This window comes from Abramis brama (assembly GCF_963993115.1).
Source record: "Abramis brama genome assembly, chromosome: 8".
Taxonomy (NCBI): domain Eukaryota; kingdom Metazoa; phylum Chordata; class Actinopteri; order Cypriniformes; family Leuciscidae; genus Abramis; species Abramis brama.
Window position 1 is genome coordinate 5,637,552 of NC_139970.1, and position 144,179 is coordinate 5,781,730.

Below are 144,179 nucleotides of genomic sequence, written 5' to 3' on the forward strand. Positions count from 1 at the left end.
GGGAGAGAGAAAAGGCTGTACAACTACAGGCTTTCCCGGGCCAGGCGAATGGTGGAGTGCTCATTTGGAATACTAGCAGCACAATGGCGGCTGTACAGAAGAGTGCTAGGAGTGACCCCAGAAATGGCAGAGAAAGCTGTTAAGGCTACCTGCATCCTCCACAACCTTCTGAGGGTAGATCAGGCAGAGGATCATCCACAAGCACCGTCATCAGAACCTGACTCCACTGCAAGGGCAATGGGAGATCTCCACAGGATGAGCAGCAACAACTCCTCTCGCGAAGCTATAACCATCAGAGAGAAATTTACCCAGTATTTCTCATCTACCGAGGGTGCAGTCCCATGGCAGGAGAACATTATTTGATGTTACATTATATGAATAACCAAAGAATAAACTAATCTGTAATATACTACTTAATAAACTATTTATATTTTAATACAACTTGCCTCATTGCCTTATTTTCGAATTATAATTTATTGATCAGTTCAATTGTTTTAGAAACATTCACATTTATTAATCAACATTGTAAATATACACTTTTTAATTAAAAAATTAACAAAAAAAGTAAATAAAAAATAACAATAACACAATAATGATTAGACTAAGGATATGAGTTAGACAATCACCTCTGTCTCCACTGAATAACCCCCCCCCAACCACCACACCTCACTCAAACTCAGCTTCATAAAGAACTTGCTCGATTTTCATTCGCACTTCGGCTTTTTTCTGCAGAGGAAGTCTCTTAAATGTTCCAACAAGACTCATGAAATACAGTTCATCATAGTCTTGAGGTTTACTCAGGTTACTTAGAATGCTCTTCTGGAATTCAGAGAGGTCTTGCTCTGCACTTCTCCTCCTCTTTCCCATTGAGGGACATCTAGAGACCTGGGTGACAGGTGTAGGACACATAGACTGGGGGCCCTATCTTGCACCCAGCGCGATTGACTTTGTACACCGACGCATGTATCATTCCTATTTTGCACCCGCGCAAAGCGCGCTTTTCCCTCCACAGAAGCACGTCGCTAAACTAGGGAATGAACTTGCGCTCCCTGGGCAGTTCAGCGCAAAAAAGGAGGCGTGTTCCGGCGCAAACGTTCCTTCATGCTATTTTGCAGATTTAGAAAACAATTGCGCCACTAACCAGGAAAAAATAGTTTAAAGTCAGTGGCGCGTTGCGCATGTTATTCATATGCTATATTAAGGGCGCATGCTTGGCCATAATCAATGTAGCGTGTGCACAACGCGCATACACTTTGATTCTCTCATCTACACAGAAGCAGCAGTTTTCATTTTTGCAAATCATACATTATTACGATAGATAGATAGATAGATAGATAGATAGATAGATAATTTATTATAAAAGCATACATCTAGCTTACACATTTACCCAAATTATCATACGCCTTTTTAACCGAAGTTAATTTGGGTGGGTTTCTCCATCCCCAACGTCCCTTACGAGAGCGTTGCTCTCCTCGGCTGTGAACCGCTCCTGGCGCGCGCCTGGCAAATCCGCCGTTATAATAGGAATCCGCTTTAGAACAAGCGCGCCTGCTCTTAAAGGGAATGTGAGATGACGCTCTGATTGGTTTATTTCACGTTGCGCCCAAACCACACCTATGAATAATGAAGCTCTTCAGACCAACCCATTTTAGATTTGCGCCTGGCGCAAGAGTCATTTATCCCGCCGGGAAAATAGCAACAGCGCCAAGACCCGCCCACAAAGTTACTTGCACTTTGTGCTTTGACACTTGCGTTTCAGATCGTTAAAATAGGGCCCTGGATGTTTGTTGGCTGACTGCTGCTGCTGGTCGATGCCAGGGGCTCTGGCTCTACAGGAAGTAGGGTCAAGGTAATGAGGCCCTCACTTTGACTGTCCTAGAAGAATAAAATAGCAGAAAAACAAATCATGACTTAAGATTGATAAAGTATGTTATTATGTATTAGCTTTTACTCCAGTAAATACTGCATATTTCAATTATCAAATACTGACAGCTACCCGTACTTTCTATATAGTATCCAAACTTCTGACTTCAAACTTCTATAGAAAGCTACCTCATTACATTCAGAGCCTAGCTGATCTGAGGCCTGTGGTATGTTGGATGACGTTGGCCTCTCCTGAACAAATCGTTTCAGAAAGCTGAGAGCATTCGTGAACTTCCATTTCCTCTGACTTCCTCCCTCAGAGCCACTTCTCTTCTCCCTTTCTGCTTTCCTCTCCTTTATATACTTATTCCTCAAATATTTCCACTTCTTTCTGCCCTCATCCTCTGAATAAACATAATGATTAGCAACAATTGTCATTGACTGACAGAGCATTATTCTCTACCATTTTATATATAATACTTATAGGAAATACTATTGATGAGAAAAAAGTGCATTTTGCATGACACTGAAAAATGTTATCTTAGCAAAGAAAAAGTAACGGCTAGCATGACTGACATACCAGTTAATAGCCTAAACATTAATGTAAAACAGTATCATGCTTACCAGTTATTCCAAGCTCCAAGCCTATGCGTCTCCATGCATTATTCCTCTTATTTGTGTCAAAATAATGAGGGCTTGACAAGTCATACAGCTCAGGAAATCCCTGGACCGCAATGATGAGCTGCTCCTCCATTTTTCTGCTGAGGAGAAAAGGTAAGGAAGCTGATTGGTTGGTTCTTGTCACGTGACCTGCGTGCTTGCGGCATTCTGAAAAGTTGAGATGTTTTTATCTCGATGCGGCGCGGACGCGCTTTGAAAAAACGAGCGCGTCGCACCGCGACCGTGTCGCTTCCATTATGAGCGCGCATTCCGCGCGCCTACATTTGAAATAACGAACTTGCGCGCGCAAAAGACGCGATATGTGAACAGGGCCTAAGTTGACATTTGAATTAAATGTTATGTTTATTAGTTATCATATATTTTACATGGTGTATTTTAACAGCGTTGTTCAATAAAACCCATTACTTTGATACTTTATTTGAACCAATAATTATTGCTTGTTCCCAGCAAACACAGAACGTTCCCCTAACGTTCCCGTTTGGTTCCCATTTGGTTATTTTTTTGGGAACCAAACAAGAACGTTCTGGGAACGTTCCCTGTAGGTTATTTTTAGGATCTTTGTTTATAACATTAAGGGAACGTTCCCTGTAGGTTATTTTTAGGTTTAAATTTATAACCTAAAGAGAACGTTCTGGGAACATTCCCTGTAGGTTATTTTTAGGATCTATTTTTATAACTTTAAGGGAACGTTCCCAGAACGTTCCCTGTAGGTTATTTTTAGGTTTAAATTTATAACCTAAAGAGAACGTTCCCAGAACGTTCCCTGCAGGTTGTTATTTAATAACCTAAAGAGAACCTTCCCAGAACGTTTCCTTGCAGGTTTTAGGTTTTATTTTTATAACCTAAAGAGAACCTTCCCAGAACGTTTCCTTGCAGGTTTTAGGTTTTATTTTTATAACCTAAAGAGCACGTTCTGAGAACGTTCTCTGCAGGTTATTATTTTAATATCACTTAGCCTACTATTAACAGGCAGATTACCAACTGACAACGTCGTCAGTACGGTCCCCTAAGGTTATAAGATAACCAACAACGTTCAGATCTATTCGCAATAACTTTTTATTAATGATATTTTAAATTATGTTATATTTTAATTCTATATGTTTATTTAAATGCTGCATGACTTTGAAGTGTTTTAATGCGCATGCGCGTGATCAAACACTGGAGCACATGCGCTGCGCGAGAGCAGATGGAAACGTCATCGACAACTGACAAACAACAAAACTCCCTTCTCTCGCTGTTGGTTTCACTGCTTTCAGGTAAGTTTAGACAACAAAATCTCACAAATAATACACACAAACGCCCCTGACACATTTCTTACGTGTAATTGACATGCTTCTGTTAAATATTTATTTTAAAGAAATGGTTTTATGTCTTTGAAAAAGTCCGTTAGCATCTACGCTAGCTAACCGTTTTCAAAAGACAACGTTAGGCCTAAGTTACGTTAAGTTGAGGTCTTATTTATGAAAGTTTGGGTTTTTAAACACATATTTAGTGTAGATAACAGTTTTTGATAGTTTTGCTGGTAATTTGTCAATGGGAAGTAAGCTAATTTATTTAGGCTAACCTAAAAGAATGCACTGTATTGTTAACTTAATCAGTGACGTCACTTACCAATATTGCTAAAATGTGATTTCTATGGAAGCCTGTTTCCGCCACGTTGAGTAAAAAAAAAAAAATTCTTTAAGTCATAATAATGAGAAACTTTCTCATAATAATGACTTAACATCTCATAATAATGAGAAACTTTCTCATAATAATGAGAAACGTTCTCATAATAATGACTTAACATCTCATAATAATGAGAAACTTTCTCATAATAATGAGAAACTTTCTCGTAATAATGACTTAACATCTCAAAATAATGAGAAACTTTCTCGTAATAATGACTTAACATCTCGTAATAATGAGAAACTTTCTCGAAATAATGACTTAACATCTCGTAATAATGAGAAACTTTCTCTTAATAATGACTTAACATCTCGTAATAATGAGAAACTTTCTCGAAATAATGACTTAACATCTCGTAATAATGAGAAACTTTCTCGTAATAATGACTTAACATCTCGTAATAATGAGAAACTTTCTCGAAATAATGACTTAACATCTCGTAATAATGAGAAACTTTCTCGAAATAATGACTTAACATCTCGTAATAATGAGAAACTTTCTCGTAATAATGACTTAACATCTCGTAATAATGAGAAACTTTCTCGAAATAATGACTTAACATCTCGTAATAATGAGAAACTTTCTCGAAATAATGACTTAACATCTCGTAATAATGAGAAACTTTCTCGAAATAATGACTTAACATCTCGTAATAATGAGAAACTTTCTCGAAATAACGACTTAACATCTCGTAATAATGAGAAACTTTCTCGTAATAATGACTTATTTTCTCGCACTTCTACGCATGCGCAAAGCAGCGGAGCAGAAGGGTGTGCCACGCTATAGCGACATCCCCTGGTCAAAGCCGTGTAAATGCATCACAGCAAATGGCACGCTCTGCAGTGAATAACATTAATGATTGATAAATGATCAGTATATGAGACGGGCTTCCATACTAGATAGTCTTTTATTCATTTGTAATATTCATTTGTATTTTTGTGTATGAACAAGTAGCAACACAGAAGGGTGATCCATGGATTTCAAATAGATGGAGGAATGATAAGACAGCACACCTTTCCAAATCTGTTTAAGAACGCTTCATCTGGAGATCTGTGTAAGGGTCCGTTCATACAGAACGCGCTTTTTCATTGCTTTTCTAGGCATACGCGCACTAGACGGACTCGCTCTTCTGCAGCGTCTCGCGCATGACACGGCGTTCTAAAAACGCGGCGCTCAATTGAAAAGAAGTTCAGCTTTTAAAAACACGTCTCGACCTTGCGTTTTCCCCCATTCCACTGCCCACTTATGTTTAAATGTCCCCAAAGTCATAACATCTTAAAGGTGATTTCTGTATTGATATCTTCCAGATGAACCTGCACATCAAATATCCTAGAAGCATCTGCAAAATACGTGTTATATTAACACACATATGTGTTACACTTAAACTTGACGAATAAATGTAATATTCCAACTTTAATCTGATAGTTTTGTAAATTCATGTAACAATTTCCATCGGCGTGCACAAGCAGGCGTCCTTCGTTACCATGGTAACCGTCCTGCTTCTGCATTCCACTTTCACACCTTATCGTGCGCATGGAAAAGTATGGAAGATATTGGCCTACTGATGATGTTATTTAATGATACTACAGATTGCACTTAGTAGATCAAACTGACTTTAATGAAAACAACTGTTTTGCAGAGCGTGCCATGTTTGCTGTGATGCATTTACACGGCTTTGACCAGCGGATGTCGCTAGTGTGGCACGCCCTTCTGCTCCGCTGCCTTGCGCATGCGTAGAAGTGCGAGAAAATAAGTCATTATTACGAGAAAGTTTCTCATTATTATGAGATGTTAAGTCATTATTTCGAGAAAGTTTCTCATTATTATGAGATGTTAAGTCATTATTTCGAGAAAGTTTCTCATTATTACGAGATGTTAAGTCATTATTACGAGAAAGTTTCTCATTATTACGAGATGTTAAGTCATTATTTCGAGAAAGTTTCTCATTATTACGAGATGTTAAGTCATTATTATGAGAAAGTTTCTCATTATTACGAGATGTTAAGTCATTATTTCGAGAAAGTTTCTCATTATGTTAAGTCATTATTATGAGAAAGTTTCTCATTATTACGAGATGTTAAGTCATTATTATGAGAAAGTTTCTCATTATTACGAGATGTTAAGTCATTATTTCGAGAAAGTTTCTCATTATTACGAGATGTTAAGTCATTATTTCGAGAAAGTTTCTCATTATTACGAGATGTTAAGTCATTATTACGAGAAAGTTTCTCATTATTATGAGATGTTAAGTCATTATTATGAGAACGTTTCTCATTATTATGAGAATGTTTCTCATTATTATGAGATGTTAAGTCATTATTACGAGAAAGTTTCTCATTATTATGAGAATGTTTCTCATTATTATGAGATGTTAAGTCATTATTATGAGAAAGTTTCTCATTATTATGACTTAAAGAATCTTTTTTTTTTACTCAACGTGGCGGAAACGGGCTTCCATAGATTTCAGAATAGCGAGAGAAAAATAAAACTCTACAACAAGGGGTGAGTTATTGTTTAATCATGATGATAATTCCATATGCATTTATTTCACAATATATTATCTTAAGATTTGTATATATTTCTTTTCTGCATTTCACCTCTGTTCTAGCTTGGTTCCTTGTAATAAACCTATCACATGTAATATTTTTGGCTCTGTGACAAACAGCATGTTATGTTCCTAGATCATCATGCTGTGATGGCCTGCTGCACTCCCTGTCCAAGAAAATCTCTATGAACCATATGACTAGTAAGCAGAACCACCTCAAACATGCAGTGCACTGCTGTTCAAAGGTTTGGGGTCTGTAAGATTTATGCTTTTGAAATAAGTCTCACATTTTAAAATCATTAACCCCAAGTTTTTTCAGTGAGATTGTCCTTGAGAAGCCTGTAAGCTAAATAATCAGCTAAATAATAGGCGACTAATACAATATTATAATGGTCATAGTTATAATAATTCATTTAACTATTATGATAACATGATATCCTGATGATTACTATATTTTATTTTATTTCTTTAGGTCTGTTTTGAATTATGTTGGCCAATGAGACTGACAACATACTGTCCAACTCAAAGGTATTTATGTATTTTTTTTATTGATCAATTCTGAAATTCTTTGTACTTTTAAATGCGGTTCAGGGGGTCGACAACTTTAGGCAGTTATTTTTCACAGATTTATTTATTTAATGTTTATTTGACAGGGACAAATGCATAGAACATTGCTTTATAAAAAATACAAAGTAGATGCCATGCATACAGGTTTATAGCCATGACTAATTTGCAACCCCTAGATATCTTGGGCAGCTGTGGCTCATACTCTTAGCCTTTAAAAATGTTTGAATTGATATCCCCAATGCAATATCAGGGGGTAAATATATCATTCGAGCTCTTTAAGTTATGGCTTTGCTCTTGTTACCAGATGAGATAAAATCCCTATTGTTTGGTCCTGTATTCTTCAGGACAAGACCTTGATGCCATCCACACTCAGTAGATGAAGAAGGTGAGTTTAGCCGAATTCAGTTCTCTTTCACTTTTTTTTTAGCTTAAACGACACGTGCACGCAAAATGAAGTCAAAATGCCCATCTTGGCGAGTTTCCTCTTGTCTTGTGTTTTAAACAGAAAGAAAACGGATGCGTGTCATTTATATTAGTTCTGCGCATTCGTCTTAAAGGGACAGCAGCCTAACGTACCCGCAGCTGTTTGTGTCGCCAATGGTGATCAAACATCAAAAGAGAAAATGACTTGTAGCTTTAGCAAAGATACATTAATTTTATAGTTATTTTATTTTTACACTCAAGACTTATTTTACATTTTGATAAATCAATTTCTGTACCTGATAAGTTAGATTTAACTGAAAAACATAATGCACTGCTTATTTCAACTGTGTTTTTCTTCTATTGTATTTATCTATGGTTGTTATCTATTGTAATTTTCTATGCAGGTTCACTCCTCTACAAAATCCCCCCAATAGGGGTTATGCGGAGCGCCCAGCGGTCGAACCGGAAAGAGGTCTAAGCATTTCCGCTTTTTACTTCCGTACACATCTGCAGCGGTAGGTGATCTCTGAGTTTACTGTTAATTTTTGCTTATTACACTAAAATTCTTACTTCTGTTTTAATTAAAATGTCACGAAGGCTAAAATATCAGAAAAGGGAACATCCGAACAGCAAAATGAGTAGTACAAATAGGTTCTGTACTCATAAAGTGACGTCAACATCAGCAGTAGCATTCGCCATCAGGCAAGTGTTATTTAAATAAACTCCTGATGTACTTACAAACTTTCCAATGCCTCGTTTAATGAGTACAGAACCTATTTGTACTACTGTAGTAGTTTGGTACCATTCTGGGCATTATTAGTGGGGTAATTTACCAGATACAAACCTGGAGCCGTTAGCGCATGCACTAAACCATACGGCTGATATCTCTAAATAAACTCTAAATTTTTCAATATTGTGCAGCACTAATATTGAGCATATCTTAAAGTGAACCTGGAATGATAATTTGTGATACCAGATGAGATGTATGTATGATAGATTTTGAACTGTACTATTTTTTTTTATTTCAGGTTCCAGCGGAAGGCATCAAGGCATCAGATGTTGGCCTGGACAGATGCACCTGTAAACTACACCGACCTTTGCTTTTGCATGGATGGCTGATTATTACCATGTTCTGTGAGGGTTTCATTATAGCAAAACTGAGCACCTGTGACAGTGGAATTTGTAGGTGTAAAGTCACAGAGATAAAAAAAAAAAAATTGATAGCAGTTTCAAACTTTTTTTCACTTTCTTTCTCATAAACAACACAGCAGTTACAGGTTTTCAAATTCTTCATTGGAGGTGAGACTTATACATAAAAGGTAGAGCGAATTCGCAGGTCAGAGTTCACTAGACTTAAATATTATTTTCTCTGTTTTTTATTTGACTTCAGAGAGAGAGGCTTAATGGGTATCCTTACCCCTATATAAAACATTCCTTTTTTGATTTGTAGTCTGAAATAATAAATAGTGCAATATAAATAAATGCAATGTAGTGTTTTGAAATATATAAATTTTTCTATACACATTGATGCTGAAATATCTGAATAAATACATGATACCAGCAGCGCTCGTGCTCTCATATCTCCTACAGCTTGTGACACACAATCCCACCTCAATCTTTTCATTTGCTCCAGATGAATATTAATGCCATTACAGGGCTTGAATTTTGGCATGGGATTGTGTGTCCATGTAACGCGTTGTCTTTTTATTTTCTTGTTAAATTTGCAGATGGTGTTGGGAGTTTAAATGTTTTGAGCGGAGTGAAGATTGGCACATTCATGTATATTGTATATAAATTAATACTTTTTCATCTTTTTAGCCAAAGTTATAGGCTACAGTTTGCAAAAAGATAGTTTTAATTAAAATGTTTGTGCAGTTTTATTTATTGAAATATTTTCATGTTTGAAATATTAAATGTAAATTACTGTTCCTGAATACATTTTGCTAACGCTGTTTTTAATGACTTATTTTAGGTTGATAATTAAACAATGAATCAACAAAAACATGGATTGTGTGCTGATTTATTTATTTAATACAAACTGATTGATTTACTTATTAATGATAGTTTCTGTAAATTCAATTTATTGTAATAATATATTCATAGGATTCTTAAAGGGGCTATATGCTTTTTTCTGAAATTTAAACTCGCGACTGACACCTGTGGCCAAAAAACGGAACTGCTCTTCCTTTCTGCTCGCTCTCGTACGTGCACACTTCACAAGTCATCCGCTGCAAAGAAGTCTACATTATGTTTACAGAAGTAAGAACAGTCAAATACATATATTGTTTGAGAAACTAAGTTTGTTTGCTGACTAGAGGTGGTGGCAGAGTGATCTGAAACGTTTAACATGAACGCGCTTGACGTCACATCCGCAGACAGCGCGCGAAAAATCCGACCCGACAGAAAATAGGAATAATAGGATACAGGCTTATAGGTGCACCCGCTGTGAGCTGACAAGGTGTCAGTATGCTCATCAGGAGATGTTTGAGTCATACATGGTCAAATAAAAAGGCTATTGTTACGTTTATTTTGGGGAAAAAGTTGCATATAGGCCCTTTAAGTGTTTGAACAATAAACAATGTAGAATATGTTGTTTGTAGACCTATAATTTGTGTACAGGCATATCAGGATGTGTAGACGTTAGGAGAACATTCCGAGAACCTTACGGCAACGTTCCGGGAACGTTACGAGAACCTTGAGGGAACCTTTCGGCAACGTTCCGGGAACGTTCCCCTAACCTATAGGGAACGTTCTATTAACGTAAAGAAAACTTTCCTGGCTAACCAATAGGGAACGTTCTTGGGAACGTTCTGGGAACCAAAAACTAACGTTCCCAGAACATTAAATTGTTAGCTGGGTTATTGTTATTTGGGTAACACTACAATAAGGCTCATTAGTTAACATTAATGTATTAATCAACATAAACTAACAATGAACAATAGCTACATCTGTAACTAACATTTGTTCATACAAATACAGCTGTTCATTGTTTGTTCATGTTAGTTCATTACATTAATGTTAACAAATACAATCTTTAATTTTAATAATGTATTAGCAAATGTTGAAATTAACATGAACTAAGATTAATAAATGCTGTAGAAATAAATATTGTTCATTCTTAGTAACTAATGAACCATATTGTAAAGTGTTACCTGTTTGTCTTTAAGTAATTTTAAAGGCTGTTGTTCACTTAGATCTATTTTTATTACCACAATGTTTTATCCGATTACTCGATTAATCGATGGAATAATCCGTAGAATACTCGATTACTAAAATAATCGATAGCTACAGCCCTACTCTCAGGGCAGGAGCACTCAATAGATTCAAATCGCTGTTATTTTTAGTGTATTACGCGCTGCTCTCAGGGCAGGAGTACTCAATAGATTCAAATCACTTTTATTTTAGTGTATTACGCGCTGCTCTCAGGGCAGGAGTACTTAATAGATTCAAATCACTTTTATTTTAGTGTATTACGCGCTGCTCTCAGGGCAGGAGTACTCAATAGATTCAAATCGCTGTTATTTTTAGTGTATTACGTGCTGCTCTCAGGGCAGGAGTACTCAATAGATTCAAATCGCTGTTATTTTTAGTGTATTACGTGCTGCTCTCAGGGCAGGAGTACTCAATAGATTCAAATCGCTATTATTTTACTGTATTACGCGCTGCTCTCAGGGCAGGAGTACTCAATAGATTCAAATCACTTTTATTTTAGTGTATTACGCGCTGCTCTCAGGGCAGGAGTACTCAATAGATTCAAATCGCTGTTATTTTTAGTGTATTACGTGCTGCTCTCAGGGCAGGAGTACTCTATAGATTCAAATCACTTTTATTTTAGTGTATTACGCGCTACTCTCAGGGCAGGAGTACTCAATAGATTCAAATCGCTGTTATTTTACTGTATTACGCGCTGCTCTCAGGGCAGGAGTACTCAATAGATTCAAATCACTTTTATTTTAGTGTATTACGTGCTGCTCTCAGGGCAGGAGTACTTAATAGATTCAAATCACTTTTATTTTAGTGTATTATGCGCTGCTCTCAGGGCAGGAGTACTCAATAGATTCAAATCGCTGTTATTTTTAGTGTATTACGTGCTGCTCTCAGGGCAGGAGTACTCAATAGATTCAAATCGCTGTTATTTTTAGTGTATTACGTGCTGCTCTCAGGGCAGGAGTACTCAATAGATTCAAATCGCTGTTATTTTTAGTGTATTACGTGCTGCTCTCAGGGCAGGAGTACTCAATAGATTCAAATCGCTGTTATTTTTAGTGTATTACGCGCTGCTCTCAGGGCAGGAGTACTCAATAGATTCAAATCGCTATTATTTTACTGTATTACGCGCTGCTCTCAGGGCAGGAGTACTCAATAGATTCAAATCACTTTTATTTTAGTGTATTACGCGCTGCTCTCAGGGCAGGAGTACTCAATAGATTCAAATCGCTGTTATTTTTAGTGTATTACGTGCTGCTCTCAGGGCAGGAGTACTCTATAGATTCAAATCACTTTTATTTTAGTGTATTACGCGCTGCTCTCAGGGCAGGAGTACTTAATAGATTCAAATCACTTTTATTTTAGTGTATTATGCGCTGCTCTCAGGGCAGGAGTACTCAATAGATTCAAATCGCTGTTATTTTTAGTGTATTACGTGCTGCTCTCAGGGCAGGAGTACTCAATAGATTCAAATCGCTGTTATTTTTAGTGTATTACGTGCTGCTCTCAGGGCAGGAGTACTCAATAGATTCAAATCGCTATTATTTTACTGTATTACGCGCTGCTCTCAGGGCAGGAGTACTCAATAGATTCAAATCACTTTTATTTTAGTGTATTACGCGCTTCTCTCAGGGCAGGAGTACTCAATAGATTCATATCGCTGTTATTTTTAGTGTATTACGTGCTGCTCTCAGGGCAGGAGTACTCTATAGATTCAAATCACTTTTATTTTAGTGTATTACGCGCTGCTCTCAGGGCAGGAGTACTCAATAGATTCAAATCACTTTTATTTTAGTGTATTACGTGCTGCTCTCAGGGCAGGAGTACTCAATAGATTCAAATCGCTGTTATTTTACTGTATTACGCGCTGCTCTCAGGGCAGGAGTACTCAATAGATTCAAATCACTTTTATTTTAGTGTATTACGTGCTGCTCTCAGGGCAGGAGTACTCAATAGATTCAAATCGCTGTTATTTTAGTGTATTACGCGCTGCTCTCAGGGCAGGAGTACTCAATAGATTCAAATCACTTTTATTTTAGTGTATTACGTGCTGCTCTCAGGGCAGGAGTACTCTATAGATTCAAATCACTTTTATTTTAGTGTATTACGCGCTGCTCTCAGGGCAGGAGTACTTAATAGATTCAAATCGCTGTTATTTTACTGTATTACGCGCTGCTCTCAGGGCAGGAGTACTCAATAGATTCAAATCACTTTTATTTTAGTGTATTACGTGCTGCTCTCAGGGCAGGAGTACTCTATAGATTCAAATCACTGTTATTTTTAGTGTATTATGCGCTGTGCATTTAATTTAAAAGATGTGACATTAGTGAGGTGTTAACATGTTTTTCACTTTAAAATAATGGTCCACTTCACTAGTAGTTCCTGCGGGATGACCAGGTAACGCTTGAGTGAGAGGTCGACATGTTTTCACAAGTAATATAATAAGTTATTTAATTTTATATTCGTCACATACTGTACAGGCATACATTTCTGTGAGGCATTAGTGATATTCTAACAAACGTTGTAATCTGGAAGATGTGGTTTTGTGTTTAACGCAACATAAATGCAGCCAATGTCTTCATTAAGGATGCAAATTGTTTTGACAAGAGAACATCAATATTTACATTCATATCCTATAGAGGCTATTGTAACTTAAAGCTAGGTCTTTGGAGTCTGAGACATGTTGAACTGACACTCAATAGAGCTCATAATAGTGAACTAATCCAATCGTGAGCGTGTCAGCATCACTTCCTAATTATTTAAACTTTTAAACAAATGATCATTATTAGTATTATTCAATGTTTAAGTTTGAAATAAACAGAGAACATACGTCCATCCTTTGGTACAATCTCAACCTGTAGCTGACATATTTTTAAAATATTTTTATGTTAATTATTGCTACATTAAAACCATCCTTGATTTAACCTAAGCCGAGTCATTTCCAGAAGTGGTCCAGATCATACAGCAGAGCCGACCAGTTACGGTGAACATGAATCGGCCCAGTGCTTTACAGCAGTAACAAAAATGCATGTGCCAGAGCGAGCTGCGGGCCACAGTCAGCCCGGTTAACACACGCCGATGCCAAGTCTGAGCCGCAGGCGCCGCGGGGCAGCCGAGCTCGGGCCGATTATACATGCTATCTGGGGTGTCAGCATCACTTCCTAATTATTAAAACTTTGAAACAAATGATCATTATTAGTATTATTCTATGATCTGTGATATGAAATAAAGAGAGAACATATGTCCATCCTTTGGTAGGAGTTGTAGTCCCAATCTCAACCTGTAGCTGACATATTTGGGGATATAAAATTCATAATCTGGTTTCCACAAAGAACCCATTTGAGAAACAAGTTTCTGAAATGTTATGACCTTGTTAAGAGTAAAAAGATTGCTCACTTTTTAGACATGTTACTTTTGTGATTAGTGATTATTTGGTTATTCTTTATTAAATGGTCATAGTTCACCAGTAGTTCTCAATGAGGATATATTTATTTTGTAATAATCAAATACCTAATAAGGATCTACCTTTGTACTAAATCTTCTATTACTTACTGCTTAGTTAATCTTGCTTCCATATTAGTTAATTAGTATTAACTTGGGTGTTAATGTACTTCTTGTCAGTTACCAATAGAAGTTTATTCTAGTTAATTGTTGAAATGTAGTTATGCTACAAAGAACATGTTTCATTGTAAACTACAGTAAACTTTTCCTTCTAAACTGTTGAAGTGGGTGATAGGCGTTCCTCCTATTATTCATCAGGGTATAGCTTACAACATAGTATTTGTGGTGTGTGGATCTTGTTAGTCTCTTGTGTACTAATATATATCTTGTCTGTTAATTCCAGGGATACTGAGGAGATCCTACCTTTTAAAAGTTGCAATAATATCACGTAAAAACACACACATCTGTAACAAAAAAGCAAGAATATTTGTGCATATTTTATAATTATTGGAAAATTGGCCTCATACTTCTGCATTATTCAAGGCTTAATGTTTTGTCCTATATTTTCATTTCATATTTGACATGGGTCTAAGCTTGTATTTGTTAAGCAAGATTTTGAATTAATATATTGTATACTTGTAGATACTAGTCTGTTGTGGAACACACACACACACACACACACACACACACACACAGTTCTGTTCTAGGTCAGGGATAACAGCATACTAATTGATGTATAGGTAATTTGAGAAATGAAAGTATATCAAACTACTTGATGTAACAAAGACTTGCACTTTCTTTCTTTTATTTTGATTTAAAAATAAAAATGAAAGGTTTCAGTTTAATGATCAAGAAGCTGTCCCAGTTCATGACATTGGGAAATGTTTGAGGTCAGCTGATTCTCTGCATCTGGTTTCAGTTTCTGCAAAAACACCTGCATCTACTGAGAAATGCTCCTCTAAACAAAGAAAATGGTTTTGGCCTCAGTAAGTGATGAATGTAAAGGAAAAATAAAGTAACCACAATGGTGAACTGCCTGACACCACACTGGTGTGAAACTAGGCCATTACGTTTGTATATAAAAATGCAGAATGTTTCTATGTTAAGGGGTTGTTTTAGGGTTAGGGGATGGAATATGCGGTTCATACAGTACAAAAACCATTGTCTATGGAAAGTCTACATAATTATATAACAACTAGTTTGTGTGTGTGTGTGTGTGTGTGTGTGTGTGTGTGTGTGTGTGTGTGTGTGTGTTTGTTTTGAACACAGACACGTCTGCTGGTGCTTTTAATGATGCTTTATTAACATTGTTAACAAGTTCAGGAGCAGCACGTTTCGTTAATCAACTCAATTAACGAGTTAAGAGGTCTATATCCATCAGACTTACCTCTGTTCATTGACAGTTTATCCCTCCTCCTCCACATCTCCTCACTTCTACTATTCCTCTCACAGCCTGGGATGGGGGGAGTTCTCTGGGATCAGGACAAATCCCTCGAACTCCAGATACGCATAACCTTTATCTATCTAATTTACACCACTTTATTTTTATTTTTTTATATATATATGTAAAAATTAATTTTAGGAGGAAAGACATGAACATAATAAAGTATAAAGCCAGTTCATATGCAGCAAGCTCCTCCTCAGCGGTTCTTCACTGTTCACACACGCAAAGATACGCCATAAGAGCAAGCAGACATCCACATCAACTGCTCATTTCATTTCAGGTAAAATATTTCAAGCATTAAGTAACATTTTTACATTTTAAAAACATTTTTAAAGTTTATTATTATTATTATTATTATTATTATTTACATTAAAATGCCTATAATAATTTACACACTTTGATACATAATTTAAACTATCTATCTTTTTTTACTTTTGTGATCGTTCACTCCAGTGATTGTTTTAATTGTTTTTATTATTTATCTATTTATTTTTATTTAAGTTTATTTGAATAGGGACAAGTATGTTACATAAACTCATGTTACATACTACAACATTTTAGCCGAAGCTAATTCTCAATGTTCGTCCCTAGTGGGCCTTTACATAAAATCAAACAATACATTGGTAAAATAAACATAATAATACAGTGTAACACAATATGAATGCAATGAACAGTCAGTGGTCGCATTTCTGACCACTAATTAAAGAGTCTTTAAGTTGACTCTTTAATTAGTCTTTAATTGTTGCTCATTTATTAATAAACTTTTGGCTAATAAAATTCCATTTAAAAGTTTTGGGATTTGTTTGGATATTAGGCTTCAGAAAATACAATCATGCAAAATATTTGCGAACAATGTAAATTTTATCCTCTGATTTTTCAGAAGAAAGAAGAAACTCCAAAGGCTTTCTTATTAAAACTACATTTATCTTAACTGTTTATCTCAGAAAATCAAATGATTATGAAATTAGTATATTAGAGTAGTAAAGTCCTTTTTACTTTTACTTTTGTATTACATTGTAAGCTAATGTAAGCATTACTAATTTTCTTGTTATATAATATCAGTTTGTCACTCTGGACAAGGGCATCGGCGAATGCGTTAAGTATAAGGTAACACTTTATATTTGCTAGTCCACTTTAGACATTCTACAAACTACAACTAACTTTAAAACTACGTCAACTAACGCTCAGAGCACTAGTAGACTGTCAGCTTAATATCTGCTGATTACTGTGATGGTCATTATATTCTACTGACTATAAGCAACTTTGCAACTACATGTCAACTTTAACCCTATTCGGACAGGATTAGTTTTTCAAGGGTAGATGGAGTCATGTAATTTGATCACATTTACCACATACCACATATTAATGGCCAGTTCACACAGGCTAAGAAATCTCAGTAAAACTAGTGGGAGAGTAACTCGATTTACACACTGCTGTCACTCCTGTCGTCATGTGTGTATTACTGTCATGATTCCTGTCCTGTGTTTCCCTTGTCTGGTGTGCATTTTTGTTATTTCCTGTTCTGTGCCATGTTTTGTAGTCCTTTGTAGTCTTTCTTGTTTATTAGTCTCCCCAGGTGTTTCAGATTAACCACGCCCCCTTGTTATCTTGTTTAGCTTGTTTGCCCATGTATTTAAGCTTTGTGTCTAGTCTCAGTCTTTGTGAGTTCTTATTTTTTTGTATGTTGGCTGTTTGGTTCCTGTGTTGTTTCCCGAGTCTGAGTTTGTCTAGTTTTAGATTTATTAAATAAAGTTTGCTGCATGTGGATCCTGCTTCCTCCTATCATTCAGCCAGCAACGTTACAATTATGTTGCTTACAGAATGAACTATATATATATATATATATATATATATATATATATATATATATATATATATATATATATTAGTGCTGTCAAACGATTAAAATATTTAATCGCGATTAATTGCATTAATGTCATAGTTAACTCACATTTAATCGCACATTTTTATCTATTCTAAATGTCCCTTGATTTCTTTTTGTCCCATTATTTTTTTCTCATTTTAATGTTCTTATCAACATGGAAAAGTGGATCGGCTTGCTTTGTGCAAATGTTTTTTTTATTGAAAACAACATTGGCATATACTGTAGTGTTCAATTTCACACTAACATTCACACTCGGAGCAAATAATCGCATCAGAGAATGCTTGGCCATCCACTGGTGTTTCAGACTGGACGTGCGGCGATGTTCGCTTAGTAACGTTACTAGTTGTTGCAACAGCATGTGAAAAAAACTACAAAGTTTGCTAGGCTAAAAAGAAAGATATCTCGCGATAAAAAAATGTACGCCATTAAAATGGGTTTGCATTAATAACGCGTTTAACTGACAGCACTAATATGTAATGGATAATGTAGAGCGAGGCGGTTGTTATAGCGAAAACAAACCCGACAGGCTAATCGGCTTGAATCAGCCTGAAGGGGTTGTATTCGCTATAACAACCACCTCGCTCTACATTATCCCGCTTATTACATGGCTACCTACCAAATAAATCAATAATTTGACACAAAATATTGATTTACAAAGGAGTTTATTGATTTAAAAACTACTGTATTGCTTCCGCTAAAGAAAATAGTCTGTTTCGTCTCTACGGTTAGAATCCTGCGTCCATAGCAACACACTGGTTTTCATGGCACTGGTGTGTTATACTTAGCAGCGGTCGGTTATGTAAGGAATAATTGACTTCAGGCCATTGAATTATTAGAAAAATAATGCACACCCGAGGTGGTAATGCGGTCACGATACGAAGCGGAGTCAATTATTCCACTTATACTACAGTTACCACACCTCGAAACATTGTTCAGATTATGTATTTCAAGATGTTTTAAAGTTTTTGTCATTAAAACGCTCTTGTATGTAGGACTAATTTCTTACGCATGTAATACCATGCCTCCATTGCTAATTCCAAAACGTCATTTTAGAGGAGGTTTGAGCCACTGACAGCAGACTAATGCTGGGACACACGACTAGCTGACACATTCTATGAATGTTTTCATCGACTGCAGCAGATTTTAAACACCGACTTTGAACACAGACTGAACGCGCTGAACAGTAATTAAATTACATTCATAACCGGCCTTAAAGTGTGTCCCCGGCTTTATATAGTTATTAGAGAGAGATGTTGCAATAATGAGACAGAAAAGCATGTGCGTCAATATTATTATTTATTAATTAATTCAATTCGTTTTAATTAATTCGTTCAATCTTTTTTTTTTTCTATTATTGACAGATGACAGTAGACTATGGCCAAATAAATGAAACACAAAGCTCTTTTAGGTCTATCAATAATTATTTATTTGTTATATTATCTGCAATAAAAATCTGTGCTGCTATCCATTTATTTAGCCTATATTCAGTTTAATTCTTCTATTGATTATAGATAGGACTATATAGCCTGCTTTATTTATTAAAATAAAACTGCATGTTTCCATTGATTGTGAAGCTAGACATTGAAAATTGCAGATCAAGCGCATGGGGCTAAATGTTTTTTCTTGTTATGAATTGTATCCTATTTTCCGTTATCTCTCTATAAATTACAGAAACGTCTGTCTGTCTGTCTTTCTGTCTGTGTCACATGCTTGTCCTGTCTTGTGCTGCACATGGGTGTTTTTGTTATTTTGGGCCATGTGCTCATGTCATTGTCTGGTCCCTCCCCCTTGTTATCTGATTATTGTTTGAGTACTTTCACCTGTTCCCCCTTGATTAGTTTCCCTTTATTAGTTCCCTCTTGTTTGCAGTCTGTGTCGATCGTTGTTTACGTTTCCCCTGTGTTATGTTCCTGATTTCTGTCTGCTTTGTTTCCCCCCACGGGGAGTTTTTGTTCGTAGTTTTATTTTGTTTATTATTTAATAAAATCCTTACCTGCACTTGGATCCTCACTTCACTTTTTGAGACACCGTGACAGAACGATCGACCATAAAATGAGGATTCAGCGGAAGGATTCACTCCAGCCTCCTATTTCCTGCCCGCAATATTGAGCGCATTGTAAGATTCAGCACTTTGAGTTCCCTTCGTCAGATGGGGACTGATGTGAGAGAGTTTTCCATGAAGTTCAGCACTGCTGCAGAAGGACTGGGGCTTGATGTTGCGGCTCTTAAGGACTTGTTTAATTACGCCCTTGATGAACCCATCAACTTCCTTATAATGAGAGCGTTGGATCGTTTGACGTTTGAGGAATTTGTGAATTCCTTGGTGCGTCACGGTAATCCTCCTGCTAAGGAGGTTCCCGTAGTGGCTGCAGTTCCCCTGCAAGGGGCAGTTGTTGCTGCATCTCCAGAGGAAGTCAGTCTTACGTCACCTCACCTTCGCAAGCGCAGGAGGAGGAAGGCTCCTGTTGCTTCACCTAATCCAGTGGTCCCAGTTCTGGTGGTCCCAAGTCCGGTGATCCCGAGTCCGGTGACTCCTAACATGGAGACCATCCCGGAGGTGACTGCCGTCTCTGACGCACCGCCCAGGTATCTTGCTCTGCCTGCGCCGCCCGAGCTGCTTCCACTGCCTGCACCACCCCAGCGGTCCATCACGTCTGCCCAGCCAGAGACTGTTCACGTCACGTCTGCCGAGCCTGTGTCTTCGGACAGGATGGCCGCCGCCGAGTCTGTTCACGTCACGCCTGCCGAGCCTGTGTCTTCGGACAGGATGGCCGCCGCCGAGTCTGTTCACGTCACGCCTGCCGAGCCTGTGTCTTCAGACAAGATTGCAGCCGCCGAGAGTGTTCACGTCACGTCTGCCGAGCCTGTGTCTTCAGACAAGATGGCCGCCACTGAGAGTGTTCACGTCAGGTCTGCTGAGCATGTGTCTTCAGACAAGATGGCCGCCGCCGAGAGTGTTCAAGTCACGTCTGCCGAGCCTGTGTTCCCTGACAAGATGGCCGCCGTCGAGCCTGTGTCTGTTCCTGAGCCGGAGCCAGTGTCTGTTCCTGAGCCGGAGCCAGTGTCTGTTCCTGAGCCGGAGCCAGTGTCTGTTCCTGAGCCGGAGCCAGTGTCTGTTCCTGAGCCGGAGCCAGTGTCTGTTCCTGAGCCGGAGCCAGTGTCTGTTCCTGAGCCGGAGCCAGTGTCTGTTCCTGAGCCGGAGCCAGTGTCTGTTCCTGAGCCGGAGCCAGTGTCTGTTCCTGAGCCGGAGCCAGTGTCTGTTCCTGAGCCGGAGCCAGTGTCTGTTCCTGAGCCGGAGCCAGTGTCTGTTCCTGAGCCGGAGCCAGTGTCTGTTCCTGAGCCGGAGCCAGTGTCTGTTCCTGAGCCGGAGCCAGTGTCTGTTCCTGAGCCGGAGCCAGTGTCTGTTCCTGAGCCGGAGCCAGTGTCTGTTCCTGAGCCGGAGCCAGTGTCTGTTCCTGAGCCGGAGCCAGTGTCTGTTCCTGAGCCGGAGCCAGTGTCTGTTCCTGAGCCGGAGCCAGTGTCTGTGTCTGTTCCTGAGCCGGAGCCAGTGTCTGTGTCTGTTCCAGTTCCTGAGCCAGTGGTGTCTGTTCCTGTGTCTGTTCCTGAGCCGGTGGTGTCTGTTCCTGAGCCCTCAGTGACCGCGACACTGGCCATTATGGCCACAGCCATGTGGTGTGGGTGGGCTACGCACACACTTGGGCCGGTGGTATCTGTTCCTGGGCCGGTGGTGCCAGTTCCAGTGCCTGAGCCGGTGGTGCCAGTTCCAGTGCCTGAGCCGGTGGTGCCAGTTCCAGTGCCTGAGCCGGTGGTGCCAGTTCCAGTGCCTGAGCCGGTGGTGCCAGTTCCAGTGCCTGAGCCGGTGGTGCCAGTTCCAGTGCCTGAGTCGGTGGTGCCAGTTCCAGTGCCTGAGTCGGTGGTGCCAGTGCCTGAGCCGGTGGTGCCAGTTCCAGTGCCTGAGCCGGTGGTGCCAGTTCCAGTGCCTGAGCCGGTGGTGCCAGTTCCAGTGCCTGAGCCGGTGGTGCCAGTTCCAGTGCCTGAGCCGGTGGTGCCAGTTCCAGTGCCTGAGCCGGTGGTGCCAGTTCCAGTGCCTGAGCCATTGGTGTCTGTTCCAGTTCCTGCGCCCTGGCCGCCCGAGGGGTCTTCACCGCCCTGGCCGCCCGAGGGGTCTTCTCCGCCCTGGCCGCCCGAGGGGTTTCCTGCGCCCTGGCCGCCCGAGGGGTCGTCTCCGCCCTGGCCGCCCGAGGGGTCGTCTCCGCCCTGGCCGCCCGAGGGGTCGTCTCCGCCCTGGCCGCCCGAGGGGTCGTCTCCGCCCTGGCCGCCCGAGGGGTCGTCTCCGCCCTGGCCGCCCGAGGGGTCGTCTCCGCTGTCCTGGCCGCCCGAGGGGTCGTCTCCGCTGTCCTGGCCGCCCGAGGGGTCGTCTCCGCTGTCCTGGCCGCCCGAGGGGTCGTCTCCTCTGTCCTGGCCACCCGATGAACTGTCGTCTCCGCCCTGGCCGCCTGTTGGACTGTCTCTGCCCTGGTCTGTCCCTCCCGCCCCGCCCTGGTCTGTCCCTCCCGTCCCCCGCCCTGGTCTGTCCCTCCCGTCCCCCGCCCTGGTCTGTCCCTCCCGTCCCCCGCCCTGGTCTGTCCCTCCCGTCCCCCGCCCTGGTCTGATGGAGCGTCTGGTAGCCGCTCCGTAGGGAGGGGGTAATGTCACATGCTTGTCCTGTCTTGTGCTGCACATGGGTGTTTTTGTTATTTTGGGCCATGTGCTCATGTCATTGTCTGGTCCCTCCCCCTTGTTATCTGATTATTGTTTGAGTACTTTCACCTGTTCCCCCTTGATTAGTTTCCCTTTATTAGTTCCCTCTTGTTTGCAGTCTGTGTCGATCGTTGTCTAAGTTTCCCCTGTGTTATGTTCCTGATTTCTGTCTGCCTTGTTTTCCCCCACGGGGAGTTTTTGTTCGTAGTTTTATTTTGTTTATTATTTAATAAAATCCTTACCTGCACTTGGATCCTCACTTCACTTTTTGAGACACCGTGACAGACTGTGTGACCGTTAGTCCGATTGATTTCAAACTCGACAGGTGTCTCGCTACGGGCACGAGTAAGTGCAGTGCCAAGTTTGACGTTGTTTGGATGAGAAATGCAAAATATATCGTTAAATATATAATTTTTAGAAGGTTGTGGTTTAAAAATAAACATTCTGACATAAGCACTCAGTCAGCTACACTGTTTACTTCTGAATATTATAGTTTGGTTCCAGACATAGCATCTTTAGGTTATAATAACAGAAAAAATTCAAATCCAGATTTTGATTTTCAAAGATTTATTATAAAAACTGATTATTTTTTCCCCAAAAAGCAATAAATTCATGACACTTTTTTTTCCAAAATAAATGAATATAAAAGTTATTTTTTTATCATATTGAAACTGTTGAAATCAGCCATCACTAAGAAATATCTCCTGAACTTTTTTGTTCTGCGATCAGCTCACAAAAACTGATTTTGCACGGGCACTTTGCACTGCTCCCTGAATCAACGCGCTTATTCATTTGTGGATGTAAACTGAATCTGTAAGTCAGCTATGTTGTTTACTTCTGAATATTATATTTCATTCTGGTGCGCTTAACGTTATCGCTACTGTGTAATAGTAGCCTATGCTATTCACCAACTAAACATATCCTTTTCAGTGCGTTCACATTCTCTTTCACGGGCAACATTTGTAGTAGCCTATTCACAAAATGTTTCCTCAAGCATAGTGTTTTCTCAGAGTTCACGTTGTGCTTTCTACCATGCACAAATAAAAATGTCACTGAACTTTTGCTGTGTAATTGTAACAATTGTGCACTCAAACACACCAAACCAACAATTACTAAAAACACACTTAAAAACTGATTTTGCACGGGCATTTTGCACTAGTTACAGTTAACTACGCAAAGTGAAATGGAACTGTAATGCGGTCGAGACCTGCCTGGAACTACTTTAGCCGTGCGTTTCCCTGAAAATAATGCACAGCTTAGAACGTTTGTCAACCAATCAGATTCAAGCATTCAACGGCCCTGTAGTATAACAAGAAATAACACACCGCATTATACATTAGAATTCAACCAAGCCATGTAATGTATATATATATATATATACAGGTAGGTCCAGTCGAACACATTTATAAATTAAATTGATTAAATTCTGATTAATGATTATGTTGGTAATAGGCACTTACCTAAAGCTAAAAGAAGTTTTGTGCCTCTAAAAAGTGTGTTCGACCTTCTTTGTGATCTGAATGGTGTTTGTAACACACTTGAGTTTTGCCACAGACTCGTCCTTCTAGAACGCAACCATACTTGTAAAAACTCGGAAAACTACTTTTAAACACGAAATGCCTGAATATTTACGTATTTACAGCGGGTCTATTCGCACGGGATTAGTATTATCTAAAGTCATTAAAGTCCGGACCTTTTTATAGAAGGTAAAAGTCGCTGTAATCTTTACTGACATTGTCTGTAATGATCACTGAGATGCACATTCAGACGGGACTAAAATCACTGAAAGGCTCTGGTAATAATTACTTTACCCCACCTCTCCATGTCAAACTAGTCCCGTCCGGATAGGGTTTTATTCTACTAACCGTCTACTTCAATCTACTGATACTCTAATGAGAGTTAGTTGACATGTAGTTGCAAAGTTACTGATGATTAGTAGAGTGCCTAAAGCAGACCATAGAAATAAAGTGTGACCAAAAATAAATACTGTACTGTACAGTACATGAAAAGCAGAAAGAATCTATCTTAAGTGAGTTGCTATCTTAATTACAGGTGAAAACCTTGCCTAGAATGGAAACCAGCAAGGTCATCTCAACGGACAAAGCAACAGTTGTCATCCAAGTAAATCCACAGGTTATTAGTGATGAAGGACAGGAGGCCAGAGGAGCATATCACACATTTCTCAAAGCACATCCAAAGGCACTGGGGGTAATGCATTTAATGATGAATTATAAGTATGTTTGATTTTGGGAATATTTTTAGTATCTCATTTTCTTCTGTGAAAAAATGAACAAAAAATAAAAAGCTGTTGTCATATGTCCTCAAGTTAATCGATGTGTGTTTGTCTGATTGCCTTTAGACTGTAATGCATCAAACAATAATGTAGCTTATTTTGTGTGTGTGTGTGTGTGACCAAAACATGAAGGATATGCCATCTTGCAAAAATATAAACACTTGACCCATATCTGCCCTCTCTAGGCTGTCCAGATAATGACTGGAGTGATGGTTTTCTTATTCGGTATTGTACGCACCACCAACATTCACTATAACTATTACCCAGTTCTCTCTGTCATAAGTGGAATAACTTACTGGGGATCTTTCGTTGTAAGTTTTATTTAATGGTTTTGCTTTATTGCCTCTGATTTGAATTTCCAGAATGAACTGTGAAATGTCCTGTTTGTCTCTCAGAACATCAGTGCTGGAGCTCTGTCTGTTGCTGCGCAGAATAAACTTCATCTCTGTGTGGTATGTACATACAGTATGCTGTGCTGAAATCTGTTGCTGATAACTCTTCTTTTGTCACAATGTTGTATACATATGCTATTTTTCACATTCATGAGTGATTGCTGTGCGAGCACAAAGTGCTGTCAGTCATCTTGTTCTTTAAAGGTTGTATCAGCGATTTCAGGCCCAAACATAAATGATCACACTCATCTAATCTGTCCTAACGATCCGCTAGCTGCCCGCCCCATAAGCAGGTCATCAAAAAAACGCATCTCTCAAAACCTCACAACATCCACTCTCTGTCGGTGATTGATTGGAACACTATTTATTTTGGTTTTGAGTGTTTGGTGAAACCATTTGTTTTTGTGTGCAGATCTCAGAGCCTAGGCTGCCTACAGAGATGTGTTTTTTTTGACGGCCTGCTTATGGGGCGGGCAGCTAGCAGATCGTTAGGAAAGATTAGATGAGTGTGATCATTTATGTTTGGGCCTGAAATCGCTGATACAACTTTTAAGTAAAGACTTAGGGTAGAGAGTAGGGTAAAATGGGGCTACGAGGTAAAAGGCCTGTGTGATTTTATTTTCATCCCTAAACACTAAATAACAAAACTCTACACAGCACGTTTCTATATCTACCTTTCTCTTGCTTCATTTATAGGTTTTTTATTATTATTATTTTTTTATGAAAACTTAGCTTTCTTTGCCCAATGGGTAACACTTTACTTGAAGGGGTGTGCATAAGTCATGACACGTCATGATATGAAGGAGGATTTATGCATGTTTATGACAACTGTCATCAAGTGTCATTCGCTCAATTATGACATTTTTAATGCAAATATGACATTGTGTGAGATGTCTTTGTCATGGCAACTTGACATTACCAATACATCATGACCTGTCATAAATGTGTCATAAACATGACATAGCAGAATAATTATCAAACTTGAGACCACTTAGCTTTATGGGTTAACATTACATTAAACTGTCATGTGGCTGGTTTTGACATTGGCTGTCATGAGGCCATTACAACATTTTAATGACAAATTCAATTAGTACCACTGTAGTTGAGGTCAAGAAATATATTCATGACAGTTATAATGGCCTCATGACAGGCAATTTCAAAACTAACCACATGACAGTTTAATGTAATGTTATCCCATTAATATATACCAATTAATCTGCTATGTCATGTTTATGACACATTTATGACAGGTTATGATGTATTGGTAATGTCAAGTTGTCATGACAAAGACATCTCACACAATGTCATATTTGCATTAAAAATGTCATAATTGAGCGAATGACACTTAATGACAGTTGTGATAAGCATGTATAAAACCTCCTTCATACTCATGACATGTGTCATGTCAGTCTTATTCAAGTAAAGTGTTACCAAACATTCATCCTATAAAGATGTGGAAAGGACATCTGACTGATTATCAATTTACATATTAAAAAAAGTTAGTTCAGGACATTTTATAAGTGTACACCATTACTATTTCGCCTTTCACATGTCAGTTTCTCTTCCTGCAGGTGAAAGCTTCTCTGATAATGAATGTGATCAGTGCCGTAACTGCAGGACTCGCCATTCTTCTGGTGTCAATAGAAATAGTATTGATTTCTGAGCAAAGATGCAACAATGTCTATGATAGATCTCCTCGCATCTGCTTCAGTGATAAGGTATTAAATGTACAGTGTGCAATACTATATTAATATTATATGAATGATGACATTATGACACTGAATGATGACATCTAAAAAATCTCTATATATACAGCGAGTGAAATAAGTATATACTGTATATACAGCGGGGAAAATAAGTATTGAACACGTCACCATTTTTCTCAGTAAATATATTTCCAAAGGTACTATTGACATGACATTTTCACCAGATGTTGGTAACAGCCCAAGTAAGCCATACATACAAAGAAACCAAAACACATAAGTTCAGTTACACATTAAGTCATGTGTAATAATGTGAAATGGCACAGGGAAAAAGTATTGAACACATGAAGAAAGGGAGGCGCAAAAAGGCATGGAAAGCCAAGACAACAGCTGAAAACTTACAGTAATTAAAAAGCAATCCAGCCCCCTGTCAGTGGAAATTAATAACAGCTGGTTCAGTCCCAAATGATGGCCTACAAAAAGGTCTCATTGCCAAGGTGTCACACAAGACACATCTCATGATGGGTAAAAGCAAAGAACTGTCTCAAGACCTTCGCAACCTAATTGTTGCAAAACATAATGATGGCATTGGTTATAGGCGCCATTCTAAGCTTCTGAATGGTCCAGTGAGCACTTTTGGGCCATAATAAGGAAGTGGAAAGACAATCATTTCTCCATAAATTTGCATCGACCAGTGCTCCTCGCAAGATTTCTAAAAAGAGGAGTGAAAAGAATAATCAGAAGAGTTGTCCAAGAGCCAAGGATCACTTGTGGGAGCTTCAAAAAGACCTGCAGATAGCAGGTACTGTGTTCTCAAAGAAAACAGTAAGTAATGCACTCCACCGCCATGGCCTGTATGCACGCTCACCACGCAAGACTCCATTACTGAAAAAAAAGCATGTTAAAGCTCATTTAAAGTTTGCTGCACAACATTTGGAAAAGCCAGTGAAATACTGGGAGAATATAGTGTGGTCACATGAGAGTAAAATTGAACTGTTTGGATGCCATAATACACACCATGTTTGGAGGAGAAATAGCAGTGCACATTACCCTAAAAACACCATACAACTTGGTGTTGGCTCTTGGACAACACTTCTGATTATTCTTTTCACTCCTCTATCAGAAATCTTGCGAGGAGCACTGGTCGAGGCACATTTATGGTGAAATTATTGTCTTTCCACTTCTGTATTATGGCCTCAACAGTGCTCACTGGACCATTCAGAAGCTTAGAATGGCGCCTATAACCAATGCCATCATTATGTTTTGCAACAATTAGGTTGCGAAGGTCTTGAGACAGCTCTTCGCTTTTACCCATCATGAGATGTGTCTTGTGTGACACCTTGGCAATGAGACCTTTTTGTAGGCCATCATTTGGGACTGAACCAGCTGTTATTAATTTCCACTGACAGGGGGCTGGATTACTTTTTAATTACTGTAAGTTTTAAGCTGTTGTCTTGAAAAATATATTTACTGAGAAAAATGGTGACGTGTTCAATACTTATTTCACCCGCTGTATATGAATTCACTCAATGTAATTGATGGGATATTATCTGTGACACAACTTTCATATGATCATGTTGAATATGTTTTAGAGATATGATCTGGGGGTCAGTGGGATATTGCTGGTGTTCTCCATCCTTCAGTTCATCATCTCCATCTGGATCTCAGCATTTGCCTGCAAAGCCACCAGCAACACACACTCTACAGTGGTTAATGTGACACTAAACCAGGTAATGATTTCAAATAATGCTTCATCGTAAACTACATCCTCTTTCCTATTGCTAGATTGTTGAAGTGGGTTAGAGTAGGTTTTTCCACTTCGTTAATTTAATGATGATGTCTTGGTTACAGTTTCATTTCCATGGACTTTTAGTTTGTATGTTCCTGATTTTCTTAATTCCTGTTTCCTAGTCTAAACTATGGTTACTACGGTGTCTTGTTTAGTTCTCGTTCTCTTGAGTGTATTTAAGCCCTCAGTTTCATTCACCTCTTTGTCTGTAGTGTGAAGCTGTCACATTTATTATTGCCTGTTGGATTACTGTTTTTGTTTTTTTTGTTTAATAAAGTAAAAAGCTGCAGATCCTTATCCTTGCTTGACACGATGTGACAGTTATGTATCACAGTAGTCAGTCTGTGTGGTGCGTGGATCTCAATGGTAAAAATAAAACTTTTAAGATATTAAGTGTGAATGTTTGTAACATATCTTGTCTGTTACTTCCCAGGGATACTGAGTCACAGTGAGGAGATCCAGGAATTACAATCTCAAGTGTAAGACTGGTTTCAGAAGATGAGATCAAACCCCCTGCAATAAAACAATAAAACTCAGTAATCTGGAGAGAAGACCTCAAAGACATCGCTTTGCCCAGACTTCTCTCCTCACACATCGGTGCAAGAAGTTGTCCCTGTGCATGAAAAGAAAACTTCATTAAATTTTGTGTGTCTGGTGTCTTTTTTAACCTATAATAATAATAATTGCAATAAAGACATAATTTTTAACTGTTTGACCAAGTAATACCCAGGTTCCATGAACAAGTAGTTGTCCCTGTGCATGAAAAGAAAACTTCATTAAAGTTTGTGGTCAATTCATATTCTGAGTCCAGTCTCAGTATCTGCAAAGACACCTGCATCTAGTGTCGATATTTCACTAAACTAACTAAATGGTAATTGTTAGCATGTTGTGACAATCATAACTAGGAAAGCAGGTGATATTTTACCTATAACAGTATGTTATTATATATGTTCATGAAGGGGTAAGTTAAATCTTCTAGGTTGTACAAGTATGACATTACTGCAGTCTGATCAAACACAGCACTCCCCACAGTTCTGTTCACACGAGCAAAGTTACAGTTAGCAGAATGGGAAGGAAATAAAGCAACCACAATGGAAAACTGCCTTTCACCTCACTGCAGAACTAGGGCATTCTGCTATAGTTTTAGCAAAACAAGACATCTACATGATTCACTATTACATTTCTACATTACACCAACATAATTATTATCATTTTCCAGAGCAATTTAGATTGCATTCAAGGTATATAGTTTATCAGCTCATCCTAATGATATATATTTTTAGTAATGCCTCAATCCCTCATATTTGTTTTACACTCATCATTCATATGGGATATTATAATTCAATTCAGCCATTCAAAGATACAGAAAAATCCCAACTGAACTGAATTTATAATTTAAAGCCTTTCCCCATCATTTCTTTTAATGATAAATGAGTGCCCAACAATAGGATTATTAATAGGTACACAGACACATCTGCTGATGCTTTCAAGCTCATATTTTGTTTAATCTCAATAAATGGCTATAATTTATGCAACCTTTAATTTTGATGTATATGTAAAACCCTTTGAATTTTAGGAGGAAAGGCATGAACATAATAAAGTATAAAGCCAGATCATATGCAGCAAGCTCCTCCTCAGAGGTTCTTCACTGTTCACACACACAAAGATATGCCATAAGAGCAAGCAGACATCCACATCAACTACTCATTTCATTTCAGGTAAAATATCTCATGCATCAATCATTTGTGATTTTTTTGTATTAATAAAGGCCTTCTGAAGCGAAGCGATACGTTTGTGCAAGAAAAATAACTAGCTTCCGGCAGACGGCCGTATGCAAGTCGACTTACGCCAAATCATGGGCTAATTGATTTGTTAATTAATTGATGTATATATATATATATATATATATATATATATATATATATATATATATAGATAGATAGATAGATAGATAGATAGATAGATAGATAGATATATAGATAGATAGATATAGATATATATATACCTCTGGTTTATGTGGACACTTTAAAACCATGTGTGTTACTTATTAAAGAATGGAAGGGAAATGTGACAACATAACACAGTGTAACATGTTATCTTAAAATGTTATCTGATATAATACAAAAAAATATACAAGACAAACTATATATTTTGTATTTATACTATACTACTAACTATATGTGACAAAAAATAACTTTTTATTATTCAATTAATTAAATGTATTATTTATTTATTATTAAATTACCTTTACTTTTGCTATGGTTAAATAAATGTACAGTGATATCTTTGAAAGATTTTTTAATTTTAGCACAATTTTTTCTCTATATAGTGTTGATATAGCAACTAGTAAATTCACTACGTTTTGTCATGCTGGTTTATGTGGACACTTTTAAACCATGTGTGTTACTTATAACTAGCCCCTCATTAGGTTGCTCACCCCTATTACTGACATTGTAATTACACATTGCTCACATAAAACAACTCATAAAATGTGCAAACTTGTCCTTTAATTACAGGGGAAATCCAAAACTTTGCCTAGAATGGAAACCAGCAAGGTCATCTCAACGGACAAAGCAACAGTTGTCATCCAAGTAAATCCACAGGTTATTAGTGATGATGGACAGGAGGCCAGAGGAGCATATCACACATTTCTCAAAGCACAACCAAAGGCACTGGGGGTAATGCATTTAATGATGAATTTGGACAGTATGACGATATATTGTGGTGACAATATAATGTGTTATACCTATCTTCATTTATATTGTGGTATGTAAACACATTACTACATAAAGCTATTGACACATTAGAGAGATAAAGAAAAATCAGAAAAAGAGTATGCGCATGAAGTTAAAAAGAGTTAAGCTCAATAAGCCATGCATAAAAAACTCAGAGTTGTGCTGACGCTGACTGACACACCTGAAGCACACACACAGAAGATGCCTCTCTCAGACAGTGTGCAATCCCAAATTCAGTTCTCTTTCATGTCTTATTATACTTGAACAGTCACACACGATTATGTTAAGATGCCCATCGTGTGGAGCTTTTATGTAAATGCAATTGGTTCTTAAGTAAATGTAAACAGTTCAGTGAAAACCAGTAAACTCTCTCTCTCTCTCTCTCTCTCTCTCTCTCTCTCTCTCTCTCTCTCTCTCTGTGTTGGAGTGTGTGTCCAAACATGAAAGACATAACATGACAGAAATATAATATGGAAAAATATAAACACTTGACCCATATCTGCCCTCTCTAGGCTGTCCAGATAATTACTGGAGTGATGGTTTTCGTATTTGGTATTGTACGCACCACTGATGTCTACAATTTCCCTGCTGTTTCTTTGTTTAGTGGCATAACCTACTGGGGATCCCTTGTTGTAAGTTTTATTTAATGGTTTTGCTTTATTGTGTCTCATTTTAATTTCCAGAATGAACTCTGAAGTGTCCTTTGTTTCTTTCTCAGAACATCAGTGCTGGAGCTCTGTCTGTTGCTGCGCAGAATAAACCTAATCCGTGTGTGGTATGTACATAATACCCAGCCTCAAAAAGTTGTGATTTACAGTGATTTTAGAAAAGCTAACGGGTGTTGTTTGGTACGATGCGGAGCGGACAATGCATTTCAATTATGCAGTGTTTACAGCTCCCTATTCTTTGAGCTCAGGATATCTATTGAATTGTACTTGACAAAATGCATATTAAAAAAATTTAAGGTTTAATGAAATTTACTAATATATGTAAGAGATAATCCACCAAAGGTGCTGGAACCCTATTGTGTTTGTACTGAATTTTAGGGTTTAAGTTGGCCCACTGTTACTCAGACGCACAAACACACACTTGTCTGACACGAGGTAGAGGTATAACAAAGCAATTTGCATTTTGGATCATAACTTTGGGCTAGAAAATGTCTCAGGTTACGAATGTAACCATGGTTCCCTGAGAAGGGGAAAGAGACACTGCGTCTTGGATCAGTGCTATGGGGAACGCCATCAATGTGACCGATGTCTGAAGCATGACAATTTAACACACGGCAATTTAATTGGCCAACATGATGTCAATACAGGAGCTCCCATGTGTATAAGAGGACGCCTGCAATAGACGTCATTACCTTTTTTTTTTTGTCTGAAGGACCCAATGCAGGCAAACCCAAGGGATGGCAATGAGATGCAGTGTCTCGTTCCACTTCTCAGGGAACCATGGTTACATTAGTAATCAGAGATATTGCCTTTCGAAGTGGAACTCAAAACTGCTTCTTGGATTGACGCTATGGTGAACAAATACCCACTCCGCCATGCTGAGGGAATGCCTGCCTTATTAGCTGTACCTGTGCACAACCACAATGGGCATAGCATTATTGACTCTACGGACTTGTTTAGCCAGAGTCAGAAGCGTCAATCATACTGGGCGCATCCTAAGACTCATAGACTGTCAAGTGGTAATATTACCCTAGACCATTACCCAAGCTCATATGACCTGTGACAAGGAAAGTCCCAGCCTTTTCAACCTTACTGCCTTCTTTGTACTCCATCTCTTCCTGATTACAAGAAGAGCTGTCAGAAGGCAAATTAATCTCTACTCGCCAGGTTCTAAGAGATCAGTTTAGGCTCCAACAGGGAATGAAGGGCCCTTCTTTAAAATCCTGACAGTAGGAGGGAGGGTTCTACCCTACACTCAACCCAGAAGGACTGCCCAGACCTGTCCACAGTATCAAGACTCCCAGTACCTGACAAAGGTGCCTGATAACAAGATGAAGAGCTCAAAGGCAATTTAACCTCTTCTTGTTAGGTTCCCTGGGACAGTTTGAGCTCCAACATGGAGTGGAGGATCCTACTTTCAAATCCCACAGCAGGGGAGGGTTCTACTCTACACTCACACTTGTCCTAAGCACCTGACAAAGGTGTCTCACAAGAAGCAGTGCTGACTAGTGTAATGATAAATCTTATTAATTCAAAATATCTCTAGGAAGACCTCTTTTTAAGGTTCTAGAAATACAACAAAGTCAAGGAGAGCAGACCGTCTGTCACTTCCACTTTTTTCTCTCCTATCAAGAAGCCGCTATGTTTGATAAACCTCATGTTTGAGGTCCTCAAATATCTGAGGAAAGGCAAACAGAGATTCCTCATTCAATAATGTTGTACTCTTTGGGTTGAGAGACTGGACCCCTGTCATTATTTCACAACTCTTCTTTGAAAAATGCCTCTGCAGTTCAGCTGTGTGACTGTTTGGAAGCTCTCACCATCACTTTGGTCACTATTTTTCTGTCTTACAGTGCTCGTCATCAATGAGTCACAAAATCTTAAACTTGTTTTAGATTGTCTTTTACACACTCTTTGTATACTTATTTTGTAGTGTACAAACTCTACAGTCTCTTTCCGTAGTTCTCCAATGAAACCTTCACTTCTGTAGTTATGTAATGTGTTTGTAAAGCCACTTACTATGTCCACAGCACTTGCTAGGTCAAGAGAGCTTGATTGGAGCATGTCAGAAAGACATTTGGCATCACCAAGCACTTTAAAAAGGTAACCAAAATCCCAGTGAAATGTACATCTAAGATTTTTTTTTTTTTTTTTACCTTTATTTAACCAGGATAATCTCTTTCACAAGAAATCTCTGTCCTGGCCAAGAATGGGCAGCAATTACAATCACAAACTTACAGATATAAATAACAAATTAAAACACTTAAAAACAATTGCACTTCACTGAGTCTTATAATGGGCAGAGAAAATACCTACAGGCAAACCAGTAAGCTGAATCTTGACTTACAGAATATTCAAGCCACGAATTGTTATTATACCAGGAGCTGTTGGAAGCCCTTTTCCTGGTATCATGCTGAGTTCTGGGAAATGATTTCAAACATGGCTGTATAGGACCCTGTCTAAAAATGCTAAATAAATAATATTATAATAATATAATGTTAAATAATGTGTCATATCTCTATGGAAATGAATGCCCCTTAATATCACCCCCCTTTTTGAGAATGGACTTGAAAATTCACTATCCAAATCTAAATGGTTGTAATTCAAGAATGTTTTGGACCTAAGACCTAAGTCTGGTCTTATTGTAAAGAAGACACTCAGCAGATTAAATATATATTAAGTAAGGGATAATGTAGAGCGGGGTGGTTGTTATAGCGAATACAACCCCGACAGGCTGATCAGGACCCCGACACGAAGCGGAGGGTAATAAAAAGCGGGTAATATCCCGTGTAATAGCCATGTAAAAAGCAGGTAATAATAATTAATAATTGGATGTACAAATGAACACCGAAGGGTACACACAGCTACACACCTCGGACAAGTAAGTCAACAAATGATATATAAGTGTGTTGCTTTACTGTTTATGGTTACCTAGCTTCTTACACGTAGAATGTGGCTGTCACATTAGCTATGCAGTTACTTGCGCTAATGTAAAGGTAGACAGCATCAAGTTACACATACTGTAATGGCAACGCGAGTGTTGTACATTTCGTTGTTATTTGGATAACCATTTTCCTGTTGGTTATATGGCGCGTGCGATATCCGCATTTCAAGATCGCAGAGCTTGATGTAATTGTAATAAGATGAATTACAGACGTTACAGATCTCTCATGAAAAGGCAACAGTAGGTTAGCGTTAGCTACATGATAATAACTGTAAACCATCCGAATAAAGTACCGTATCCAGACATAATATTTTAAACTAACCATTTGGAAACGTCCTGCTGGAGCCGCTGAGTTGCAACTTCATCCGTTGCTTCTCCATCTGGATCAGATTCTGGGTCAAACTGAAATGCTTGAACGACTGCGTGTCTTCGTGCCATTGCAATAGGCTATATCCAACATAAACAAACATGCATGGTCCCGTTGCGCAAGATGGTCATAGGCCACACCCACCCTCCACCTTGCGCCGCCTTTCTCCTCCTCATTAGTATTTAAAGCTACAGACACCGAAACGGCCCGTCTGCAGGAAGCTCATTCTGGGACTGGCTTGTAGTGGCTATAATTCTGCACCGAGGCTGAGATTTCAGATACAGTAGAGATTTCAGATACAGTACTAAGGACCACTAAGGCCTATATTAAAGCCTACAAAAAGTAGCATGTCATGGGACCTTTAAGGGCGCATGCTTGGCCATAATCAATGTAGCGTGTGCACAACGCACATACACTTTGATTCTCTCATCTACACAGAAGCAGCAGTTTTCATTTTTGCAAATCATACATTATTACGATAGACAGATAGATAGATAGATAGATAGATAGATAGATAGATAGATAGTTTATTATAAAAGCATACATCTAGCTTACACATTTTCCCAAATTATCATATGCCTGTTTAACCGAAGTTAATTTGGGTGGGTTTCTCCATCCCCAATGTCACTTCTCTGTGTTTTACGGCCCTGACGAGAACGTCGGTCTCCTCGGCTGTGAACCGCTCCTGGCAAATCCGCCGTTATAATAGCAATCCGCCAGAACAAGCGCGCCTACTCTTAAAGGGAATGCGAGATGTCGCTCTGATTGGTTTATTTCACGTTATGCCCAAACCACACCTATGAATAATGAAGCTACTTCAGACCAACACATTTTAGATTTGCGCCGGGCGCAAGAGTCATTTATCCCGCCGGTATAATAGCAACAGCGCCGAGACCCACCCTCAAAGTTACTTGCGCTTTGTGCTTGACACTTGGGTTTCAGATCGTTAAAATAGGGCCCTAAGGGTTAGTTGTTACATGAAGGTAGCTTGACTATGCTTCAGTTTTTTATGACTTGGAAGTGAGAATGGGTTTTCATATGTATGTGCATGCATACAATGGGATCAGAAAAAAGTCATCATTCTTAGAGATGCAAAGCCTTTTAGACTCACTGTACTCCATTGGTGGATTTGCATAAACAGAATAAAAGGCTACCACAATTATTTCCATGGTAAACTCTCTTTCACCTCAGTGTCTGTAACTAGCACATCCTGTTATTGTTGAACTGATGCACTGGTGCTTTGGTGTTCAGCAAGAGAAAGGCCTGCAACAAGCGCAGACACTGAGCTTTATACTCACAGTATACCAGTCAATTTTTAACAACTAAAATTCATAGAAGAATTCTAAGAATTCTAAATTCAAAGAGTGCAAACTGTGTGGCTAATGCTTCTCCAGATATTGTTCAGTTTTCTTAGTTCAATAAAACATTCATCCTTTAATCACCAGATCAAGACAATTTAAAAACTGAGCTGAGGACGTTTTACAAGTGTATGCCATTACTATTCTTTCATGTCATTTTTAAATTTTCAGCTTTTCCTTCTGTGTAGGTGAATTCCTCTCTTGTCATGAATGTGCTCAGTGCCGTGACTGCAGGGCTCGCCATTCTTCTTATATCCATGGAGATAGGACTCGGCTCAGAGATCAGCAAGTATCAAGGCTGCCGCAAAACCTTCGATCAACCTGAAGACTTTATGTGTTTAAAGTTTGAGGTACTAAATGTATAATTTACAACCCCAAATCAAGAAAAGTTGTGACATCTTGTTAAACACAATAAAATCAAGAATCTGTGATTGTATTAATTCTCTTGAACCTTTAAGTGACAAAAGTGCAAAGAAAAGATTTTCAAAGTTTTCAATGACCAACATTTTTAATAAGAGACAGATCTGGACTGCAGGCCGGCAGTCAAGCACATCTATGGTGCAGAGAGTCTAGAAACCACTCTGTTTTATCATGTGCAGAATGAGGCCTGGCATTGTCTTGCTTCCCATGAAAGATGTCATCTTGATGGCAGTATCCAGCTTATTTTTCACTTTAGAAGTAATATGTCCTGCAAGTGATGCAACATTTTCTCCTGAGATGACGTCATTTCCGAACTGTATTCACGTCTAGTGAGTGGTGCTAAAAGTTTAAAAATAAAGTACCACCTAAATTAAACCCTGCCCTAAACCTAACCGATAGTATTAACAAATCAAACGTGAGATTAAAAAGCATTTGCTAAAGCAACCATACCATTTTAGCTTTTACAAGTCTTTGAGCTCTTTTATGGAGTGTTGTGATTCGTGTTTTCCCAGGACTTGTACCTGAGTGCTATGTATTTTTTTATTTGATTTGATTTTTGTAGAGATATGATCTGGGGATCCTTGGAATATTGTTGGTGTTCTCCATCCTTCAGTTCATCATCTCCATCTGGATCTCAGCATTTGCCTGCAAAGCCACCAGCAACACACACTCTACAGTGGTTAATGTGGCACTAATTGGGTAAATTATCTAGCAGAATATATATAATAACCAGAATATGTAACATTGTACTGCCTTTAATCTCAGTGGTCTGGAACTAGGGCAGTCAACTACAATAGTCTAAACTATCTTTAGTCTTCTATTGTTGAGATGTTGTTTAGGCACATAGCATATAAATAATTTACTCCTAATTAATATTTTATTAAAAGGATATAAAAACTATAATTCAATCATAACATGCTTCACTGTAAACTACAGCATTGTTCCTACTACTAGACCATTGAAGTAGCTGACACTGGGCTTTTCTCTTCTCTTATAGCCAACAATAAAGTAATTGGTGTGTGGATCTTGTTAATCTCTGGTGTACTAACATATCTTGTCTGTTACTTACCAGGGATACTGAGTCACAGTGAGGAGATCCTACCGTCCAAAGGTTGCAAGGAATTTATCTCTCATATTATTGCTTCCAATGACTCAAGCAAGTTTTTTTCCCCCTCTAGTGTTACAGGAATTGAACAGAAAAAAAATCTATAACAATAGAGCAATAATATTTGTGCATATTTTATAATTATTGTAAGATTAACCTGCAGAGCTTTGTTTTTAACCCTGGTCAAACACATCTGAACGAGCTGATCAAGGTCTTCAGGACTTCTAGAAACTATCAGGAGGGGAGTTTGATCAGGGTTGGAGCAAAACTCTGCAGGACCTTGAAGGCCATGGTTGAGAAACCCTGTAGGCCAGGGATGGGCAACGTCAGTCCTGGGCTGCGCCCGAAAACTGACGAATGCTGCCTTCGGAGGAGGCATCAAGGCATGTCCGAATACAATAGTTAGTTTCACTTGTCTCCTGAGATTCCTTCATCTGATGGATTTTTGAAGGCAGCATAGATGTATCCTTTGTTGCCTTTGATTTCCCACAATTCTGTGCTCTCCATTCTATGATAATTGAGCTAGAAAAATAAAGATGTCACCTGAAAGTTGCGGCTGGTCGTCAGTTTGTGTGTAAATGTACATTTTTGATCATCGTTTTCAACTTATGATGTCATTTCTAGCCAGAAATCACCATTGTAGTCATTAACCCCCTCTGAGCCTGAAGAATGCACCGGAGCACTGCTGGATTTTTTTCTCATGACAACGTAATCAACTCCATCATTTTTGGCCATAAATATTAGTTATTATACATCATTATAAACTATAAAGGATCTACTTTTAGTTGTGCAGACTCACAAAAACAACAAATCCTTGTGTTTTTGTAAAATAAAGAAAATAAACAGGGTGCACTTTCGGCTGTCGCTGTCTCCGCAAGAAACTTTCTGAAAGACGTCTGAATAATGAGCTGAAACTCAGCGAATACTTATCACACAAACATGAAACATATGTCTAAAGAAAGCTTGAAATGTCTACTTTTTTAAATAAAATGATTCACATTTAAAAGAAATATTCTCCTGCAATGTAAAGAGATGTACAGTTTCTCCTGGCTCAGCTAATTATCATTAATGTGTTCAGGCGCAAACGTTCCCTGATGCTATTTTGCAGTTTCAGAAAACAATTCTGCCAAAGTGTTTGGCAATTCTGCCAAAGTTATGTTTGATGAACCTAGTTGTTCACTTCTCTTTAGAGAAGCAGAAAAGAAGCAGTTCAGCCAATTGTATTTCTATGTTTTGTCTTAAACCAGATAAACAAATAAATAAACAAATTTAAAAAAATGATTACAGAACAACCTTTTACAGGACCTTGGCAATAAAAGGCAATAAAAAGGTTTTGAGGCAATAAAAAGGTTTTGAGATCGGTTTCAAAAATTGGATAAATCTGTGGGGCACAAACTTGATAGCTTTAGTACATCAGTTGGCACAAAACCTGTCAACAGGCAATTGTTTATTAACTTCAAAATCTATTCCATTTACACTCTGCCCATCTGCATAGTCGACGCATGGCACAGGTGGAATCATTTAGCCAAGGTTCAGATTTTAATTTAAAACTTTTCATTGCCATTGGGGCAATCAAATCTAAAATGTCAGTGCACACAGAGGTAAATGATTAGAGTAATTCATCCCCAAACAAACTCATACGTGGGCTCTCACTGTCCACATTCAAAGAAGCAAGCTCATTATACATAGTCCAAAAGTCATCAGCAGGTTTAGAGTTCAGTTTCAGACATTTATATGTTGGCACACGTGGTTTTCCTTTGGGACATAAAAAGGAAATATTAAAAACAACAGACTTGAGATCAGAGAACCCAGTATCAAAGATTTCAAGATCACAAACAAGTCAAAGCATAGGAAAAGACAAGATCCATGGTGTGTCCATGTTCGTGCATCAGACCATTTGCATACTGAACTAGGCTGAATGCTTGTGTGATACCCTCACGAGGGGTGACCAAAATATCTGGCATATCAGGATTTCAACCACCCGATTGCCGGACGGGAGAGGTTAACTGCCTCTCGTTTCCCTCATACACTGCATGACAAATGACACACAACAAATCTGAAATTTGGCCTGACTAAAAAAAAAGTCGACAAAAATCACACAGTGTATGCCAAGCTTAACCTAGATGGACCGGTGCCAAACTACCAGTTAATGAGTTCTGGGGGAAGCTGTCGAGAGTAAAAACTGTGAGCACAGGGCAGTTGAAATTCAAAGTGCTCTGCCAGGTGATGAAGCTGCTTTTGGTAGTGCCAAATCCTAATTGTGATGCAGAAAGGGCATTCAGCAGGCTGTGTCACATTAAGACAGAATTCAGAAATCGGCTGTCTAAAGTTATTGTGCAATATATATATATAGAAATATTATATATATTGTGTTTTAGTGGACAGATGACGAGAGGTAGAACGAACGACTGGTATAGTACGTCCATCAGCGAGAAGCAGAAGGGAATGTATGTAGCGAGGCTGGCGACCAACACAGTGATTGTAGTGTCTGAAAGGCAACTGTAACTGGGTTTTAGAGTTTAGACGAAGCAGGTCCAGAGGTGAATAAAAAAAAAACATATCCTAAAATCCCACTGTAGGCACAGTAGGCAGTGAGGAATCCTGGGACACAATGCAAAAATCAGCAAAAGCAGCTAAAGAATCAACGACGAACATTAAAAAAGAAAGAGCCCTCTAAAGTTATGTATACTCAGCCAGATTTTAAAACCCCATTAGCCATCTCACTGTACAACTAAGCCACTGCGCAGTACAAATGTATAGGAAAGGCAGCCCTTTTTAAGACCGCCTTAGCCAAAACCAGTATCCGGCGAGCGGCGACTGATAACCTGAAAGAAAGTCGGTACTTAGTCACAGAAGAACAGGTGTTAGCTCGTTGTGTGGTGGTGAAAGTTCACTGCGGTCAAGCCACCAACAGTTTGAAAATACATGGTCAAGACAGCTGTGATACATTTCTTTTTTTAAGTGTGTTTGTATATTGCTATGATTACAGTAATTTCAGAAACAGCAGAGAGAACGCGTTTTCAGAGCGCTTTTCTTTGAGTTTCCTCAGGGCTGTGACTGAGATAATATACAAAAATGTCATGTTTTGAAGTGTTTTATACTTCTACTTTGTTATCATTATTATTTATAGGTGCATTATCTTAGACAGTAGTTTTTTTATTTTTTATTTTTTCAGCCAATGCACAATGAAGACTGCACCATGCTTTCATTGTTGCGTGCAGTCCTGCACTTACTCTACACACTGACAGTGGTTTGCCTCAACATGGCTTTGCACAATGTTGGCTCTATTTTGAAATGTATTTTTTCTGTTCAGAAACACTGGATGAATTCTGCCGTCATCCGTCCCTCACAGAACTGACGGTTCTCAGGTCTAATGTTGTGGCAAATCCACTTGTAGGAAATATGACTAAACATTGGTCTTCCTTTAATAAAAATAATAATACATATTTTAATTTGGACCGTATTATAAAACTAAGTTATATAATATATTAACATCATTCTACCTTTTTGGCTTTTTTAGGGAAGGCCTTTAGTAATGACGATACATAAATGCCTTTCTTGGACTGTCCTCTTTGTCTCCATCGCTCAACATCTACCCTGTCTCTCTACATTTACAAATATGTTTGGAAACATGATTACATAATAATTGGAATTAGCCATAAATGTAGTATTTTAGAGACAAATTATTACTAGAACTTTTTTATTGGGGGTAGACTCCTTCAGCAGGGCATTATGGGTTCTTTGATATATATGGAAAAATTCATCCAGTCTTGTGAGCTTGCGTCTTTAAAGGTGCACATATTTCAGGTCAGAATGGCTTTTCTCCATAATGCCTTGCGTTTTATTGCCATTGCTATAATTGTAAAAAACAAATTAAAACATACATTGCAAGTTTAACAACCATCACAGATGTATTAAAGAAAAGATGCACTGTACAAACAGTGAAGCGCAGACCTGTGTGTCCAATAGATTACAATCTCTCAACTTTCTTTGAGAGATTTTGGTAGGCAGGACCTTTTCCATGGCAGCTCAAATCTTCTGAAATAGACTGAATTAAAAAGACATGTAAAAAAGGGCTGATCTTCCTTTGGCTTTTTGTAAGATGCTCCCTGTGGCATCAATGTAAACAACATCAGTTAATAAAACTTGCCTTGCCTTTGTGACCACAGCATTGTAGGATCAGGATACACAAATACAGTAACTGTAATTCGTTACAGTTACGTAAAAAAAAAAAAAAAAAAAAAACACAACAACATAGTAATCATGTTACAATTACATTTTGAAAAAAGAGGGAATACTATCAGGATTACAATGGTTTTAAAAAAGACAGTATTTTGACATAATAACAGTATATTAAGCGCTGCTTGATTATACAGTAGTTCCTGGTTCTGTTGCCGTGACTCACGGGCGCCACCCGCTGGCGCATGCGCAAATAACAGCTGTCTACAATCCTCAGACGCAGATCCAATCACTGCTGTTAGTTGAAACGAGACTGCCCATGGGGAAAGACACTTTCAGTTCATGGAAATTTCGCTACTATTTTGTTTTCAATAAAAGAAAATGCAAACAACATGATTGCACAGTGGAAACTGTGCCTTTCAGCAACAAAAACACTTTCTTTATCAAAGGGCTCAACATCCAACCTAAAGAAGCATTTGCAGGTAAGACTAGTGCAGAAATCATGTTAGCTAAAATATAATGTTTATTACACTCTGGAGAGAAGGTCTGCTTCATGACAGTTACTGTTCCATGTGTTACTAGATGGAAATCACAGTATGAAGCCATTTCCAAACTGACTGGAGGATCAGCTGACTGACATCTGTGGAAAACTTGGCGTTACCAAACTGTGGTGACTTTTCTGAGAGAGTATGTGGATGTGTTACAACTTCTTTCCCATTCCACTGATCTACTACAGGGGGAGAAAACATGCTTCTCATCCCAACAATCAAACAATCCTCAAATCAAAACTTTCTGACAAACGTCCACATGTCTTACACAGCTAACATCATGCGGTCCTCGAAGCACTTGACAAACGCTTTGATGCCATCAGCCATGAAGCAAAAATATCAATTAACCACAATGCCAAAATTTGCCTAGTGTTGGCTTTCTCCAGAGAAGAGAGGAGATGGTTGAGGAGGCAACATCTTAAAAACCAATGCTCCTTGTGCAGCTGAGATGAGCATTAGCCCAGAGACTGATGAATCATATGAGGAGTTTTTTTTTTTTTTTTTTTATCCGAAAAGGCAAAAAGTGTGGGAAGTGGAGGAAGAGGTTCAGAGATTCCTTTATGATCCTGAAAAAAAACACATGAAATCTCTTATCCCTTGGTCAAGCAGCTCTTCATGAAGTATAACACCACACTGCCTCCTAGTGCTCCCATTGAACGCTTATTCAGTTATGGGGAAAATTTACTTTCATCATCTCGAAGCAGAATGTCCGATGCCCAAACTAAATCAACAGTTTAAATGCACATTCTGTCTTTCATTACATATGGCAAATGCTGCCAACAGACTAACTTCAAAATTTAACTAGATTAAAATGTGCAGTAATTTTGAATCCTATGATACTTTTAGTTTTGTTTGATGTTGTGCAAAAATCCCAGTTTCATATTTGCAGAGCAAATGTTTAGCATAGTTACAACTATAAGGCATTTTTTTTAAATTGATTATATTTTGTGTATTATATTTGCTTGAGGAAAAAAAAAATAAAAAAAAAAAAAAATATATATATATATATATATATATATATATATATATTTGTATTCGGTATTTTCCTGTTGCAGAAACATGTATGTTGTGTAAAAATTCTGGGTTCATATTAGCAGAACATTTAGTTAAAGCATTGACAATGTATTTGCTTGAGAAATAATTTTTGTATTACATATTTTACTTTTGCAGAAAAAATTCCATTGTGTAAAAATTCTGTTTTTATAATATTTGCTTGAGAATTTTTTTTTTTAAATTTGTAATCTGTATTTTCCTGTTTCATTTCTGTTGTGTAAAATTTTTAGTTTCAAATTAACAGAGCATTTAGCTACAACATAGTTACAGCAATATGACATTTTCTTAAATAGGTTATTTTTTGCAAATATTTGACACTGGACAAAATTCTTATTTTTTAATTTTTTTCTTCTTACTTGACTTTATTTTTAAAGTTATCCCTTCATTTGGAGCCCTTTATCTTCACACGGTGTCTTTTGAAATCGATGCTTCAATGAGGATGAACCGACTTTGTCAGTAACATTTGTGCATTGAAGATCTCTGGAGTGATATTGGGTTTGTCTTTTTCTTAGGTCACTCCAGGTTTGGCTACTAACGGGGGAAAACAAATTTTTTTTAAGTATGACTCCAAACTTTACGTCTCCTATAGTTTACACAAAGAAAACAAAGCAAATGTCCTATCTGTATCTGTTTTAAACTCAGTATTTTTAGAGTTTTTAGAATTACGCATTTTGGTTTTGATTTACACTTGTTTTAATTCAATTAACAACAACCAAACTGTCCAAACAACTATGGAAATATTTTCCTCACTAAATTGTTTCAGAGTAAAAGTGGGGTTACCCAATTATACATAATATTGGAAAGAGATTAATATTGGAGGATATTTCATTGGATGGGATTTACCACACAAATCATTAATACTTGAATGAGATTAATGCAATGTAATTGTATAATAAGGACATGTTCCACCATGCCACATGAGGGCGCCACCTCCTGAGTATTAACACACATCAGAGTTACATTTGGTCAACTAATACATTCTAGATAAGCCTAGATCTATCCACCATTTCCCTACGCCTCATGATGCTTTCTGTGAACTATGGGAGTAACTAAAACAATCGGCAAAAGGTTCACTTTATGAATGCAATAAGCATTTTCAAATAGCCTACTGGCAACAAAAAGATTAAATATTCTACTCGCCCTTCAACCTTTGTACATTAAAGGGAAATTTAAAAGTGCAAAAGCATTAATAAATGACTACAACAGACAATGAATAACCCCAAAAGCTTGATTTTTCCACACAAATATTACTGATGTGTTAAATATCACTGTAGTAATATAAGTCTGTATTATGTAACATACGTTGCCTAATCAAAAATGTTAATTAACGGGAAGATTGAGTGATGATATTTCCATCATTTTGACAGTATATTGTATTCATCCGCTTTAAAAGCACTCCAGTAAACACTGCTAATAGAGATTACAATTTAAAAGGGGAGAGAAGTACGTTTTAAAGCATCCGTGTGAAAAACCTGGAAAGAGGCGTGAGGATTTAGGGAGAAAAACGAGAGATTCTCAGTGCATTCCAATTAATTATTCATGGGATATATCATAAATTAAATCGGGAGAGCAGAAGACAAATGTGCAGTACATGTCGTCTTTTTTTCATATTTAACAGCGGAATACAAATGAAAAAAAGAAAATAATCAGGAGGAATAGAATGCAAAAGCGCTTTTGATATTTGGATAATGGTTATTTGTGGCACAACCTTATGATCTGAAATTATTTGTTCAGTCTTTTTTTGTGGAAATTCCCCAAACCGGAAGTGCCACCCTTAATCTAAAACGTTCGTCAGGAAAAAGGTGGATATAGACTGAAAGTTTGTTTCACCCTGTGACATTAAAGGGATAGTTCACTTTGAAATTAAATTTTGGTATGTTTTAGCTTACCTCAAGGGCATCCAAGATGTAGGTCTTTTTTTTTTTTGCAGTAGTTTCAATTTTGATATTTTTAGGTCAAACCGTTCTTGTCTGACAGTCCTATAATGCAGGTCTGTGGTCACTGTCTCAAAGAGCATGCACAGAGAAGTCCAAATTAAACAGTTCCCCATCGTAAGTACACACTGATGGCCTAAGACACGAAACGAGCGGTTTGTGTGAGAAAACGAACAGTATTTATATCGTTTTTACCTCTTGAACACAGCCACGTCCAAGTGATCTGAGGGCGCGCGCGATTCCTGGTGTGTGACGTGTGCGCGTTCTGCCTTAGTCTGCGCATGCGCAAGCGCCGTAAAGCGCGAGAGATCACTTCCGGCGCTTTCCGGCAGTTGCGCAGATCACTTGGACGTGGCTCTGTACAAGAGGTAAAAACGATATAAATACTGTTCGTTTTCTCACACACACCGCTCGTTTCGTGTCTTAGGCCATCAGTGTGCACTTACGATGGGGAACTGTTTAATTTGGACGATGGGGAATTGTTTTAATTTGGACTCTGTGCATGCTCTTTGAGGTGGTGACCATAGACCTGCGTTATATGACTGACAGACAAGAACGGTTTGACCTAAAAATATCAAAATTGAAATTACTGCGGAAACAAAGACACCTACATCTTGGATGCCCTTGAGGTAAGCTAAAATATACCAAAATTTAATTTCAAAGTGAACTATCCCTTTAAATAAATGCAAGCCTAATATTCCTGATCAATGCTATAAGTTTATTAGAGTAAACAGGATTTTATTTTGTGTGTGTGACTATGTAATTGCTTTTGTTGGATTAATTATGCTGGAAAGAACTTTGGTCAGCTGCAGTTGTTTTAAATGTGCTATAGAAATAAAATTTGTATTGTATTGTATTCTTATCCCGCATTAAAGCGTTCGCTTCAGATTAATTGTCAGGCAGGAGCGTCAGTACGTAGCTCAAATAAGAGATGGGCCTCACTGGTGTGTAAGTTCAGCTCTTTGGTGATTTCCAGTGCCTTCAGCTGGATGATGGATATGGTTATGGGAAACCCCTCATTTCTTTTTATCGGCTTTAGACTAGGTTTCTCCTGGTCAGTGGCGGAATTGTTTTCTGAAACTGCAAAATAGCAGCAGGGAACGTTTGCGCCGGAACACGCCTCCTCTTTGCGCTGAAACGCCCCCGGGAGCGCAAGTTCATTGCCTAGTTTACCGACGTGCATCTGTGGAGGGAAAAGTCCGCTGTGCGCAGATGCAAAATAGGAATGATACATGCGTCGCTGTACAAAGTCAATTGCGCTGGGTGCAAGATAGGGCTCACTGTATTTCTACACTGCTTGAAGAGTTGTTCGATGACTGCTGCGTTTATCACCATGAGCTTAAAGGGATACTTTACCTCTGGGAAGATGAATGTGTATTTAAAATAGGTAATTTAACCCTCTGAGGTCTGAGCTGTTTTCTGGGCCCTGGAGGTGTTCTGACATGCTCTGACATTTCTGGTTATTTCTGTTACTTGTGACATTTTCATGGCTAAAGTCTAATTACACTGTATTCAGCACAAACTCTGCTACGATAATATATCAGCAGCATGTATGTAAAAGTTTGTAGTTTTGAGATAATGCAAGCAAAAGGGAAAGATGTCAAAATTACAATAACTCCCTCAGCATATGTTTAAGACACACTTGCTTTTTCTGTAGTTTAATGCTAGGGTATTATAGCACAAAGTATAATTTTACAAATTAGCATAAAAAATAAATCGAACCATGTTAATTATTGCAGAAATGCATCATCACAGTGTCAGGATTCCATCACCATCTCCTTCCACTCATTCCCTCACTCCGCCCACTCAGTCATTCACATGCTCATTGTCACCTGATTACTAATCACCGTCACCAGGACCTCATCATCAGTTCACCCATACCTGTTACAAACATTCAGTCTTTGTCTGATCTTGTCTACACATGACACAGACTCTCTGCCATACTTACCTGTATACTTACCTACGGTCCCGATCTTCTCAGCCAGTCACCTGTCTGTCTTCTAAGGAACTCCATCATCATCATCATCATCATCATCATCTGCAAGAGAAAGAGAAAGAGAGAGAGAGACTTGGTTACACTTCAGTTAAGCTATCATCTGAAATTCAACTCACTGTTTACTCACCTGTTTTGCTGTACCGATCCATTCTGCAAATTAAAGCATTTAACTTACCATTCTGTCTGCTTCATCTATGCCAAACCTGACAGAAGATCAGACCACCATGCAGAATCCTTCGGAATCCACAGCGAATTCACCTGTCAATCCGATCGCCATTCATCAACCCACCTCTTCAGCTTCACTTCCTCAAGCGCCCGTTGCTTCGTTCACTGCCTCAGCGTGTCCCATGGCCCGACCAGCAACATTCTCCGGTGAGGCGGAGGACTGCAGTGGGTTTCTACTTCAGGTATCTTTGTATTTCTCCATGCTAGAACATCAATTCATTAACGATTCAGCTCGTGTTGCTTTCATCATTTCACTTCTGTCTGGGCAACCACTTCAGTGGGCACAGTCTCTGTGGAATTCGGATTCGGAAGTCGTCAAATCCCTCTCTGGTTTCATACAACACTTCAAGGAAGTTTTCGGTCAAACAGCTGCCGATCTATCAGTACATGATCAACTCTACAATCTTCGTCAAGGCCAATCTTCTGTGAGTACTTTCTCTTTACGATTCCGCACTTTAGCGGCATCCAGTGGTTGGAATGAGGCAGCATTGATCACAGCTTTTCGTCATGGTTTGAACCCTAACATTCGTCAGTTGATGGTGGTTTACGACGACAGTCTGGGAATTGAGAAATTAATTCAAAAATCCATTCAAGTTTCACAAAGACTATCAGCCTGTGATTCTCCGACTCCCACTGTATGTCCTCCACCCACGGTTCCATCAGTCACTCCTCCAGCACCAGAGCCTATGGATCTCGGCTCTGCCCATCTTCCAGCTTCAGAGCGTCAACGACGAATTCTTCATAAACTCTGTCTCTATTGTGCATCTGATAATCATCTTCTCAGCTCTTGCCCTGTTCGACCTCCATGTCCAGCGGTAAGCACAATTCAAGTCTCACCTAAAATTGAAGCTTTAAATCGCACCACTGTGCATGTATTAACTGCTCATATTTGTGTCTCAGCGCAAGCCCTTACCGTACCAGGATGTGTTCAGCAAGAAACTGGCTACTAAATTACCACCTCATCGGCCATGGGACTGCCCAATCGACTTGCTACTTGGAGCCACTCTACCCAAAGGTCGTATCTATCCACTGTCCATCCCGGAGCAGAAGGCCATGGAGGAGTATGTGGAGGAGGCTTTACAACAACAGTTCATCCGCACATCGACCTCCCCTGCCGCTTCAAGTTTCTTCTTTGTGGGTAAGAAGGACGGAGGCTTGAGGCCCTGCATCGATTATTGTCATCTCAACTCTCAAACCGTCAAATACAGTTATCCCCTTCCTCTGGTCCCAGCTGCCTTCAGGGATTAAAGTTCTCCGTCGCTACGACAGATTTCCGTTAATTGCAGCAAGTCTATGACGAATTTCCGTCAATAGAGTTCCAGTCTGTCCTTCATGTCTTAAATTCACTTTTATTAATTTTAAGGCCGTAAATAGGCTTTCATTTATCAAATAGTGTAATAAATGTCTTAATTTTAGTTTGAATAGGTCTTAAATTAAGGAAAGACTAGGTGTATTCACCCTGCTGAGGGGGATGTGATCAAAGCCTGGAGTGGAGCAAAAGCACGTTCCTCTCTCCACACTAAGCATTCTGTAATCACTTCGCTCATGGTCCACTCCGGGTTTTCAATTACCGCTCACGGAAAGTGCATGTCAGGCTACAGCTGAGCACTGAGGTAGAATGGAAACACTTATATAGCAGGTAGGGCTGGGCGATATCGATATAAAAATATATATCGATATTTTTTTGAAATGCGATATGGAATTAGACCATATCGCATATCGATATAGTTCAAATTTGCGCTGTGATCCTTGCTCCCCGCGCCCCTCTCCTCCGCTCCTCCTTTTCCACTCTGCGTGGAGAGCATGTTATGTTGTGAGAGGCGAATCATGACTACTTCAGAAAACCCAGCACAATAGGAACTACCGGGCAGTGACATAAGTGTACGCTGAAATAAAGTTTTTCACCTCAGAAAAACAGACTTTCTTGTCCTGTCAGCCATTATACTGTACCCATAGCGCACACTCTTCAATTGCACGCGCAAATGCTGCAGCGCGCGCTGTATCGCCTCACTGATCAAGTTAGTGCAAAAGAAACTACGAGCATGCAACGCTGTTACGTTGTACGGCTCCAGGGGGATAAACGAAGGCCTTCTGATGGTAATCCGTGCAGTTTTGTCGTAAAAATATACATATTTAAAACTTTATAAACGAAAATAACTGGCTTCCGGTGGCGGTCGGCGCGCGTTCATGGAGATGAATGACGTCGTGACGTAGAGCGAACGTTGAGTTTTGTTTTGCTCTGCTCTCTGGCTGCGCTGTCACGCTCGTTCTACGTCACGACGCTTCCTGTGCTACGTCCTACGTCATATGCCAGCAACCATCTCCATGAACGCGCGCCGACTGCCACCGGAAGCTAGTTATTTTCGTTTATAAAGTTTTAAATATGTATATTTTTACGACAAAACTGCACGGATTACCCTCAGAAGGCCTTCGTTTATCCCCCTGGAGCCGGATGGATTATTTTTGTGAAGGATGCATGTACATTTTGCGACTTGAATCAGCTGGACCCCATTGCTTCACATTATAACCACTGAAAGATCTAAGACATTTTCTAAAATAACTGAAAATGTGTTAGTCTGAAAAAAGATTGACATATGCATCTCGAACGGCTTGAGGGTGAGTAAATCATGGCTTAAATATCATTTTTGGGCGAACTATCCCTTTAAGTAAAGGGGAAAAGTACTTTTGTGTGTTAACAAATTTTGTGTAAATGTGTTATAATTTGCCTATATATAATATTTTCCCCTTTACTTAACGAAAGTTTAAGTAAAGGGGAAGGCTTAGCGAAATTGGGGGAGAATGGCAAGCCTTTTAGTTTGTGGATTAAAAAAAATGTCTTTGCACAGTATGTCACAGGACAGGAGACTTCAATATGGCAATAATGGTAAAAAAGTGCTTGGTCGCCATCAATCAGAAGCTAGTCACAATTAATGCTGCCGTTTGTGCTCTATAGTATGCTCCCTGCCTGGTTTTCATAGATTAAAATAGCTTTTAAAATACGCCTACTGGCAATATTAAAGCGGTTTAAAACGTCTCCCCTTAAAACGCTATTGGTCTCGACTATGTAAAAAGTTAAAGGAATATGACTTGGCCTAAAAAAAAATTTCAGTCAGAAGAATTTTTTTCACTTTAATCCCTGTGCCTTGGAGCAGGTGCGTGGGGCTCGCATATTTTCGAAACTGGACCTTCGGATTGCATACAACTTGATCCGTATACGGCATGGAGATGAGTGGAAGACAGCGTTCGTCACCCCATCTGGCCATTATGAATATCAGGTTATGCCCTTCGGGCTGTCCAACGCTCCAGCGGTCTTCCAAGGGTACATGAAAGAAGTGTTCCGTGAGTACCTCAACCGCTTTGTGATTGTCTACATTGACGATATCCTCATCTATTCATCTTCAATTGCTGAACATCATCGTCATGTCATTCAAGTACTTGAGAAACTGAGAGAACACAAGCTTTACCTGAAATTGGAGAAGTGTGAGTTCCATATCACCTCTGTTCAGTTCCTGGGTTACATCATAGATCAGCATGGTATCCAGATGGACCAGAGGAAGGTGGAAACAATCCAAAACTGGCCATTACCCACATCTGTGAAAGAACTTCAAAGATTCCTTGGTTTTGCAAATTTCTACAGAAGATTCATCAAGAACTACAGTCTCATCAGTGCTCCTCTCACTTCTTCATTAAAGAATCGACCCAAGTCTCTGTCCTTGAATCCCACAGCCATCCAAGCCTTCCATCGCCTCAAAGAAGTCTTCACGACAGCACCAATCCTCATCCATCCCAATCCAGAACTTCCTTTCATCGTTGAGGTCGATGAATCTTCCACTGGGGTTGGAGCGGTGCTGTCGCAGCGGCAGGGTGAGCCTCCCAGACTCCATCCATGTGCCTTCTTTTCAAAAAAGCTGCCCCCGGCGAAGCAAAACTACGACATCGGCAACCGGGAACTGCTAGCCATAAAACTGGCTTTAGAAGAATGGAGACATTGGCTGGAGGGAGCAAATCACCAGTTCGAAGTAATTACTGATCATCGCAACTTGGAATATCTTCGTGAGGCAAGAAGATTGAATCCTCGCCAGGCCCGCTGGGCACTCTTCTTCACTCGATTCATCTTCGTTGTTACTTACCGTCCAGGAAGTAAGAATTGCAAGGCAGACGCTCTTTCCAGACTCCATCATTCATCTTCAGAGGACCTCAGTACTGAAACCATCCTCCCTCCAGCCTTAATCCTCAGTCCCATTCTCTGGGACATCGACCAGCAAATCTCTCAGGAAAATGTTCACCATCCTGCTCCGCCGGGAGGTCCAGAAGGGCGTACTTTCGTACCTCAACATCTTCGTACTCCCCTTTTGGACTCTGCTCACACGGTTCCGGGCTCTGGACATCCAGGTAGCAAGCGTACCCTCTCGCTCCTCAGTCAGCGGTACTGGTGGCCGTCCATCTCCGAAGATGTTTCCAGGTTCGTCCGTGGATGCTCAGTCTGCGCCATCACCAACACTCACAGGAAACTGCCTGAGGGTAAACTTGTGCCACTACCTTTACCCAGACGACCTTGGCCACACATCGGAGTGGATTTCATGACTGACCTTCCTAGATCCGGTGGATTTACCTGTGTGCTTGTCGTTGTGGATAGATTTTCCAAAGGCTGCAAGTTGATACCTTTACCTGCTTTACCCACGGCTTTAGAAACAGCTGAAGCATTGTTTCATCATGTATTCAGAAATTTCAGCATTCCAGAAGACATCGTTTCGGACAGGGGACCCCAATTCATCTCCCGGGTGTGGCACGCCTTCTTCAAGCTCCTCGGGGTCACTGTCAGCCTCTCTTCAGGATATCATCCGCAGACCAACGGCCAGACTGAGCAGAAGATTCAGGAGATAGGACGTTATCTGCTAACTTATTGCCACCAGTACCAGGACAGCTGGAACCGATACCTCCCCTGGGCGGAATACGCCCAGAATTCCCTCACTCAGCGTACCACCGGGCTCACCCCCTTTCAGTGCTTCCTCGGATATCAGCCACCTCTCTTCCATTGGTCGGGTGAGCCCTCGGAGGTTCCAGCTGTCGACTTTTGGTTCCATCAGAGTGAGGGGGTATGGGACTCAGCTCATGTGCATCTACAACAGGCAGTGCGGAGGCACAAGGATCAAGCGGATCGTCTACGAGCCGATACACCCCAATACCAACCTGGTCAGAAGGTGTGGTTATCGACAAGGGACATTCGCCTCCGCCTGCCTTGCCGTAAGCTGAGTCCTCGATTCATTGGACCTTTCACCATACTGTCAGGATTCCATCACCATCTCCTTCCACTCATTCCCTCACTCCGCCCACTCAGTCATTCACACGCTCATTGTCACCTGATTACTAATCACCGTCACCTGGACCTCATCATCAGTTCACCCATATATACCTGTTACAAACATTCAGTCTTTGTCTGATCTCGTCTACACATGACACAGACTTACCATACTTACCATACTCTGCCATACTTACCTGTCTACCTACCTACGGTCCCGATCTTCTCAGACAGTCACCTGTCCGTCTTCTAAGGAACTCCATCATCATCATCTGCAAGAAAAAGAAAGAGAGAGACTTGGTTACCCTTCAGTTAAGCTATCATCTGAAATTCAACTTACTGTTTACTCACCTGTTTCGCTGTACCGATCCATTCTGCAAATTAAAGCATTTAACTTACCATTCTGTCTGCTTCGTCTATGCCAAACCTGACACACAGTCTGTGGAAAGGGTTAACTCAAGCAATCTTCTCTGTTATTATATGTCATACTGATATGTCAAAGTTTAGCACTAAATCCATATGCCATCAAAGGTGCAGGTTTTAGTTTGCAATGTGATAAAATATCAATTTACAGTTGTTTTTGTCTGATAAACAGAACATGAGTTACTTCATAGCTACTTTCTAATTGCGTATTTGCAAACATTTCACAGTCACAGTTGCATTTACTGTTGAGCTGATATGTATGTGTATAAATAAATATAGAAACAGAAGTAGCTCTCCTCGCGAGAAGCACAAAAAGAGACACAAAAACAGAATTTATCTGGACGTGTATTTTGAGAATGATTTATCGCTCAACTAAGTGGCTTCATTAGTGTAGACCAATATGATTTGGTGTTTCCTGTGGATCTCATTTCCCTGAGGGTTTGATTTGCAGTAAATAAGGACTCCAGGAGAAGCCAACAGAGAGCTGTCGAGAGAGTTCAGACGTTTCATCAGACTGATGTCCGGCTGACTGACTTCAGCACAACATCAAAAGTTCAAATTAAAGCTAAACGCTGGTCAATAGGCCCATTCCTCTGTGGGTGACACACTCCTATCTGCCCAGCTGAGACATGATTTAACAAACAGCCTGGTTTCCATTACAGATTTGCGCAAAACTTTTGCAATATTTTCAAAATGTCGATAAAAGAATAGCAGCATTTCCATTAAAGGGATATTTCAGCCAAAAATTTAAATTAGCCCATGATTTACTCACCCTGAAACCATCCTAGGTGTATATGACTTTCTTCTTTCAGATGAATACAATCAGAGTTATATTAAAAAAATGGAAAAAAATGATTCGTTGAATTTAATAAAAAATGTTATGGTAAGTGGTTGCACACAATTGATTTTAGCTACATTTAAACAAATGCATTAAGTTGAACTTAATCAATTTGAATTCAACTTAATGCAGTTGTTTAAATGTAGCTAAAATTAATTGTGTGCAACCACTACCATAACATTTTTTATTAAATTCAACGAATAATTTTTTTCAGTAGTGAGGGTCAATGGGTATATTCCATATTTAAAACTTTATAGACTAAAATAACTAACTTTCGGCAGACGGCCGTACGCAAGTCGACTTAACCCTCCGGAGCAGTGTGGAGCACTTTTATGATGGATAGATGCACTTTGATGATGGATAAATGCACTTTTATGATGGATAGATGCACTTTTGTGATGGATAAATGCACTTCTGTGATGGATAGATGCACTTTTGTGATGGATAAATGCACTTCTGTGATGGATAGATGCACTTTTATGATGGACAGATGCACTTTTATGATGGACAGATGCACTTTTATGATGGACAGATGCACTTTTATGATGGATAGATGCACTTTTATGATGGATAAATGCACTTTTATGATGGAAAGATGCACTTTTATGATGGACAGATGCACTTTTATGATGGACAGATGCACTTTTATGATGGACAGATGCACTTTTATGATGGATAGATGCACTTTTATGATGGATAAATACACTTTTATGATGGAAAGATGCACTTTTATGATGGATAGATGCACTTTTATGATGGATAGATGAACTTTTATGATGGAAAGATGCACTTTTATGATGGATAGATGCACTTTTATGATGGAAAGATGCACTTTTATGATGATAGATTCACTTTTATGATGAATAGATGTACTTTGATGATGGATAAATGCACTTTTATGATGGATAGATGCACTTTTGTGATGGATAAATGCACTTCTGTGATGGACAGATGCACTTTTATGATGGACAGATGCACTTTTATGATGGACAGATGCACTTTTATGATGGATAGATGCACTTTTATGATGGATAAATGCACTTTTATGATGGAAAGATGCACTTTTATGATGGACAGATGCACTTTTATGATGGACAGATGCACTTTTATGATGGATAGATGCACTTTTATGATGGATAAATACACTTTTATGATGGAAAGATGCACTTTTATGATGGATAGATGCACTTTTATGATGGATAGATGAACTTTTATGATGGAAAGATGCACTTTTATGATGGATAGATGCACTTTTATGATGGATGAATGCACTTTTATGATGGATAGATGCACTTTTATGATGGATAAATGCACTTTTATGATGGAAAGATGCACTTTTATGATGGATAGATGCACTTTTATGATGGAAAGATGCACTTTTATGATGGATAGATTCACTTTTATGATGGATAGATGATGGACTTCCAAAAATATACACCCAACATATACCACTCTCACTATAAAGCTTGGAAGAGCCAGGATATTTTTTTAATATAACTCTGATTGTATTCGTCTGAAAGAAGAATGCCATATACTCCTAGGATGGCTTCAGTGTGAGTAAATCATGGGCTAATTTTCATTTTGGGTGAACTATCCCTTTAACTGATGTTATGCCACTAAAACGTAATTATTTTCCTCTCACGATAAGTCATTCCAAAATTCATGGCAGTGGGTTTATGTATATCTCAGCCACCGCACTAGACATTATTTTTAATGGAAGGAGACGTAGGTGTGTCACCCAAGCATTAATGGCAAGGAAAGCGCCTGTGAGCGGCACATATGAGGTGTTTCTGGGGTTTTCTCCCTCATATCTGCTTCAAGCTCTTGATAAATTGTGGCATTTCTTAGTGGTTTAGAATTCCCGTAATTCTTTTGTCTTTTATGAGTTTAATAAAGAACTCGTGTCTTCTTCTGTCCAAACACACCCAACCATCAGTCAGGTGACATGTAAATGCAATAAAACTTTTTTGCGATATATGGGAGTTTAGCTAAATTGTTTCCACTGAGAAAATTTTCAATTTACAATTTCAATTTGCGCAATTTGAAGGCTAATGTAAACGTAGCTAGTGACGCTCTTTACTAAGTGTTGTGGACAGATTGCTTATTTCCTTCAGTCAACATTTTATGTGTACACTGTCTTATGAATGAAACTTACAGTACAGAAAATACATTACTGGTAAATGCCATCAGCATGCCATCAGTTTTATATGTTACTTGGTTAGTTGGATTTAATATTTTAAGAATATTTTTTTTTTTTTAAAGAATAATTAATATACCACTGGATCTTTAATGTTGTGGGCATATTTTTCTGCTGGAGGTCCTGGACTTCTTATTCAGATACATGGCATTGTGGATTCTATCAAATACCAACGGATAAAAAAATCAAAACCTGACGCCTTCTGCTAGAAATCTTATAATGGGCCGTGGTTGGATCTTCCATCAGGACAACGATCCAAAACAAACATCAAAATCAACACAAAAATGTGTTAGGAAGCACAAAATGAAGCTTCTGCCATGACCGTCCCAGTTCCCTGACCTGATGAGTGGAAAGAACTGAAGAGAAGAAGCACCAACATGGATCTGGGAATCTGAAGGATCTGGAGAGATTCTGTATGGAGGAATGGTCTCTGATCTCTTGTCAGGTGTTCTCCAAACTCATCAGGCATTATAGGAGCTTATCTTGGCAAAAGGAGATTGTAAAAAGGTATTTACTAAAAGGGTATGAATAATTGTGGCCAACGTGTTTTGGAGAAAACATTTATTTCATAATGTGATTTCCCCCCCAATTTGAATTATTTTACTTCAATGAAAGGTTAGAATTTTGCCAATTTTTTTAACAAAATATCAAATATTTTGAATGAAAGATTTATTTTTTACAGCCATTTTTGATCATATTTACCGGGGGTATGAATACTTTCTGTACCCACTGTATAGCGCCTTGGTCATATCCAAAAGGCTTCAAAATCTTTAATGGTGTAGTGAAATAACATGAATGTTAGATTGCTTATGATTAATTTTTTTTTAATAAGCTTTCACACAAACAAAAGACATCATGCCAGCCTTCCATGCAAGCCAGATTATTTACGCAAATTAACTCCAATGAAGGAACTATGTATTTTTTTCTTTCTTTTTTCACCGTAAACTGTAGAAAATAGCCTGTAGAGTATTTTGCATGGAGGGGTGGCAAAAAAGTTTGTACATTATATTATGTGGAAAAATAACATGGTCACATTTGATCAACGTGTATATATGGACATTTGAAGTAATGATTATATAATTCTTACACTGAAAACAATTCTGCAGTTGTACAGTTATTAGTTATTTTGTGCAGGTCATGTGTGGAGCTCAGAGGCCCGTCAGGGAGTCCTGGACATCAGTCAAAATGCCCACAAAGCCCTGAAAAAGTCACAAACAAATTCAGACTGTATCACTGTGTTTTCCAACCTTTTTGCAATATCAAACGAAATCCAAACCCTGTACATTTCAGAATACAAACATTCAATAGTTTAACATTTAATAGTACTCACATTTTTTATAAGCAATTGAGAATTGATCAAACTAAAGCCTTTCAGTGTGGGTAAGGGAAAACCAGCCTTCAGGGCCGCTAAAATGCAAAGTGGAAAAAGGTGTTAATTATCAGTTCCCAGACTTTCTAAAAAACAGTTTTGCAAAGTCTATAGTTTTCAGAAGTTGCTTTATTGGTTGCAAGTTTGTAATAAATGCAATATCATACCATTTATTTTTGGAAGTACAAACATCTTCACTGCCATCACTGACATTTGCTCGAGTTTGTCAGTCTGTACATTGAATGATTAGACAAAGATAAAACATCTTATTATGCTGATCTACTAAAGTGAATATTTGACATGAATCATCACTGTCTGGTCTCACCTTAAAATCACCAATCTCAGATGATCCGAGAGTCAGCGTTAAACTTGATGCAGCATTCAGGGCAAAAGATGATGTAGAAAACTTATTTCATATGTAAAGATGCAGTGGGCATTCAAAAATAGGGTAGAAAATGGCCAATTATTTCTAAAATATAAGCGTGTTTGATACTAGTAACATTATAAGTGGACCTTAGGGAACTTAAAAAAAAAAAAAAAAAAAATGCTACGCTTTAGATTACAGCCCAAAAAGTACTGTACGTGTTTTTAATGTACTTAACCTGTAACTACATGGAACAAGAGGGTAACAAGCACCACTTTAATTTACAGCCCACAATGTCACACTTATCCTGTAACATGAAACAAGTATTTACCCAGTATAGCATTATAGTAGTATATTTACCCAGTATTTAAGCAAAAGTTGAAATAGGTGTAGTTTTACTTGCCTAGAAACACAGAAGCCAAAACTTAATATGTGCACTTTTGCTATAAAAACAAACAAACAAAAAAAAAACTGTATAAATGCACTATGTACCCCGTAATTTTAAAAAGCCTTTACGCATTAGTACACTATTATAACAAAAACCTACCCAGTATGTTCTTAATAAATTGCTCCCAAATGTAAGGTTGTTGTACCATAATAGAAGAATAAGTGAATAATAGAAGAATAAGTGCCCCTTAGTTCTAAAATAATTACAGTAAAATAATTTGTTAATTTATTCTCCAAACTTTACATATTGTTCCCTTATACTTACACTTGCGTACTTTATACGTTATAATTACAGAAAGGTACGTTGTAAATTTGTTTTACTTGCACAGTACTTTCCTTTCGGGCTGTAATCTAAAGCGTTACCAAAAAATGCAATGCATGATTGAAATGAAAACACATCTAAAAATGGAGCTCATTGACTGCGTCTTTAACTGGACAAATATCAGTGAAACTCACTTTTTCATTTGGAAAGCTCCAGTCAGGTTTTTGTCAATCCGAGCACTTCCACTGAAGCTGCCGTCCTGCAGGTGGAGTGAGAGAAGAACACTGAAGTTCATGCTAAGCTGAATTGCTGTTTCCTTTTTGATTAATTGATCAATTTGGTGAACACATGGTTCTACAGTATATCACTGTTTGTAGTTTTGACTTTACAGCTTATAGAAGGTCTTGCCCAGGGCCGTAGCTAGAGGATTCAAGGCCCCCTGAAAAAATAATGATGTGGGCCCCCACCACCCTCCACCAATATCATATACTGTACAATATATGAGCATGGAGGATCACATGTAACTTAATAGGATTTTCTTACAAAATAACAAAGCAGATAACAAATAAATGTAAATAAAAGTTTTTACTGAACATCAGCAAAAGCAAATAACACAAATATAACATTAAATATAAAAGCAAACAAATAGCAAACACTAAAACAAATTTTCCTTCAGTAATGAACATTGAAATAACTATGAAAATTATACAAATCATTATTATATGTATATTGGTTTCCTTGATCTTTAACGTTTGATGACCTTACAGGTCACTTCACCTAGGATGAACCAAAATCCCATTGTCTGACCTTTTTATTGGCAAAGTCGCTTATGATGTCTTTGAAGTCCAGCTGTCTGCTTAGCTGGCTTTCAATTAAAAATCGGGCAAGGCTATTAAACCTCTCTTGAGTTTGGGCAGACCTGAGATAGTTTTTGACAAGTTTCAACTTGCTGAAAGCCCTTTCTGCACCAGAAACAGAGACAGGTAGAGTGCAGAAGATGCACACTGCAACGCACACTTGTCCAGAAATGCTCTGGAGCATCATGTAGACTGAATTCAGCAGGTCGAGAGGAGACTGACTGACTGGCATTATACACAGACTTAAGATGCCTCACTTCATTCTCAAAGCCTGCTGTAAGATCCTCTGTATATTTGCTCAATAATGAGTGGCAAGCTGGGTGAATCTGATCTTCTTCTAAGTCTTTTAACTTTAAGATTGCAGAAAACTGTTATGTGGATGAAGGTAGATGAACCCAAAAGCAGACAGAATGCTCACACAAGATTTATTGTAGACAATAACAGGGAAAACAAAGCCCACGAGGGGGCAAAACAGGACAAGACAGGACTACGAGTGACTAAACTAGACTATGACTTGACAAAACTAGACTACAAATAAACAGCTAATACAGAAACAGAACTCTCTCTTGACAGGGTACTCACAGTGAACAAAGTCTCACAATGAATGATAGCAGATAACATGAAACACTCAGGTAGGAATCACAATGAACCAACACAAGACAGCAGACAAGAGGGGATTAAATAGGGAACTAATGATACACAACAGGTGACAAAGGTGAAGCAATAATGACAAAACGAGGATAACAAGGGGGGCGGGGCTGGGTGACGAGACAACACAAGCACATGGCCCAAACAAATGGCCATGTGCTTGCACATAAAACATGGGCCTGTCATGATCCTGCCTCAAGACCAGGGAAAATCAGAGACAAGAAGGCAGAATCATGACAAAAACTCTTCATATATATTTGCAGTGGTTTGGAAGCGGGTATCCAAAGCAGAGATTATATTATCCAATGCGATAAGGAACACATTGTTCCGAAACCAAATTTGTTCTGTCTCCTGTTGGTTTGCATCCTCTGAACTCTGACTCTCATCTCCAAACTTCTTTCTCCTTCTCTTGTGGCGGACTGGAAACCCCCTGGGCACATCCATAGCTTCTGCAATGAGGGAGGCTTTTGCAAAAAGATGATCCCATGAGTTTCGCAAAACTCCCATCTCTTCTTTCAGTGCCTGTATGTTGTACTTCCAACTTCCATTGAAAATTTCCCTGATTGTAGAATTGGGTTTCTGTCTTCAATGGACTGCAGGATTTTCTTCCATACCGTGAGAAGAACTGTAGCTTTGAAGGACATAAAGTACTGTTCTAGACCACTGGCCTCTGACCTAGCTTCATTTGTTAAACTGCACTTAGCACAGATGGTGTCCAGAGCTTCTATAATTGATGGCAAGTGGTTTGCAACAGGTTTAACTGCAGCTATGCGTGCACTCCTGGTCTCTGACAAGCGTTGAAGGGAGCAGCCAGTCTGACTTTTAAGGATTGCCCACCGCTCTGGACTTGCACTAAAGAGATTGTATAAGCAGATCAAACGGCCAAAAAATGTGGACACCTCAGGACATGACTCTGCTGCTTGTACACCAACAAGATTCAGAGAGTGTGTGGCACAGGGTGAAAATGTGGCAATATTTATTTTCTTCATTTCAGCCTGAACCCCTTTCACTTTGCCAGACATATTTGCCCCATTGTCAAATCTGTGCCCCCTGCAATCTGAAATATCAATGCAATACTCCTCCAAAGTCTCCAATATCATTTCTGATATTTCCCGGCCAGCCTTGAAGTGTAAAAAACGCTCAATTATCTCCCACTGATCGTTCTCTTTCTCTTTCTTTGCTACATATCTTACCAGAATCACATTCTGCTCCATATGAGAAATGTCAGGAGTTGCATCACAGATCACAGAATAATAAATTGCATGCTCCCTTTCCTTCAATATTTCTTTCGAGACCTTTTTTTCCACAGATCTCAATGAATTCATTTTGTGATTCTGAGCTAAGGTAATGTGTAATTCTTGCACCTGTCCTCCTCTCTGACACTTTTTGCAAATGATCACTGAGCAGAGGATCATAACGAGCCAACAGCTCTAATGTGCCAAGGAAGTTACCATTGCAAACATCACCTAAATTGTCTCTGGTTCCTCTGAATGCTAAGATTCTTGATGCCAAAAAAAGTGAAACATCTTTCAAGAATTGCTTTGTTTTTTTCAACTTCCAGTTGTATTTGTTTTTGCAAGCTGCTATCTATTCCTTTTGCTTCTATCATAGAATATTTCTGATTTTTGAGGTTATCCTGTGAAAAGAGCATGCATGGCACACAATATAATGAATCCACGCTTAGACTGTACGTCACTCAGTCTCTCTTCTGTTTTTCTCGCCCATTTGCTGACTTACTAAACTGGAGATACTCTGGAAATTTCTTTCCTTCTGAATCCTTGGGCATAACAGTTTTCAGGTCTGTCTGACTGGCAGTGGCTAGCTTTCTAACGATCACCTCACGCTCACGATCACGATCTGTTAACCTCTCTGGCCATAATTCTGGATCAGCTGTCAAAAAATCTCCTCCAATCTCGCCTTCATTTCTCCCTGCGCTTGCTGAGATTGGGCTGTCTGTGACTGTGTCCTGACTGGCGCTACTTTCAGCTTCTTCACTTTGACCTTCAATAACTAATGTTGGCCTACTTTCATGCATTTGCTGGGTTGAAGAACCTGGCTCTGTAGACAACATTTTGACCACGTAATCATTTGGTGGATTGTGGTGCGCACCGATAATGAAGAGTGATAGTACCCGGCAGGCTGTAGACGACAATTTTCTTATTCCCAGCAAAATAACAATACAACCTGTCTTTAAGAACATCTTGATCGACTGGGATACAACAACTCTCCTGGCCTCCCTCTCCTTCTTTTCATGGCGTTTCTAGTACCCTGATTTATGTTTTCTTTTCCCCAACATTTTTCATTCATTCAGTCAGTCTCCTGCTCTTCCACCAAGTTCATCGTTAACTTCAGGCACTGCCGCTTCAACTCTGATTGGTTCTGTTCACGAGCTGGGGTGGGATTTACAATTTTATTGGGTCCATCTGATGTTTGTCACTGACTGAATAATTAAAGGTCCCGTAATATGCCCCTTTTCACAAGATGTAAAATTAGTCTCTGATGTCCCCAGAGTGTGTATGTGAAGTTTCAGCTCAAAATACCCAACAGATCCTTTTTTACAGCATGTTTAAATTGTCATTTTTTGGGGCTCAGAAAAACGAGCTGTTTTAGTGTGTGCCCTTTAAATGCAAATGAGGTGCTGCTGGACAACCCAGGGGGCAAAGGGGGCGGAGCTTCATGAGCTCGCGCTCAGTCTGTCAGGACAAATTCATCTCACGGAATGATGATAATATCAGAAAACTCTCAGTAACGGTGTTCATTTCGAGTCGGACAATAATGCCTACAGAGTCAGAGTGCTGTATAGAGATGAAACAGGTATAGTTTAGTAGTTTAATTACGGTTATTATAACGTATTTGTCATCTGCTTGTATGTATCCATTATTTATAAATAGCCTAGCTGCTACAAGTCTGCTGTCTGAATGATGATCAAACATATACTGATGAGTTTAATAAAGTTTATTGTACATCACACAAAAGATGAAGCGTCAGTTTTACTTCAGAAAATCACCGTAAGAGCTGAGTAAACACAGTAGGCTAAGTTATAAGAAGTGCGCAAGTAGCCAGTAGAGTTGAGGGAGCATTCCTGTGGGCGGAGGTTAGTCAAGAAACGGTTCTAGTGACATCACTAAAGAAGGAAGTAGAGGGGTGTAGTCCAAACGAGCCGTTCACTGTAGTCAACTTCTGTTAAATAAAATATCTCGCTTGGCATTGAACTTTGAGCTTTATCATTTTACAGATATTATTTATGCTCTAACAGCAACATTACACACTAACTAAAGTTTGAAACATGGGATCACGAAGAACGGGACCTTTAATAAATACTTTAGATCGGACTAAACCATTTTTAGGGAGGTAAGAGAAGCAGATATTTGGAAAAAATATTTAAGCAAATTGCATGTTTTTGTGGTTTTCATTTAAATATCAGGCATACAACTAATATAAATATTAGAATTATTCATACAGCAGGGGCCTATATAGTATAACTGCTGGATTTTGTGGGGCCCCTTGTCACCACCTTTCACCCCACCCTGGTCTTGCCAACATATTTTGTGCAATTTTGATAGCCTTTTCCTGTTAAAGTGTGAGAGTTCCTCTTCCCTTTTTTATACAATGTTTTTGTGCATAATTTGTGTATCCAAACATGAAACTCACCACATCCAGTCTGAAGAGAGGCACCAGCGTACCATCAGGTTTAACAGCGGAGAACTTTGCTGCAGCCGGCACATGAATGTCTATCACCCCTGAACTGAAGGAGAATAGTGGCGTCTCGCTGGCGTATAACAGCACCTGCATCTCCATGTTGGGATACAATGTGGGTAGCTGAACAAATAATTTGTACACAGAGCACATTATTCGTCTTAATAACAACTTGATTTTACTTGAAAACCATAGAACATGTAAATACACAAGAGATTTGTGACTGGTGTTACATCAGTATATACAAACGTAGTCATATTCTCTAGTTATTTACTGGTTGACATTAAACATAAGATATTTTATATATATATATATATATATATATATATATATATATATATATATATATATATATATATATATATTTCCCTTACAAATTCCCTTACTGAATTCACTAAGAACTCAGAGGCAGCCACTGAAAGCATGTAGTTTTCTGCGTACGGCACGTCAAACACGCTTGGAGAGAAAGGCGGTTCAGACGGAGAACTGCGGCTGTAAAACTCACCCTGTCACAGGAACAACAACCAAACGTCATTGGCAGGTTACGGTAAAAATTCCAAAGCAAATAAATAAAATCCATAACACTGTTTACAAATCGAGAAATCTATTCGAATTCTAAATATATTCAGAAAGAAACCTAATAATAGTTGGGGCTCAGGGATGGTTGGACAGCTCAGAGAAGCCAATCCTGCTCCTGGAGAGTTTAGCTCAACACTCATGCCTGGAAGTCTCTAGTGATTCTGCAGACCTTGATCAGCTGGAAAGTGGCCCTCCATGAGCAGGATTGGACACCCCTGTTGTAACGGTATGCATTTAATTTATGGCAATAAAATGTTAAGCTGGGCAAACACTGTAAAATTTTCATCTGAATCTGAGCCGATTCCTGAGTTGAATGACTTTTTTTGAGTCTGGCCGAATTTCAGCTTTGTCGTGCAGTGTACAGCGGGAAACGAGAGGCGATTAACCTCTCCCGACCGGCAATCAGATGCTCGGTTAATTACTGATGTTAGAACTTTTGGTCTCCTCTTGTGAGGGTATCGCACAGTTGAAGCAGAGCTACGAACCGATTGCCCCGAACTGAACTCAGTGCCTTTTCCCTTCACTGCGCCTGCCTGAAAACAGAAGTTAAACCATTGCGACATGAAATGGATATTTTAAGTCTCAGCTCCACGATTGGACTGTATAGATCGTGAGCTTTGGCTTTACATCACATGCGATTTACTCGTACAGTGAGAGTTGGTATTTAACAAAATAAATGCTGAAATCGCAGTGTATGCCTGGCTTTAATTATTATTATAAATGCTGAAATAAATATCCTTACCTTAATATCTAACTCAAAGCTTTGTGCTGTCACAGCCGGGGAGGATGTCAGAGGGATGCTCAGAGATATATACGGACCCACAGGTATGTTAACTAGAAAGAATTAATTTGAGAGTGATTACTGTAGTCATCTAATGAAGAGGAATGTAATGCATGCTGTAGTTTTCTAAGTAGTTTTCAAAGGATTTTGTATTTACAATCACGCCAACATCATTAATGTCATTAAGTAGCAATAGCTCAATAATACGGCCGAAATAACCCACAGTAGGGTGAATCTCACAAAAATGTTCACAGCAAATGCAAGAAAATTAGGCCTTTTTAATGATTTTTTAATAACAATTAATCACGTTTATCTTAATGTTTATGGAAAATAATGCCACAATGCAAAAAAAAAATAAATAAAAAAAAAATAAATGATTGGTCCTAAAAATAGTTTTCTTTATGCATAATATGTCTTCTTTTAACTATAAATCTATGTGATCTATATATAATAGATCATTTTCAGACATTTTTGTGCCAGTACCAGGTATTAACTGTAGAGTTGTCTCTAATCCAATTATTGCTTGTTGAATTGCTGGGCAAATCTAAAAAAAATAATAAAAAAAAATAATAATAATGACAATGACAATACAAGACATAATGAGAAATATCATCAGCAGCAGATAATAGTGTTAATTTGTTTTGATAAAATGACAAACCTTCTCACGTATCATTTCTGATATTTGTCCACTGAAAGCACTTATAAATGGCTTGAAAAAAAAACTGCAGAATAGAAAGAATAGAAATACTCCATTAGTGGTAGTCATAAGAGATATTCACAATTGTTGCGTGTATCTTCAGGTATCATCAGTCTTTTATGCTTTGTTAATACTTACCTAGCTCCTCCATGGAAATGAATATTCACATCTCCTACATTAGCACTACACTGAACAGTGGTGATGGAGAGACGGCCAGCATCATCCGCTAACTGCAGGAGGGTGTAGATGTGGATATTGTACACAGCCAGATCAAATGAGCCGCCATCATGGCTGCAATCATAGAACAAAAGACAATCATATGACATATCTTATAAACAATCAACTCCTTTACATTAACAATGTCTTATTTAAAACATTTTACTTTTGATATGTTTAACTTGCCACCTATCTTGAGGGATCTTTCCCATTCCTCTTTGGCAAATTACTCCAGCTCTTCCAAATTACATGAATTTTGAGAATGGACCTTAAGCTTCCCACCATAGATTCTTAATGTGATTTAGATCTGGTCTTTCAGGAGCCACTTGTCCCTCAACAAAATCTGGACCAACTTGGATGTGCTTTGGGTTGTTGTCTTGCTGTAAGACCCAGTGTAGATCTAATGTTGGCCGTTTTGCCTGTTGATTTTTTTTTTTTTTTTTTTGCAATAAAATGCAATTATTTTTACGAATATAGCAACGTATTGTTACGAATCTTGGTATGTGTCATTGCAACCATGACCTGAAGGACCCTGAGAAGGGGTCAGTGCATTACAAAAGTATTACTTTTTGCTGTAACGCAGTAATATAACACATTTCGGATAAAATATTGGTAATATTACACACATTACAATCTCAGTAATGCACATTACAACAACTAATTTTAACCAAAAATAATATATATTTTTAAGAATTTACCAACACCGTGAGACATTCCAGCACTCATAGATATTGGTTTTGACTGGGTTTGTGCCAAATTTGGTGTTATTACCAGGGATTTTAAGGTATGGTTGCTGGGTGATTTTGTTTTGAAACCCTCAGAAAACCCAATGTTTCTCAAAATGGACTTTGCTGACTCTATCGACTTCAAACAGGAGTAGCTCAGTAATTATTTGTCTGATTTCAACAAATTATACATCATTTTGAAGGTTTTTGTGAAAGTAACAATACCTAATGTTTTTTTTTTTTTTTTTTTGCTCATTCAGACTCATTTTGTCAGCATGGGTGACATATGTTGGTTATGTGTCTATTCAGAATGACTAATGAGCAGCAATTTTTATTTTGGGAATGGCATATATGCTCATTTGCCAAAATGGTTGCTGTGTGGAAAAGGGTTAATAAACAGGATGACTGTACATTATCTTTTCATTACATGTTCGACTTGTTTTAACTGGTTTGCTAGTAAGGTTTATAGAAAATGTTATTTATTTTCAAGGTCACGTCAGTTGAAACTGATTTGATTGCTGTCCCCTTCCCCATGATTCACTGGTACACTTACATTATGCCAAACTGTGTTGCCCAGTTGCCATTGATGGCTAGTGTGAGTTGACTGACTTCCACAGATACACCAGTTCCCTTTACAAACACCAGTGATGGGTCTGGCATGCTGCACTGCACAACCCGCATGCTGGAAAGACAAAAACACACCGGTTCACCATTTATGGAATATATTCATGTAGACGCAGTCATATTTTCTAAGTTAAAATAACTGTTTATTACATGTGATGAATATAAGAACTACTGACTGAATTTCATGTATTTGTGTTTGAATAAATGCATTTAGTATCTGTGAAAATTAAGGCTACGTTTACACGGAAACGATCTGAAGAGAAAACGCAAAAGTGATCACTTTTTATTCTGCGTTTAGACGAGCGTTATGGGGGGGAAATATGCGTGCATATGGTGACGCAAAAGTGTGTGAAATTCAATGTAGTATGCACTACAGGCGGCTAGGTGGCAATGTGAAGCACTGATCGGTGCCTTCCCTGTCTAGCAGACTTTTGCGTTTTTACCGTTTAGACTGAAATGCGACGGTGGAGCGTTTTTAAGATTTCCACTCTGGAGGGTGGTTTCACTTTTTTGCGTTTTTAAGCCCCAAGAACGCCGTCGCCGTCTAAACGAAAGGCACATCTGATAAAATATTTTTACATTTTCACCCACGAGCGTTCTCGTGTAAACAGGGCCTAAGAACATTTTAATTAGTTAATTTGGTTTGATTGTTTGTTAACAAACTGACTTTGATAAGACATAATGTACAGTGCCGATCTTGATGTCCACCCCACCCCGGACCTCTGGGATTTCAGTACTCTTCAGTTTGCTTTGTATTTGGACAGACAACATCTGAGACACTGAACACATGCACAGAAACAGATACAGAAACACATATCACTTCTTTAGCATCATCATGATTAAAATATACAAGATTGTATTTTAAAGGGTTATTCACCACTGGCAGTGTTTTTAATAAATCTTGGCTAACTAATAAACAGCCAATATCCTAATAATATGCATGCAAATAAGCAACTAGTTAAAAGTGAGAATTGGACCCTAAACTAATGTGTTACCATATTTGTTTCAAGAAAATTGCTGAAGTTACCAAAATACGTCATTTTAAAGATGCCTCGCCCGTGCACTTCTGGTTGCGGTCAGACTGTTTCTGACTCTGATGGGCAAAAATTCGCTGCCTTGCGTGTTTGGGCGTTGACCACGCTAGGCCAGCGTTTGTGGATGAGTAATGTTCTCACTGTGGGAACATGACCATCGCAACATTACGGTCAAGACTCAATGATCTCTCTAAATGAGGGAGAGTCCCCTAATCTACCCCCCGATCTATGGTCTCCTCTGGAGGTCGTACTTCGGCTGGTGGCCAGGGTGACCTGAGGGTGACAGTGTGGACTGATATGCCGATGATAGGTCCTCGGCCCACATCCCCCTCTCAAGTGTTGCAACCCGTGAACGCTCAGACTCAGCACGGTGGTCCCTCCTCGGAGGCGCCTTGCATTTCTTTCGAACACGCTCCAGATGATGATGCCATGTCCATCGCAGCATCACAAGGTGGGCAGGAGTCCTCGGGAAATGATGATTTGGCTGTGCTGCCGCCTTTAGGCGTGCCAGCATTGCCCAAGTCAGATCTCGAGCTGACGGCCATGCTTTCCCGGGCCGCCGCTAGCATTGGGTTAGGGTGGAACCCTCCGCCCTGTCCTCAGCGTTTGCGGTTGGATAACTGGTTTTTAGGTGCGGCCGCTGATCAACGTCAGCGTCCAACCCCAATACCTTTCTTCCAAGATGTGCATGAGGAGGTCTAGAGGTCCTGGAAGGCACCACTGTCTTCCCACGATCGCTTGACGGCCTTCTCCGCCTTTCCTCCCTTCAACAGGGCCGCTGCCAAGGGGTACACTGGGGTTCCACCGGTTGAATGTTCTGTTGTGATGCAAATGTGCAGCTCCTGAGGCGGGCTGCTCAGGGATGGCTGTCAGTTCTTTACAGGAGGTGGTAGGACCACTGCTTTCCCTGGTGGAGGGCCGGGGGAGAATCTTTTGTTCTCCACTCACCGCTGCTCACCACCCTAATTTGGTTAAAGAAAGGACTGACACCCCATCCCTGAGCACTCAGATTTCTCGGATGATAGTGAGCTCACGGGTCCCGCTCTATCATCCCCCTCTTTCACAGAGTTCTCGGATGACAGTGTGCGCCGCCCACGGGCCTCGCCACTCTCGTCCCCCTCTGTCGACAGACCCCTGCCAGAGCAGACCCCCGCGGAACGCTGGTCCTTCCCTGGTTTCCTCTGTCAGGACGTGGCTAATGACCGTGCCCTGGTTGGTGGCAGTGCCCCTATCATGAGAGCGGAGGTTGCCACCCAACTGGCGTAGGGTGCGATCGAGACTGTCCCGAAGAAATCCGGTGGGTTACGGACATTCCTGGACCTGCGCATCTTGAAACCGCTCCATTCACAGGCTGCCGTTCAAGATGCTTAAGGCCAAATGCATTTTCGAATGTGGAAAATCCAGCAACAGGATTGTTTTGCAGCGATCAACCTGAAGGACGCCTACTTCCTTGTCTCCATTCTACCTCGACACAGACCGTTCCTACGGTTTGCTTTCGAGGCTTTCGGCCTGAACTATCATGATCCGAGCTCACTCTCGAGACCAGGTTTGCGAACATAGGGACCTAGTGCACCTAGCTCGTCTGGGCCTTCGGGTCAACTGGGAGAAGAGCAAACTTTGCCCCGTGCAGAGGATCTCTTTTCTTGGTATGGAAATCGACTCGGTCGCCATGTGCATGCAGCTTACGAGTGCGCGCACGGAGTCACTGCTGACTTGCCTCCGTCAATTCGAGGGCAAGAGTGCGGTTCCACTGAAACTATTTCAAAGGCTCCTGGGGCATATGGCATCCACAGCCGCAGCCGCAGCAACGCTGCTCAGATTGCTTCATATGAGACTGCTTCAGCACTGGCTTCGCGATCGAGTCCCGAGGTGGGCATGACAACCCGGCACGCTCCGAGTACCAGTGACTCCGGCCTGCTGTCAGACCTTCACCACGTGGACGAACCTCAGCTTTCTACGGGGCGGAGTGCCCTTTGAACAAGTTTCCAGCCATGTTGTTGTATCGACAGATGCCTCCACCATGGGCTGGACATGCTGCCGCGGGCTCCGGGACAGGACCCAGCGCCTTTTGCATGTCAATTGCCTTGAGTTGCTGGCAGTACGTCTCGCCCTGCATCGCTTCCATGCGTTGCTCAAGGGTCAGCACGTACTAGTCTGATAATACTAGACAATACCGCGATAGTAGCATACATCAACCGACAAGGTGGTCTATGCTCCCGCCGTATGTCGCAACTCGCCTGCCACCTCCTCCTATGGAGTCAGAAGCATCTGAGGTTGCTTTGAGCCATTTATATTCCAGGAGTGTGCAGCTGACGAGCTCTCATGGCTTCGGCCTCTCCCCGGAGAATGGAGACTCAATCCCTAGTTGGTTCAGCTGATTTGGGATCAGTTCGGGGACACACAGGTAGACCTGTTTGCGACCTGTTTTACTCATTCCATTGCGACCTGTTCTATTCCCTGACCGAGGGCGCGCTCAGCATGGATGCACTGGCGCACAGCTGGCCGCGGAGCCAACGCAAGTATGCGTTTCCCCCAGTGAGCCTTCTTGCACAGACCCTGTGCAAGATCAGGGAGGACGAGGAGCAGGTCATTTTGGTTGCGCCACACTGGCCCACCCGGACCTGGTTCTCCGAACTTGTACTCCTCGCGACAGCACCTCCCTGGCCAATTCCCCTGAGGAAGGACCTTCTTTCTTAGGGACGGGGCACCCTATGGCACCCTCGTCCTGATCTCTGGAACATCCCATGTTGCTCCGGGACGGGACAAGGCAGGTTTGAGTACCCTACCACCAGCGGTTGTGGCTACCATCACTTCCGCTAGAGCATCGTCCACCAGACATGCCTATGCGTTGAAGTGGAACCTCTTTGTCAACTGATGTTCTTCTCACCGAGATAACCCCCGGAGATACCTGATCAGTGTCACGCTTTCCTTCCTGCAAGAAGGGTTGGAGCAAAGGCTGTCTCCCTCCACCCTGAAAGTGTATGTTGCCGCTATCGCCGAACATCACGACGCAGTTGATGGTAAGTCCGTTGGAAAACACGACCTGATCATCAGTTTCCTGAGAGGAGTGAGGAGACTAAATCCTCCTCGCCCTCTCTCGTTCCCTCTTGGGACCCTGTCAGTGGTACTAACTTCTCTGCAGAGTGCTCCCTTTGAGCCTCTGCAATCAGTGGAGCTTAAGTTCCTGTCAATGAAGACAGCGCTCCTGGTTGCACTGGCCTCCATTAAGAGGGCAAGGGACCTGCAGGCATTCTCCGTTGACGAAGCATGCCTGGAATTCGGGCAGGCAAATTCTCAAGTGATCCTGAGACCCCGGTCTGGATATGTGCCCAAGGCTCTCACTACTCAACAAAATATACAAGATTGTTCTAGTGGTTTTTGAATATAGTTTTCCAAAAATATTACATATAGTGCCTTTAAGCCCAGTTTTCAACACTTTTATCACTGCATGTGCCAGTGGCTGGTGTTTATTTAACATCCATGGATGTCATCCTGTTTTGGTGACATGAAATTAGTTTTCCTCTTACTAAAAATTTAGATTTTAGAGGGAAAAGGTTATATATGAAAGGAATCAGTCGATAAATGTATAATATATTAAAGAAAACAACCACTGAGCATTTCCCTGATGGACAGTAGCTATCATGTCTAACTCACAATAAAGAATGTTGTTAGATATCATTTCAGATCAATGCAGTGAAAACTTACCATCTCTGAGACCCTTCTCTGACAGAAGAGTTTTTAATGCAGGATAATCTGCATGTGTGTATGTTACTATCATCAGAAAATAAATTACCAGCTGCATCCTTCAACTCCTGCTGTGTAAGACAAAATATATTACTCATGAGATTAACCTGTCTTTTATCCTTTGACAGGCATTTACACTGTAAAGCTAAAAAAGTATCACATTTGGTAGATCAATGTATTACTGCAATTACTGAATGTACATTTAGTTAGAATTTTGGTGTTAATTCACACACACACACACACACACACACACACACACACACACACACACACACCGTTTTATTTATTTATTTATTTATTTATTTTTGGTCAAGATGAAAATCTAATTTAACCAGACATCACATCAATTGTATTATGATAAAAACAAATCTGATGTACATTTTTTAAATGCTTGCTGTGTATTAAACTCTTTTTATCTTCATGTAAGTGGCAGATAACAAATCTTAGATGTCTTTAGACTGTATATGTGTTTGACCTTTGTATTGCTAAAAGAGTGTATATTTTATTTTTGCATTCCACAAATGATCTGCTTTAGCAGAAGTTTATATTAAATGTCATTCATGACCCCTCAGTTCAGCTGCATCAGTTACTTCCTTAAATGATAGAGAACTGATACTAAGACCAAAACACATTTGCTTAGAGGACTCTGCTCAAACACACATATAGCAGTGTTTATGACCACAGTTTACCATATTTTTTATCCTAAAGCTAACAATTATTGCCTTTAACACTGCTAATCAATTTTAACCAAGTCAATGCATAGGCATGCATGGCAGGGGTTTGACCTGGCGATGTAAACAGTAATCTGTATCTTCTCTCTCTGGCGATGTGAACAGTAATCTGTATCTTCTCTCTCTGGTGATGTAAACAGTAATCTGTATCTTCTCTCTCTGGCGATGTGAACAGTAATCTGTATCTTCTCTCTCTGGTGATGTGAACAGTAATCTGTATCTTCTCTCTCTGGTGATGTGAACAGTAATCTGTATCTTCACTCTCTGACGATGTGAACAGTAATCTGTATCTTCTCTCTCTGGTGATGTGAACAGTAATCTGTATCTTCTCTCTCTGGTGATGAGAACAGTAATCTGTATCTTCACTCTCTGGTGATGTGAACAGTAATCTGTATCTTCACTCTCTGACGATGTGAACAGTAATCTGTATCTTCTCTCTCTGGTGATGTGAACAGTAATCTGTATCTTCTCTCTCTGGTGATGAGAACAGTAATCTGTATCTTCTCTCTCTGGTGATGTGAACAGTAATCTGTATCTTCTCTCTCTGGTGATGAGAACAGTAATCTGTATCTTCACTCTCTGGTGATGTGAACAGTAATCTGTATCTTCACTCTCTGGTGATGTGAACAGTAATCTGTATCTTCTCTCTCTGGTGATGAGAACAGTAATCTGTATCTTCACTCTCTGACGATGTGAACAGTAATCTGTATCTTCTCTCTCTGGTGATGTGAACAGTAATCTGTATCTTCTCTCTCTGGTGATGTGAACAGTAATCTGTATCTTCTCTCTCTGGTGATGTGAACAGTAATCTGTATCTTCTCTCTCTGGTGATGAGAACAGTAATCTGTATCTTCACTCTCTGGTGATGTGAACAGTAATCTGTATCTTCTCTCTCTGGTGATGAGAACAGTAATCTGTATCTTCACTCTCTGGTGATGTGAACAGTAATCTGTATCTTCACTCTCTGACGATGTGAACAGTAATCTGTATCTTCTCTCTCTGGCGATGTGAACAGTAATCTGTATCTTCTCTCTCTGGCGATGTGAACAGTAATCTGTATCTTCTCTCTCTGGTGATGTGAACAGTAATCTGTATCTTCTCTCTCTGGTGATGTGAACAGTAATCTGTATCTTCACTCTCTGGCGATGTGAACAGTAATCTGTATCTTCACTCTCTGGCGATGTGAACAGTAATCTGTATCTTCAGAGCTAAGCTCTGGATGCTTCAGTTTGATCTGTGTATATAAACCCTTCATCCCTCAGAATCTTTTACAGTTTTGCAGCTTTTGAGTTGCACAACAGAGAAGAAAGCAGCGATTTCAAATAAAGACAGCACATTTATATTTATCAGTTGGGAAGATGCTTTTATCTGAAGTGACTAACTGTGGTTTTGACATTTGATAAGCTTGTATATTTCTTGCCAATCAAACGCCAGACATTGGCATTCCATTCTACCAGTTGAGCTTCAACAAGTTTCAACAAGTTTATGTTTGGTATGTTTATATTTATATCCAACATGAATCCCTTACAGGAAAAAAAAAAGTTTGTATATGAAAAAACATTATTTAATAAACACTTTCTTATTCATATTTGATATGAAATTGTAAGAACGTACCTCAAAACATACAGCACAGCCTGGTGTCTGAAGGGAAAGTGAGTGTTTCTGTGTGAGTGTTTCCTCAAAAGCTTCAAAAGAACACCGTTCACAAGGGAGGGGCGTGTGTTCAGTTCCTGCTCTGGGTGTCTTTCAATATTGAAGGATAATTACTAGTGCTTTCAATAAAAAAATAAAAAACACATTTAATCAATCACACATATTTCTATAACTAATTGTCATCTTCCTGAATTTGTCATGAGAATCGTTTGAAAAATGAGAAACTGTTAAAAAAAAAAATTCAAAAAAGTCTATGGTTAGTTTTCCATTAAATCCTCGTACTAAAATGTCCATTCATTTTTTTTCTTTACATGATTTTGCATTTCTGTCCACCAAAATCCCAACCAGTCTTGGGTAAGATTATAATTATAAAAAAGTTATTAATTACTAGCTACTAATTGCATTTTCAACAGTGTAATTTGATTACTGAACTATTTACTCTCTCTGGAAAGTATTGCATTACTAATTACTTTCTAAATCCCATATCACCCTCGACCAGTTGAACAATACAAGGATTGACTTAAAACAGCTCTTTTAATCCTATTAAATATGATTTATTCTTGAATTGTACAAAGTATTTAAACAGAGAAGGTTACGTTAAAAACATACATTTCAACATTAAACTTCTCTTCTCTTTGGCTCTCAACAAAGGCGGTCGCATTTTCTTCCCCTCCTCTCCCTTACCTCCCCTGCTTTGCTGCTCTCGTCTCATCTAGTCTACTGTCTTGTACTTTGAGAGACTCTCTCCGCACTGCTCTCCAAACTAAGAAATTATGGATTTGATCAACTAGTCCCTCAACGCAATTGACACCATCTTCTCGACGAGAAGCTTGGGTTCGGGGGAACCTGACCGCCCTGCCGGAACGTTCGCAGCTGGCTACACGATGGACGCGTGGGAGAGGTGGCGGGTCGTGTGTCTGGCGGCTCTTTCCGTGGAGGACATTGAAGATATCTACCTATTCGGAACCATGATAACAGGTTTTCTGCTGTTTGGATTAGGCATTGCCCTGGATTATCGAGGAATTAAGAAGATGGTGACAGCTGTCCAAAACCCCACAAGGCTGCCCGTCATGATTGAAGCAGTGGGCAGAGCTGTCAGCACTCAGACTGTGACTATGAACCACAATATGGATAACATCATGGAGAAGCTCACAGCTTTGCAAAGGCAAATGGATCGTTTCGGAGACCAAAATGGACCAGGAGCTGTGTAAATTGGAATGCGGCTACTCGTCCCAAGACCAAACAACCCCAATCTTAACCAGCACTTTCGGCCCCACTCAACCAGCACTGGCCTTGGCTGAGGCTGCTGCTGGAACAACTCCCCCGGAAGAGCACTGCAGCGAGACGCTCTTGCGTTCCTTCCCCCATTCCCCACTGACACCTGCTGATGGTTGACTCTGTCTGGGACCTGATCAAGGCTGACTCCATGGCAACTGCTGTGTATCGCTATGACATCCTGCGGACTGAGGAACCTAGATTAGGATGCCAGGCGTAGCAACTCTCCAGGCCTACACATACACAAACTCTTACATATATACAGATATGCAATCACATGTCCGGGAAAAAGAGGATGGCATTGGAAATCAAACGCACTGGCACTGATCTGTGATAGGTCTGTTAGCACATTCGGTCCAACCCCCTATGGGCGGGTTTGAAAGGGTGGGAACTAGTGCTTGTAGTCTCAACAGAAATCCCTCAAACACTGTCAACATGACAAAAATCACAGAGTAAAAACATTCAGTTAATGTACAAAAATATTTTCTACTTTTATTTGATTATTTTTAAAATATACATTTGAGGTGCAGTGTTTCTATGTATAGTTCATATTTAAAAAAAATGTAATGTTAATAATATATTTTTAGTCTACTGATTGCCTTGATTTTTTTTACTGATGTTTTAGCTTAAATGGGTAAGGACCAAATCAATTACATGATGCTGCTTAAGACATCGATTCATGCCTTCCTTTAATCAAAAAATAAATAAAAAACCTAGACAAATAACATTTACATTTACATTTACAAATAACATAACCTGTTCTCATGAGCAGATCTTTCCTTAATCCTGATGATAAAAATAAACATGCGAGTCTTCCAGTCCTCTGCTTCTTTCGCTGAACTTACAAGATAACCACAAATGTGATCTGAGAACAAATCCACTACCCGTTACTGATAATGACAATGAGGAACATTAAATATACAATTACTCAAAAGGTCAATGAAAGCACCAAAGTCAAAATAAACTCTAGTGAAAAGCTGGATCGCTCCAGCAAAGGGGGAGAGGATTTTAGATCTGGTCTGAAACATGATGCAGGGAGAGCAGGTGTATCATGGCTTGTAGACCAGAATTAACTTCATGTTAAAATCAGCCATAAAAAATAAATGGTCATAAAACTGTATTTTACATTGTTTTTTTTTTGACAAATAAGTTGCTTGCCTTGTATTAAATAACCCGAGCAGCTGAGCCTCGAGCCATTTTCAAGAAACAGCTAAAGATGCATCTTTTTCGTCAATACTCGCTGTTCTATTCTTTTAATTTATTTTTGTATTTAAAAAAACAACAACCTTGTTACGTGTCCTGTGCTGGACAAAATGAGACTTGTCACAGCACTTTGATTGCTTTTATTGTTCTCATTTGCAAATCGCTTTAGATAAAAGCTTCTGCTAAATTATTAAAAGTAAATGTGTATCAAACAGCACAAGCATACAAACACTGGCAATCTGCCGGTGAAACACTACTCACGGAAAACAGTTCCATTGTGATTTTGTTCCTCATATTTTTGTTTGGTTGCCTCTAAGGTAAAATCAAACATGTTTTGGCACACAATAAAGAAAAGCTTGCCTTTCCAGATAAACACCTGAGTGAATTTTTAACTAGAGTTAAACTTGTTGATAGTCACTGATTTCCTCATGTTTCTCTAAGTTTGTATTTCCTTGATTTCCATGTGTTTTATTTCCTTGATTCAATAATGTAGCAGTACTAAATATCATTCTGACATTGAACCAAGTATTATACTGCTATTCATAAAAAGTAAAAAAATAAAAACTGGCCAGTAACAATGTTTATTTAGTTGACCAAAGCCAAAATTTTGAGACTTGGCAAATGTTCATTTTGAGCTCTTTTTGCTAGTATCAGAGGACTGGTTTTATTAAGGTTTAATGTATTGCATCATAAACCAGAAACAACATGTTAGAATTGTGGGTGATTCTTACCATTCTGTTTCTGGTTTTATGAATGCCGAAATTACTAAATAAATGTTAACAGCATGATAGCATAAAACTGCATTTCTCGTCTGTCACCACCTTATCCCACTTATAGCAATGACAGAAATAAGTTATTGATATGCTGATTCTGTGATCCTTGTACTTGTACTTGTAGATATAGCACAGTATGCAATAATAACAACATATTTAGTATTTATATTCACTTTTCAAATATTTTCTTCTTTTGTATTTAAAAGAAATGCCTCTCCGGGCAAATATAGCCCATCTTACTCTCCACACCACTGATCCAGTTATCAAAGGCTCAATCAGACAATGGAGGGGTTAACCATCAAGGCAGGCTATTTGCACTTAGTGTGAATAGACACTCCAAAATAGTAATTATAATTATAAAATAAAACATTATACCATTTATCCCAAGCTTATTAAACCAACAGTATTTTTTTTAATTGCTTGCACACTAAAAGTGGTACTTAAAGATTGTTTCAGCGATTTCAGGCCCAAACATAAATGATCACATTCATCTAATCTTTCCTAACGATCCGCTAGCTGCCCGCCCCATAAGCAGGCCGTCAAAAAACACGTCTCTGTAGGCAGCCTAGGCTCTGAGATCTGCACACAAAAAAAGTTGGTTTCACCACCACTCAAAACCAAAATAAATAGTGTTCCAACCAATCATAGACGGGGTGGGTGTTGTGAGGTTTTCTCGTGTAGCCGTCATAAGCAGCCGTGCACGAGCGCAAAACCTCACAACACCCACCCCTGTTTTTGTGTGCAGATCTCAGAGCCTAAGCTGCCTACAGAGACGCGTTTTTTTGACGGCATGCTTATGGGGCGGGCAGCTAGCGGATCGTTAGGAAAGATTAGATGAATGTGATCCACGCACTCTTGTGACCCAGAGATGGAAGAAATTGCTTTTTTATTGAAAATGTAGGTACCAGAAACAAAACAAAACAAAAGATTCTCCACCCAGTCCTCCTCCGGGGGAGGGAGAGGTGCGGACACTATCTCACGAAGAGCAACTTCCTCCATCGCCCGTCTCAGGGCCGCTTGCCTTTACGCTTGCCGCCGGATTTAGCAGGGGCCTGGACGGGCTGGGCGCTCCTCTTGCGACTGGCCACCTGCTACCTGGGTGGAGGCTGCTGCTTAGGCTGAGCAGGGGCGGAGGCGGCCGCAGGGGGGCGCCCTCGGCGACGAGCGGACGGAGGATGTGCTTAATCGACTTAACCGAAGAGGCCGGCCTTCAGCCACAGGTGTCGCTCCTGGAACACTAACGTGGACATCGCCTGACCCAGGGAGTGCGCAGTGACTTTTGTCGCCCGGAGGGTGAGATCCGTCGCTGTACACATTTCCTGCATAACCCCTGGGTCGGAACTACCCTCGTGCAATTCCTTGAGCGCCTTGGCCTGGTAGACCTGCAGGAGCGCCATGGCATGCAGGGCGGAGCCAGCTTCTCCACAGGCTGAGTAAGCCTTGTCCGCGAGAGCGGACGAGAACTTACAAGCCTGGGAGGGGAGGCGTGGATTTCCCCGCCATGAGGTAGTGGTCTTGGGACACAGCTACATCGCCACAGACCGCTCCACCGGGGGGATCCCCATGTAACCCTTCGCCGCTCCGCCGTTGAGGGTAGTGAGGGAGGAAGAGGCACCAGAACGGTTTCGGGCAGAAAAAGGTGCTGTCCATGCTCTGGTAACCTCTTCATGCACTTCCGGAAAGAAGGGCACTGGGGCGGGGCGCTGAGAACCAGCACTGGCCACCCCGAGATACCAATCATCCAGCCGCGAAAGTTCGGGACACGGTGGAGGGTTCCACTCGAGCCCAACACTTGCGACGGCCCGGAAAAAGCATAGCCGTGAGCTCTGGGTCTGACTCTGACCACGCTGGCACAACCAAAGGAGGCAGCGCAGCCGAGTCTTCATCCCCAGAGGATATTAGCTCACCCTCCGATGCAGCAATCAACATTTGATCATCTGGTGGAGCTCCGAAAGAAATGACTGGGGCCACCGTGGGCGGTCCAGCGCACTCTCTTGGGGGCTCCACGGGTGGGGTTACAGAGGAGTGAGGGGCCTGAGGAGTATTAACCGTAATAGGCTTAATTCTGCTGGGCAGAAGAAGCGCTAGATCGGGGAATAGGCGAAGGGGCTCCACCTCTTTTGAGGTAACAGAGTCTCGACCGTAACGCCACGATGGTCATGTTCCCGCAATAAGAACATGAGTCATCCATGAGCGCCATTTCGGCGTGCCTATAGCCCAAGCACGTGATACAGCGATCATGCCCGTCAGCCGGAGTCAAACATTGACCGCATACAGAAACACACGATCTGAATGGCATCTTGAAAAAGACGAAGACAGATTGTGTTAGCTCTCTTAGAAGTGCTCTGAGGTGCTGAAACGCACAGGGAGATAGCCGCGGCTACACACCAGGAATGCAACCCAGTGTGAGCACTCACTCTCAATCTTCACGCCCACTGAACCGACAAAGCTGTGAAAACAGCTGTTTATGCTGAGAGAGAAGACGCAGAGAGATCACGATCCTCGCTGTCAGCGCCGTCACACCAACACCACGAATCAGAGTTTCTTCTTTGCAGAGACTCGAAGACACTCAATAGATCTTGTAGGAGATAAGAACAGCATACACCGTCTGGCTCCGAAGCGAAAGACAAGGATACGAACGCACCTGCTGCTTGTTTTATGCTCGCGCAATTATCGCATGCCAATTCGTCAGAATCACTTCTGACTCACGTCATAGTGAGCTGACGAAGGAGAACCACAAATGTGATCTGAGAACAAATCCACTACCCGTTACTGATAATGACAATGAGGAATGTTAAATATAAAATTAATCCAAAAGTCAAAATAAAACTGTAGTGAAAAGCTGGATTGCTCCAGCAAAGGGAAAGAGGATTTTAGATCTGGTTTGAAACATGATGCAGGCAGAGCAGGTGTATCATGGCTTGTAGACCAGAATTAACTTCATGTTAAAATCAGCCATAAAAAAAATGGTTAAAATTGGCCATAAAACTGTATTTTACATAGTTTTTTTGACAAATAAGTTGCTTTGCTATTATAAGTGATGCCATCACTTATAATAGGTGTGAATGCTTGAACCCTCTCAAAAAAACTCTCAGCAAACTGAGGTTTAAATGAAGAAGAATAAAGCTGTGAATAAAAATTGGAAACAAAATTAGAAACTCTAGCTTCATCTGTGACCAAATTGCCCTCAATATTTAGAGAAAATATTTTCTTAGATTTCCCTCTTTTTTTTCCTAAATTAAAAAAATAAGCTGATTTTTTTTCTCCGAATTCTAGCCACTTTACTCTGGGCCTAATAAAGGCACCCTTAGCCTTTTCTGCATAAAAGTTATTTAATTCTTCTTTAAGATTGTGCAGTTTAACTTTATCATCTTCACTTGTCTGTTGCTTGCCTAAAATTTGATTCATTTCATTTAATATAGAGATATACTTTAAATATTTTGCCTTCCCTAACTGTTTACTAAATCGAATAGAGAATTTTCTACACTCGTATTTAAACATTTCCCAATTAGAAGATACTGTATTGAAAGACCAGGTTTTGCTTTAAGTTCTTCAATGATGCTCTTAATACCTAAACAATAAGCGGGAATCTGTAGTAGAGAACAATTTAGTTTCCAATATCCAGGGTTTCTGTGACAACCAGTACCAGAATCAGATAAAATAAGATCGATAAAAGCATGATCTGTGAGGGGAACAAGACAGATACTGCTGGACTTAATAAAAGATGACATAAAGTCTGATGTAAGCCAGTAATCTATACGCGATTTTCTCGAGAGATCTTTACTAAACCAAGTATATGAACAATATTTATCATGCATAAACCTGTAAGCATCCAAAAGAGAAAGGTTACTACAAAAATCATTAATAATAGTGTTACATCTGCATGACTCTCGTTTTGGGGGAAATCTATCCAGACATAGGTCAGGAGCTTCATTAAAATCTCCTCCAACTATTACTGCAGCAGATGGATATTTACCTTTTAAATCAAGAATTTTAGAAGACAGATCCGGAAAAAATAAGCTATTTTGTGTATGATTATTAAAACCATAAACATTAACCAAGATTAAGAAAAAATCCCCTAGAAGAATGACAGCAATAATCCATCTACCCTCGGCAGAAGAAAAGGACTGCAGAATCGAGCCACTAAAATTACGGTCAAATAAAATCAAAACTCCAGCGGAGTGATTAGTACCATGACAAAATAAAACCTTACTTCCCCACTGATTGCGCCAAAATGTTTCATCTTCATGACATAAATGTGTTTCTTGAAAAAAATAAACATCCCCTTTCTGTGACGTACAAAATAAAAACAAAGCCAAAAAAAAAAAAAAAAAAAAAACAGGACAGTTTAACCGGCATATGAACAGTAATAAAACAAGAAAAAGAAAATAAAAGTACTATACAACTACAATCGTAACAAAGTTATGAAATGTAATACAGAATACAGTTATAGTGCAAAACTTGAAACGTATCCATACCCCTCAATTACGGTTTAGGCTATCTGTTATGTCCCCTCCTTTGCTTGCCTTAACATATTAATGCTCTTACATATTTGTCAGTTTTTTGCGAATGTCAATAATTGTTTCGACAAACAAAAGTAGGCTACTTCAGACAAAACGGCATTGAACATCCTTGGCATTTGCTTTCGATCTCCAGCGTCCTAAAAAATCAGACATCGTCCGCAGAAATCCTCCTTCCATCCTCGATAGCATTTGGCCCCCTGAAGCCAGCACAACGACCCTCCTTTCGGGCTTTCTCCACCAAAGGCCACAGCTTGTTCCGTGCTTCCTTCGTCCTCTGCGTCAGGTCCTCTGAGATCCTAATCTTTTTCTGTTTGAGAACATCTGATCTCCTTGCATAAGCCAAGATACGATCGCGGTGAGATCGAGAGAGAAATTGTACAATTATTGTGCGAGGGCGTGCATTGCCCAGTTTAGGGCCAAGCCTGTGCGCAACATCAATCGAAGATTGCAGAACATCTGCTAAGCCTGGTGACACCTGAAGAAAAATGTCCATTATTACCATCTTGACATTCTCCCCATCTTCCTCCAGCACACCCGAAATCCTCAGATTCCAACGCCTCTTGTAGGCATCCAGCTCATCCACTTTATCCCATAAGCGTTTGTTTTCTGCAGCCAGCGAAGACAGCTGGGAGTCCATTTTATCAGATTTAACAGCTGTATTCTCTGATTTTTTGATGAAGAGATGCTCAGCTGCTTGTCTGCGGCGATGCGTGTTGCAGTAGTGTTGTGATATCTAGCTATAACATGACATATAGCCTATAACACACTCTCACACGTTTATTTTTTTAGCATTTTTGTGAGGAGTACAATTTACATATGTGGTTTCAACAACCAGATGCATTTACACTTGTCCAGTTTCGTCTGGAATGCGGCCCAGACCTCCTCCTGAAGTGGTTTGAGCGATCGGATTCAAATCCATCTCAAATGCGTTTCGGAGGGCATTTACACCTGGGCCTGTATGTATAAAACTTCTATGAATTGCTCCTAAGAATAGTCTTAAGCTTTGACTTAAGTGTCAAATAATTCTTAGTAAAAAGTAGGACTTCTCTAAGGGTGTATTCACACCTGCCTTGTTTGGTTCGATTGAATCGAACTCTAGTTCGTTTCCCCCCATGGTGCGGACCTTTTGGGCAGGTGTGAATACAGCAATCGAACTCGGGTGCGGACCAAACAATCGAACCGAGACCCAGCTGAAGAGGTGGTCTCGGTACGGTTCCAAACGAACTCTGGTACGGTTCGTTTACGGTGTGAACATGAACCGACCCAACTACAGAAAACTGCGTCTTTTTATTTGACTGCTCTTATGAGGATACTTAACAAAACGGACATTTTGGCATAATGGTGTCTAAAGCGAGCGAGCGAGCGAGCAAGAGCGCGCGCACGGCAGAGAGAGAGGGAGTGAGAGACCTTGCGTGTGTGTGTGCGCTAGTGTGCCTCACGAAGCGCATGTAAGGACTCAAGCAATCAATTGTCGGTGCGGGCGGGCTTTTATCTATACCATAAAGTTTCTTTATATTGCGTGTGTAGAGAATAACACCAAATCAGTAAAATAACAAATATTACATTACAAAATATCTCCATGCTGAGCCTGTTTGTGCACTTCCTGCTTTTCCCTGCTTGAGGATTACTGTCCAATGAATGGACGACCTTAGCAATCGCACTCAGGTGCGGAGCAAACAACCGAACCGAGACCCAGCTGAAGAGGTGGTCTCGGTATGGTTCCAAACGAACTCTGGTACGGTTTGTTTAAGGTGTGAACATGAACCGAACCAATTGCAAAAAGCACTCTGCCTTTTTTGACAGGGTCAGATTTTTACTATGTAATTTGGGGTGATGAAATGCCTATAGGCTACATTAATTTGTGATCCGTCCGGACCAGCTGCCACACGGTTCGACACGGTTCGTGATTCGCGGATTAACTACTAAATTTAACCATCATAGAGTGATAGTTTATCATTTGGACGTGTTCAAACAATTTTAAAAGCAAAAGGTGAAAATCGGGACTCGCGCATTACCCAAAGTGTGCGCGCGCAGAGAGAGAGAGAGAGAGAGAGAGAGAGAGAGAGAGAGAGAGAGAGAGAGAGAGAGAGAGAGAGAGAGAGAGAGAGAGAGAGTAATATGTCTGTAATATGTCATAGTTGATGTTTGTAATTTTTTTCGGTCCATGCATTCGGTCTTAAAGTGTCAGCAGACACCCAATATTCCTACTGTTGTCTGTGTCATTTTTAATATTAATAAAATAACAAAATACAACTTTAAGAAAGATAAAACTATATTTAAATTCTTCAGTGAACAAATAGTGTTATTTTACATTTAGGCTTAATAATTTCTGTAGCCTACCTGAATACTACTGTTAGACTTTGTAACTTTGTTATTTAGTATTTATCTTTGCTTGTAATTTGTGTATTTGTTCTTATTTTATTACTGACTGTTCACTTGTTTTTAATAATGTTTGAACTTTATCAGTTAAGAGCGTGCTCTCTCCGCCAGAACCGTCTTACAGCACATCTTCGTTTTCGCAAAATCCTAATTACAACATCGTATAGATGACATTGTATCATATGATGCTCATTAGTTTCTTCATATTGCGTTTGTAGAGAATAACACCAAATCAGTAAAAGAACAAATATTGCATTACGAAATATCTTCATGCTGAGCCTGTTTTTGCACTTCCTGCTTTTCCCTGCTTGAGTTTTCCTGTCCAATGAATGGACGACCTTAGCACACGTGTGGTTTTGTTTACACATTTTGGTTCACTTGCAAAAAGAGCAGTGTGAAAGCAAACCGTACCAAACAAAAAAAAATCAACATTGTATTTGGTCCGGACCAAAGCAAGTGAACTATCGGACTTTCCTGGTGTGAATACACCCTAAGGCTGATTCTTAAGTGCTTTCTGAAATGGCACTTAAGTGCTGCAAACTAAGGACTACAATGATGTCAACCCAAAATGCGGCCATTAGTAGTCCTTAGTTCCCTTCAACCACTGAATCAGCCAATAGTGAGCCTGCAAGGGTGAGGTCACTGCAGCATGACACCAATCATTTATTGTAATTATTATAAAATAATTTAATTAAGACAATGAAACTGTAATATTTCATTTATTTATTTTTATTGCTTTGCATTGTGCAAAATTATCATAAATTAGTATTGACGCTGTGGAATCCCTTGTGGAAAAGTGAGGCAAAGGAAAATTGTCAGATTCACCCTTTATTCAAATAGAATTAAAAATGTGTTAAAGATGTTGTAGGCGTATTGTGTAGTTGTGCCTGGAGTCAATTGTTTATTTGTGATAACACAATGAAACATTCCGAATTGTACAGACGTAGTTATTATGAAAGAGAGGACAATGAAATATTAATAAATGACTATGTTGCAGACAATGTATGATTTTTTTTTTCCTGTGAGCTTTTTAGTTTTTCTAAAAACCTTTAGCTGTAGTTTGCCTTTTTTGTCACTTAATATTCATCAATATTATTGATCTGCCTGCACTGACACCGTTGTCTGAGAACTGAACTGAGCTGGACGATGACATCACTGTTTTCTCCAGAGCGGCTGTATAGATAAATTAACTAAATAGATAAATAATGATTTTTACAATGGAAATGAATCAACACTGAACTCACTTAAGCTGGACAATGGCACTATTTTCTTCTAGATCTGCTGTACAGCCAGTGGTTAAATTGGGCCGGGGCTCTCCGGGGCTCAGCCCCGACACATAAGCCTGCTCGTTTGTGTCCTGATGTGCCTGTTTGTAGTCAGTTGCCTACTGGAAATTATGTCACATAACATTTGATGAAAGTGATGCTTTTGAAAACAATATGTCAGAAATAAGAATTTGAAGAATTTCGCTAAACTCATTAAATCATCTAAACCGACAACATGTATGTTAGACCCTATTCCGACTAAGCTACTGAAAGAGATGCTTCCAGAGGTCATAGATACTCTTCTTAATATCATTCATTCATCTTTGTCTCTTGGATACGTACCAAAAACCTTTAAGCTGGCTATGATTAAACCACTTGTTAAAAAAACGCAACTTGATTCTACAAAATTAGTCAATTACAGGCCAATCTCGAATCTACCTTTTCTGTCAAAGATACTAGAAAAGGCAGTATCCTCACAACTATGTTCCTTTTTAGAAAGAAATGATATCTGCGAGGATTTCCAGTCCGGATTTAGACCGTACCATAGTACCGAGACTGTTCTCGTTAGAGTCACAAATGATTTGCTCTTATCATCCAATCATGGTTGTGTCTCTCTATTAGTGTTACTCGATCTTAGTGCTGCATTTGACACTATCGACCACAACATTCTTTTAAATAGACTCGAAAATTATGTTGGCATTAGTGGAATTGCATTAGCATGGTTTAAATCATATTTATCTGACCGTTATCAGTTTGTAGCAGTAAATGAAGAGATGTCTCATCGATCACAAGTTCAGTATGGCGTACCACAAGGCTCAGTACTAGGACTGCTGCTGTTCACTCTGTACACGCTACCATTAGGAGATATCATTAGGAAACATGGAATTAGCTTTCACTGTTATGCTGATGATACTCAGCTCTATATTTCTTCACAACCTAACGAAAACTACCAATTCACAAAATTAACGGAATGAATAGCTGATATAAAAAAAAAATGGATGACTAGTAATTTCCTACTACTAAATTCTGAAAAAAACAGAGATTCTAATTATTGGACAAAAAACTTCCTCACGTAATAATCTAGAATACTGTCTAACACTTGATGGCTGCTCTGTCAAGTCTTCGTCGTCGGTTAGGAACCTGGGTGTGCTCTTTGATACCAATCTTTCATTTGAAAGTCACGTGTCTAGTATCTGTAAAACCGCATTTTTCCATCTTAAAAATATATCTAAATTACGCCATATGCTCTCATTGACAAATGCGGAAAAATTAGTTCATGCATTCATGACCTCAAGGCTAGATTATTGTAATGCTCTTATGGGTGGTTGCCCTGCATGCTTAATAAACAAACTACAGCTGGTCCAAAACGCAGCAGCTCGAGTTCTTACCAGAACCAGGAAGTATGACCATATTAGCCCGGTTCTGTCAACACTGCATTGGCTCCCTATTAAACATCTTATAAATTTTAAAATATTGCTGATTACTTACAAAGCACTAAATGGTTTAGCTCCGCAGTACTTGAGCGAGCTCTTAGCGCATTATAGTCCTTCATGTCTATTGCGATCTCAAAATTCCAGCCAGTTGATAATACCTAGAGTATCAAAATCGACTGCTGGCGGTAGATCCTTCTCCTATTTAGCACCAAAACTTTGGAACAATCTTCCTACCATTGTCCGGGAAGCAGACACACTCTGTCAGTTCAAAGCTAGACTAAAAACACATCTCTTTGACCTAGCATACACATAATGCATTATAGACTTCTCTAATTCAATGTTAGGCTGCAAAGATCAGGTCAGCCGGAACCGGGAACAATTCCCATAAATCCTGATGTACTCGTTACATCATAAGAAGAATGGCATCTACGCTAATTTTAGTGTTTTTGTTTATCCCAAAGTTTTCCCGCAGTCCGCCGGATCCAGGCTGTATCCAGATCTGATGAAGGACCTGTGCCTTGACCCGATGTCATAGCGGGGTGCTAGAACTGGAGATGCTCATTCATGCTTTGATTTCTTCTCGTATTGATTACTGTAACTCACTTTTCTTCTCACTTAACAAATCTGTTCTTCATCGACTGCAATCTATTAAAAATTCTGCTGCTAGGTTACTCACTAGATCAAATAGGCATACCCATATCACCCCGATACTGATGTTCTCTGATGAACTATGTTCCGATGTTCTCTTCACTGGCTTCCTGTAATTTACAGGATACATTTCAAAATTTTAACCATAACCTATAGGGCTTTACATGGTCAGGTCCCTGCTTATCTTGCTGACATAATTCATCTTCATACCCCTCTCCGGTCTCTCAGGTCAAATAACCAAAATCTGTTATCTATGCCACGCACTCGTTTAAAGACAGGTGGGGATAGAGCCTTCGCCGCTATGGCACCGAGACTATGGAATGCTTTGCCAACCAGTATTAGGTTTGCTGAGAATGTGGACAGTTTTAGGGGACAAGTGAAGACTCATTTGTTCAGGTTAGCTTTTGGGTAATCTTTGTTCTTTTATATATTGAAATTGTATCTGTATTGTTTTTTTATGTTTTATTGTCTATTGTAAAGCGCTTTGTGACCTAGTCTGTGAAAGGCACTGTATAAATAAATTTTACTTAAGTGCCAACTAGTTTCTCCTTATGGAGAATCCCTTTAGCACTCTACAGATAAAGCGTTGTCGGGAAAATTCAGTTTGCGTATCTACCCCGAAGTAATAAAATTCTGTATCAAAAATGTTCAGGCTAGACAAGTAGTTTTTTAAGGCTTGGTTTGTAGGGATTACAAACCTGTGCACATACAGTGGGTACGGAAAGTATTCAGACCCCCTTAAATGTTTCACTCTGTTATATTGCAGCGATTTGCTAAAATCATTTAAGTTCATTTTTTTTTCCTCATTGTACACACAGCACCCCATATTGACAGAAAAACACAGAATTGATGACATTTTTGCACATTTATTAAAAAAGAAAAACTGAAATATCACATGGTCCTAAGTATTCAGACCCTTTGCTCAGTATTTAGTAGAAGCACCCTTTTGATCTTATACAGCCATGAGTCTTTTTGGGAAAGATGCAACAAGTTTTTCACACCTGGATTTGGGTATCCTCTGCCATTCCTCCTTGCAGATCCTCTCCAGTTCTGTCAGGTTGGATGGTAAACGTTGGTGGACAGCCATTTTCAGGTCTCTCCAGAGATGCTCAATTGGGTTTAAGTCAGGGCTCTGGCTGGGCCATTCAAGAACAATCACGGAGTTGTTGTGAAGCCACTCCTTTGTTATTTTAGCTGTGTGCTTAGGGTCATTGTCTTGTTGGAAGGTGAACCTTCGACCCAGCCTGAGGTCCAGAGCACTCTGGAGAAGGTTTTCGTCCAGGATATCCCTGTACTTGGCCCGCATTCATCTTTCTCTCGATTGCAACCAGTCGTCCTGTCCCTGCAGCTGAAAAACACCCCCACGGCATGATGCTGCCACCACCATGCTTCACTGTTGAGACTGTATTGGACAGGTGATGAGCAGTGCCTGGTTTTCTCCACACATACCGCTTAGAATTAAGGCCAAAAAGTTCCATCTTGGTCTCATCAGACCAGAGAATCTTATTTATCACCATCTTGGAGTCCTTCAGGTGTTTTTTAGCAAACTCCATGCGGGCTTTCATGCGTCTTGCACTGAGGAGAGGCTTCCGTCAGGCCACTCTGCCATAAAGCCCAAACTGGTGGATGGCTGCAGTGATGGTTGACTTACTACAACTTTCTCCCATCTCTCGACTGCGTCTCTGGAGCTCAGCCACAGTGATCTTTGGGTTCTTCTTTACCTCTCTCACCAAGGCTCTTCTCCCCCGATAGCTCAGTTTGGCCGGACGGCCAGCTCTAGGAAGGGTTCTGGTCGTCCCAAACGTCTTCCATTTAAGGATTATGGAGGCCACTGTGCTCTTAGGAACCTTAAGCGCAGCAGAAATGTTTTTGTAACCTTGGCCAGATCTGTGCCTTGCCACAATTCTGTCTCTGAGCTCTTCAGGCAGTTCCTTTGACCTCATGATTCTCATTTGCTCTGACATGCACTGTGAGCTGTAAGGTCTTATATAGACAGGTGTGTGGCTTTCCTAATCAAGTCCAATCAGTATAATCAAACACAGCTGGACTCAAATGAAGGTGTAGAACAATCTCAAGGATGATCAGAAGAAATGGACAGCACCTGAGTTAAATATATGAGTGTCACAGCAAAAGGTCTGAATAATTAGGAACATGTGATATTTCAGTTTTTCTTTTTTAATTAAATGTGCAAAAATGTCAACAATTCTGTGTTTTTCTGTCAATATGGGGTGCTGTGTGTACAATAATGAGGGAAAATAATGAACTTAAATGATTTTAGCAAATGGCTGCAATATAACAAAGAGTGAAAAATTTAAGGGGGTCTGAATACTTTCCGTACCCACTGTATATTCAAGCGCGCATGCCAATGGACTGAACTCGTAGTACGCATGTGCACGCCATCAGCGTTCTCACAGGTTTCGAGTTTAAAGTCTGTGTAGAGTTTCCTGTTAAAACGGTGTCGTGTTAGCGGCCCCTAAGTTAATAACTAATGATTGTTGCGACGGAAGTGAATCAATCAAATTAACTTTAGCTGGAAAATAACTTTATTCAAGAACTGACATAAAGCCAAACCAATCTCTGTTTGTTATGAGTCTGGTATTTTTCTCTTTCTCTTTCTCCCTCTTCTGGCTACACTCGCATACACACACACACACCCTTCATTACGCACACACATAATTACATGCACCTTCACTCTCTCCCAGCTGTTCCTAGTTTCTACTAGCCATCGCACTAATTCTCCCACACCTGATCTCGTTTCCTTACTGATTGTGTTTGCTACTTCTATCTTTCTCTTTTCCTGGTTCTTTGCCAGATTATTACATGAACCACTATGCAAGGAGCTCTCTTTTTATTCCGTTTACGTTCCTGTCTTGTTGGGATCTGGTCTGTACTGATAATTCTCTGTGTATGCTGAATTATTCGCTAACTCTGAACTCTGCCCAGTTTCCCTGCTGCTGAAGACCGGCCTGCGCCTATACCTTGCCTGCTGCCTTCCTTTCCTCTCTGAGAGACCTGAGGCTTGTCGCCGCCAGACCCTGGGCTAATCTGCTGTGCTCAGCTCTGTCTATTTTCTAGAAGAGGATTTCTGTTATTTGCCTTAACGCCCAGATTGTCGGCTGTTTCTGTTCTATATTTATACAAGAGGAAGTTTTCTGTTTCTACCCATCATCTGGAGTAATTTCCCTTGTTTCATTAAAGACATTGTTATTTTGCACTTTTGCATTTGGGTCCTGTCTTACCTCTTATGACACTGTTACTTTAAACTATCCTTGTATCTCTGTAAAGCTGCTTTGGAACCGCTTTGCTTTGCTCGCGTATGCGCATCTAGGTAGGCTACTACTCAGAACTCCGACACGGATAAAAGTACGCAGCAATATATAATGAATGTTCCTGGGAGATCCGTGGAAGCGCGCAAAAGTTCCAGAACCTTCTACTGCCTTGAAAAAAAAAAAAACACCTTGAATTTGCACCTGGTATGGTAAAAGCCTTCCTTCACCCTAGGCCGGGTTATGTCCCTAAGGTCCCAACTAATGTCGCAGGTCCCATTATGCTGCAGGCCTTCTGTCCTCCACCTTTCTTATCATCAGATCAGGAAAAACTTAATCTGCTATGCCCTGCTAGGTCTTTGGATGCTTATGTCCACAGAGCTGTCCTGTGGCAAAAGTCAGATCAACTCTTTCTCTGTTTCGGGTCACCTAGAAAAGGGTACACTGCATCTTAGCAGAGAATGAGCAAGTGGGTGGTTGAGGCTATCACACTTACTTATGAAGCGGCTGGTCAGCCTTCACCTATGGCTGTCCGGGCCCATTCTACCAGGAGTATGGCTGCTTCAAAAGCTTTATTGTCGGGTGTCTCCCTTCATGACATTTGTGATGTGGCAGACTGGTCCTCACCTCACACATTTGTGAGGTTTTATAATTTGGATCTAGGCTCCACTCCAGGGTCTAGGGTGCTTGTATCTTAGTGTGCGCAATGATTTCATACAGACAAGCATTGGTTATTATGGCGTTGTGGGTATAGTGTTCCCACAGCGTCTCGACGTCCTTGAGCTTCTGTTCCATATTTGAATTGTATATGCATGTTGAAAGGTTAATTTGAAGTTCATAATCACTATGATAATTTGTGGTCTGATTCACTGATCTCATCTAGTGTTGAATCTCTGATTGTAAAGATGATGTGTTATTTACTTTACATTATTTCTAAAAGAAATCCTGATAAACTACAGCATGAGGTCCAGCAACTATCCACTGTATACATTAGATATGAAGATATGTACATTAGACATATATCGTGTATGATGCAAACGAGATGACATTTGAGGACACTTCTAGTAGACAGGAACTGGCAGGACTGTTTCACAACACCACCATCAGAAGGTTATTGATGCACTACAAACCGTTGAGACATGAATAACCATGTGTAACATTGATCTACTGATGAATCAGTGCCCTTTTTGAAGCCATTGTCAGTGCAATCTATACACAGATTTTATTCATATTTTATATGGATCATTTTGCATGTTTGAATTTGTTGGCAGTCATTAGAGAGCAGAGTTTCTGAGAGAGGTTGAATGGATGTGGATGGTCAAAATGACTAGAATTACTTGCAGAATCCTTACATTTCTGTGTTTCATGAGACTATAGCTTGTGGAACTCACTAAACCAAGGACTTTCCTTCTTGATGCCACAGTCTCACCCTCAGGACATGCTGGCACTTCTATTGAGATGGTCGTCGAAAAAGACAGCTGGAGTCCAACACGCCGGCTCTCTTCCAGACTCTTGTTAAAACAGAGGTGTCCAATTCTGCTTTTGGAGGGCCACTTTCGCTGACTCACCGTAAAGGTACGCCTACCTGCGTGCTGACGTCATCTCACGCTTTGTTAGGGGGCGCACCCGTGATGTGCTTCACTCATGGGAAATACACATTAGCGTTGTTCTTTCTATAACTTTATATACTTCTTTTCAGGAGTACTACACACACACACACACACACACAGTATATATATCACTATCGGACTGATATACAAACTATCTATATATAGCGCCTTGGTCATATCCAAAAGGCTTCAAAACCTTTAAAGGTGTAGTGAAATAACATGAATGTTGGATTGCTTATGATTATATATTTTTTTTATAAGCTTTCACACAAACTCTAGCTCATAGCTAAAAGACATCATGCCAGCCTTCCATGCAAGCCAGATTATTATAATGCGCATGCGTCGCGTCTGAACGCGTTGTTGTCTTTGGAGCTCCATCGATTGATTTATAATTCTTGATTTCTCTTTAAACTCACTTACAACGAACATTTTCTATTTTTCCTCACCTCATAGTTACAACGCGGACTGTTGAGCAGACGCGTCTCAAGCCTAGTGATCCAACGCTGGATACTCTTATAGGTTACGTCCGTGGATCACGGCTGAATGCGTCTTCTCCGCACTCATTTATAAACAAACATTTTTTTCGCCTATCGTGCGTCTACTCCACACCCGTACCACTAAAAAGACGGATTATATCCAAGACTTAAGCCATAAATTAGTATTAATATTGATAGCATCACTGGTAGCGTCATTGCTAACTTAACTTACTGTCCATCTGTTAAAATGGCGAATATATCAGATGTAAGTAGTCTACCTTTTGGTGCAGGTGAGGACACATTTGAGCTACACGCGGTACAGTCTAAGCTGGAAGCTGTTGAGAAACAGATCCACAACCTTTTAGTGAGAAAAGCCGAGCTGATAGACCGGCGTTTGGCTCTTGAAACATCACGCGCCAATGCACACAAATCAGTGATTAGCGTTACTAACCCGCTGACTCCGACCTCGTCTACTCCGTGCGTTACTCAGCATCGGTCACGAGCGTCGAGGCCGCGATCAGCTATGGTCTCGTTTACGCCGGCTCCAACATGCCACCACGAAGCCTGGATATTTCCGCAGCGGAAGACGCGAGTCAGGTCTAGACCAAGAAAACTCTCTCCGACCCTCCCGGTTTTCGAGATATCCACACAAAACCGCTTCTCCCCTCTTCGCGAAACAGAACGCGATGCTGTGATCATCGGTGATTCCATCGTTCGACACGTACACGCTACGTTAAATAAAAGTAAGGTGCATAGTCACTGCTTTCCTGGTGCTCGTGTTTCTGAAATCGCTGCTCACGTTCCCGAGATTCTGAACGAGCGCGTCGGAACTGTGGTCCTGCACGCGGGAGGGGCCGACATCAGGCTGCGCCAGACAGAGGTACTGAAGAAAGACTTCAGGAATCTGATCGATACGGTACGCAGCACATCGCCTGATATAACGATCATTGTGTCAGGACCGCCTACCACGTACCGACTAGGTCATGAAAAGTTTAGTAGATTATTTGCGCTAAATGAATGGTTAATATCATGGTGCAATGAGCAGAAACTGCTCTTTGTAAATAATTGGAATCTGTTTTGGGAGCGTCCTAGGCTTTACCGTGCTGATGGCTTACACCCAAGCATTTTCGGATCGGATCTTCTGTCAGATAACATCTCCAAAATGTTAAATACCTTTTGACTAGTAACCAAAAGTCCAAATCATAGTCTCTGCTGCACCAAATTAACTGATATAAATAGTGTAGAACATTGCATAGAAACTGTGTCTATTCCTCGTTTAGTGAGATCAAATAATAAATCTACTGCAGGATCTAGAAAAAATCTAATTGTTATTAAACCATAAAATGTTGCTATTAGTAATCAAAAACAATTTCTAAAGCTAGGTCTTCTAAACATTAGATCACTCACACCTAAGGCAGTTATTGTAAATGAAATAGTCACAGATAATAGCTTCGATGTACTTTGCCTTACTGAAACTTGGCTTAAACCTAATGATTATTTCGGTCTAAATGAGTCTACTCCATCTGGATACTCCTATAAGCACGAACCCCGTCTGATTGGTCGTGGCGGCGGTGTTGCAGCGGTCTATAGAGATATTCTCAATGTTACTCAGAAAACGGGTTATAAGTTTATTTCGTTTGAAATACTTGTACTAAATGTTACGCTCTTAGATGTTAGAAAAAAAATCCATATTATCTCTAGCCTTGGCTACCGTATATAGACCGCCTGGGCCTTACGCTGATTTCCTAAAAGAGTTTGCAGATTTTCTCTCAGATCTATTGGTCAATGTAGATAAAGCATTAATTGTTGGAGATTTTAACATACACGTAGATAATTCAAATGATGCGTTAGGGGCTGCGTTTATAGATTTATTAAATTCCTTTGGGGTCAAACAAAACGTCACCGGACCAACTCATCGTCTTAATCATACACTCGATTTAATTATATCATATGGAACCGATCCAACCGATATAGATATCGTTCCACAAAGTGATGATGTCACTGACCATTACTTGGTAACTTGCATATTACTTACTGCTGTAATATGTCATGCTGTGCCGCGTTTTCGACCAGGCAGAACAATCCTTCCATCCACCATAGATAATTTCTCAAATTGCTTATCTAATCTGTCTCAGCTGCTGCCTGAACCCAAACAAACAGATGAACTAGAAGAACTAACTAGCCCTATGAGCACCATTCTCTCTAGAACATTGGATGTTGTTGCACCCATTAAATTAAAAAAGGTCAGAGAGAAAATTAAAGCACCATGGTACAATAATACTACGCATGTTCTAAAGAGAGAAACCCGTAATTTAGAGCGTAAATGGAAACAAACTAATTTAGAGGTCTTTAGAATCGCGTGGAAAGACAGTATGTCACGTTATAAAAAGGCCCTAAAAGCGGCCAGGGCTGAGCACCTCCGCAAACTAATAGAAAACAACCAAAACAATCCTAGGTTTTTATTCAACACCGTGGCTAGACTAACAAATAAACAGATGTCACCCGAACAAAATATCCCATTACAGTTTAGTAGTAATGATTTCATGAACTTCTTCACTGAGAAAATAGAAAACATCAGAACCACAATTGTAAACGTTCAATCCTCAATCGCACCTTATAATTCAGCCTCAATTATCCCCCCGCAAGAACAATTACAGTTTTTTACAACTATAGAACAAAAAGAGTTAAATAAACTTATCACTTCATCTAAAACAACATGTTTATTAGATCCTATACCAACTAAACTACTGAAGGAAGTGTTACCTGTAGTGGAAGAGCCTCTCCTCAATATTATTAACTTGTCTTTATCTTTAGGTCATGTTCCAAGAACATTTAAACTGGCAGTTATAAAACCTCTCATTAAGAAACCACAATTAGATCATAATAATCTAGCAAATTATAGACCCATTTCAAATCTACCTTTTATGTCTAAAATACTAGAAAAAGTTTTGTCCACTCAACTGGGCTCTTTCTTGCAAGAAAATGATATTTATGAAAAGTTTCAGTCAGGATTCAGGCCGCATCATAGCACTGAAACTGCGCTCGTTAAAATCACAAATGATTTACTCTTAGCTTCTGACCAAGGCTGTATCTCAATACTAGTTTTACTTGATCTAAGTGCTGCGTTCGATACTATAGATCATACAATACTCTTAGATCGACTACAAAATTATTCTGGTGTTCAAGGACAAGCATTAAGCTGGTTTAGATCATACTTATCTGACTGTTACCATTTTGTCTATTTAAATGGAGAAAAATCGATCATAATTCCAGTAAACTATGGAGTGCCGCAGGGATCTGTGTTGGGCCCTCTGTTATTTTCAATATATATGATGCCACATGAGGAAACATGGAATTAGTTTCTATTGTTATGCTGATGACACTCAAATATATATTTCATCACGGCCGGATAAAAACGCTAAATTATCCAAATTGACAGAGTGTGTTCAAGATATAAAAGATTGGATGACGCGTAATTTTCTTTTATTAAATCCAGACAAGACAGAGGTAATACTTATCGGTTCAAAAAACTGCCCACAGAACCTCTTACAATACAACTTTGACATCGTAGGATGTCCTGTTACTTTATCCTCTTCAGTAAAAGACCTGGGTGTTATACTCGATTGTAACCTGTCTTTTAAAAATCAGATTTTGTATGTTACAAAAACAGCCTTTTTCCACCTTAGAAACATTGCTAAGCTACGTAATATGCTATCAGTTTCTGATGCAGAAAAGTTAGTTCATGCATTCATGACCTCGAGACTAGATTACTGTAATGCTTTATTAGCCGGTTGTCCTGCATCCTCAATAAACAAGCTACAGTTAGTCCAAAATGCAGCTGCTAGAGTTCTTACTAGATCAAGAAAATATGATCATATAACACCGATTTTATCATCACTACATTGGCTACCTATAAAGTTCCGTATTAATTATAAGGTATTGCTACTGACTTATAAAGCCCTAAACGGCTTAGCTCCAGTCTATTTAACGGATCTTCTATCACCCTATAATCCATCGCGCTCTTTAAGATCAATAAATTCAAGGCTTTTGGTCATACCTAGGATATCCAGATCCACCAAAGGAGGGAGAGCATTTTCACATTTGGCTCCAAAACTCTGGAATAGCCTTCCTGATACTGTTCGTTGCTCGGACTCGCTCTCCCAGTTTAAAACTAGATTAAAGACGCATCTTTTCAGCCAGGCATTCATATAATATTGTTAATCTCACAGTTTCAAACTACAATCCGGCCTCTAGTTCATAAATGAGGAGGAGAACTGGCCCCCGACTGAGCCTGGGTTCTCCCAAGGTTTTTTTTTCTCCATTAGGTCACCTGATGGAGTTTTAGGACACCATTAGGTCACTTGATGGAGTTTTTTCGGTTCCTTGCCACTGTTGCCTTTGGCTTGCTCAGTTGGGGATATTTTGGGGATATTTAATTTTATTCTATCAATCAATAAATTCCACTAGAAACAAACTTTGTTGTATTATTTTATTTTAATACTGTGAAGCTGCTTTGATACAATCTGTATTGTGAAAAGCGCTATACAAATATACTTGATTTGATTTTGATTTGATTATTTATGCAAATTAACTCCAATGAAGGAACTATGTTTTTTTTTTGTTTTTTTTTGTTCACTGTAAACAATAGAAAATAGCCTGTAGAGTATTTTGCATTGATAAGTGGCAAAAAAGTTTGTACATAATATTATGTGGAAAATTGGACATTTGAAGTAATGATTATATAATTCTTACACTGAAAACAATTCTGCAGTTGTACAGTTATTAGTTATTTTGTGCAGGTCATGTGTGGAGCTCAGAGGCCCGTCAGGGAGTCCTGGACATCAGTCAAAATGGCCACAAAGCCCTGAGAAAGTCACAAACAAATTCAGACTGTATCACTGTGTTTTCCAACAATTTTGCAATATCAAACGAAATCCAAACCCTGTACATTTTAGAATACAAACATTCAATAGTTTAACATTTAATAGTACTCACATTTTCTATAAGCAATTGAGAATTGATCAAACTAAAGCCTTTCAGTGTGGGTAAGGGAAAACCAGCCTTCAGGGCCGCTAAAATGCAAAGTGGATAAAGGTGTTAATTATCAGTTCCCAGACTTTCTAAAAAACAGTTTTGCAAAGTATATAGTTTTCAGAAGTTGCTTTTTTGGTTGCAAGTTTGTAATAAATGCAATATCATACCATTTATTTTTGGAAGTACAAACATCTTCACTGCTATCATTGACATTTGCTCGAGTGTGTCAGTCTGTACATTGAATGATTAGACAAAGATAAAACATCTTATTATGCTGATCTACTAAAGTGAATATTTGACATGAATCATCACTGTCTGGTCTCACCTTAAAATCACCAATCTCAGATGATCCGAGAGTCAGCGTTAAACTTGATGCAGCATTCAGGGCAAAAGATGATGTAGAGTTTCAGAAAACATACACTTTTTTGTAGATATCTGGGGCTTACTTAAAGTATTCATGCATTAAGAAATAAAATGTTGACATATAAGAGGTCATTTTGCTACAAAACCATAGTGTAAGTTTGAGCGTTTGCTGAAAGCAAGCTGTCAAAGCTCATCGACTCATTTTGTACTTTATTATGTAATAGAGATAAATACACCAGTGCAAGACTGCTGATCAACGCAGATTATTTAATCATGGCAGCTGTAATAGTAATCATGCTGAATTTAAATTTAAAATGTCTAGCATTCTAATCGAGAGAAAAAAATAGCAATAAGGGTTATCCATTTACCATGTTAAAATATACTGCATCATTCCCAGCACTGATGATATCATATAGATATAGTATCTCATGAAAGTGAGTACACCCCTCACATTTCAGCAAACATTTTAGTATATCTTCTCAAGGGACAATACTATAGAAATGAAACTTGGATATATTTTAGAGTAGTCCATGTGCTGCTTGTATACACAAATGTGTGTATCTTGTATTAGAGCAGTTACAATTTGTGCTTTGAGTACAATTATCTTATACTGACCACCGGATGTTCAACATGGCACCTCATGGCAAAGAACTCTCTAAGAATTTGAGAATTAGAATTCTTGCTCTCCACAAAGTTGACCTAGGCTATAAGAAGTTTGGTAACACCCTGAAACCGAGTTACAGTACATGCCAGGGTCATACAGAGGTTTTCCAAGACGGGTTCCTCTAGGAACAGGCCTCGCATGGGTCAATCAAAGAAGTCGAGTCCTCGTGCTGTGCGTCAGGTGCAGAAGCTGGCTTCAAAAAACAGACGCATGATCGTTCCAGCATTGTTTTAGAGGTTGCAGAAGTGGAAGGTCAGCTTGTCAGTGCTCAGACCATACACCGCACACTGCAACAAGTCGGTTTGCATGGCCATCATCCCAGAAGGAAGCCTCTTCTGAAGCAGGCTCACAAGAAAGCCTGCAAACAGTTTGCTGAAAGCAACCTGTCCAAGAGCATGAATTACTGGAACCATGTCCTGTGGTCTGATGAGACTAAGATAAACTTGTTTGGCTCAGATGGTGTCCAGCATGTGTGGCGATGCCCTGATGAGGAGTACCAAGAACATTGCGTCTTGCCTACAGTCGAGCATGGTGGTGGTAGCATCATGGTCTGGGGCTGCGCTTCATTGAGGGAAACATCGATTGCAACATGTACTGCAACATTCTGAAGCAGAACATGATGCCCTTCCTTCAGAAACTGGGCCGAACGGCATGATAACGACCCCAAACACACCACCAAGATGACGACTGCCTTGCTGAGGAAGCTGAAGCTGAAGGTGATGGAGTGGCCAAGTATGTCTCCAGACCTGATCCCTATTGAGCACCTGTGATCCTCAAGCGGAAGGTGGAGAAGCGTCATGTGTCTAACATCCATCAGCTCCCTGATGTCATTATGGAGGAGTGGAAGAGGATCCTGTGCAGCTCTGGTGAACTCCATGCCCAGGAGGATAAGGGCAGTGCTAGATAACAATTGTGCTCACACAAAATATTGACACTTTGGACACAGTTTTGACATGTTCACTTAGGGTGCACTCACTTTTGTTGCCAGCTATTTTGACAATAATGGCTGTATGTTGAGTTATTTTAAGACGACAGTAAATATGCTATACAAGCAGCACATTGACTACTCTAAAATACTGTATATTCAAGTTTCATTTCTATAGTATTGTCTCTTGAGAAGATATGCTAAAATGTTTGCTGAAATGTGAGGGGTGTTTCGTGAGATACTGTATATATGTGTGTGTGTGTGTATATATATATATATATATATATATATATATATATATATATATATATATATATATATATATATATACATACAGAGAGAGAGAAAAATCAAAAGATAGAATGAAAAAAAAATTTAAATATGAAAAAAATTACTACACTTGCGATGGAAACGCATCATCACAGTCTGCATAAAGGGTCCGTTGTGTAATACTTATTTCATATGTAAAGATGCAGTGGGCATTCAAAAATAGGGTAGAAAATGGCCAATTATTTCTAAAATATAAGTGTGTTTGATACTAGTAACATTATAAGTGGACCTCAGGGAACTTAATAAAAAAACAAACAAAGATTTAGATTACAGCCCGGAAAGTACTGTAAATGTTTTTATTGTACTTACCCTGTAACTACATGAAACAAGAGTATATTTACCCAGTATTTAAGCAAAAGTTGAAATAGGTTTAGTTTTACTTGCCATGAAACACCGAAGCCAAAACTTAATATGTGCACTTTTGCTATCAAAAAATTACTATATAAATGCACTATGTACCCCGTAATTTTAAAAAGCCTTTACGTATTAGTACACTATTATAAAAAAAACCTACGCAGTATGTTCTTAATAAATTGCTCCCAAATGTAAGGTTGTTGTACCATAATAGAAGAATAAGTGAATAATAGAAGAATAAGTGCCCCTTAGTTCTAAAATAATTACAGTAGAAATAATTTGTTAATTTTCCAGGTTGTTACCCCTTTATTCCCCAAACTTTACATATTGTTCCCTTATACCTACACTTACGTACTTTATAGATACGTTATAATTACAGAAAGGTACACTGTCATTTTTTTTTTACTTACACAATACTTTTCAGGCTGTAATCTAAAGCGTTACCAAAAACTGCAGTGCATGATTGAAATGAAAACACATCTAAAAATGGAGCTCATTTGACTGCGTCTTTAACTGGACAAATATCAGTGAAACTCACTTTTTCATTTGGAAAGCTCCAGTCAGTTTTTTGTCAATCCGAGCACTTCCACTGAAGCTGCCGTCCTGCAGGTGGAGTGAGAGAAGAACACTGAAGTTCATGCTAAGCTGAATTGCTGTTTCCTTTTTGATTAATTGATCAATTTGGTGAAAACATGGTTCTATATCACTGTTTGCAGTTTCGACTTTACAGCTTATAGAAGGTCTTGCCAACATGGTTTGTGCAATTTTGATATTTACTGGTAAAGTGTGGGAGTTCCTCTTCACTTTTTTTATATTATGTTTTTGTGCATAATTTGTGTACTCACCACATCCAGTCTGAAGAGAGGCACCAGCGTACCATCAGGTTTAACAGCGGAGAACTTCGCTGCAGCCGGCACATGAATGTCTATCACCCCTGAACTGAAGGAGAATAGTGGCGTCTCGCTGGCGTATAACAGCACCTGCATCTCCATGTTGGGATACAATGTGCGTAGCTGAACAAATAATTTGTAAACAGAGCACATTATTCGTCTTAATAACAACTTGATTTTACTTGAAAACTATAGAACACATTTTAGACATGTAAATACACATGAGATTCGTGACTGGTGTTACTGTACATCAGTATATGCAAACGTAGTCATATTTTCTAGTTATTTACTGGTTGACATTAAACATAAGATATTTTATAAATTATTTTTTTTCCCTTACAAAGTCATGACCTTTACATACACTGACCTGTGGAACGAAGACACCAAACTGACTGGTGTTCAGATGGATTGGAAAACTCTTTGGTATCTACATTAAATGAGAAGAATGAGTGACTTAATAGCTAAATCTATATTTTAAATCTTTAAGAGGGCATGATTCCTTCTAAGTCTATAATAAGTTGTGATGCTGTATAGTTTCATTCATTGAAGATGGTAAAAGTATTTGTTTTCTTTTACTTCCTCACCATGTCATCTCTGATGTTGATTTGAAGAGCCCCAGAGCTGAGGAATGCATACGCTGCTGAATTCACGAAGAACTCAGAGGCAGCCATTGAAAGCATGTAGTTTTCTGCGTACGGCACGTCAAACACGCTTGGAGAGAAAGGCGGTTCAGACGGAGAACTGCGACTGTAAAACTCGCCCTGTCACAGGAACAACAACCAAACGTCATTGGCAGGTTACCGTAAAAATACCAAAGCGAATAAATAAAATCCATAACACTGTTTACAAATCGAGAAATCTATTCGAATTCTAAATATATTCAGAAAGAGAAACCTAATAATAGTTGGGGCTCAGGGATGGTTGGACAGCTCAGAGAAGCCAATCCTGCTCCTGGAGAGTTTAGCTCAACACTCATGCCTGGAAGTCTCTAGTGATTCTGCAGACCTTGATCAGCTGGAAAGTGGCCCTCCATGAGCAGGATTGGACACCCCTGTTGTAACTGTATGCATTTAATGTATGGCAATAAAATGTTAAGCTGGGCAAACACTGTGAAATTTTCGTCTGAATCTGAGCCGATTCCTGAGTTGTATGACTTTTTTTGAGTCTGGCCGAATTTCAGCTTTGTCGTGCAGTGTACAGCGGGAAACGAGAGGCGATTAACCTCTCCCGACCGGCAATCAGATGCTCGGTTAATTACTGATGTTAGAACTTTTGGTCTCCTCTTGTGAGGGTATCGCACAGTTGAAGCAGAGCTACGAACCGATTGCCCTAAACTCAGTGCCTTTTCCCTTCACTGCGCCTGCCTGAAAACAGAAGTTAAACCATTGCGACATGAAATGGATATTTTAAGTCTCAGCTCCACGATTGGACCGTATAGATCGTGAGCTTTGGCTTTACATCACATGCGATTTACTCATACAGTGAGAGTTGGTATTTAATAAAATAAATGCTGAAATCACACAGGGTATGCCTGGCTTAAATTATTATTATAAATGCTGAATTAAAAATCCTTACCTTAATATCTAACTCAAAGCTTTGTGCTGTCACAGCCGGGGAGGATGTGAGAGGGATGCTCAGAGATATATACTGACCCACAGGTATGATAACTAGAAAGAATTCATTTGAGAGTGATTACTGTAGTCCTTTAATGAAGAGGAATGTAATGTGTGCTGTAGTTTTCTAAGTAGTTTTCAAAGGATTTTGTATTTACAATCACACCAACAACATTAATGTCATTAAGTAGCAATAGCTCAATAATACGGCCGAAATAACCCACAGTTGGGTGAATCTCACAAAAATGTTCACAGCAAATGCAAGAAAATAAGGCCTTTTTAATGATTTATGAATTACAATTAATCACATTTATCTTAATGTTTATGGAAAATAATGCCACAATGCAAAAAAAAAAAAAAAAAATGATTGGTCCTAAAAATAGTTGTCTTTATGCATAATATGTCTTCTTTTTACTATAAATCTATGTGATCTATATATAATATATCATTTCAGACATTTTTGTGCCAGTACCAGGTATTTCCTGTAGAGTTGTCTCTAATCCAATTATTGCTTGTTGAATTGCCGGGCAAATCTAAAAAAATTTAATAAAAATGATAATAATGACAATGACAATACAAGACATAATGAGAAATATCATCAGCAGCAGATAATAGTGTTAATTTGTTTTGATAAAATGACAAACCTTCTCACGTATCATTTCTGATATTTTTCTACTGAAAGCACGTATAAATGGCTTGAAAAAAATGCTGCAGAATAGAAATGCTCTATTAGTGGTAGTCTTAAGAGATATTCACAATTGTTGCGTGTATCTTCAGGTATCATCAGTCTTTTATGTTTTGTTAATACTTACCTAGCTCCTCCATGGAAATGAATATTCACACCTCCTACATTAGCACTACACTGAACAGTGGTGATGGAGAGACGGCCAGCATCATCCGCTAACTGCAGGAGGGTGTAGATGTGGATATTGTACACAGCCAGATCAAATGAGCCATGATCATGGCTGCAATCATAGAACAAAAGACAATCATATGACATATCTTATAAACAATCAACTCCTTTACATTACAAATGTCTTATTTAAAACATTTTACTTTGATATGATGCTTGCCAGCTATGTCGAGGTATCTTTCCAACGCTATCTCACGAACAATTGGTACGAGTGAGTAAAATGTGGCTGATTTGTACGACCTTACTCGTAATCATACAAATTTGTACGAGTGAGGTCGTAGGAATTTGTACGAATTAGACACCTCGTAAAATTGGTACGAATTTCCGTGAGATCGGGTTGATCTTTCCATTCCTCTTTGGCAAATTGCTCCAGCTCTTTTCGGGCATGGACCTTAAGCTTGAGCTCCCGCCATAGATTCTTAATGGGATTAGATCTGGGCTTTCAGCGGCCACTTGTCCCTCAACAACATTTGGACCAACTTGGATGTGCTTTGGGTTGTTGTCTTGCTGGAAGACCCAGTGTTGATCTAATGTTGGCCGTTTTGCCTGTTGATCTTTTTTTTGCAATAAAATGCAATTATTTACGAACATATCGACGCATTGTTACGAAACTTGTCATCGCAGCCATGCCCTGAAGGACCCTGAGATGCTTGGGGTCAGTGCGCGAGACATTCCAGCGCAAGAGGAAATTGCTGGAATGCGATGGTTGAGATGTGACGGATTCTACATTTGTGAGATGGACACATATACCATTATTTTCAGTTTGTCAGAGAAAAGGACAAGAAAGTAATAGTCGAGAACAATCTATGTGTGACATCGAGAAACTTGATCAAGTAACTTGAAGAAACACCTGGACTAGTGCCACGCTAACACTAAGTTACCCGAAAGACCTTTCCCTTGTCCATGAAAAATGCTGTTTTTTTCTGCTCACTTCTTGATGACGGCGCTCCTCTCAGCACAAGTTTGGTATCGTTGTAAAGCACAGCATTTCGACTTTGTGAATATTTATAGTAATTTCTCAATAGCATGAGTCTGAACCAATAAAATGCGATTTTCAAACTAATATGCTTGTGTAAACAAAATGATCTTGCTCCTGCTGACTGACAGCGCACAATCCCGATATACATAGAATTAGTCTTGCCGAGTATTCACGCACACATTATCTGTTATGTCTTCGTGATGTTTGGTTAACTGTTGGGGAAAAACATTTGATGTGTAACATTATATTACATCTGTGCGTACAGTAGGTCGGACCGTCTGTTTCAGTAATGTTAATCAAACAATTCTGGTATCAAGGAAAAAAGTTGAATATATTTTTTTCGTATACATATTGGTTTTGACTTGGTTTGTGCCAAATTTGGTGTTATTACCAGGGATTTTAAGGTATGGTTGCTGGGTGACTTTGTTTTGAAACCTTCAGAAAACCTGATGTTTCTCAAAATGGACTTTGCTGACTCTATCAACTTTAAACAGGTGTAGCTCAGTAATTATTTTGTCTGATTCCAACAAATCATACATTAGACTCATTTTGCCAGCACATATGTTGGTTATGTGTCTATTCAGAATGACTAATGAGCAGCAACCTTTTTATTTTGGGAATGTCATATATGCTCATTTGCCAAAATGGTTGCTGTGTGGAAAAGGGTTAATAAACAGAATGACTGTACATTATCTTTTCATTACATGTTCGACTTGTTTTAACTGGTTTGCTCGTCTTGGATAAAAGCTGTTTGCTAGAGTGTGGGAACTGGTTTTCTTTGTGGAAGCTATTAGTTTATTACAAGTGAAATAATATTTTTTTTTCTACTCAAATCAGTAGTTCTTGCCCAATTATTTATTTATAAGTCAAATCGCTGTGTAATAAGTGGGATATAAATAAACCAACAGTTATTACCACTTTATGTTGGGTTCTTGATCCCCCTTGTTGGGGTTTATTTGACTTATGTCTGTGTGCATGGTCCTTCTTATCGACTAAGTTCATGTGATTGTGTAGTAAGGTTTATAGAAAATGTTATTTATTTTCAAGATCACGTCAGGTGAAACTGATTTTTATTGCTGTCCCCTTCCCCATGATTCACTGGTACACTTACATTTTGCCAAACTGTGTTTTCCAGTTGCCATTGATGGCTAGTGTGAGTTGACTGACTTCCACAGATACACCAGTTCCCTTTACAAACACCAGTGATGGGTCTGGCATGCTGCACTCCACAACCCGCATGCTGGAAAGACAAAAACACACCGGTTCACCATTTATGGAATATATTCATGTAGACGCAGTCATATTTTCTAAGTTAAAATAACTGTTTATTACATGTGATGAATATAAGAACTACTGACTGAATTTCATGTATTTGTGTTTGAATATACAGTATGCATTTAGTATCTGTGAAAATTAAGAACATTTTAATTAGTTAATTTGGTTTGATTGTTTGTTAACAAACTGACTTTGATAAGACATAATGTACAGTGCCGATCTTGATGTCCACCCCACCCCGGACCTCTGGGATTTCAGTACTCTTCAGTTTGCTTTGTATTTGGACAGACAACATCTGAGACACTGAACACATGCACAGAAACAGATACAGAAACACATATCACTTCTTTAGCATCCTCATGATTAAAATATACAATATTTCATGTATTTTAAAGGGTTAATTTACGCTGGCAGTGTGAGTTTTTAATAAATCTTAGCTAACTAATAAACAGCCAATATCCTAATAATATGCATGCTAATAAGAAACTAGTTAATAGTGAGAATTGGACCCTAAACTAATGTGTTACCATATTTGTTTCAAGAAAATTGCTGAAGTTACCCTTTAAGTATTCAAACAAAATAATTAAAACATGAGATATTTGTGGGTTTATATTACATATACTTTCTGCCATGTCTCTTTCAATAAATACCCATTAAGCAAGGGAATGATAGATGCTATTAAATGCCCATTAGGGGACTTTATTTCCACTTACCAAAAATTATCTTCACTTTTATTTAAAATAAATGCTTCTCTGAATATGATGATATGATATTTGATGGGAAAAGGGAGAACAATGGGGATTTGAAAAAGGTTGATTCAAACTCTGGATGGTCGCATCAAAAGCTATATTCTTAAAGGCGCAGTATGTAAGTTTCACCGAGAGCCTAGGAGCGGAGCAAGGCCGGTGGGGTGAGTTACTGAGAGACACACCGGTCTCGAGTCCCACGGAGGAGCTCCGGAAGGATATAAGAAGGATTGAGGACAGTAAAGGCACAAGAGAGGACTAGAACATTTTATGTTGGTGTTTTTCTTAGGGCTGTCAAGCGATCACATTACACAATATGGTGATTAATTAATCGTTAGTTAATTAAATTATACTTTAAATAAAAAGCTAAAACTGCCAGTAGATGGCGGTAAATATCTAAAGGAGTAGGTCATTGAGTCATTCATTCATTCGATTCGTTCAAACGGCTTATTCATTCAGGAATTAAGTAAATGGCTCTCTTTATGAATGTGCCATTGAATCATTAGTTCACTGGCATTATAGATAAAATTTTGTCACGGCAGACAATATTGTGTCTAAGATATAACACAATATTAACTTCTTATTTATTAAACTTGTATAAAATCAATATTACATTTGCACTCAAGCTATCTGGGACAAAAATAGCACTTGTGTGATATTGATTAACTGTGTCATATATGTTATAAATATGAGACAAAAACTCATACGGGGCATTTTTGCCCTGATATCTTAAATGTTAAGAGCAACTACGTTTTCTATAGGCTCGATCACACAGTGTGTTGTTACCATGTTCATCACCAATAAACTGTATGAAATGTAAGATGAACTACGTAAGTCTGATCTGGGGCAGGAGGGTGTGTTAAATGCATTAATAAGTTTAACATGCTATTTTTTCCCATAACTAATAAATTAAATGAACACGTTAAATCAACAGCCCTAATTTTTATGATGCCTATCTGTTATAATTAATTTTAAAACGTATGGTGGAGAAAATGCTGTTTTTACTGTTACTACAAATAAAGCTATTTCTGATAATGCTATGTTTGCCATTTGACAAAATAGTTTTTTTTTTCTGATTTCTTATTAAAACAAGAGATTCAAACAATAAGACTAACCGTATTGAGCTATACAACCATGATTTATCTGGGTTTAAACATTGTTGGAAACATTTGGGATAATGCAAGCACACAAGTCAACAAAATATATAAGATTGTTCTAGTGGTTTTTGGGTCCAAAAATAATCCAAAAATATGACATATTGTGCCTTTAAGCCCAGTTTTCAACACTTTTATCACTGCATGTGCCAGTGGCTGGTGTTTATTTAACATTCACGGATGTCATCCTGTTTTGGTGATATGAAATAAGTTTTCCTCTTACTAAAAATTTAGATTTTAGAGGGAAAAGGATTATATATGAAAGGAATCAGTGGATAAATGTATAATATATTAAAGCAAACAACCACTGAGCATTTCCCTGATGGACAGTAGCTATCATGTCTAACTCACAATAAAGAATGTTGTTAGATATCATTTCAGATCAATGCAGTGAAAACTTACCATCTCTGAGACCCTTCTCTGACAGAAGAGTTTTTAATGCAGGATAATCTGCATGTGTGTATGTTACTATCATCAGGAAATAAATGACCAGCTGCATCCTTCAACTCCTGCTGTGTAAGACAAAATACATTACTCATGAGATTAACCTGTCTTTTAACTTTTGACAGGCATTTACACTGTAAAGCTAAAAAAGTATCACATTTGGTACATCAATTTATTATTGCAATTACTTAGTGTACATTTAGTTAGAATTTTGGTGTTAATTCTCACACACACCGTTTTTATTTATTTATTTATTTTTGGTCAAGATGAAAATCTAATTTAACCAAACATCACATCAATTGTATTATGATAATAATATTTAAGCATTTTTTTTAATGCTTGCTGTTTATTAAACTCATTGGTGTAGTGTATTCTCTTTTTAATCTTCATTTAAGTGGCTCCAGAAGCAGAAAACAAATCTTAGATGTCTTTAGACTGTAAATATGGCAAGCCGTTTTAACATTTAATCATTTCAACCGACTAGTATCTATTTTCATGCTACTAGTACTTATTTTTTAGATACTAGTATCCATTCCATTAAGTACTAGTACTTATTCATTAGCTACTAGTGCTTATTCTTTAGGTACTAGTGCCTATTCTTTAGATACTAGTGCTTATTCTTTAGGTACTAGTACCTTTTTAAAGATACTAGTACTTATTCATTAGATACTAGTTCTTATTTATTAGATACTAGTACCTATTAAAAAGACACTAGTACGTATTTATTAGATACTAGTGCCTATTAAATTGGTACTAGTACTTATTCATTAGATACTAGTACTTATTCATTAGTTACTAGTATTTATTATTAGGTACTAGTACTTATTAATTAGATACTAGTACCTATTAAATAGATACTAGTACTCATTCATTAGATACTAGTACTTATTTCGAGAGTGACTAGTAACTATTATTTTGTTACTAGCAAGAAATTTTTAATTTTTGCCATTGACTTCTATGGGGATCTGTCATTCAGATATCAACTATTCAGTTCTGACTAGTATGTATTCCAATTGTGACTAGTACATATATATTAGATACTAGTAGTTATTAATTAGGTACTAGTACTTATTTTTTAGATACTAGTACCTATTACTAGATACTAGTATGTATTCAATAAATACTAGTACTAAGTCATTAGATACTAGTACCTATTAAATAGATACTAGTACCTATTAAATAGATACTAGTACTTATTCATTAGATACTAGTACTTATTCAATAGATACTAGTACTTATTCTTTAGATACTAGTACTTATTCATTAGATACTAGTACCTATTAATTAGATACTAGTACTTATAAATTAGCTACTAGTACTTATTCAATAGATACTAGTACCTATTTATTAGATACTAGTATTTATTCCAAATGTTACTAGTACGATTTTTTATTTTACTAGTAAGATTTTTAATTGAACTATCCAGTGGCCATTCTGACTAGTCATAACATAAGACGAGTAAAAAAGCAGTTGTGACTAGTAAAATAAAAAATCTTACTAGTAACATTCGGAATAAACACTAGTATCTAATAAATAGGTACTAGTATCTATTGAATAAGTACTAGTAGCTAATCTATAAGTACTAGTATCTAATTAATAGGTACTAGTATCTAATGAATAAGTACTAGTATCTAAAGAATAAGTACTAGTATCTATTGAATAAGTACTAGTATCTAATGAATAAGCACTAGTATCTATTTAATAGGTACTGGTATCTAATGACTTAGTACTAGTATTTATTGAATACATACTAGTATCTAGTAATAGGTACTAGTATCTAAAAAATAAGTACTAGTACCTAATTAATAACTACTAGTATCTAATATATATGTACTAGTCACAATTGGAATACATACTAGTCAGAACTGAATAGTTGATATCTGAATGACAGATCCCCATAGAAGTCAATGGCAAAAAAAAAAAAAATTGTTTCTAGTAACAAAAGAATAATTACTAGTCACTATTGGAATAAGTACTAGTATCTAATGAATAAGTACTAGTATCTATTGAATAAGTACTAGTATCTAATAATAAGTACTAGTAACGAATTAATAAGTACTAGTATCTAATAAATAAGAACTAGTATCTAATGTATAAGTACTAGTATCTAATGAATAAGTACTAGTATCTAATTAATAGGTACTAGTATCTAATGAATAAGTACTAGTATCTAATGAATAAGTACTAGTATCTATTGAATAAGTACTAGTACCTAAAGAATAAGTACTAGTATCTAAAGAATAAGCACTAGTAGCTAATGAATAAGTACTAGTACTTAATGGAATAGATACTAGTATCTAAAAAATAAGTACTAGTAGCATGAAAATAGAGACTAGTCGGTTTAAATGATTAAATGTTAAAACGGCTTGCCATACTGTAAATGTGTTTGACCTTCTCTGCATCCAAACGCCTCTTCGGATGATTTGAACCAACACTGCTTTCAGTGTACATTTGTCAGTATGTGTGTAAATGGACCCTTGACCTTTGCATTGCTTAAAGAGTGTAGGCCTATGTTTTATTTTTGCATTCCACAAATGATCAAATGATGTGTGCTTTAGCATGACCCCTCAGTTCAGCTGCATCAGTCACTTCCTTAAATGATAGAGAACTGATACTAAGACCAAAACACATTTGCTTAGAGGACTCTGCTCAGACACACATATAGCAGTGTTTATGACCACAGCTTACCATATTTTTATCCTAAAGCTTTAACAATTATTGCCTTTAACACTGCTAATCAATTTTAACAAAGTCAATGCATATGGCGTTATTTTCCTGTCAAATGTCGAGAGCACATTATTGTAGCGCGAAAGTACATTAATATAATGCGCGAGCGCGAATCTCTCTGCTCGCGCGCGGAATGTAAATGCGCGAGCGCGAATCTCTCTGCTCGCGCACGGAATATGTGCTGAGTGCGAATCTCTCTGCTTGCGCGCGAGAACTGGGCACGCGCTCTCAGATACACGTTGCTCTTGTAAGAATTTTCTCTGGGCTCGCTCAGAGAATATGCCTGCACTTAAAACGTGTTCAGTGCAATCGCGGATCTCTCCTCTGCTTAAAGTAAGCATGTATGTGCTTAGACTGTGTCCCGTGCGTTCGCGCATGCCTAAGTTCTCTTCAATTTCTTCTTTTTTTCTTTTTTTTTATTAATGCCAAGGTATCAAAAATATAACTTACATAGCAAAAATGTACAAATTACATACAACGGAATAAAGAAAGCAAAGCAGCATATACTGAATGTGTAAATATATATATATATATATATATATATATATATATATATATATATATATATATATATATATATATATATATATATACATACATACATACATACATACATACATGCATACATATAGCCTGTATATGCTCATAAAAAATAAAAAAACTGAACAGAAAGCTGTAATGAAATAAAAAAGTTTGAAACAAGTTTATTGTCTTAAGAGCTTTAAGATTCTTAGATAACGAAATGCTTTGGATGTATTGTTGGACCTCTCTCTTCTAAAAACAATGAATAAGGGATTCTGCTGAGTGAATTTACTACGGTGAATGTGAAATTTTGCAAGGAACAATAATAGATTAATAATAAAATACTCTATCTTTTCTAAAAAATCTAGCTTTTGAAAAGGTTTAAATCATAAACACAAGTTGTTCTTTTTGTGGTGCCCCTGATGAAACTGCTCTTCATATCTTCTGGGATTGTCCTCACACGCAGTTATTTTGGGTTGAATTTTCTGCTTCAGGATTTCTCTTTGCTTTTTAAGGATGCACTGTTTGGTTTCTTTAATATACAAAAAGCTAAATTTAATGAGTATTTTATTATTAATCTATTATTGTTCCTTGCAAAATTTCACATTCACCATAGTAAATTCACTCAGCAGAATCCCTTATTCATTGTTTTTAGAAGAGAGAGGTCCAACAATACATCCAAAGCATTTCGTTATCTAAGAATCTTAAAACTCTTAAGATAATAAACTTGTTTCAAACTTTTTTATTTATTTCATTACAGCTTTCTGTTCTGTTTTTTTTTTTTTTTTTTGTATGAGCATATACAGGCTATATGTATGTATGTATGTATGTATGTATGTATGTATATATATATATATATATATATATATATATATATATATATATATATATATATATATATATATATATGCTGCTTTGCTTTCTTTATTCTGTTGTATGTAATTTATACATTTTTGCTATGTAAGTTATATTTTTGATACCTTGGCATTTATTAAAAAAAAAAAAAAAAGAAATTGAAGAGAAGAGTAGCTATTTAGGCATGCTGCGCGAAGCACATACATGCTTGGTGCTTGGCACATAAATGAATGGTTAATATCATGGTGCAATGAGCAGAAACTGCTCTTTGTAAATAATTGGAATCTGTTTTGGAAGCGTCCTAGGCTTTACCGTGCTGATGGCTTACACCCAAGCAGATTCGGATCGGATCTTCTGTCAGATAACATCTCCAAAATGTTAAATACCTTTTGACTAGTAACCAAAAGTTCAAATCATAGTCTCTGCTGCACCAAATTAACTGATATAAATAGTGTAGAACATTGCATAGAAACTGTGTCTATTCCTCGTTTAGTGAGATCAAATAATAAATCTACTGCAGGATCTAGAAAAAATCTAATTGTTATTAAACCAGAAAATGTTGCTATTAGTAACCAAAAACAATTTCTAAAGCTAGGTCTTCTAAACGTTAGATCACTCACACCTAAGGCAGTTATTGTAAATGAAATAGTCACGGATAATAGCTTCGATGTACTTTGCCTTACTGAAACTTGGCTTAAACCTAATGATTATTTCGGTCTTAATGAGTCTACTCCATTAGGATACTCCTATAAGCACGAACCCCGTCTGATTGGTCGTGGCGGCGGTGTTGCAGCGGTCTATAGAGATATTCTCAATGTTACTCAGAAAACGGGTTATAAGTTTATTTAGTTTGAAATACTTGTACTAAATGTTACGCTCTTAGATGTTAGAAAAAAATCCATATTATCTCTAGCCTTGGTTACCGTATATAGACCGCCTGGGCCTTACGCTGATTTCCTAAAAGAGTTTGCAGATTTTCTCTCAGATCTATTGGTCAATGTAGATAAAGCATTAATTGTTGGAGATTTTAACATACACGTAGATAATCCAAATGATGCTTTAGGGGCTGCGTTTATAGATTTATTAAATTCCTTTGGGGTCAAACAAAACGTCATAGGACCAACTCATCGTCTTAATCACACACTCGATTTAATTATATCATATGGATCCGATCCAACCGATATAGATATCATTCCACAAAGTGATGATGTCACTGACCATTACTTGGTAACTTGCATATTACTTACTGCTGTAATATGTCATGCTGTGCCGCGTTTTCGACCAGGCAGAACAATCCTTCCATCCACCATAGATAATTTCTCGAGTTGCTTGTCTGATCTGTCTCAGCTGCTGCCTGAACCCAAACAAACAGATGAACTAGAAGAACTAACTAGCACTATGAGCACCATTCTCTCTAGAACATTGGATGTTGTTGCACCCGTTAGATTAAAAAAGGTTACAGAGAAAATTAAAGCACCATGGTACAATAATACTACGCATGTTCTAAAGAGAGAAACCCGTAATTTGGAGCGTAAATGGAAACAAACTAATTTAGAGGTCTTTAGAATCGCGTGGAAAGACAGTATGTCACGTTATAAAAAGGCCCTAAAAGCGGCCAGGGCTGAGCATCTCCGCAAACTAATAGAAAACAACCAAAACAATCCTAGGTTTTTATTTAACACCGTGGCTAGACTAACAAATAAACAGACGTCACCCGAACAAAATATCCCGTTACAGTTTAGTAGTAATGATTTCATGAACTTCTTCACTGAGAAAATAGAAAACATCAGGACCACAATTGTAAACGTTCAATCCTCAATCGCACCTTATAATTCAGCCTCAATTTTCCCCCCGCAAGAACAATTACAGTGCTTTACAACTATAGAACAAAAAGAGTTAAATAAACTTATCACTTCATCTAAAACAACAACATGTTTATTAGATCCTATACCAACTAAACTACTGAAAGAAGTGTTACCTGTAGTGGAAGAGCCTCTCCTCAATATTATTAACTCGTCTTTATCTTTAGGTCATGTTCCAAGAACATTTAAACTGGCAATGATAAAACCTCTCATTAAGAAACCACAATTAGACCCGCATAATCTAGCAAATTATAGACCCATTTCAAATCTACCTTTTATGTCTAAAATACTAGAAAAAGTTGTGTCCACTCAACTGGGCTCTTTCTTGCAAGAAAATGATATCTATGAAAAGTTTCAGTCAGGATTCAGGCCGCATCATAGCACTAAAAACTGCGCTTGTTAAAATCACAAATGATTTACTCTTAGCTTCTGACCAAGGCTGCATCTCAATACTAGTTTTACTTGATCTTAGTGCTGCGTTCGATACTATAGATCATACAATACTCTTAGATCGACTACAAAATTATACTGGTGTTCAAGGACAAGCATTAAGCTGGTTTAGATCATACTTATCAGACCGCTACCATTTTGTCTATTTAAATGGAGAAAAATCGATCATAATTCCAGTAAACTATGGAGTGCCGCAGGGATCTGTGTTGGGCCCTCTGTTATTCTCAATATATATGCTGCCACTTGGAAATATTATAAGGAAACATGGAATTAGTTTCCATTGTTATGCTGATGACACTCAAATATATATTTCATCACGGCCGGATGAAAACGCTAAATTATCCAAATTGACAGAGTGTGTTAAAGATATAAAAGATTGGATGACGCGTAATTTTCTTTTATTAAATCCAGACAAGACAGAGGTAATACTTATCGGTTCAAAAAACCGCCCACAGAACCTCTCACAATACAACTTTGACATCGTAGGATGTCCTGTTACTTTATCCTCTACAGTAAAAGACCTGGGTGTTATACTCGATTGTAACCTGTCTTTTGAAAAGCATATTTCGTATGTTACAAAAACAGCCTTTTTCCACCTTAGAAACATTGCTAAGCTACGTAATATGCTATCAGTTTCTGATGCAGAAAAGTTAGTTCATGCATTCATGACCTCGAGACTAGATTACTGTAATGCTTTATTAGCCGGTTGTCCTGCATCCTCAATAAACAAGCTACATTTAGTCCAAAATGCAGCCGCTAGAGTTCTTACTAGATCAAGAAAATATGATCATATAACACCGATTTTATCATCACTTCATTGGCTACCTATAAAGTTCCGTATTAATTATAAGGTATTGCTACTGACTTATAAAGCCCTAAACGGCTTAGCTCCAGTCTATTTAACGGATCTTCTATCACCCTATAATCCATCGCGCTCTTTAAGATCAATAAATTCGAGGCTTTTGGTCATACCTAGGATATCCAGATCAACCAAAGGAGGGAGAGCATTTTCACATTTGGCTCCAAAACTCTGGAATAGCCTTCCTGATACTGTTTGTTGCTCGGACTCACTCTCCCAGTTTAAAACTAGATTAAAGACGCATCTTTTCAGCCAGGCATTCATATAATATTGTTAATCTCACAGTTTCAAACTACAATCCGGCCTCTAGTTCATAAATGCCAGAGGAGAACTGGCCCCCGACTGAGCCTGGGTTCTCCCAAGGTTTTTTTTTCTCCATTAGGTCACCTGATGGAGTTTTAGGACACCATTAGGTCACTTGATGGAGTTTTTCGGTTCCTTGCCACTGTTGCCTTTGGCTTGCTCAGTTGGGGATATTTTGGGGATATTTAATTTTATTCTATCAATCAATAAATTCCACTAGAAACAAACTTTGTTGTATTATTTTATTATACTGTGAAGCTGCTTTGATACAATCTGTATTGTGAAAAGCGCTATACAAATATACTTGATTTGATTTGATTTGATTTGATTTGATGCTTACTTTAAGCGAAGGCACGTTTTAAGTACAGGCATATTCTCTGAGGGAGCCCAGAGAAAATTCTTACAAGAGCAACGTGTATCTGAGAGCGCGAGCAGAGAGATTTGCACTTGGCACATTATATTCCGTGCGCAAGCAGAGAGATTTGCGCTCACTCATTTGAATTCCACGCGCGAGCAGAGAGATTCGCGCATTATATTAATGTACTTTCGCGCTACAATAATGCGCTCTCGACATTTGACAGGAAAATAACGCCATAAATGCATAGGCATGCATGGCAGGGGTTTGATATCTTCATTCTCTGACGATGTGAACAGTAATCTGTATCTTCTCTCTCTGACGATGTGAACAGTAATCTGTATCTTCACTCTCTGATGATGTGAACAGTAATCTGTATCTTCACTCTCTGATGATGTGAACAGTAATCTGTATCTTCACTCTCTGATGATGTGAACAGTAATCTGTATCTTCACTCTCTGGCGATGTGAACAGTAATCTGTATCTTCTCTCTCTGACGATGTGAACAGTAATCTGTATCTTCACTCTCTGATGATGTGAACAGTAATCTGTATCTTCTCTCTCTGACGATGTGAACAGTAATCTGTATCTTCTCTCTCTGACGATGTGAACAGTAATCTGTATCTTCTCTCTCTGATGATGTGAACAGTAATCTGTATCTTCTCTCTCTGACGATGTGAACAGTAATCTGTATCTTCACTCTCTGACGATGTGAACAGTAATCTGTATCTTCACTCTCTGATGATGTGAACAGTAATCTGTATCTTCTCTCTCTGGTGATGTGAACAGTAATCTGTATCTTCTCTCTCTGACGATGTGAACAGTAATCTGTATCTTCACTCTCTGACGATGTGAACAGTAATCTGTATCTTCACTCTCTGACGATGTGAACAGTAATCTGTATCTTCTCTCTCTGACGATGTGAACAGTAATGTGTATCTTCACTCTCTGACGATGTGAACAGTAATCTGTATCTTCACTCTCTGACGATGTGAACAGTAATCTGTATCTTCACTCTCTGGCGATGTGAACAGTAATCTGTATCTTCACTCTCTGACGGTGTGAACAGTAATCTGTATCTTCACTCTCTGACGATGTGAACAGTAATCTGTATCTTCACTCTCTGGCGATGTGAACAGTAATCTGTATCTTCACTCTCTGGCGATGTGAACAGTAATCTGTATCTTCACTCTCTGACGGTGTGAACAGTAATCTGTATCTTCACTCTCTGACGATGTGAACAGTAATCTGTATCTTCACTCTCTGGCGATGTGAACAGTAATCTGTATCTTCACTCTCTGACGATGAACAGTAATCTGTATCTTCACTCTCTGGCAATGTGAACAGTAATCTGTATGCTGAGCTCTGGATGCTTCAGTTTGATCTGTGTATATAAACCCTTCATCCCTCAGAATCTTTTACAGTCTTGCAGCTTTTGAGTAGCACAGCAGAGAAGAAAGCAGCAATTTCAAATAAAGACAGCACATTTATATTTATCAATTGGGAAGATGCTTTTATCTGAAGTGACTAACTGTGGTTTTAAGTTTGACATTTGATAAGCTTGTATATTTCTTGCCAATCAAACAATCCAGACATTGGCATTCCATCAGTGGCGGTTCTAAAGGGGGGCCAGGGGGGGCCAGTGCCCCTGTGACAACAAGCTTGGACCCCCTTGTGGCCCCCCTAAATGTGGAGTGTGAAATAATTTTTACAAAACTATTTTTTGCTATCGTTGTTTTTCACATCCGTTATTAGACAGTAGCAACACGGAACACAAATGTAGAGGGACTGCTTAAATCGGATCTGCAGGTTTTTTTTCTATTCAGAAGTTGGTGGACATTTTGCACGGATATTATAGCCTAGTTCTAGCAAAGAAGGAAATATAGAGGTGAGTAAAGTTGTTAATATGTTGTATTTGTATTAAATGCATTACAGAAGTGTAACGTTAGAACCTGGCCGTTTGTTAGTTTGTGGCAGTTTGAAAAAGGATAAAATATATGATCAACAAACTCATGGTGCAAACAGCTCGCTTTTCTGCACCTCTTTTTCACATCAGTTTGGGTGACTTGGGTCTGAGAGGGTCTGATTATAATTTCACAAAGTCATCTGAAGCCATTCCATAGCTTAATGTGAGGGACAGAAGTTTATTTACATCATTAAATTAAAGTTTATGGAAACTCGTTTTCCCTCTTCTGCGGCTGTCAATCATTCTCCATTCAGTATTCAAACAGCGCACGCGCCTCGTCCGGTTACAGCAGGATGCACGGTAAAACTCTCTCCAATATGATATATTCACATTATAATACATGGTCTGTAGATAAAAGGCTGTGGATTTGCATAAAATGACTTTATTTTGTGTATTTGTATCTTATGTTTGTTGCAGTTTTTAAATGACTCGCTACCGTGTGCCTGTTCACACCACAAGGACTATGAATTGGCATCAAATGCACAATAACTGGAATTTAAAACTGTGAAGAAACAAATTATCAATAAACTGTTGGACAGATATAGCCTACACTAGGATTTGTGCGCTCGACTTTTCTTCGCTCAGTGCTGTGAACTTTTAAATGCGCACTGTGACTCCACGTTGCTTTGAGCACATAATTCTGCACCCGCGATGCGCATACGCTCTTTGTGCACTCTGTTTTGAAGCATTTCATATTATCATGTTTTCTCCTATATTTTTTATACCTAGCCTTTTATACCTTTGCACAATACATTTAAAATAAGCATAATTTAATTGTATATTATATTGTATGCACTAAAGCTGGTGAAAACCTATCTCAGGTCCACAATGTCAGATGACAGATTAAGCAATTTAGGTGTTCTAAGTATTGAGTCAAGGAGGGCAAAGGCCTTAAATCTAGATGAATTTGCTGATCTTTTTGCAAAAAAAACACAAAAGTCGTAGAATACAGTTAATGTGACTGATTCTGAATATGTAATGCAAATGTAAAAAATATAATGGAAATGCAAATACATTGTTGAATGATTGTAAACATGGCATTTTGCCTGTTAATGCCTACAGTGCAGTGCAGAAAATGATATGACAACAATAATGTCTAAATGTAACTGGCCCCTGTAACAGTACAACTGGCCCCAGCTTGGCCCCCCCAGTTGAAATGGTCTAGAACCGCCACTGCATTCCATTCTACCAGTTGAGCTTCAAAAAGTTTCAAAAAGTTTATGTTTGGTATGTTTATATTTATATCCAACATGAAAAAAAAAAAACGTTTGTATATGAAAAAACATTATTTAATAAACACTTTCTTATTCATATTTGATATGAAATTGTAAGAACGTACCTCAAAACATACAGCACAGCCTGGTGTCTGAAGGGAAAGTGAGTGTTTCTGTGTGAGTGTTTCCTCAAAAGCTGCTTCAAAAGAACACCGTTCACAAGGGAGGGGCGCGTGTTCAGTTCCTGCTCTGGGTGTCTTTCAATATTGAAGGATAATTACTAGTGCTTTCAATAAAAAAAATAATAATAATAATAAAAAAACATTTAATCAATCACACATATTTCTATAACTAATTGTAACTAATCTTCCTAAATTTGTCACGAGAATCGTTTAGAAAAATGTTGTCAGCTAAAGAGAAGCTTTAAATGTCTCCCTGCAGCTGGAGACCGAAGTAGGAACTGTTAAAAAATTATTAAAAAAAAAGTCTATGGTTAGTTTTTCCCTTAAATTCTCGTACTAAAATTGACTTTACATCCATTCATTTTTTTTTTTATTTACATGATTTTGCATTTCAGTCTTGGGTAAGATTATAATTATACAAAAAAAATAATTAATTAATTGCATTTTCAACAGTGTAATTTGATTACTGTACTATTTACTCTCTCTAGAAAGTATTGCATTACTACCGGTAATTACTTTCTAAATCCCATATCACCCTCGACCAGTTGAACAATACAAGGATTGACTTGAAGTTGCTCTTTTTGTTATGAACTGCTCCGAGACTCGAAGGTGAAGATCCAAATGCAGCTTTATTACAGAGTAGTCGTACAGGCAGGGTCAACAACAGCGAACAGATCAATGGAGGAAACAAAGAGAACATCCGAATAACAGGCAGAGGTCAGGGCAGGCAGCAATTATCAGAGTCCAATAAACAATCCAAGTCAGGCCAGGCAGAGAAACAATCAGGAAACGGTGAAACAGTCCAAGGTCAGCAATACAAGAATCAAACACGGGTAAATAACGCTCAGAAATGCAGTAACAGTACAACAAGACTTCACACTGAGTGAATGTGAAAACCAGGTATTTATGGTGTGAGTGAAACAAGGTGATAAGACACAGGTGAATGAGATGAGTGCTGATGAGTCCGGGCAGTGAGTTATGGGAAATGTAGTTTGTGAGGAAGTGATCATAGTCTATTGTGGAGCGCCCTCTGGTGGCTCTCGAGGGCACTCCAGCTGGTGATCGTTACATAGCCCCCCCCAAAGAGCGGCTTCCAGACGCTCCAAAACTGTCCAGGTGGGAGGTGCGGATCCAGGATGGAGGGCCAGGTCCGTGGAGCAGAAGAGGACCTGGAGACTGCGGCAGGACGGAAGGCCAGGACGGAGCAGGCTGTGCAGGCAACCAGGGAGGTGGCCAGGGAGGAGACGACCCTTCAGGCGGCCAGGGCGGAGACGACCCTTCAGGCGGCCAGGGAGGAGACGACCCTTCAGGAGGCCAGGGCGGAGACGACCCTGCAGGCGTCCATGGCACAGGAACAGACACCGGCTCAGGAACAGGAACAGACACCGGCTCAGTAACAGGAACAGGAACAGACACCGGCTCAGGAACAGGAACCGACACCGGCTCAGGAACGGGAACAGACACCGGCTCAGTAACAGGAACAGACACCAGCTCAGGAACAGACACCGTGGCAGCGGCTATCTCTGCTGAGGGCTCAGGCGACATGGCAGCGGCCATCTCATCCGGAGACACTGGCTCGGCGGCGGCCATCTTGTCCGAAGACACTGGCTCGGCGGAGACCATCTTGTCCTGAGACACTGGCTCGGCGGCGGCCATCTTGTCCGGAGACACTGGCTCGGCAGCGACCATCTTGTCCGGAAACTCTGGGCTGGACGGGACCAGCATCTTGTGAAACTCTGGGCTGGATGGGACCAGCGGCGAAGAGGGCTTTGGCTCTGGCTCGGCGGGCATGACGCTCACAGACTCCTGCTTGGTGGGCATGACGCTCTCTGTCTCAGACTCAGCGGGCATGCCGCTTTCAGTCTTAGGCGCTGCTGGACTGGCGTGAAGTGCTGGCTCGGCTGGAATGGTGTTCAATGCAGGCTCTAGTTGGGCAGAAGTGACGTAAACCGTCTCTGGGTTGGCAGACGTGACTTGAACAGCCTCTGGATCGGCAGACATGACGTGAACAGCCTCTGGATCGGCAGACGTGACGTGACCAGTCTCTGGATCAGCAGACGTGACGTGAACAGTCTCTGGATCGGCAGACATTACGTGAACAGCCTCTGGATCGGCAGACGTGACGTGACCTGAAGACTAAATTTCATCTTTGAATATAATTGCATTATTTTATATTATGTATCTGTATTATTATTCTTTATTACTATTCTTTATTAGTTTACTATTCTTTATTAGTTGTATTATCTTATGAAGTTTAAAATGCACAAGTTAGACTATAGATTGCATGGACACGTGTTTAAGGAACATATTTTGGACAAGGAGGGTAGCTCTGAGGATTTTGTTTTCTGCTTAAAGGTATGTGTGCAATGCAATGTTCACTTAGCAGAGTTCCAATGATGATGATACTTCAAATGTGTACAGTTGGTATGCTCTTTGCGAGAAGAGGAATGTTTCAACTAATGCAAATGTACCATTTGTGTACCACTAATGTATTAATGTATATACAGAAGGATAGTGGATTGCACCATGTGTAAGAATTAGGTTTACATTCCATTTTTAAACATCAGCTATATGTTTTTGATACCTTAAAAGGAAGACAAAAGTTGCTCAGTTGTGTATTTAAGCTCAATCTTACTGTACTGCAGCAGAGAAACATGGAAACGCATAGACCTGGTATGAATATAACATCTTCTCAGAGTTTCTCTCCTGACATATAAGAATAAAATTCTTCTTGGCAAGATAACTGGTGTCCGGTCCTGTGAATCTAATAATAAGGGGAAAAGACTAAATTCCAAGTCTACAATTGGCGTCACGAACAGGATTGATGTCTTCAGGCCTTTGTTTGATCATTCAAGGTAAGACCTTGTTTTATTCTAAATAATTATAAGTCTGCCTGATGATTAAACATAGACTGAAACTGCTTAAAAGAACTGTGCTATTTAAAGTACCAGTTGTGTTGCCAATGAATATATGTCAGATATAATAATAAAAGAAAAAAATGGAATTCAATTAAGTAATTAAATTTAATTTGGAATTTTTAAGTTCCTCTGAAAAGTAAATCTCTAAAGTATTTGATATGCTGAGATAGAGATAGTCTTCTTTCTAAAAAAAAAAAGGGACTATCTAGTCAAAAAATCGAGAAATTAGCTGTAAGACGGTTAAGCTAGGAAATTTGAGGATACTTGATTAATAGGAGCGGTTAGATGTAGGGAGTTTCCAAAGAAAGGAGTAAAAATAGTCTCTAAAGACATCAACGCTGGAATTAATACAAGTATGAAAAGGCAGCAAGACTTGATTGACAGGAGTAGTTAAGTGTGACGAGCGCCATAGAAAGGGTTAAAAATAAGCTCTAAGGACATTAACACTGGAGTAATACAAGTAAAAGCGCCATTGTAACTAGATAAGATCGCAGGCATTTCTGATTTTGACTGTAAGCTGATCAAATACTTGAGTATAGCCTACTATTCTGAGCAAGCTAAAAGAAAAAGAAAAATTCAAAGAAATCAATCTGAGATAAAACTAAAAAGAAAAAAAGATACTGAAAATATAAGGGTTAACTTTATTTTTAATTATTTTTATTTTTCCCCTGAAGTTCATATAGTGTTTAGAGAAGAGAGAGAGAAGCAGGGGTAGCAGTAGCCCCTTCTGAGAATTCACTCTAAACACACACACACATACAGTTGGAAGAGGGAAAGAGAGTGCAGCCCCTCCCTTCAGAAGTTGCTATACCTCCATACACACTCACTCACACACACATACATACAAAGCCCTGCTGTTCTGAGCGCACAAATAACAAATAATTAACAAATAATTTGCAAGATGGAAGAAAGTGGCTGTAACAGTAGAACAATATCTGCTTGGTACCTGGAAAGGAAGAACAAGAAACAAGCTAAGCTTTTGAAAAAAGGGCTGGATATCAATGCAACTATGGATGCACAGTTACACTGGTTTGAGTCTCAAAAAGACAAGATAAAATCACAAGCATTCCCAATACTGGCAGCTCATTGGATTTTGAAACAAGGTGGAATTTGTTGCGATATAAATGGAGGTCCAGTACCATTTGCTGAAGTAATGAAGCCTCAAATTGAAGCATTTAATAAGTTAAAAAAAATCATGTCTATTAAATGTTCAGATGGAGAAAATTTAACCAGTGATGACTTATTTGATCCAGATTGGACAAATATAATAACTGAAGCTGAAAGAAAATATTCACAATCACCAGTGAAATCTGCAACCACAGTAACGCCTCCTCCTTACAAACCAATTTATCCAGCTTTGCCTGAACAATATACAAGTTCATCTAAACCTCTGACACAGCCTCAAACTTTAGGACCAAATGGAGGTCCAGTTGACAAAATGTATATTGCATCTGCACAGGCAGCTCCAATAATAACAAGATCTAAATCAGCCCAGCAAAACAGGGACATGCTGCGATGTACACCAGCCCGTAATTATGGATCTGACTGGGGTGATGAGACCAGGGATGACGATATGATCACAGTTGACAAGATCGGTCCTGAATTTTCTTCACCTGCTGTTAAAAGGGAAGAATTACAATCTGAAATGATGACAGAAGAGAGACCATTCACACCAGGAGAACGTCAAGCCATTCTCACAGCCTTGCCTCCTCTGAAGCGACAAGATCCAAACACAGAGTTTTGGCGAGAATTAGACTCTCTGGTTGAAGCACATCAAATGACATTAAAAGATATACACACCATTGTGAAAGCTAAAATCCCAAGAGACAGATGGGAACGCTTGCCAGCTTCGATAACAACAGCCCAATGGATAAATTTGTGGGTTGATGACCAAGGACGACCACTGGGTCTTTGGCAGGCATTAGATGTGTTTCGAAAAGAAATCCAAGAAATCTTGGGCAGTGGGAAAGTTCCTTTCACATTAGTGACGTTGATTAAGCAAAAGGATGATGAATCTCCAGATGAATATGCTCTGCGTAAGTGGAATGCTTACGAGAGATGGGCTCTCTGTGCGAAGAAACAACCTGACAGAGATGATGTGCAGTTCACTGACACACTTGTGGATGGACTTAGCTCAAAATACCAACAAGCCTTATCACTTGGAGTCAATCCAGGTGAGACATTTGATCAAATTATGCAATGGGCTGGGCGATTAGAGATGGCTACGAGATCAAACAAGGAAGAAGGAAACAAGCCAAATCGAAAAGGAGTGGCAACAGCTCAATTCAACATGGACATAAAGAAGAGGATGATTTTCTGCACCAACTGTGGAAAGCCTCGCCACACAATAAAAGATTGTTGGGCTAAAGGAGGTGGAGCAGAAGGTCAAGGTCCATCATTTAGACAGGCCAGTGAAAAGAAACATGATGAAACCCCTCAAGGGAAAATGTTTACTGAAGCACAAGTCCGTCAGCTCATTGAGGGAATCGTGCGTCCGCAATAGGAATCAGCGGCCCCCTGTATTAGTAAGAAAAGAGACAATCGCCTTTTCGTTAATGCATTAATAAAGTAAAGCCAACATTGACCCTGTCGTAATTGAGGGACCGATACATGCCCCTCATAAACAATACCCTATCCGACCTGAAGCAAGACAAGCCGTGGAAGAGATAGTGGCAGATTTGGAATCTGAAGGAATCATCAGACAATCTTCATCAACCACTAATAGTCCTGTATGGCCTGTCAAGAAATCGGATAACTCATGGAGATTAACCATTGATTACACAAGACTCAACAGTGTAACACCAAAACCGCATCCTATTGTGGCCAATCCAGCCACCATTCTGAATGATATCCCAGGAAATGCAAGAATATTTACAGTACTAGATGTACTGTCGGCATTCTGGTCTATACCTATTGACGAGAGATCTCAAGAGAAATTGGCCTTCACAGTGGGGGCAAAACAGTTTGTCTGGAACCGACTACCACAAGGGCTAAATATATCTCCTGTAGTCTTCCATAGAACTTTGGATCAGTTCTTAACGGAGCGAAAAGCTGAAATTGAGAGTTCAGGAAGTGTTTGCATCCAATATGTTGATGACCTGTTGATTGCAAGCCCAGACGAAAAGAGTCATATATTTGCTCTGAATGTTGTCTTACAAGCCCTTAAGAAAGGAGGATTCAAAGTCAACCCCGACAAAGCACAGCTGGCTAAAACCAAGGTAATCTACTTGGGCCAAGAAATATCTGTCGAGGGAAGGAGAATGACAACAGAGCGTGTAGAGGCATTACGACAACTTCCAAAACCTTTAACAGTTACAGGAATACGGAAGGTGATGGGACTGTTCAACTACTGTCGCCAGTATATACCTGATTTTGCCAGCATCACTAGCCCTCTCATTGACTTGTACAAGGGAGGAAAGCCTGGAGTGGAAAAGATAAACTGGACGCCGGAAGCTGAGGAAGCATTTACTTCTATGAAAGAGAAACTGACATCAGCCCCAGCCTTGGGACTTCCTGATGGACGGTTGCAGTTTCATTTGTGGACCAGGGTGGGAGATGAGACGTATTCAGCAGTTCTGTGTCAAAAACCAGGTGATAGATACAGACCAGTTGGATATTTTTCCACAAAGATTCCTGTCACAATGATTGGTCAACCACGATGTATACAAGCTCTTGATGGTGCTACGTGGGCAGTGGACGCTGTTGAAAATCTGATAGGAGCACAAACTATCATACTGCACACTCCACACAGTATAGTGACACTGTTGAACAACACAAACATCAAAACCATAACTGACGCAAGAAGAGCAAAATGGGAAGCAACTTTGTTGAACAAGGATCTGAGAGTGGAAATCATCAGAGACACTTCTCTCAACCCTGCAACAATGATGTTGGAACCACATGAGGGAATACCACATGAGTGTGAAAAACAAGTAGAAGAAGATAGTTTTGGTCCAGTAAATCCAATCCCTCTTGAAAATCCAGACAAAGAGTTATGGGTCGATGGGTCCAGTTATTATGTTGATGGAAAACGACATACTGGATGGGCTGTAGTGGAAGCTGATGGAACTGTTGTGAAGAAAGGAGCTCTTTCGGGGCAATTTTCAGCACAAGTAGCTGAGCTCATAGCACTTACGGAAGCTCTTGAACTATCGGAAGGAGATCGAGTTAACATCTACACAGATAGTCGTTATGCTTTTGGGGTGGTCCATGACTATTTGGCTCTGTGGAAAAGACGTGGACTTATCACTAGCAGTGGGAGCGAAATACAACATGCTTCCATAATTCGTCGTTTGATTGCAGCATGTCACTTACCCAGAGAAGCAGCCGTGATCAAAGTAAAATCACATCAATCTGACAAGTCCAAAGAAAGTCAAGGGAACACGGCAGCAGATGCAGCAGCTAGAGAAGCAGCTCTACTTCCTCTTACTCCTGTTACCTTGGTAAAGGAAAACAGCAAAGATAATCCTGAGTTCCATCTTCTGTCATATCAAATGGAGACAGATGAAGAGAAAGAACAATGGATAAAAGCGGGAGCAAAAGAAGATGATCAGGGTATTTGGAGAATTCCAACAGGACAAGTGGTGATGCCTATTGGAACAAGAAGAGAACTAATGCAGCTGTATCATGGAAAAGTGCATGCTGGAGCAAAAGCAATGAAAACTCAAATCAGCGAGACGTGGTGGTGGCCACGAATGATGAGAGACATTGATGATTACTGTAGGAGATGCTTAATTTGCATGAAAGCAAATGTGGGAAAATCTGTAAAGGTGCGAATGTCACATGCACCCAGACCAACAGGTCCATGGACACACCTCCAAATCGATTTCACAGGACCTTTATCACCCAGTGGAGGGTATCAATACATTCTAGTACTCATGGACAGATTTACTAGGTGGGTGGAAGCATTCCCTACGAGAACTTGCACTGCCGAAGCGGCAGCACGAGTAATGGTGGAAGAAGTTTTTCCTCGCTGGGGTCTTCCATATGAAATTGATTCTGACAACGGAACTCACTTCACTGGAAAACTGATGAAGGAAGCAATGAAATTGATGGGGATCAAACAGAAATTTCACATTCCCTATCGACCTCAAAGCTCGGGATTGGTAGAGAGAATGAACAGATCGTTAAAAACCGCTCTTACCAAAGCCATTCTGCAAACTGGCCAAGGTTGGCATAAGTTATTACCTGCTATTCTGTGGAACTTGAGAGCAACACCAAACAGAGTAACAGGACTAACTCCTTTTGAACTGATGACTGGAAGAGCAATGGTCCTACCTCCTGATGCTCCGCCTCCTGCCGGAACAGGAGGAGATTCTACTTTGTTCCAAGAGAAGTTACGACGCTATCTCACAATGCTGGACAAAGCTACTAAAGACAATAATAAGAAAGTGAGAGAAGCTCAACAGCAATGGGATGAAAAACATACCACTACTGACATTCCACACATTCCCGAGTTAGGCAGTTTTGTTATGGTCAAACGCATTGCTAGGAAAGGTTTAGAGCCTAGATGGGAGGGACCATATGAGATACTCTTAACAACTGATACAAGTGTCTGCCTTAAAGGGAAGGGTGTAGGAACTGATAGATGGTATCATTGGTCACAAGTTAAACCTTGCTTAGTGAATGAACAAAATGATAATGACGGCTTATGGCCTGATATTGAGCACTGTTCATCCATTAGCTTTAAAGATTGGGAACAAAGAAGTGATGTTTAATTATTTCTCTGCTTCCATTTCAGGAATCAATTCCATTGACATTGATTAGAGATGGTTGCAAGTTATTCTCGATACCCAACGACAATGGTATGCTTATTCTTAATTTTACTTGGCATTTACCAAGAAAGCCAAGCTTTATGGACTCCCCGAGTTCAGGAGATCACTCGGAATGCAACTCTGAAAACTGGCCAACATTTTACTCTACCCTTTATTTCCAGATGGGGATTATGGGATTGGGTGCCACGTAATGATAAAGACCTTGCTAAATATCGTGAGGGTATCTTTGGCGGATGTAACTTTCACCATCAGTGTTACAAAAGCAGAGTAATTTGGCCTGTGAAAGACGGGGGGTATACTGGTAGTGCTCAAAGAAGAGAAATTTGTTCAAAAGAACAATGTGAAGTTATAGGGTTAGACCTTATAACATCTACTAATGTGGAAATCAATTTCATTTTGAATCGTACTCACATGCTTACAATATGGGACTCATTGGCCCAAGGTTGTATTTATCCCATAGTGTTGCCATGTGAAGGGTTTCTGAGGGATGCTTCCTCGGGGACAACAAGATTCAAGGGAAATTATATGCGAGTATGGCATTCAGAAGATGAGAATGAATATTGTGAGACTGAACTAGAAACTGGGGAAATTGGAAGGTGTTTTTATCTTTCTGCGGAAAGGACAAATAAAGCTAAAACATGCCCAAATACAACTATTGCACCAGCTCATGGTATTTTGTTGGCAAAAGAAACCAGAACCTTGATAAATGAAGCCCACATGGTGCGACAACGCATTAATTATAACTTGAAATCCCTTCTTAATGTATTTGATCAGTCTTATTGTGGAAATTTTACACAAATAAGGAGTTGGTTGGAAAAAGAAGTTAAATATTATACTTCTAAGGATCCTCTGAGTAGTAAAAGTCGTAAATCTCGAAGTATATGGGGAGACATAGCGGGGGTATTTGGTTCTGTCAATTCAATTAGTAATACTGCTCAAATTAATCAACTAAGCGAGTACACTCAGTGGGTGGGAACAATGAGTGGGAAAGGACTCACTAAGGCCCTTCAAGGTACTCTACATATTATAGCAGCGGGTCAGCATCTTAATAATGCTGCAAAGGAATTGGCAGATGCATTAACAGAATCGTCTGATTTTGAGACACATCGTGCGGCGTGTTTATTTTTAGCCCAGAATTTAAAGGATCAAATGGTAGAGGATATTCAAGTCATTCGAATGGGTCAAGTTCCTGAGCGAATAGTGGAATCTTTGTTATTGGTTTTTGGTAATCAACTTAATTTGACTTCTGCTAAACATGTCCCATTAGTTAAAATCACCATTAATGAAAATTCGTTGTCAGGTTCTGGAACATTACCTTTGACTATGATATGGCCTCAGTATGGGAAGCGCAATATTATGACAGTTAGGCGATTCCAATCAATGGGTGTTAGACAAGGAAATTCAGTAATTAGATTAGGAAGGAATGGATATTGGGCTGAAGGTGAACCACCAATGATTTCTACCATAGACTGTTGTGTTGAGGAACATGAGTGGGTAATTTGCTCATGCTCTACAATGTTTAGTCTATCTCTTAATGGTTCTGCAGTTTGGGAAGTAGTTCCTTTAGATCAAGCCACAGGTGCATGGCAGGTGTCAGAAGCACAGTGGTGCATATTACATGATGGAATAAGTGAAAATATGATATACGGAGGGAAGTTGTGTCCAATTTCTCCTGATCCATTTTGCCTTGAGATTCTCTATCCTTTTCACTTGGGTGAAATTCATGTTCCACATGTGCAATTGTTGCAGTTAGAGCCACAATGGTGGAATAATGATTTAGTAGAAGAAAGGAATTATGAACTCTTTGAGATGGTTAGAAGAGTTAAAAAGAGTGTTAAAGCAGCTCAAGAGGAGGGAATTCAAGCAATGGGTCATGTTATCGTAGCAAACGGGATAGCTAAATTGATGTCTGAGAGAAAATTGATGCAAATTCCAGGAACTCTTTCATGGTCGGAATGGATAGTTTTGACTATGGTAGGAGTTTTGGTGATTCTGTTAGTAATACAACTCATCATATGTGTTACTAGAAGGACGAGAACCAAACCTGTTAAATTGGTTATTACTAATCAAATGGATAGAACCAAGAATGGGACATACGGAGTGAAATAGGAGATTTTACACATTCTACACTACTTACAAAACACAACCTCACAAACAATGAACACTCGCTTACTGATTTTCAACCCCAAGGGATAGGATCCTTTAACATCAACGTTTATTTTGGTTGTTGTTTTGGTCGGGAACTTGAGGAGTTAAGTACTTAACGAGTCAAGGCACCGGCAGAAGAATTATTAGTTTTTATTTTCTTAGATGATTGGGGTTCATTTTAAACGCTTGCACATAGACGTTAAATGACACATAGTATGCGGGGACATAACATGGGTTGGAGTTCTTTGTTATTTGTTTTGTTTTGTTTTCTGTTTCTATTCTTCTGTCCTTTATGTCTATTTCTTGGTCTGCTATTTTTCCTCCTCACTATCACTTCAATAGGGTCGCAACCTGGGAATGATGGTGTGGAACTAACGGCCGTAGTTCCAGTGGAGGGAGATGAAGACTAAATTTCATCTTTGAATATAATTGCATTATTTTATATTATGTATCTGTATTATTATTCTTTATTACTATTCTTTATTAGTTTACTATTCTTTATTAGTTGTATTATCTTATGAAGTTTAAAATGCACAAGTTAGACTATAGATTGCATGGACACGTGTTTAAGGAACATATTTTGGACAAGGAGGGTAGCTCTGAGGATTTTGTTTTCTGCTTAAAGGTATGTGTGCAATGCAATGTTCACTTAGCAGAGTTCCAATGATGATGATACTTCAAATGTGTACAGTTGGTATGCTCTTTGCGAGAAGAGGAATGTTTCAACTAATGCAAATGTACCATTTGTGTACCACTAATGTATTAATGTATATACAGAAGGATAGTGGATTGCACCATGTGTAAGAATTAGGTTTACATTCCATTTTTAAACATCAGCTATATGTTTTTGATACCTTAAAAGGAAGACAAAAGTTGCTCAGTTGTGTATTTAAGCTCAATCTTACTGTACTGCAGCAGAGAAACATGGAAACGCATAGACCTGGTATGAATATAACATCTTCTCAGAGTTTCTCTCCTGACATATAAGAATAAAATTCTTCTTGGCAAGATAACTGGTGTCCGGTCCTGTGAATCTAATAATAAGGGGAAAAGACTAAATTCCAAGTCTACATGACCAGTCTCTGGATCAGCAGACGTGACGTGAACAGTCTCTGGATCGGCAGTCTCGGCTGCACAAAATTCTGGCATGGCGGCCTGGGGAGTTAGTAGCATTAGTAGCGTTGAAACCAGTGAAACTCTCTGGACCTCGGCTGCTCAGACAGATGTCAGTGGCAGATCGGCCAGCTTGGACACCAGTCCTCTCCACCCTCGGACGCGTCCAATCGACGCAATTGTGCTGGCTGATGGTGCAGTCTGCGGTGGAACACGCTCTGCGGCCGACGGAGCTTCGGCTGTATAGCTCCCTCTCAAAAATAGTTTTAAGGATGAACTCTCCTCCACCTCGCCCACAGTGAAGGGAGATCCACACAACCGCAAAGCCAAATTTATATATTGGGCCAGGGTCCAGGTAGGGTGATGGAGTGGTGTAAGGGAGCTGAACGGCTCGGATAATCCACCACGGAAAAATATCATTAGGCAATCTTTATCGAAAGATGTCAAATGTGCCAGTTCAATAAAATCCATGATGTATTCCTCGATGGGCCTCTCTCCCTGACGGAGACACATGATCTGTGCTGCTGGGTTCATCTTTGGCCGGTCGTCGCTGCTGGATCACTGTTGGCGAAGTCTTCTGTTATGAACTGCTCCAAGACTCGAAGGTGAAGATCCAAATGCAGCTTTGCAACAGCAAACAGATCAATGGAGGAAACAAAGAGAACATCCGAATAACAGGCAGAGGTCAGGGTAGGCAGCAATTATCAGAGTCCAATAAACAATAAGGATGGCTGATGCGAAACAGTCGTTCCGAAGCTTTGCGAGATCCCGAAGCGCAGATGTTTCGAAACACTGATCCGAAGCGTGATTCAAAACACCCATGTCACGTGACTATGGCCAAACGAAGCCTCGAAGTGTTTCACCAGGTGTGGTCTGCCGAATCAGCATTTGATTGACACGGTCGGGAACAGACCACACAATCGCACATCTGTATAAAAGTGAAATCAACGCATATTGACCTCGTGGGTTTTTGTGAGAGGAGTTTGATTTTGAGATAGATTTTGATGATATAGTGACGATTTGATTAGTTATAGGCTATTTAGGCTTACATTTAAATTTACACAACACATTGACTGATAGGCTAGAGACAGAAAGAGTATACATAGTGACACATTAATAGATACATAGATATAAATATATATAGACAGCTAGATTAATAGATAGATACATATATAGATAGATTATAGATACATAATACATAGATTAGGGCTGCACGATTAATCGTATTTTAATCGCGATAACGATATCTGCCTCTCTCGATTAATTTTAAAAATCGTCGCGATATTTGCCCGCTCGTTTTTTATCCTGAAAACGCTTTTTTATTAGACATTTGCATTATCTTGCATTGTAAACAAGTCCCCACTAGCACTGATGTTTGTGGTTGCCAGATCTGAATAGCTTAAATCTCCCGAATTATCCAAACAGAGCTTTTCTCTTACATTTTATGCCCTCCGTGTTTTACTTAGTCGGTGCAATCTGGCAACCCTGCGCGCGCGCTCTACACTGCGGGAAAAGCACTGATCTCCACAGCGATATTCTGTTTGCTTGAAATTGTTATACAGCCAGTCTGTTTCTTCACAAGCCACTTGTGCTGTTTGTGTGACTAAATCTGTTTCTAAATGAGTTTCACTGTTCTATTTTTTGAAGTTTAAGTTTTTACCAGTTTTCAAGATGTGTCGTGAATCAGTTGAAAACGTCTCGGTTACGTATGTAACCCTCGTTCCCTGAGTACAGGGAACGGAGACGTGTCGTCGGGGGAGTTCCCTGACGAATTGGGATCACGCTAGGGAGACCAATTGCCTACGAGTGAATTAAAACGAGCCAATGAAATTGGCATGCAGGATTTGCATTCCGCAGCCCGCCTACCAACGCGGGTATAAAGGCGGAAGCAACGCACACACAATTGCTTTTCGCTGAGGAGCCGAACAGTGTCCAGTCCTCTGCGAAGGTACAGCAACATGGCGATGGGACGACACGTCTCCGTTCCCTGTACTCAGGGAACGAGGGTTACATACGTAACCGAGACGTTCCCTTTCGTCCTGGGAACTCCAACGTGTCGTCGGGGGAGTTCCCTGACGAATTGGGATCCCAAGTAAAACGCCATGGTGCTGGCCCCTTCCAGCGCCCAGCTAAGCTACCCTGCAGCAGTTTCTTGAATTAGTTGCGGGAGCTAGCTAGGGAATCACACTGCTGTTCCGCAAGACCCGCACAGTGGATTTGGATAACACTGGGAAAGCGTGCCCTGACCCCCCGGGGGGGGGGGGGGGGGAAACGCTGCGGAAGCCCAGCCTGCCTAGAGAAGGCCAGGAATACACATGTGTACTAACCCATTTGGGGTAGTGAAACACATGGCAGTCCCTGAGGTAGTCCCAATCCGAGGGAAGTGGGAGCGTACTCAACAGGGACGACAGAATGAGTCTGTCAAGGGGAAGACACGGCTGAACTGCACGTGGCATAATGGGTCACCGTAGAGACCACTGGAAGACACCCAGTCTACTAGCAACTCCAACTAGAGGTAGCAGACCTGGCGCCAGACGGTCCGCCACGCCTGGCACCGGAGGGGTGATGGAGGAACTCACGAGGCTCACCGAAGTAGGGCGCCAACGGAGCAAAAGTCGCACGTATCCGGCCGAGGCACGGAATGGCGTAGCAAGCCGACACAACCTATTCCCTCGCAGCACTGGCCGTAGCGAGTACTCGGGAGGAAACAGGTTCAACACGTAGGCTATAGAACCTAGCGAACGTGTTCGGTGTCGCCCAGCCCGCAGCTCTACAGATGTCTGTCAGCGAGGCGCCTTGAGCCAAAGCCCAGGAAGCGGCAACACCTCTAGTAGAGTGAGCTCGCAACCTGGGAGGACAAGGCTCACCCAGAGACTCATATGCTCGGGTGATAGCATCCACTAACCAGTGAGCTAACCTCTGCTTGGAGACAGCCTTCCCCCACTGCTGGCCTCCGTAACAGACAAAGAGCTGATCTGAGGTTCTGAAGCTTTGCGTTCTGTCAATATAAACCCGCAGGGCGCGGACGGGACAGAGAAAAGCTAGGGCTGGGTCTGCCTCCTCCTGGGGCAGCGCTTGCAGGTTCACTACCTGGTCCACGAAGGGAGTGGTAGGAACCTTGGGCACATATCCGAACCGGGGTCTCAATACAACATGAGAAAGGCCCGGCCCGAACTCCAGGCACGATTCGTCGACCGAAAATGCTTACAGATTCCCGACCCTCTTGAAAGAGGCGAATGCTAACAGGAGCGCTGTCTTAATTGACAGGATATTAACCCTCTGGAGTCTGAGGTGTTTTTGGGGCCCTTGAGATGTTTTGACATGACCTGACATTTGTGCTTATTTCAGCTACTTACAACATACTATTGGCCAACATGTAATTTTGTTGTATTCAGCACAAACTCTGCTACAATAATATGTGAGCAAAATGGATGTACATGTTTGCATTTTATAGAAAAAAAATATTATGCGTGGTTAGTATGTTTTGGGAAAAACATTGTCACTGCAATAAGGCCATTTAACACATACTGAATAGTTTTCCATAAGACTTTGGAATTACTATTCTTGTAGGCTAGAATTTTTTCTACAAAATGAGGTGAAAATCATTCTGACCACTCTTTCACAAACAACAATATAACGATTTTAATTTTGCATGTCAGTTTTTGTGTCAGCACTGCTGTATGCGTGGGCCATGAATATTAATGTGATTCACACCAGGGGTGTGACTAAAGACACTCCCCCCATGGCTAATGGGCCATCAAGGTGCTGTGAGGCAGCCTGAACAAAGAATGATGACCTAAGAATGATTCACTGATGAATAAAAAGTTAAAAAGAACAGCATTTATTCAAAATAGAAATCTTTTCTAACAATGGAAAGACTTAAAGTTATTACTATCACTTACATCCTTTCCAAAAAAGAAAGTAAAAAAAGACCAAACTTTTGTTTTTTTATAAAAAAATATTTTTATTCAAAGAATCCTGAAAAAACTATTACAGGTTATAAAAAATATATATTAAGCAGCACAACGGTTTCCAACACTGATTTAAAACTCATTGCCGTTTTCTGTGACACACCACAGAGCTCTGTTATAAGTTGCTCCATAAACTCTTTATGTGACAAGTTACCATGTAGCTCTTTGTGCACAATGAAAGAGTTGGTGGAAGCAATGTCCAAGAAGTGTAGAAAAATCTTACTGTACCACTTCATGGTTATGTGCTGTGTTGTGTAGTACTGTATCAGCTGATCAGACAGGTCAACACCCCCCATGAGTTTGTTGTATGCAGTCACAGGTGCAGGACATGGAAATGTCTTTGTCCTCCATGTATCTTGTGTTTTCACCCTCATCTGCGCAGTGTCTCCTGTATAAGCAGAATGGATGGTTTTTGTCACTTCACACAAGAATAGGTAGGCTACTTTTATATTATGACGATGTAAACACAATTAGGCTACATTTCATCTGTAAAATATTACGTCTATGCACTTACTCTGTATGATTTCTCGATCGCACTGAGAACTGAAGGTTCACATTCCTAAAAAACAACATCAAAATAAAACTTTTAGCATACATTATACAAAGTAAACTGCTGAGCAAGTGATGGTTATGGACAAACAATGTATAGTTGATGGGCCATAGAACGGAGAAATATCTATTTATGGGCCATAGACCGCGTCACCGCGAGTATCTGTTGATGGGTATCCGCACGCATTTAGTGACACACGCAATGAACGGATCGTTCGCGAACGACACACATCACTACATTTCAAACATTTACACCTGTATTCACAAACATCTGTGCATAAGACAGTATTGAAGCGTGTCTTAGGCTAACCACAATCGAGCATTTATATAAAAATATAATGTAGACAGTAGGCTATATCACATATTTTACCGGAGGCTGAAACATATTTGCACTAAATCACATTAGTAGATATTCGCAAACAAGCTACATTACGCATAAAGAAGTATTTTAGCATTATTTCAGTGTCATAAGCTAATCAAAACTGAGTGAAATATATATGAAGTATATAAATTTAGCACTGAAAGGTTGCCTACCAGTCTAGTTCACATTCAGAATGAGTTTCACATTGAGAGAGACGGCAGAACGCGCATCATGTTTATTTTTCTTTATTTGGCGAAAAGCACAACACTTTGTTTTTATTATGAGTATGCACAAAAAAAATACACACTTAACAGGATCGATTGATGTACAACACAAGCATATAAGATAAAAATTAATATTAGAATTTTGATTTTGTTTGCACTGATAAGGAAAAAAAACGAGCCTATCGCGCCGGCGCGACAGCCGACCTCAGGGGGTTAAGCTCTACTGTCAGCAAAGGCTCAAAGGGAGGACCTTGAAGAGCTCTAAGAACCAGAGCTAGGTCCCAAGAGGGTACAGAGTGCAACACACGAGGTGGATTTAACCTCCTAGCACCCTTAAGGAATCTGATGACCAGGTCGTGCTTCCCCAAGGACTTACCTTCTACTGCATCGTGATGTGCTGCTATTGCAGCGACATACACTTTGAAGGTGGAGGGAGACAGCCTTCGCTCCAACCCATCTTGCAGGAAAGAAAGCACGGCTCTGATCGGGCAAGTTCGGGGGTCCTCCTGACGGGAGGAACACCAATCAACGAACAGGTTCCACTTCAACGCATAGAGGCGCCTTGTAGAGGGGGCTCTAGCGGAAGTGATGGTATCTACCACTGCCTGTGGCAGGCCATCTAGAACCTCCGCGTCCCGTCCAGGGACCAGACATGGAGTTTCCAGAGGTCTGGACGCGGGTGCCATAGAGTGCCCCGTCTCTGAGAAGAAGGTCTTTCCTCAGAGGAATCGGCCAAGGAGGGGCTGTTGCGAGGAGCATGAGTTCCGTGAACCAAGTCCTGGTGGGCCAATACGGCGCCACTAACAGGAACTGCTCCTCGTCCTCCCTGACCTTGCACAGAGTCTGTGCAAGAAGGCTCACTGGGGGAAACGCATACTTGCGCAGGTCCCGGGGCCAGCTGTGGGCCAGGGCGTCCGTGCCGAGGGTCCCCTCGGTCAGGGAGTAAAACCACTGGCAATGGGTCGTGTCCGGAGAGGCAATGGGTCGTGTCCGGAGAAGCAAACAGGTCTACCTGTGCGACTCCGAAGACACTCCAAATCAGCTGGACCAACTGGGGATGGAGTCGCCATTCTCCTGGCAGGGGAGGCAACCGTGAGAGCTTGTCTGCCACACGGTTGAGCTCCCCCTGAAAGATGAATGGCATGAAGCGACCTCAGATGCTTCTGACTCCATAAGAGGAGGTGGGAGGCGAGTCGCGACATACGACGGGAGCGTAGACCACCTAGATGGTTGATGTACGCAACGGTCGCAGTGCTGTCCGTTCGGACCAGTACTGCTTGTGTCTGAGAAAGCCCTTGGGGCGACACAAAGCTAGACGTACTGCTTGCAACTCTAGGCAGTTGATGTGCCAATGCAGCTGGGGCCCCGTCCACAGACCCAAGACTGCATGCCCGTTGTACGTGGCCCCCCAACCCATGGCAGAGGCATCCGTGAACACCACAGCATGCCTGGAAACCTGGACTAGGGGCACTCCGGCCCGTAGAAACACAGGGTCCGACCATGGGAAGAAGGTTCGGCGGCAGTGCGGGGTAACTTTGACCCGGAGCATACCGTTCTGCCACGCCCACCTCGGGACTCGATCGTGAAGCCAGCGCTGTAGCGGTCTCATATGTAACAAGCCGAGCGGCGTTACTGCGGCTGCGGCTGCCATATGCCCCAGGAGCCTCTGAAATTGTTTCAGTGGAACCGCTGTCCTGCCTCGAAAGGACTTGAGGAAGGTGAGCACTGACTGGACGCGCTCCTCTGTGAGGCGCGCAGTCTAGGCGACCGAGTCCAGTTCCATACTGAGATAAGAGATCCTCTGCACGGGGCAGAGTTTGCTCTTGTCCCAGTTGACCTGAAGCCCCAACCGACTGAGGTGCCGGAGCACCATGTCCCTGTGATCGCACAACACATCTCACGAGTGAGCTAGAATGAGCCAGTCGTCGAGATGGTTGAGAATGCGAACGCCTTGTTCTCTCATGGGAACAATGGCCGCCTCCGCGACTTACGTGAAGACACGAGGCGACAGGGCCAGCCCGAAGGGTTGGACTTTGTACTGATACGCACGACCCTTGAACGCAAACCATAGAAACGGTCTGTGTTGAGGAAGAATCGAGACGTGAAAGTACGCGTCCTTCAGGTCGATCGCTGCAAACCAATCCTGGGGACGGATGCATTCGAAAATGCGCTTCTGCGTGAGCATTTTGAACGGGAGTTTGTGCAGGGCCCGATTCAAAACTTGCAGGTCCAGGATTGGCCGTAACCCACCGTCTTTCTTGGGTACAATGAAGTATGGGCTGTTAAACCCGGACCTCATCTCGGCAGGAGGGACCGGCTCGATCGCGCCCTTCGCCAGCAGGACATCGATCTCTTTCCGCAAGACAGGGGCACCCACTGACTGCACACGGGTACAGTGGACGCCCCTGAACTTGGGAGGCCGGTGTGCAAACTGAATTGCATAGCCGAACCGAATGGTGCGGATGAGCCATCGGGACGGACCCGGAAGCGCTAGCCAGGTTTCCAGATACTGTCCCAACAAACCCACCCGAACCACCGGCGTACCCACGGAGGGGCAGCGAGGTGGAAGACAGGGACCCGGCTCTGGTGGCATTGTAGCGACCGAGAGCGGGGTCTGGGCGTTTTAACTCGACACCAACCTGCTTCCACCTGTGGGCAGACGGCAGAGAAGGCCCGTGGGCATTCTGCTGCGGGCTGCCCGGTGGCGAGGGGAGGGGGAGAGACGAGGAACGAGGCCCTGACTCCTCGAGACCTGGTCTCTGCACCTCTGGGCCCAGCTGCAGACAGGAGCGATGCAGCCGAGGCTGTCACTGCTATCCACGAGCTGGAGAGAGGGGAACGAGAGTGGCGCCGATCGTGGGCGGCGCGCGCTGCCATTCTGACCCTCTCGGACGGAGGAGACTGGTCTTACTTGTCTGCCAGACTCGACCGTGAGGGGAAACAAGGAGCGAGGCCCGGGAGCATCGAGTCCTGGTTCCCACCTCCTCACCCAGCGAGAGACGAGAGTGACAAGGCCGAAGCCCTCACTGTCATCTGAGCACTGGGGGCCCGTGAGTGACTCAGAGGAAGTGGACTGCTCAAATTTGGGTACCGCTGACTGGATGACCAGCGGCGGAACAGAAATGAAATTCTCCACCCGGCCCTCCCCCGGGGGAAGGAGTGGTGATGACACACACTCCCAAAGAGCAGACATCACGTACTCCGGGTCGCTCCTCTCAGGGTCGTTTCCCTTACCCTTTGCGGGGGGAAACGAACTCCGAGCGGGCGGTTTTGAGGTGCTTCTGGACCACCAGCGTGGACATCGTCTGACCGAGGGCCAGCGCTGTGACTAATCACGGTCAGTCACTAAGCACAGCTCCACCCCGAAGCAGAACTACCCACATGCACTGAATGTGCAGGGGTAGTGAGAGAGGAAAAACTTCTGCAGATTTAGGCATGTTTGGCTTGCCATATTGGCACCAAAATACTTCCATACTGCCAAAATTTTTCACACACATCTAGGCACTTTAGACCCAGGAAGTGTGGCTGTCAAGTCTGAACCTTCAGCATGAGAACACACCATTACAGTAGGAACTCAGCATCATTTTCAGAGTATAACAGCCCTCTCTCCGATGTAGCAATCGACATCTGTCCTCCCCTGGGGCCCCGAATGAAATGCTTGGTCCCTCATGATAAGGACCAAAATCCCACTCAAAGCCTCGACGGCACACGGCACGCTGAACGGCTCAAGCCTTTACGAAAAAGGGGAGGCGAACAACGTGCCGACGTGGTCATGCACTCAAGAGAGAACATGAACCACCCATGAACGCCGTCTCAACACACTGATTAGGCATGTGAAACAGCGATCATGGCCGTCAACCAGGCATGCAAGACAGTGAACGTGGCCATCGCTGGCACACGGCACGCTGAGCGTTCAAGCCCTCAGGCAAGACGAACAACGTGCCGACGTGGTCATGCTCTCATGTAGAGAGCACAAACCACCCACGAACACAGTCTCAGCATGTTTGTGATGCGCTAGAGGAGTGGGAAGCTCGTGAGGGTCTTTCACCTGGCGAGACATTCCGCACTGTAACCCTCAGATCACCAATGTTATTTGCCAAAGTAGCCCCCTCCTGGTGCACCAGAAGAGAAACTAGATCGGGAAACAATCAAAGGGACTCACCTCATAGAGGCACGCGAGTCTTGATCTTGACCACGCATCTTGAGCGCCGAATGACGCGCGCTGGGTTGCCGTGACAACCCACGCTGTCAACCGGCGCTCGACGGCACATGGCACGCTGAGCGGCTCGAGCCTTTAAAAAGGGGAGACGAACAACGTGCCGACGTGGTCATGCACTCCTGAGAGAACATGAACCACCCACGAACGTAGTCTCACACACTGATTAGGCATGTGAAACAATGAACGTGGCCGTCACATGAGGACAGGAAACGATCGCATCCAGAAACACACGAGTGAAACGTCATCCTGAAAAGGACGCGATCTTCACTCGTGTTGCTCTTTCAGGAAGAAGTACTCTCTTTATTGTGCTGAAGCACACAGGGACCCAACGCGGCAACACAGCGGGGAAACTGCAAGCCCGCTGTGCGCATTCAACCGTTTACCAGCTGTGAAAACAGCTTTTGAATTAACAAGTGTGTAGACGCAGCCGGCAGACAGGAAATCGCGCGGTCGCTGAAACGCCGTCACGCCAACACCGAGAGAGATCCCTTCCCGAAACAGCAGACTCGTAGAGCGTAAGATAGATATAATCTTAACGCTCATTCACTCAGAAAGGACACAATCGGTCGGCTCCGAAGCAAAAAGCAATTGTGTGTGCGTTGCTTCCGCCTTTATACCCGCGTTGGTAGGCGGGCTGCGGAATGCAAATCCTGCATGCCAATTTCATTGGCTCGTTTTAATTCACTCGTAGGCAATTGGTCTCCCTAGCGTGATCCCAATTCGTCAGGGAACTCCCCCGACGACACGTTGGAGTTCCCAGGACGAAAGGGAACGACAAGCCACTGCCCGTTTTCAGTGTGTAGGCTATCAGCAAGTAAGTTAAAGTTAGACTATTTTTCTCTGCAGTACGAATTTGCTGAGCGATCTGGATCTTTACTTTGTCTCATTTTCAACCGAAATGTGTCGCTTAGAAGACGCATCACAAATTTGAAGACGCATCACAAAACGCTTTAACGTTAAATCATGCCATTTGTATTGACTTGCTGTCTGAGGAAGTTGTAGCAGTTGGTTAAATGAAGTCTGATGGTTTGAAATTAACACCCGCCAAATGCGGCTAAAAATGAACTTTGGCGGGTATCTCTGTCAAATCACTGGCCAATTTGGCATGTTATTATGTTTACTCACTTTGCTGGGGAAATTCGTGTAAACCAAATCTGCTTGGATTTTGCACAAATACTTGTGCAAAACCATTAACTGACTCTTCTCTTTCTATGTAGATTCTCAAATGAGAATAATCGTGAATAATTATCGCGATTATAATTTTGAGCAAAATAATCGTGATTATCATTTTAGCCATTATCGTGCAGCCCTAATATGCACATACACTCACACATGCGCACACACACACACACACACACTCACACACACATAGACACACACGCTCTCTCTCTCACTCACACACACACACACACACACACACACGTTTTGAGTTTAGAGTTCATTAGTTTAAATGAGTCTCAATGGCTCATATAGTATATAGAACAGCAGTTTGGTTTAGTCTTCAAGGTGTTTAGATTTAAATTTGCGACATACACACACACACAAGCACGCACGCACGCACGCACAGACTCTCACTCTCTCACACACACACACACACTATCTCTCTCACACACACACACACTCACTAACTCACTCACACACACACACAGACAAGCTCATTAAACACACACACACACACACACACACACGCACATAGACACACACTCTCTCTCTCA

The 144,179-nt window shown here is 39.9% G+C and overlaps 4 protein-coding genes and 1 long non-coding RNA gene across 10 annotated transcripts; 3 read left to right on the forward strand and 2 right to left on the reverse strand.

Annotated features, from left to right (window-relative positions):
* Positions 1-6,728: 6,728 nt before the first annotated feature.
* Positions 6,729-7,711, forward strand: LOC311088886. 2 transcript variants are annotated; one of them, XR_014607574.1, is made up of 3 exons: positions 6,729-6,958; positions 7,230-7,285; positions 7,629-7,711. It is a non-coding gene; the product is annotated as an uncharacterized lncRNA (long non-coding RNA). The 2 variants fall into 2 exon arrangements; XR_014607575.1 differs by having other exon boundaries at positions 7,669-7,706.
* A 9,196-nt stretch (positions 7,712-16,907) lies between these two features.
* On the forward strand, positions 16,908-29,439 carry LOC311088757 (membrane-spanning 4-domains subfamily A member 4A-like). Its single transcript, XM_084123038.1, has 7 exons — positions 16,908-16,946; positions 24,517-24,672; positions 24,943-25,068; positions 25,153-25,209; positions 26,721-26,867; positions 28,445-28,582; positions 29,075-29,439. The coding sequence occupies exons 2-7, from the start codon at positions 24,535-24,537 to the stop codon at positions 29,081-29,083; spliced, it is 615 nt and encodes a 204-aa protein (XP_083979164.1). The 5' UTR covers positions 16,908-16,946; positions 24,517-24,534; the 3' UTR covers positions 29,084-29,439.
* Positions 29,440-30,305: 866 nt separating this feature from the next.
* Positions 30,306-38,790, forward strand: LOC311088558 (membrane-spanning 4-domains subfamily A member 4A-like). Its single transcript, XM_084122744.1, has 7 exons — positions 30,306-30,359; positions 31,158-31,319; positions 31,889-32,008; positions 32,095-32,151; positions 36,902-37,063; positions 37,696-37,832; positions 38,206-38,790. Exons 2-7 carry the CDS (start codon positions 31,182-31,184, stop codon positions 38,222-38,224), a joined length of 633 nt encoding a protein of 210 aa, XP_083978870.1. The 5' UTR covers positions 30,306-30,359; positions 31,158-31,181; the 3' UTR covers positions 38,225-38,790.
* Positions 38,791-57,737: 18,947 nt separating this feature from the next.
* Positions 57,738-75,423, reverse strand: LOC311088099 (bactericidal permeability-increasing protein-like). Of its 3 annotated transcripts, none has more exons than XM_084121760.1 (15): positions 75,319-75,423; positions 72,935-73,041; positions 68,863-68,974; positions 68,125-68,253; positions 66,769-66,921; positions 66,592-66,655; positions 66,417-66,477; positions 65,895-65,986; positions 64,960-65,079; positions 64,529-64,696; positions 59,567-59,631; positions 58,625-58,667; positions 58,467-58,530; positions 58,261-58,337; positions 57,738-58,129 (listed from the first exon to the last, which is right to left on the reverse strand). In XM_084121760.1, exons 2-15 carry the CDS (start codon positions 73,029-73,031, stop codon positions 58,079-58,081), a joined length of 1,296 nt encoding a protein of 431 aa, XP_083977886.1. In that variant the 5' UTR covers positions 73,032-73,041; positions 75,319-75,423; the 3' UTR covers positions 57,738-58,078. The 3 variants fall into 3 exon arrangements, with proteins under 3 accessions (XP_083977886.1, XP_083977885.1, XP_083977887.1); XM_084121759.1 differs by having other exon boundaries at positions 72,935-73,044; positions 75,319-75,377; XM_084121761.1 differs by lacking the exon at positions 64,960-65,079 and having other exon boundaries at positions 72,935-73,044; positions 75,319-75,401.
* Positions 75,424-98,664: 23,241 nt separating this feature from the next.
* LOC311088097 (bactericidal permeability-increasing protein-like) lies at positions 98,665-121,270 on the reverse strand. Of its 3 annotated transcripts, none has more exons than XM_084121754.1 (16): positions 121,131-121,270; positions 109,851-109,960; positions 107,740-107,851; positions 107,385-107,513; positions 105,194-105,346; positions 105,026-105,089; positions 104,854-104,914; positions 104,344-104,435; positions 103,353-103,529; positions 103,136-103,195; positions 102,724-102,891; positions 102,417-102,481; positions 99,568-99,610; positions 99,410-99,473; positions 99,204-99,280; positions 98,665-99,072 (listed from the first exon to the last, which is right to left on the reverse strand). In XM_084121754.1, the coding sequence occupies exons 2-16, from the start codon at positions 109,945-109,947 to the stop codon at positions 99,022-99,024; spliced, it is 1,413 nt and encodes a 470-aa protein (XP_083977880.1). In that variant the 5' UTR covers positions 109,948-109,960; positions 121,131-121,270; the 3' UTR covers positions 98,665-99,021. The 3 variants fall into 3 exon arrangements, with proteins under 3 accessions (XP_083977880.1, XP_083977881.1, XP_083977882.1); XM_084121755.1 differs by having other exon boundaries at positions 109,851-109,957; positions 121,131-121,173; XM_084121756.1 differs by lacking the exon at positions 121,131-121,270 and adding an exon at positions 115,244-115,333.
* Between the last annotated feature and the right edge of the window lie 22,909 nt (positions 121,271-144,179).

Coding starts and splice junctions, on each gene's coding strand:
- LOC311088757 (XM_084123038.1), top strand. CDS start 24,535: ATGGAAACCAGCAAGGTCATCTCAACGGACAAAGCAACAGTTGTCATC. Junction 24,673..24,942: donor CACATCCAAAGGCACTGGGG/GTAATGCATTTA, acceptor TGCCCTCTCTAG/GCTGTCCAGATAATGACTGG. Junction 25,069..25,152: donor CTTACTGGGGATCTTTCGTT/GTAAGTTTTATT, acceptor TTTGTCTCTCAG/AACATCAGTGCTGGAGCTCT.
- LOC311088558 (XM_084122744.1), top strand. CDS start 31,182: ATGGAAACCAGCAAGGTCATCTCAACGGACAAAGCAACAGTTGTCATC. Junction 31,320..31,888: donor CACAACCAAAGGCACTGGGG/GTAATGCATTTA, acceptor TGCCCTCTCTAG/GCTGTCCAGATAATTACTGG. Junction 32,009..32,094: donor CCTACTGGGGATCCCTTGTT/GTAAGTTTTATT, acceptor TTTCTTTCTCAG/AACATCAGTGCTGGAGCTCT.
- LOC311088099 (XM_084121760.1), bottom strand. CDS start 73,031: ATGCAGCTGGTAATTTATTTTCTGATGATAGTAACATACACACATGCA. Junction 66,656..66,768: donor CATTTCCATGGAGGAGCTAG/GTAAGTATTAAC, acceptor TCTATTCTGCAG/TTTTTTTTTCAAGCCATTTA. Junction 59,632..64,528: donor CTCTCTTCAGACTGGATGTG/GTGAGTTTCATG, acceptor CTCCACCTGCAG/GACGGCAGCTTCAGTGGAAG.
- LOC311088097 (XM_084121754.1), bottom strand. CDS start 109,947: ATGCAGCTGGTCATTTATTTCCTGATGATAGTAACATACACACATGCA. Junction 104,915..105,025: donor CAGAAATGATACGTGAGAAG/GTTTGTCATTTT, acceptor AAATTTTTTTAG/ATTTGCCCGGCAATTCAACA. Junction 99,474..99,567: donor CTGAGATTGGTGATTTTAAG/GTGAGACCAGAC, acceptor TTCAATGTACAG/ACTGACACACTCGAGCAAAT.